The sequence below is a fragment of the Somniosus microcephalus genome, unplaced genomic scaffold (assembly GCF_052327205.1).
Source record: "Somniosus microcephalus isolate GS21.2 unplaced genomic scaffold, FLI_Smic_1.0 unresolved_chr1, whole genome shotgun sequence".
Classification (NCBI taxonomy): domain Eukaryota; kingdom Metazoa; phylum Chordata; class Chondrichthyes; order Squaliformes; family Somniosidae; genus Somniosus; species Somniosus microcephalus.
Window position 1 is genome coordinate 46,201,090 of NW_028225179.1, and position 144,179 is coordinate 46,345,268.

The window sequence follows — 144,179 nt, forward strand, 5'->3', positions numbered from 1 at the left end:
CAATTACATATTCGGGAATAACCACTTCGATATCCCTTCCCTTCCATACAAGCATAACTGTGACAAGCAGACAAATACCAACGGAAAACAGCTCCTGCAGCTTTGTCGAAGCCTGGGTCTGTACATTGTCAATGGTAGGTTCATAGGAGATCTCCTAGGAAGATTGACCTATTGCTCACCTCTTGGCTGCAGCACCATAGACTATATGATTACGGATTTGGACCCATCCTCTTTCAGATCATTCACAGTCAAACCACAAACAACACTGTCAGATCACAGTCAAATTACTATGTATCTTAAAAAACAAACAACACAGAAACACAACCCAGTAAACTGTACAACACCAAAAAATCGTACAGATGGGCCAAAAATGACACGGAAAAATACCAGAAAGCAATTAGCAATGAATCAACTCAAGCTCTCTGGGACACCTTTCTGGATAACATATACACTCACAATAAAGAAGGCGTAAACCGGGCAGTGAATAACCTAAACAATATTTTTGATAATTTGGCAACAAGGTCAAACTTGAAAGCTCGCAAGAACAAACCCAAAACAAAAAACTATGAAAAATGGTTTGACCCAGATTGCCATAACATGAGGAAAAAACTTAGAAAAATATCAAACCAAAAACACAGACATCCAGAAAACGAGGAATTACGCCTTACTTATTGTCAGACACTAACACAATACAGAAACACACTCAGAACCAAAAAAGAGCAATATATTAAGAATACACTCAGCCCCATTGAGGAATCCATTGATTCCAATTGTTTCTGGGACAACTGGAATACACTACACAAAAAACAACACGACGAATTGGCCATTCAAAATGGAGACACATGGGAAAACCAACTTTGAAAAATTATACCAGAAAAACACACTAAGGCCAGAGCAACACCAAATATGCAAAAAACTGGAAATGCTCGAAATGGCCATAAAAGATAACCAAAACCCGCTAGACTCCATAATAACAGGAAAAGAACTTTTTGAAAAACTCAAGGACCTGCGACCAGGAAAAGCTTGCGGGGCAGACGGCATACTAAGCGAGATGATTAAACACACAGACGATAAAATGAAACTGGCTATCCTAAAACTCTTCAACTTGGTTCTGAGTGTCAGTTACTTCCCTGATATCTGGAACAAAGGACTCATAACGCCCATATACAAAAGTGGGGACAAAGCCGACCCAAATAACTATCGAGGCATCTGTGTAAACAGTAACCTGGGGAAGGTATTCTGTAGTATCATAAACAAAAGACTTATAAACTTCCTTGAGGAGCACAATGTCTTGAGTAAAAGCCAAATTGGGTTCCTGCCAAACTATAGAACATCAGATCATATCTTCACCCTACAGACCCTAATTGACAAACACGTTCATCAAAACAAAAGCAAAATCTACGCATGCTTTATAGATTTCCAGAAGGCTTTCGATTCCATCTGGCATGATGGTTTATTCCTGAAACTTATCGAAAGCGGGGTAGGGGGAAAAACATATGATGTAATTAAATCAATGTATACAAACAACAAATGTGCAGTTAAAATTGGAGACAAACAAACAAAATACTTCCCACAGGGGCGGGGGGTGACGCAGGGCTCGCCAATCTCACCGACACTCTTCAATATTTACATAAATGAATTGGCAAAACTACTTGAACAATCTACAGCACCCGGCCTCATCCTATATGAATCCAAGGTTAAATTCCTTCTCTAAGCAGACGACCTAGTTCTGCTGTCACCAACTAAGGAGGGTCTACAGCAGAACCTGGATCTGCTGGAGTCGTACTGCCAGACTTGGGCCCTGACAATAAATCCCCAAAAAACCAAAGTCCTTGTGTTCCAGCAAAGATCCAGACATCAGGGACCCAAAATAAATTTCACAGCAGGAACAACCAAAATTGAACAAATCACTAACTACACATACTTGGGCTTAAAAATCAGTTCTACGGGAAATTTCAAACTGGCTGTGAATGAACTGAAAGAGAAAGCAAGAAGGGCTTTCTATGCCATTAAAAAATCAATCCAAATAGAAATCCCAATTCGCATTTGGCTCAAAATTTTCAAATCAAAATTGAACCAATTGCACTCTATGGCAGTGAGGTGTGGGGACCGCTAACACAACAAGAATTTGCAAAATGGGACAAACACCCAATTGAGATCCTACATGCAGAATTCTGTAAAAGTATCCTCCGGACTCAAAGGAAAACCGTAAACAATGCATGCAGGGCAGAACTAGGCCAATATCCATTAATAATCACTATCCAAAAAAGAGCCACCAAATTTTGGAAACACCTAGAAATGAGCAACCCCAATGCTATCATTACAAAGCCCTGAAATGCCAAGAGAGGACCATAAAGAAGAATACCCTCAGTCAACTAGTCCTGGGACTCAGTGAAGTAACTACTAACAATAACCAGCCCCAGGACAGTGGCAGCGTAACACAAAGAATTCGACCCAACACAATAGTCGCTAAGCAAAAGGAAAAATATCTGTCATATTGGGCAGAAACAACAAAAACCCAAAGCAAACTCAATTGCTACTTGGCCCTAAACAGACAATACAACATGGCTGATTACCTGACCATGGTAAAGGATAGCAAACTGAGAAAAACTTTGACAATGTACAGACTTAGTGAACATAGCCTGGCGATCGAAAAAGATAGACACAGGCAAACCCGGCTACCAAGAGAGGACAGGATATGCTCTCACTGCAGTCAGGGAGTGGTGGAGACAGAGATGCACTTCCTCAGCTTGTAGAAAATATCAGGGCATAAGGGAGAATTTCTACCCAAAATTCACAAAAATATGCCCAGATTTCAGAAATTTGAATGACGACCAAAAACTCCCATACCTACTAGGGGAAGAGAGAAATTGTGTAACACTAGCGGCACACTATGTTACAGCTTGCCATAAACAGAGGGACAACCACTAAATATAAGAAAAGAGTATGGCCTAGAAATTCAGTGCCCTTAGCACCGATTTTGCGGCGCTAGAGGGCCTAGCGCTGCAATTGGCGCCGGTTCCTAAATTGCCTGGCGCCCTTCCGCGACGGTAGACCGGTAGCACTGCGCCAGCACCGATGACGTCATCGGTGTGCGCAGCGTCCCGGTTGCCGTGGTAACCCGGCCCCAAGCCGAAATTCAGTTGCGGCCGCCTCGCCAGTGGCAGCCGCAACTAAGACTCCGGCAAACGAGTGTTGCCGGAGTCTGCGCCGGCGCTTTAAGGAGGCGCGGCGGCCGGCCGCTTTCCCGCCGGTCGCCTGCCCACAGCTCCCTCCCCGGACTTCTCCCCCCCCCCCCCGGAACAGATGCAAGCCCGGCACTTGTCCGAGGTGCCGGGCTCATTTTTGATGAGATTTGCGCGGGCCGCGGCCGGGTGCAGGCAGCTCCTCCTTAACGGAAGGAGGAGGCCTGCACTTCCCGAGCCTGCCGCACCGCAGCGGGCGCCGCAGCGCTGGAATAGCGCCGCAATGCGGCGCGTTGCGCCAGTTTTCAGGCGCTAAAACCCTTCAGTAGCGCCGGCAGCCGTTTGGGCGCGGCGCTACTGAATTTTTGGCGCGCGCAAAGGGCTTTAGCTCCGGCGCTAACTTCCGGCGCTGAAGCCCTGGCGCAGCGCAAACTCAATTTCTAGGCCTATATATAAATATATGAAAGTATATTTATACACTCAGGGATATATCTGTTTATACACTGCATGGATAGATCTGTATTTTTGTGAACAAACATGAATGTTTTTTGATGCTTTGGCAACATAAGATGTAACTTGTCATGCCAATAAAGCGATTTGAATTGAAATTGAATTGAATAGAGGGAGCTTTACTTGGAATCTAACCCATGTTGTACTTGCCCTGGGAGTGTTTGACGGGACAGTGTAGAGGGAGCATCTAACCCGCGCTGTACCTGCCCAGGGTGTGTTTGATGGGACAGTGTAGAGGGAGCTTTACTCTGTATCTAACCCCATGATGTACCTGCCCCGGGAGTGTTTGAAGGGACAGTGTAGAGGGAGCTGTACTCTGTATCTAACCCGTGCTGCACCTGCCCTGGGTGTGTGTGATGGGACAGTGTAGAGGGAGCTTTACTCTGTATCTTACCAGTGTTGCACCTGCTCTAGGAGTGTTTGATGGGACAGTGTAGAGGGATCTTTACTCGGTATCTAACCCATGTTGTACCTGCCCTGGAAGTGTTTGATGGGACACTGTAGAGTCAGCTTAGCCCTGTATCTAACCCGTGCTGTACCTGCCTTGGGAGTGTCTAATGGGACAGTGTAGAGGGAGCTTTACTCTGTATCTAACCCATGCTGTACTTGCCCTGGGAGTGTTTGATTGGACAGTGCAGAGGAAGCTTTACACTCTATTTTACCCGTGCTGTACCTGCACTGAGAGTGTTTGATGGGACAGTGTAGAGGGAGCTTTACTCTGTATCTAATCCGTGCTGTACCTGCCCTGGGTGTGTGTGATGGGACAGTGTAGAGGGAGCTTTACTCTGTATCTAACCCGTGCTGTACCAGCACTGGGAGTGTTTGATGAGACAGTGTAGAGGGAGCTTTACTCAGTATCTAACACATGTTGTACCTGCCCTGGGAGTGTTTGATCGGACAGTGTACAGGGAGTTTTACTATGTATCTAACCCGTGCTATTGCTGCCCTGGGAGTGTTTGATGGAACAGTGTAGAGACAGCTTAACCCTCTATCTAACCCGTGCTGTACCTGCCTTGGGAGTGTTTGATGAGATAGTGTAGAGGGAGCTTTTCTCTGTATCTAACCCGTGCTGTACATGCCCTGGGAGTGTTTTATTGGACAGTGCAGAGGAAGCTTTACACTCTATTTAACCCGTACTTTTCCTGCCCTGAGAGTGTTTGAGGGGACAGTGTAGAGGGAGCTTTGCTCTGTATCTAACCCGCAATGTACCTGCCCTGGGAGTGTTTGATGGGACAGTGTAGAGGGAGCTTTACTCTGTATCTAATCCTGTGCTGTACCTGTCCTGAGAGTGGTTGACGGGACAGTGTAGAGGGAGCTTTACTCTGTATCTAACCCATGCCCTGGGAGTGTTTGATGGGACAGTGTAGAAGGAGCTTTACTCTGTATCTAACCCATGCCCTGGGATCGTTTGATGGGACAGTGTAGAGGGAGCTTTACTCTGTATCTAACCTGTGCTGTACCTGCCCTGGGAATGTTTGATGGGACAGTGTAGAGTGACCTTTACTCTTTATCTAACCCCATGGTGTTCCTGCCCTGGGAGTATTTGATGGGACAATGTAGAGGGAGCTTTACTCTGTATCTAACCCGTGCTGTACCTGCCATGGGAGTGTTTGATGGGACAGTGTAGAGGGAGCTTTACTCTGTATCTAACCCCATGCTGTTCCTGCCCTGGGAGTGTTTGATGGGACAGTGTAGAGGTAGCTTTACTCTGTATCTAACCCGTGCTGTACCTGTCCTGGGAGTGTTTGATGGGACAGTGTAGGGGGAGCTTTACTCTGTATCTAACCCGTGCTGTACCTGCCCAGGGAGTGTTTGATGGGACAGTGTAGAGGGAGCTTTACTCTGTATCTAACCCCATGCTATTCCTGCCCTGGGAGTGTTTGATGGGACAGTGTAGGGGGAGCTTTACTCTGTATCTAACCCGGGCTGTACCTGCACAGGGTGTGTTTGATGGGACAGTGTAGAGGGAGCTCTACTCTGTATCTAACCCCATGCTGTACCTGCCCTGGGAATGTTTGATGGGGCAGTGTAGCGGGAGCTTTACTCTGTATCTAACCCCATGCTGTACCTGCCCTGGGAATGTTTGATGGGGCAGTGTCGAGGGAGCTTTACTCTGTATCTAACCCATGCCCTGGGATCGTTTGATGGGACAGTGTAGAGGCAGCTTTACTCTGTATCTAATCCTGTGCTGTACCTGCCCTGGGAGTGTTTGACAGGACAGTGTACTGGAAGCTTTTCTCTGTATCTAACCCATGCCCTGGGATCGTTTGATGGGACAGTGTAGAGGGAGCTTTAATCTGTATCTAACCCCATGCTGTTCCTGCCCTGGGAGTGTTTGATGGGACAGTGTAGGGGGAGCTTTACTCTGTATCTAACCCGTGCTGTACCTGCCCAGGGAGTGTTTGATGGGACAGTGTAGAGGGACCTTTACTCTGTATGTAACCCCATGCTGTACCTGCCCTGCGAATGTTTGATGGGGCAGTGTAGAGGGAACTTTACTCTGTATCTAACCCGTGCTGTACCTGCCCAGGAAGTGTTTGATGGGACAGTGTAGAGGGACCTTTACTCTGTATCTAACCCCATGCTGTACCTGCCCTGCGAATGTTTGATGGGGCAGTGTAGAGGGAGCATTGCTCTGTATCTAACCCCATGATGTACCTGCCCCGGGAGTGTTTGAAGGGACAGTGTAGAGGGAGCTGTACTCTGTATCTAACCCGCGCTGCACCTGCCCTGGGTGTGTGTGATGGGACAGTGTAGAGGGAGCTTTACTCTGTATCTTACCAGTGTTGCACCTGCTCTAGGAGTGTTTGATGGGACAGTGTAGAGGGATCTTTACTCGGTATCTAACCCATGTTGTACCTGCCCTGGAAGTGTTTGATGGGACAGTGTAGAGTCAGCTTAGCCCTGTATCTAACGCGTGCTGTACCTGCCTTGGGAGTGTCTAATGGGACAGTGTAGAGGGAGCTTTACTCTGTATCTAACCCATGCTGTACTTGCCCTGGGAGTGTTTGATTGGACAGTGCAGAGCAAGCTTTACACTCTATTTTACCCGTGCTGTACCTGCACTGAGAGTGTTTGATGGGACAGTGTAGAGGGAGCTTTACTCTGTATCTAATCCGTGCTGTACCTGCCCTGGGTGTGTGTGATGGGACAGTGTAGAGGGAGCTTTACTCTGTATCTAACCCGTGCTGTACCAGCACTGGGAGTGTTTGATGAGACAGTGTAGAGGGAGCTTTACTTTGTATCTAACCAGTGTTGTATATGCGCTGGGACTGTTTGATGGGACAGTGTAGAGGGAGCATTACTCGGTATCTAACCCCGTGCTGTGTCTGCCCTGGGAGTGTTTGATGGGACAGTGTAGAGGGAGCTTTACTCAGTATCTAACACATGTTGTACCTGCCCTGGGAGTGTTTGATCGGACAGTGTACAGGGAGTTTTACTATGTATCTAACCCGTGCTATTGCTGCCCTGGGAGTGTTTGATGGAACAGTGTAGAGACAGCTTAACCCTCTATCTAACCCGTGCTGTACCTGCCTTGGGAGTGTTTGATGAGATAGTGTAGAGGGAGCTTTTCTCTGTATCTAACCCGTGCTGTACATGCCCTGGGAGTGTTTTATTGGACAGTGCAGAGGAAGCTTTACACTCTATTTAACCCGTACTTTTCCTGCCCTGAGAGTGTTTGAGGGGACAGTGTAGAGGGAGCTTTGCTCTGTATCTAACCCGCAATGTACCTGCCCTGGGAGTGTTTGATGGGACAGTGTAGAGGGAGCTTTACTCTGTATCTAATCCTGTGCTGTACCTGTCCTGAGAGTGGTTGACGGGACAGTGTAGAGGGAGCTTTACTCTGTATCTAACCCATGCCCTGGGAGTGTTTGATGGGACAGTGTAGAAGGAGCTTTACTCTGTATCTAACCCATGCCCTGGGATCGTTTGATGGGACAGTGTAGAGGGAGCTTTACTCTGTATCTAACCTGTGCTGTACCTGCCCTGGGAATGTTTGATGGGACAGTGTAGAGTGACCTTTACTCTTTATCTAACCCCATGCTGTTCCTGCCCTGGGAGTATTTGATGGGACAATGTAGAGGGAGCTTTACTCTGTATCTAACCCGTGCTGTACCTGCCATGGGAGTGTTTGATGGGACAGTGTAGAGGGAGCTTTACTCTGTATCTAACCCCATGCTGTTCCTGCCCTGGGAGTGTTTGATGGGACAGTGTAGAGGGAGCTTTACTCTGTATCTAACCCGTGCTGTACCTGTCCTGGGAGTGTTTGATGGGACAGTGTAGGGGGAGCTTTACTCTGTATCTTACCCGTGCTGTACCTGCCCAGGGAGTGTTTGATGGGACAGTGTAGAGGGAGCTTTACTCTGTATCTAACCCCATGCTATTCCTGCCCTGGGAGTGTTTGATGGGACAGTGTAGGGGGAGCTTTACTCTGTATCTAACCCGGGCTGTACCTGCACAGGGTGTGTTTGATGGGACAGTGTAGAGGGAGCTCTACTCTGTATCTAACCCCATGCTGTACCTGCCCTGGGAATGTTTGATGGGGCAGTGTAGCGGGAGCTTTACTCTGTATCTAACCCCATGCTGTACCTGCCCTGGGAATGTTTGACAGGACAGTGTACTGGAAGCTTTTCTCTGTATCTAACCCATGCCCTGGGATCGTTTGATGGGACAGTGTAGAGGGAGCTTTAATCTGTATCTAACCCCATGCTGTTCCTGCCCTGGGAGTGTTTGATGGGACAGTGTAGGGGGAGCTTTACTCTGTATCTAACCCGTGCTGTACCTGCCCAGGGAGTGTTTGATGGGACAGTGTAGAGGGACCTTTACTCTGTATCTAACCCCATGCTGTACCTGCCCTGCGAATGTTTGATGGGGCAGTGTAGAGGGAACTTTACTCTGTATCTAACCCGTGCTGTACCTGCCCAGGGAGTGTTTGATGGGACAGTGTAGAGGGACCTTTACTCTGTATCTAACCCCATGCTGTACCTGCCCTGCGAATGTTTGATGGGGCAGTGTAGAGGGAGCTTTACTCTGTATCTAACCCGTGCTGTACCTGCCCTGGAACTTTATTCAATGACGTGATTGCTCCCACTTTGGATCAACGTAATTGAAACCGAGCACGAGAAGCTGAGTAACTGAATTCAGACCGTGCAGGAAGTCGCTGTCTGGGCTGCTCATTCTCACCTCCCTCTGTTGTCTTGAGACATGCTGCACCCAACATCCTGTTTATCTCATTGTCTCATTGTGGTGATGGTGAGACATTCTCCTGTGAAATTGTGTTAACAGCATCTCGCGTGAGTTAGGGGACTGGATTTATCGGCTTCGATGGGAGAGTTAGGGGACTGGAGGGATGGGCTTCAATGGGAGAGTTAGGGGACTAGAGGGATGGGCTTCAATGGGAGAGTTATGGTACTGGAGGGATGGCCTTCAATGGGAGAGTTAGGGTACTGGAGGGATGGGCTTCGATGAGAGAGTTAGGGGACTGGAGGGATGGGCTTCGATGGGAGAGTTAGGGGACTGGAGGGATGGGCTTCGATGAGAGAGTTAGGGGACTAGAGGAATGGGCTTCGATGGGAGAGTTAGGGGACTAGAGGAATGGGCTTCGATGGGAGAGTTAGGGGACTAGAGGGATGGGCTTCGATGGGAGAGTTAGGGGACTGGAGGGATGGGCTTCGATGGGAGAGTTAGGGGACTGGAGGGATGGTCTTCGATGGGAGAGTTCGTGGACTGGAGGGATGGTCTTCGATGGGAGAGTTAGCGGACTGGAGGGATGGGCTTCGATGGGAGAGTTAGGGGACTAGAGGGATGGGCTTCGATGGGAGAGTTCGTGGACTGGAGGGATGGTCTTCAATGGGAGAGTTAGGGGACTGGAGGGATGGCCTTCAATGTGGGAGTTAGGGGACTGGAGGGATTGGCTTCGATGGGAGAGTTAGGGGACTGGAGGGATGGGCTTCGATGGGAGAGTTAGGGGACTAGAGGGATGGGCTTCGTTGTGAGAGTTCGTGGACTGGAGGGATGGTCTTCGATGGGAGAGTTAGGGGACTAGAGGGATGGGCTTCGATGGGAGAGTTAGGGGACTGGAGGGATGGGCTTCGATGGGAGAGTTAGGGAACTGGAGGGATCGGTTTTGATGGGGGAGTTAGGGGACTAGATGGATGGGCTTCGATGGGAGAGTTCGTGGACTGGAGGGATGGGCTTCGATTGGAGAGTTAGGGAACTAGAGAGATGGGCTTCGATGGGATTGTTAGGGGCCTGGAGGGATGGGTTTGAATAGGAGACTTAGGGGACTGGAGGGATGGGAGATTTAGCGGACTAGAGGGATGGGCTTTGATGGGAGAGTTACGGGACTGGAGGGATGAGCTTCGATGGGAGAGTTCATGGGCTGGAGGGATAAGCTTCGTTGGGAGAGTTGGGGACTAGAGGGATGGGCTTCAATGGGAGATTTAGGGGACTGGAGGGATGGGATTCGATGGCAGAGTAAGGGGACTGGAGGGATCGGCTTCGATGAGAGAGTTAGGGGACTGGAGGGATGGACTTCAATGAGAGCGTTAGGGGACTGGAGGATTGGGCTTTGATGTAGGAGTTAGCGGACTAGAGAGAGGTTTTTCAATTGTAGAGTTAGGGGACTAGAGGGATGGGCTTCGATGCAAGAGTGAAGGTACTGTAGGGATGGGCTTTGATGCGAGAGATAGGGGACTGGAGGGATGGGCTTCGATGAGAGAGATAGGGGAATGGAGGGATGAGTGTCGATGGGAGAGTTAGGAAACTAGAGGGATGGGCTTCGAGGGAGAGATAGGGGAATGGAGGGATGGGCTTCGATGGGGGAGTTCGGGGAATGGAGGAATGGGCTTCAATGGGAGAGTTAGGGGACTGGAGGGATGGGCTTCGATGGGGGAGTTAGGGGACTGGAGGGATGGGCTTCGATGGGGGAGTTAGGGGACTGGAGGGATGGGTTTCGATGGGAGAGTTAGGGGAATGGAGGGATGGGCTTAGATGGGAGAGTTAGGGGACTGGAGGGATGGGCTTCGATGGGGGAGTTAGGGGACTGGAGGGATGGGTTTCGATGGGGGAGTTAGGGGACTGGAGGGATGGGTTTCGATGGGGGAGTTAGGGGACTGGAGGGATGGGCTTCGATGGGAGAGTTAGGGGACTAGAGGGATGGGCTTCGATGGGGGAGTTAGGGGACTGGAGGGATGGGTTTCGATGGGGGAGTTAGGGGACTGGAGGGATGGGTTTCGATGGGAGAGTTAGGGGAATGGAGGGATGGGCTTCGATGGGAGAGTTAGGGGACTGGAGGGATGGGCTTCGATGGGGGAGTTAGGGGACTGGAGGGATGGGCTTCGATGGGGGAGTTCGGGGACTGGAGGGATGGGCTTCGATGGGGGAGTTCGGGGACTGGAGGGATGGGCTTCGATGGGGGAGTTAGGGGAGTAGAGGGATGTGTTAAGTATGTGTATTGTATTGAACAATTAACACAAAGACTTAAACGTATAACTCAAACAGGTCTTTACTGGTTGGAGGTAGGGACTACACGTAGGTCTTCATGCCCACAGGCGGGAACTGAGGGGAGATCAGTACCCACAGTACTATTTATACCCCTATGGCCAGGAGTGGTACTGCGTATCACTACGCCCTACAAGTAGTGCAGTCCTGTCCATAGGTTTAAAGTAGCACACATATTACATACACAACATTCCTCCCTTCTTAGCTTTACAGTCATCTCCCCATTTAACATAATGTAATAACATATATACATATATAACTTCAGGTTTACATAACAGAATAACATAGATACATAGATAACTTCATGTCAAAACAGATCACAGATTCAGTCTCTGCGGAAAACAGTTCACAGATTCAATCTCTGCGGAAAATAGTTCACAGATTCAGTCTCTGTGGTGTAGTCGGTTCACGTTGCTGGAGTGACTCATTCAATAGTCCTTCCATGGATTTAACAGCTTGAACTTCCGAACTGATTTGGCTCCGTTCGGAGGGACCACGTGTGTGATCTGGTAGGGGTGATAATGGTTCAGATGGTTATCATCTTCTGCTTCGTCTTTTCCTTTTCTGCTTCTTAGAGACTCTCTGGGCTCCCCTGTCAGCTGCCAGCTGTAGCGCCACCATCTCCCTATGTTCCTTAGACTTTAAGTGATTCATCCTGATTTCTGCACTTTGGGAGTTTTCATCACAAGCTGGGCAGACCAGGTCACTATAATATTCAGTGTCACTCAATAGGTCATGGTAATATTCGGTGTCGTCCTGATCTAGGCCAGCGAGAGGGTCTTCTATTTCCTCCATACCCAGCTGGGCGTTAGCCAGCTTTTGTTCCAAGTCCAGACATCTTTCCTGAAGAGACTTCTTCATGCGTACCTCTTCATCCAGCTTTTTCTGGGCTTTCAGCAAGTCGTTTACTAATGACCTCATTTGAGATTTTACTACTTCAACTTCTTTTGGAGATTGATTGATCGGACTATTCAATCCCTCTACCGGAGCAGCTGTTTCAGCGGTCTGTTGTTCTACGTTGACGTGAGTCAGCGTACTTTTGGCATTCAAGGGCTGCTCTGTTGCAGTCATCTCAGTCTGTGTTGCCACCTCAGCTCTTCCAATAACCTTTGAGAGCTCCGAACCCCTTTCGTTTGAATATTGAAGTTCGTGTTCAAGTTTTTCCCATTTCAGAGTCCTGTCCTTCAGCATATGCAGGAGTTGGCTGACCGTTAACTCCTCTGACATCAGACGTTTTGTGTGCTCCTGCTCCATTTGCTCCAGCAGCTGCTTCTGTTGTCTTTCCAGATGTTCCCACTCTATATCAAAGAACTCTTTCGTCGCATTCATCTCTTGCTCAAAACGGCGAATCATTTGTTCTAATTGCTGTTGCAGTTTGAAATGGAGTTGAGTTCGAGCCCGGTGTCCCTCAGAAATGTGCATGTCAGTAGACTGGACAGACTCAGAATTCTCTATCTCAGTGGAATTCTGTGCTGAAACTTTGTCTTTTGCACACGGGTTGGTCTTACCATCATCAGTTCCAGAGTCTGGGTTGATTATGTTCACCGAGTTCTCACTCGTTATTGTTTGTAGGAAATGCCAGTCGATATTCATTTTCCTAATCCACTCCCATCCTAGTAGTGGAGGACCTCCTTCAGATAGCACATGTAAGTCCATTATTTGACTTTCTTCGCCCTTGTGGACCACTGTGACCTCAATTTTCCCGATGGGGTACACTCTTTGCCCCGTGTATGTTTTCAATATGAGCTCCGTATCCTGTAGGGGAATATGTTGGAATAACCTTCCATAATCTTTCTTATTTATGACCGTCAATGCCGATCCAGTGTCCAATTCCAGTTTTACTTGGACTCCTTCTATCTGAAGAGTGACCCAAATTGTCTGGAGGTCTGCACCCTTACCAACGTTGAGTACCCTTAAGCTAGCCAGTTCAATACTGCTTAAGCCAGCCAGTTCATTACTGCTAGCGTCTGAATCGGACTCCTGTTTGGCCACCTTGTGTACTTTTGCGTATTTTCCTTGCGGTGACTTCTTGTTGCTGGTCTTCTTCCCTGACCTGCATACTCTAGCTATGTGTCCAAGCCTACCACAAGTTCTACATTCTTGGTTTTTAAACCAACACTGGTTCTGATCATGCGTTGTCTTTCCACAACGATAACATTTGCCAGAACTCACCCCCAATTTGTGTGCACTGAGCTCCGGTGACCGTAGCTGCATTACTGCCGTGCCTCTCGCTGCAGCTTCGTGTGCTGCTGCCATAGTGACCGCCTTCTCAAGCATCAGCTCATTCTCCTCGAGCAGTCGCTTTTGTGTATCCTGTTTAAATAAACCACACACAAATTTGTCTCGTAGTGCATCTGTCAGTCCCGTTCCAAACTGGCAATATTTCGCTAATTTACGCAATTCCAGCAAATATTCAGCATTGCTTTCATGCTGTACCTGCCTTCTGTCATAAAATTTAAATCGTTCCGCTAGCATCAGCGGCGTGGGGTTTAGATGATCTTTCAGGACAGTAACAATCTCATCGAACGTCTTATCCGCCGGTTCATCTGGTGATAACAGGTGTTTCAATTGCCCGTATGTCTTCGCACCCATTAAATTTAATAATGTTAGAGCTTTATCTTGGTCACGAATTTTATTGGCCTTACAATAATTTTTTACTCTTTCTACATATATGGCCCAATCTTCGAGGTCACTATCAAAGGTGCTAATATTCCCGTGTTTAGGCATTGTAGATTTGCAATTTCTCAGATTTTATTTTCTTTACTTGTTATCAAAGATGGCGGCTTCCCGCTCTTGCCGTCGTCCTCCGCCCACAAAATGGCAGTTTTCCCACGCTTGGCGGTCTTCACCCGTCCCCCGACGCCGTCTCCCTTCAGCCCCCGAGTGCGGCCCTTATCTTCGCCGCGATCGCCCGAGTGCGGCCCTTATCAGCGGATGCGATCGCTGGATCGCGAAGTGGCTCCCGACCGAAGCGGCTCTCGGCCCTTATCTTCTGTGCGATCGATAGCCCGCGCTGTGCACCGCGGCTCTCGCACCTTGAGCTTCTGCAGCCGCCGCGCCTTTCAGTCCGAGTGCGGCCCTTATCTTTGGTCCCGATCGCTGGCCCGCGCTGCGCCTCGCACTTGAAAGCGGCCCGGCCTTATCTCCGATCGCGATCGATGGCCCTTATCTCCTCCGACTTCCCCAGTCCTGTCTTTGCAGCCGACGCTGCACGGCTTACCCCACCACCTAGGCTGAACAAGGAAACTGCAGAAAGACTTCTGTCAGTCGCTGGAAGCTGTCAGGATGGCTGCTGCACTCCAGTGCTCAGTCGCTGATGGAGGCTTCAGAGTCCTAAAGCCTGTCGCTTCTAGTGGGGTGGTGAGGTTTGAAACCTCTCTTCAACTGCCGCAGGGTAAGAACCTGACTCGTCGCCAGTGTTAAGTATGTGTATTGTATTGAACAATTAACACAAAGACTTAAACGTATAACTCAAACAGGTCTTTACTGGTTGGAGGTAGGGACTACACGTAGGTCTTTACTTCATGCCCAAAGGCGGGAACTGAGGGGAGATCAGTACCCACAGTACTATTTATACCCCTATGGCCAGGAGTGGTACTGCGTATCACTACGCCCTACAAGTAGTGCAGTCCTGTCCATAGGTTTAAAGTAGCACACATATTACATACACAACAGGATGGGCTTTGGTTGGAGAGTTAGGGGACTGGAGTGCTGGGCTTCGTTGGGAGAGTTAGGGGACTGGAGGAATGGGCTTCGATTTGTGAGTTAGGGGACTAGAGGGATGGGCTTCGATGGGAGAGTCAAAGGACTGGAGGGATGGGCTTTGATGAGAGAGTTAGGGGACTAGAGGGATGGGCTTCAGTGGGGGAGGTAGGGGACTGGAGGGATGGGCTTCATTGGGAGTGTTAGGGGACTAGAGGGATGGACTTTGATGTGAGAGTTAGGGGATTAGAGGGATGAGCTTCGATGGGAGAGTCAAGGGACTGGAGGGATGGGCTTCGATGAGCGAGTTAGGGGACTAGAGGGATGGGCTTCGGTTGGGGAGTTTGGGGACTAGAGGGATCGGCTTCAATGGGAGTGTTATGTGACTGGAGGGATGGGCTTCCTTGGGAGAGCCAGGGGACTGGAGGGATGGACTTCGATGATGGAGTTAGGGGACTGGAGAGATGGACTTCGATGGGGGAGTTAGGGGACTAGAGGGATGGACTTCGATGGGGGAGTTAGGGGACTAGAGGGATGGACTTCGATGGGGGAGTTAGGGGACGGGAGGGATGGACTTCGATGGGTGGGTTGGGGACTAGAGTGATGGACTTCGATGGGGGAGTTAGGGGACTAGAGGGATGGACTTCGATGGGGGAGTTAGGGGACTAGAGGAATGAGCTTCGGTGGGAGAGTTAGGGGACTGGAGGGATGGGCTTCAATGGGTGAGTTACAGGACTAGAGGGATGGACTTCGATGGGAGAGTTAGGGGACTGGAGGGCTGGGCTTCGATGGGTGAGATAGTTTTTGGAGGGATGAGCTTCGATGGGAGTGTTAGGGGACTGGAGGGATGGGCTTCGATGGCAGAGTTAGGGGACTGGAGGGATGGGCTTCGATGGGAGAGTTAGGGAACTGGAGGGATGGTATTCGATGGGAGAGTTAGGGAACTGGAGGGATGGGCTTCGATTGGAGTGTTAGGGGACTAGTGGGATGGGCTTTGATGGAGGAGTTAGGGAACTGGAGGGATGGGCTTCGATGGGAGAGTTAGGGGACTAGAGGGATGTGCTTCAATGGGAGTGTTAGGGGATTGGAGGGATGGGCTTCGATGGGAGAGTTCATGGACTGGAGGGATGGGCTTTGATGGGAGAGTTAGGGAACTGGAGGGATGGGCTTCGATGGGAGAGTTAGGGGACTAGAGGGATGGGCTTCGATGTGAGAGTTCGTGGACTGGAGGGATGGTCTTCGATGTGAGAGTTAGGGGACTAGAGGGATGGGCTTCGATGGGAGAGTTAGGGGACTGGAGGGATGGGCTTCGATGGGAGAGTTAGGGAACTGGAGGGATCGGCTTTGATGGGGGCGTTAGGGGACTAGATGGATGGGCTTCGATGGGAGAGTTCGTGGACTGGAGGGATGGGCTTTGATTGGAGAGTTAGGGGACTAGAGAGATGGGCTTCGATGGGAGTGTTAGGGGCCTGGAGGGATGGGCTTTGAATAGGAGACTTAGGGGACTGGAGGGATGGGAGAGTTAGCGGACTAGAGGGATGGGCTTCGATGGGAGAGTTACGGGACTGGAGGGATGAGCTTCGATGGAGAGTTCATGGACTACAGGGATGAGCTTCGTTGGGAGAGTTGGGGACTAGAGGGATGGGCTTCAATTGGAGATTTAGGGGACTGGAGGGATGGGATTCAATGGCAGAGTAAGGGGACTGGAGGGATCGGCTTCGATGAGAGAGTTAGGGGACTGGAGGGATGGACTTCAATGAGAGCGTTAGGGGACTGGAGGATTGGGCTTTGATGTAGGAGTTAGCGGACTAGAGAGAGGTTTTTCAATGGTAGAGTTAGGGGACTCGAGGGATGGGCTTCGATGCAAGAGTGAAGGTACTGTAGGGATGGGCTTTGATGCGAGAGATAAGGGACTGGAGGGATGGGCTTCGATGAGAGAGATAGGGGAATGGAGGGATGAGTGTCGATGGGAGAGTTAGGAAACTAGAGGGATGGGCTTCGAGGGAGAGATAGGGGAATGGAGGGATCGGCTTCAATGGGGGAGTTCGGGGACTGGAGGGATGGGCTTCGATGGGAGAGTTAGTGGACTGGAGGGATGGGCTTCGATGGGGGAGTTAGGGGACTGGAGGGATGGGTTTCGATGGGAGAGTTAGGGGACTGGAGGGATGGGTTTCGATGGGAGAGTTAGGGGACTGGAGGAATGTGCTTCAATTTGTAAGTTAGGGGACTAGAGGGATGGGCTTCGATGGGAGAGTCAAGGGACTGGAGGGATGGGCTTTGATGAGAGAGTTACGGGACTAGAGGGATGGGCTTCATTGGGAGTGTTAGGGGACTGGAGGGATGGACTTTGATGTGAGAGTTAGGGGACTAGAGGGATGAGCTTCAATGGGAGAGTCAAGGTACTGGAGGGATGGGCTTCGATGAGCGAGTTAGGGGACTAGAGGGATGGGCTTCGGTTGGGGAGTTAGGGGACTAGAGGGTTGGGCTTCGATTGGAGTGTTAGGGGACTGGAGGGATGGGCTTCGATGGGTGAGATAGTTTTTGGAGGGATGAGCTTCGATGGGAGTGTTAGGGGACTGGAGGGATGGGCTTCGATGGGAGAGTTAGGGGACTGGAGGGATGGGCTTTGATGGAGGAGTTAGGGGACTGGAGGTATGGGCTTCGATTGCAGAGTTAGGGAACTGGAGGGATGGGCTTCGATGGGAGAGTTAGGGAACTGGAGGGATGAGCTTCGATGGGAGAGTTAGGGGACTGGAGGGATGGGCTTCGAAGGGGGATTTAGGGGACTGGAGGGATGGGCTTCGATGGGAGAGTTAGGGAACTGCAGGGATGGGCTTCGATGGGAGAGTTAGGGGACTGGAGGGATGGGTTCGATGGGGGAGTTAGGGAACTGGAGGGATGGGCTTCTATGGGAGAGTTAGGGGACTGGAGGGATGGGCTTCGATGGGAGAGTTAGAGGACTGGAGGGATGGGCTTCGATGGTAGAGTTAGGGGACTGGAGGGATGGGCTTTGATGGGAGAGTTAGGGGACCGGAGCAATCGGCTTTGATGGGAGAGTTAGGGGACTGGAGGGATGGGCTTCAATGAGAGCGTTAGGGGACTGGAGGAATGGGCTTTGATGTAGGAGTTAGGGGACTAGAGAGAGGTTCTTCAATGGTAGAGGTAGGGAACTAGAGGGATGGGCTTCGATGCAAGAGTGAAGGGACTGTAGTGATGGGCTTTGATGCGAGAGATAGGGGACTGGAGGGATGGGCTTCGATGAGAGAGATAGGGGAATGGAGGGATGAGTGTCGATGGGAGAGTTAGGAAACTAGAGGGATGGGCTTCGAGGGAGAGATAGGGGAATGGAGGGATGGGCTTCGATGGGGGAGTTCGGGGACTGGAGGGATGGGCTTCGATGGGAGAGTTAGGGGACTGGAGGAATGGGCTTCGATGGGAGAGTTCGGAGACTGGAGGGATGGGCTTCGATGGGAGAGTTAGGGGACTAGAGGGATGGGCTTCGGTTGGAGAGTTCGGGGACTGGAGGGATGGGCTTCGATGGGAGAGTTGAGGGACTGGATGGATGGGCTTTGATGAGAGAGTTAGGGGACTAGAGGGATGGGCTTCGGTGGGGGAGGCAGGGGACTGGATGGATGGGCTTCATTGGGAGTGTTAGGGGACTAGAGGGATGGGCTTTGATGTGAGAGTTAGGGGACTAGAGGGATGAGCTTCAATGGGAGAGTCAAGTGACTGGAGGGATGTGCTTCGATGAGAGAGTTAGGGGACTGGAGGGATGGGCTTAGATGGGGGAGTTAGGAGACTGGAGTGATGGGCTTCCTTGAGAGTGTTAGGGGACTGGATGGATGGGCTTCGATGGGAGTGTTCGGGGACTGGAGGGATGGACTTCGATGATGGAGTTAGGGGACTGGAGAGATGGGCTTCAATGGGGGAGTTAGGGGTCTGGAGGGATGGGCTTCGATGGGGGAGTTAGGGGACTGGAGGGATGGGCTTCCTTGGGAGTGTTCAGGGATTGGAGGGATGTGCATCGATGGGAGTGTTTGGGGACTGGAGGGATGGACTTCGATGATGGAGTTAGGGGACTGGAGAGATGGGCTTCAATGGGGGAGTTAGGGGTCTGGAGGGATGGGCTTCGATGGGGGAGTTAGGGGACTGGAGGGATGGGCTTCCTTGGGAGTGTTCAGGGATTGGAGGGATGTGCATCGATGGGAGTGTTTGGGGACTGGAGGGATGGACTTCAATGGGAGAGTTAGGGGACTGGAGAGATGGGCTTCAATGGGGGAGTTAGGGGACTGGAGGGATTGGCTTCAGTGGGAGAGTGAGGGGACTGGAGGGATGGGCTTCATTGGGAGTGTTAGGGGACTGGATGGATGGGCTTCGATGGGAGTGTTCGGGGACTGTAGGGATGGGCTTCGATGATGGAGTTAGGGGACTGGAGAGATGGGCTTCAATGGGGGAGTTAGGGGACTGGAGGGATGGGCTTCAATGGGTGTGTTAGGGGACTCGAGGGATGGACTTCGATGGGAGAGTTAGGGGACTGGAGGCATGGGCTTCGATGGGTGAGATAGTTTCTGGAGGGATGAGCTTCGATGGGAGAGTTAGGGGACTGGAGGGATGGGCTTCGATGGCAGAGTGAGGGGACTGGAGGGATGGATTCGATGGGAGAGTTAGGGGAATGGAGGGATGGGCTTCGATGGGAGAGTTCAGGGACTGGAGGGATGGGCTTCGATGGGAGAATTAGGGGACCGGTGGGATCGGCTTCGTTGAGAGCGTCAGGCGACTGGAGGAATGGGCTTTGATGTAGGAGTTAGCGGACCAGAAAGAGGTTCTTCAAAAGTAGAGGTAGGGGACTAGAGGGATGGGCTTCGATGCAAGAGTGAAGGGACTGGAGGGATGGGCTTTGATGCGAGAGATAGGGGACTGGAGGGATGAGTGTCGATGAGAGAGATAGGGGAATGGAGGGATGAGTGTCGATGGGAGAGTTAGGAAGCTAGAGGGATGGGCTTCGAGGGAGAGATAGTGGAATGGAGGGATGGGCTTCGATGGGGGAGTTCGGGGACTGGAGGGATGGGCTTCGATGGGAGAGTTAGGCGACTGGAGGGATGGGCTTCGATGGGAGAGTCAAGGGACTGGAGGGATGGGCTTTGATGAGAGAGTTAGGGGACTGGAGATATAGGCTTCGGTGGGGGAGTTAGGGGACTAGAGGGATGGGCTTCATTGGGAGTTAGGGGACTAGAGGGATGGGCTTCGATCAGAGAGTCAAGGGACTGGAGGGATGGGCTTCGATGGGGGAGTTAGGGGACTGGATGGATGGGCTTCGATGGGAGAGTTAGGGGACTGGAGGGATGGACTTCGATGATGGAGTTAGGGGACTGGAGAGATGGGCTTCAATGGGGGAGTTAGGGGACTGGAGGGATGGGCTTCGGTGGGAGAGTTAGGGGACTGGAGGGATGGGCTTCCTTGGGAGAGTTAGGGGACTGGATGGATGGGCTTCGATGAGAGAGTTAGGGGACTGGAGGGATGGACTTCGATGATGGAGTTAGGGGACTGGAGAGATGGGCTTCAATGGGGGAGTTAGGGGACTGGAGGGATGGGCTTCGGTGGGAGAGTTAGGGGACTGGAGGGATGGTCTTCAATGGGTGAGTTAGTGGACTAGAGGGATGGACTTCGATGGGAGAGTTAGGGGACTGGAGGCATGGGCTTCGATGGGAGAGTTAGTGGACTGGAGGGATGGGCTTCGATGGGAGAGTTAGGGGACTGGAGTGATGGGATTCGATGGGGGAGTTAGGGGACTGGAGGTATGGGCTTTGATGGGAGAGTTAGGGGACTAGAGGGATGTGCTTCAATGGGAGTGTTAGGGGATTGGAGGGATGGGCTTCGAAGGGGGATTTAGGGGACTGGAGGGATAGGCTTCGATGGGAGAGTTATGGGATTGTAGGGATGGGCTTCTATGGGAGAGTTAGGGGACTGGAGGGATGGGTTCAATGGGAGAGTTAGGAGACTGGAGCGATGGGCTCCAATGAGAGAGTTCGGGAACTGGAGCGATGGGTTCGATGTGGGAGTTAGGGGACTGGAGGGATGGGCTTCGATGGGAGAGTTAGGGGGCTGGAGCGATGGGCTTCGATGGTAGAGTTAGGGGACTGGAGGGATGGGCTTCGATGGGAGAATTAGGGGACCGGAGTGATTGGCTTCGATGGGAGAGTTAGGGGACTGGAGGGATGGGCTTCAATGAGAGCGTTAGGGGACTGGAGGAATGGGCTTTGATGTAGGAGTTAGGGGACTAGAGAGAGGTTCTTCAATGGTAGAGTTAAGGAACTAGAGGGATGGGCTTCGAAGCAAGAGTGAAGGGACTGTAGTGATGGGCTTTGATGCGAGAGATAGGGGACTGGAGGGATGGGCTTCAATGAGAGAGATAGGGGAATGGAGGGATGAGTGTCGATGGGAGAGTTAGGAAACTAGTGGGATGGGCTTTGAGGGAGAGATAGGGGAATGGAGGGATGGGCTTCGATGGGGGAGTTCGGGGACTGGAGGAATGGGCTTTGATGGGGGAGTTAGGGGAGTAGAGGGATGGGCTTCGGTTGGAGAGATCGGGGACTGGAGGGATGGACTTCGATGATGGAGTTAGGGGACTGGAGGGATCGGCTTCGATGGGAGAGTTAGGGGCTGGAGGGATGGACTTCAATGGGGGAGTTAGGGGACTGGAGGGATGGGCTTCAATGGGGGAGTTAGTGGACTGGAGGGATGGGCTTCAGTGGGAGAGTGAGGGGACTGGAGGGATGGACTTCCTTGGGAGTGTTCAGGGACTGGAGGGATGGGCATCGATGGGAGTGTTTGGGGACTGGAGGGAAGGACTTCGATGGGAGAGTTAGGGGACTGGAGGGATGGGCTTCGATGGGAGAGTTAGGGGACTGGAGGGATGGACTTCGATGGGAGAGTTAGGGGACTGGAGGGATGGGCTTCAATGGGTGTGTTAGGGGACTCGAGGGATGAGCTTCGATGGGAGAGTTAGGGGACTGGAGGGATGGGCTTTGATGGGAGATTTAGGGGACTGGAGGGATCGGCTTCGATGGGAGAGTTAGGGGACTGGAGGGGTGGGCTTCTATGGGAGAGTTAGGGGACTGGAGGGATGGGCTTTGATGGGAGAGTTAGAGGACTGGAGGGATGGGCTTCGATGGTAGAGTTAGGGGACTGGAGGGATGGGCTTTGATGGGAGAGTTAGGGGACCGGAGCAATCGGCTTCGATGGGAGAGTTAGGGGACTGGAGGGATGGGCTTCAATGAGAGCGTTAGGGGACTGGAGGAATGGGCTTTGATGTAGGAGTTAGGGGACTAGAGAGAGGTTCTTCAATGGTAGAGGTAGGGAACTAGAGGGATGGGCTTCGATGCAAGAGTGAAGGGACTGTAGTGATGGGCTTTGATGCGAGAGATAGGGGACTGGAGGGATGGGCTTCGATGAGAGAGATAGGGGAATGGAGGGATGAGTGTCGATGGGAGAGTTAGGAAACTAGAGGGATGGGCTTCGAGGGAGAGATAGGGGAATGGAGGGATGGGCTTCGATGGGGGAGTTAGGGGACTGGAGGGATGGGCTTCGATGGGGGAGTTAGGGGACTGGAGGGATGGGTTTCGATGAGCGAGTTAGGGGACTGGAGGGATGGGCTTCGGTTGGAGAGTTCGGGGAGTAGAGGGATGGGCTTCGATGGGAGAGTCGAGGGACTGGAGGGATGGGCTTTGATGAGAGAGTTAGGGGACTAGAGGGATGGGCTTCGGTGGGGGAGGTAGGGGACTGGATGGATGGGCTTCATTGGGAGTGTTAGGGGACTAGAGGGATGAGCTTCAATGGGAGAGTCAAGTGACTGGAGGGATGTGCTTCGATGAGAGAGTTAGGGGACTGGGGGGATGGGCTTCGATGGTGGAGTTCGGGGACTGGAGGAATGGGCTTCGATGGGGGAGTTAGGAGACTGGAGGGATGGGCTTCCTTGAGAGTGTTAGGGGACTGGATGGATGGGCTTCGATGGGGGAGTTAGGAGACTGGAGGGATGGGCTTCCTTGAGAGTGTTAGGGGACTGGATGGATGGGCTTCGATGGGAGTGTTCGGGGACTGGAGGGATGGACCTCGATGATGGAGTTAGGGGACTGGAGAGATGGGCTTCAATGGGGGAGTTAGGGCTCTGGAGGGATGGGCTTCCTTGGGAGTGTTCAGGGATTGGAGGGATGGGCATCGATGGGAGTGTTTGCGGACTGGAGGGATGGACTTCGATGGGAGAGTTAGGGGACTGGAGAGATGGGCTTCAATGGGGGAGTTAGGGGACTGGAGGCACGGGCTTCAGTGGGAGAGTGAGGGGACTGGAGGGATGGGCTTCAGTGGGAGAGTGAGGGGACTGGAGGGATGGGCTTCAGTGGGAGAGTGAGGGGACTGGAGGGATGGGCTTCAGTGGGAGAGTTAGGGGACTGGAGGGATGGGCTTCAGTGGGAGAGTGAGGGGACTGGAGGGATGGGCTTCATTGGGAGTGTTAGGGGGCTGGATGGATGGGCTTCGATGGGAGTGTTCGGGGACTGTAGGGATGGGCTTCGATGATGGAGTTAGGGGACTGGAGAGATGGGCTTCAATGGGTGTGTTAGGGGACTGGAGGCATGGGCTTCGATGGGAGAGTTAGGGGACTGGAGGGATGGACTTCGATGGGAGAGTTAGGGGACTGGAGGCATGGGCTTCGATGGGTGAGATAGTTTCTGGAGGGATGAGCTTCGATGGGAGAGTTAGGGGGCTGGAGGGATGGGCTTCGATGGCAGAGTTAGGGGACTGGAGGGATGGATTCGATGGGAGAGTTAGGGGAATGGAGGGATGGGCTTCGATGGGAGAATTAGGGGACCGGAGGGATCGGCTTCGATGGGAGAGTTAAGGGACTGGCGGGATGGGCTTTGATGGGAGTTAGGTGACTGGAGGGATGGGCTTCGATGGGAGAATTAGGGGACCGGTGGGATCGGCTTCGTTGAGAGCGTCAGGGGACTGGAGGAATGGGCTTTGATGTAGGAGTTAGCGGACTAGAAAGAGGTTCTTCAAAAGTAGAGGTAGGGGACTAGAGGGATGGGCTTCGATGCAAGAGTGAAGGGACTGGAGGGATGGGCTTTGATGCGAGAGATAGGGGACTGGAGGGATGAGTGTCGATGAGCGAGATAGGTGAATGGAGGGATGAGTGTCGATGGGAGAGTTAGGAAGCTAGAGGGATGGGCTTCGAGGGAGAGATAGTGGAATGGAGGGATGGGCTTCGATGGGGGAGTTAGGAAGCTAGAGGGATGGGCTTCGAGGGAGAGATAGTGGATTGGAGGGATCGGCTTCGATGGGGGAGTTCGGGGACTGGAGGGATGGGCTTCGATGGGAGAGTTAGGCGACTGGAGGGATGGGCTTCGATGGGAGAGTCAAGGGACTGGAGGGATGGGCTTCGGTTGGAGAGATCGGGGACTGGAGGGATGGGCTTCGATGGGGGAGTTAGGAGACTGGAGGGATGGGCTTCCTTGAGAGTGTTAGGGGACTGGATGGATGGGCTTCGATGGGAGTGTTCGGGGACTGGAGGGATGGACTTCGATGATGGAGTTAGGGGACTGGAGAGATGGGCTTCAATGGGGGAGTTAGGGGTCTGGAGGGATGGGCTTCCTTGGGAGTGTTCAGGGATTGGAGGGATGGGCATCGATGGGAGTGTTTGCAGACTGGAGGGATGGACTTCGATGGGAGAGTTAGGGGACTGGAGAGATGGGCTTCAATGGGGGAGTTAGGGGACTGGAGGGATGGGCTTCAGTGGGAGAGTGAGGGGACTGGAGGGATGGGCTTCATTGGGAGTGTTAGGGGACTGGATGGATGGGCTTCGATGGGAGTGTTCGGGGACTGTAGGGATGGGCTTCGATGATGGAGTTAGGGGACTGGAGAGATGGGCTTCAATGGGTGTGTTAGTGGACTAGAGGGATGGACTTCGATGGGAGAGTTAGGGGACTGGAGGCATGGGCTTCGATGGGTGAGATAGTTTCTGGAGGGATGAGCTTCGATGGGAGAGTTAGGGGGCTGGAGGGATGGGCTTCGATGGCAGAGTTAGGGGACTGGAGGGATGGATTCGATGGGAGAGTTAGGGGAATGGAGGGATGGGCTTCGATGGGAGAATTAGGGGACCGGAGGGATCAGCTTCGATGGGAGAGTTAAGGGACTGGCGGGATGGGCTTTGATGGGAGAGTTAGGGGACTGGAGGGATGGGCTTCGATGGGAGAATTAGGGGACCGGTGGGATCGGCTTCGTTGAGAGCGTTAGGGGACTGGAGGAATGGGCTTTGATGTCGGAGTTAGCGGACTAGAAAGAGGTTCTTCAAAAGTAGAGGTAGGGGACTAGAGGGATGGGCTTCGATGCAAGAGTGAAGGGACTGGAGGGATGGGCTTTGATGCGAGAGATAGGGGACTGGAGGGATGAGTGTCGATGAGCGAGATAGGGGAATGGAGGGATGAGTGTCGATGGGAGAGTTAGGAAGCTAGAGGGATGGGCTTCGAGGGAGAGATAGTGGATTGGAGGGATCGGCTTCGATGGGGGAGTTCGGGGACTGGAGGGATGGGCTTCGATGGGAGAGTTAGGCGACTGGAGGGATGGGCTTCGATGGGAGAGTCAAGGGACTGGAGGGATGGGCTTCGGTTGGAGAGATCGGGGACTGGAGGGATGGGCTTCGATGGGGGAGTTAGGAGACTGGAGGGATGGGCTTCCTTGAGAGTGTTAGGGGACTGGATGGATGGGCTTCGATGGGGGAGTTAGGAGACTGGAGGGATGGGCTTCCTTGAGGGTGTTAGGGGACTGGAGGGATGGGCTTCGATGGGAGTGTTCGGGGACTGGAGGGATGGACTTCGATGATGGAGTTAGGGGACTGGAGAGATGGGCTTCAATGGGGGAGTTAGGGGTCTGGAGGGATGGGCTTCCTTGGGAGTGTTCAGGGATTGGAGGGATGGGCATCGATGGGAGTGTTTGGGGACTGGAGAGATGGGCTTCAATGGGGGAGTTAGGGGACTGGAGAGATGGGCTTCAATGGGGGAGTTAGGGGACTGGAGGGATGGGCTTCAGTGGGAGAGTGAGGGAACTGGAGGGATGGGCTTCCTTGGGAGAGTTAGGGGACTGGATGGATGGGCTTCGATGGGAGAATTAGGGGACTGGAGGGATGGACTTCGATGATGGAGTTAGGGGACTGGAGAAATGGGCTTCAATGGGGGAGTTAGGGGACTGGAGGGATGGGCTTCGGTGGGAGAGTTAGGGGACTGGAGGGATGGTCTTCAATGGGTGAGTTAGCGGACTAGAGGGATGGACTTCGATGGGAGAGTTAGGGGACTGGAGGCATGGGCTTCGATGGGAGAGTTAGTGGACTGGAGGGATGGGCTTCGATGGGAGAGTTAGGGGACTGGAGGGATGGGATTCGATGGGGGAGTTAGGGGACTGGAGGTATGGGCTTTGATGGGAGAGTTAGGGGACTAGAGGGATGTGCTTCAATGGGAGTGTTAGGGGATTGGAGGGATGGGCTTCGAAGGGGGATTGAGGGGACTGGAGGGATAGGCTTCGATGGGAAAGTTACGGGATTGTAGGGATGGGCTTCTATGGGAGTGTTAGGGGACTGGGGGGATGGGTTCAATGGGAGAGTTAGGAGACTGGAGCGATGGGCTCCAATGAGAGAGTTCGGGAACTGGAGCGATGGGTTCGATGTGGGAGTTAGGGGACTGGAGGGAATGGCTTCGATGGGAGAGTTAGGGGGCTGGAGCGATGGGCTTCGATGGTAGAGTTAGGGGACTGGAGGGGTGGGCTTCGATGGGAGAATTAGGGGACCGGAGTGATTGGCTTTGATGGGAGAGTTAGGGGACTGGAGGGATGGGCTTCAATGAGAGCGTTAGGGGACTGGAGGAATGGGCTTTGATGTAGGAGTTAGGGGACTAGAGAGAGGTTCTTCAAAGGTAGAGGTAGGGGACTAGAGGGATGGGCTTCGATGCAAGAGTGAAGGGACTGGAGGGATGGGCTTTGATGCGAGAGATAGGGGACTGGAGGGATGGGCTTCGATGAGAGAGATAGGGGAATGGAGGGATGAGTGTCGATGGGAGAGTTAGGAAACTAGAGGGATGGGCTTCGAGGGAGAGATAGGGGAATGGAGGGATGGGCTTCGATGGGGGAGTTAGGGGACTGGAGGAATGGGCTTTGATGGGCGAGTTAGGGGACTAGAGGGGTGGGCTTCGGTGGGGGAGGTAGGGGACTGGATGGATGGGCTTCATTGGGAGTGTTAGGGGACTAGAGGGATAGGCTTTGATGTGAGAGTTAGGGGACTAGAGGGATAGGCTTTGATGTGAGAGTTAGGGGACTAGAGGGATGAGCTTCAATGGGAGAGTCAAGTGACTGGAGGGATGTGCATCGATGAGAGAGTTAGGGGACTGGAGGGATGGGCTTCGATGGGGGAGTTAGGAGACTGGAGGGATGGGCTTCGATGAGAGAGTTAGGGGACTGGAGGGATGGGCTTCGATGGGTGTGTTAGGAGACTGGAGGGATGAGCTTCGATGGGCGAGTTAGGGGACTGGAGGGATGGGCTTCGATGGCAGAGTTAGGGGACTGGAGGGATGGGCTTCGATGGGAGAGTTAGGGGAATGGAGGGATGGGCTTCGATGGGAGAGTTAGGGGAATGGAGGGATGGGCTTCGATGGGAGAGTTAGGGGACTGGAGGGATGGGCTTCGATGGGAGAGTTAGGGGAATGGAGGGATGGGCTTCGATGGGAGAGTTAGGGGAATGGAGGGATGGGCTTCGATGGGAGAGTTAGGGGAATGGAGGGATGGGCTTTGATGGGAGTTAGGTGACTGGAGGGATGGGCTTCGATGGGAGAATTAGGGGACCGGTGGGATCGGCTTCAATGAGAGCGTCAGGGGACTGGAGGAATGGGCTTTGATGTAGGAGTTAGGGGACTAGAAAGAGGTTCTTCAAAGGTAGAGGTAGGGGACTAGAGGGATGAGCTTCGATGCAAGAGTGAAGGGACTGGAGGGATGGGCTTTGATGCGAGAGATAGGGGACTGGAGGGATGGGCTTCGATGAGAGAGATAGGGGAATGGAGGGATGAGTGTCGATGGGAGAGTTAGTAAGCTAGAGGGATGGGCTTCGAGGGAGAGATAGTGGAATGGAGGGATGGGCTTCGATGGGGGAGTTCGGGGACTGGAGGGATGGGCTTCGATGGGAGAGTTAGCCGACTGGAGGAATGGGCTTCGATGGGAGAGTTAGTGGACTGGAGGGATGGGATTCGATGGGAGAGTTAGGAGACTGGAGGGATGGGTTTCGATGGGAGAGTTAGGCGACTGGAGGAATGGGCTTCGATGGGAGAGTCAAGGGACTGGACGGATGGGCTTTGATGAGAGAGTTAGGGGACTAGAGGGATGGGCTTCGGTGGGGGAGTTAGGGGACTAGAGGGATGGGCTTCATTGGGAGTTAGGGGACTAGAGGGATGGGCTTCGATCAGAGAGTCAAGGGACTGGAGGGATGGGCTTCGATGGGAGAGTTAGGGGACTGGATGGATGGGCTTCGATGGGAGAGTTAGGGGACTGGAGGGACGGACTTCGATGATGGAGTTAGGGGACTGGAGAGATGGGCTTCAATGGGGGAGTTAGGGGACTGGAGGGATGGGCTTCGGTGGGAGAGTTAGGGGACTGGAGGGATGTGCTTCAATGGGAGAGTTAGGGGACTGGATGGATGGGCTTCGATGGGAGAGTTAGGGGACTGGAGGGATGGACTTCGATGATGGAGTTAGGGGACTGGAGAGATGTGTTGTGTATGTAACCATTCCACCTTTAAGAGAACCGTTCCACCTTTAAGAGAACTATTTTAAGAGTTGCACTACTTTATCTTGGCTGCTGTATACTGTAAATACCGGTGGTGACCACACCGGTATATAAGTGCTGTGTAATGATTTGTTGGGCAGTTCCGCCCTGACCTTCAACTAGTAAAGACCTGTTAAAGTTTACTCTTGTCGTCTGTGTAGTAATTCTCAATGTAACACACAGACTTAACAGTGGCGACGAGTACGATCGTACCCTGCGGCAGAGATTTTCCAAGGCAGTTTAACGGGCGTCGAGAAGAGGCATCCGCCCTCATCATTCTGCTGAGAAAAGACTCGGGTCTGCAGAGCAAAGGAAGAATTCTGACACGAAGCCTTCCATCAGCAACAGGCAGTGATCATCCCTTCTATCACGGTGGTGGGTAAGCCGATCAGCGACGAGCAGCAAGTCGGCCACGTTGGCTGTGAAATAGGGGAGGGAATATCGGAAGATATTAGGGCGGAGAACTCAACCACGGCCGGGGAAAAGAGCCGGACAGATGTCGGGGCCAGAGGCGCTGAGACTGGGGCAGCGTAAGGCATGGAAGCCGCGGTGAATGCAAATGCAGCCGGTGTGAGAGACCGCAGCGAATGCAAATGCAGCCAGAGTGAGAGACCAGGCTGCAAGCGGGCTGGGAGACGCAACAGCATCGAGAGAGAGCTCGACCGCGACCGGTGAAAAAGGCCGGGCAGCTACCGAGGCCGCGAGGCGCAGCGACAGGGACAGTGTAAGGAGCGGGAGAGAGAAGAGACCGAGCGAGCGAGGGAGACCGAGCGAGGGAGACCGAGCGAGCGAGGGAGAACGAGACCGAGCGAGCGAGGGAGACCGTGTGAGCGAGGGAGACCGAGCGAGCGAGGGAGACAGAGCCCGAGCGAGCGGGAGAGACAGAGCCCGAGCGAACGATTCGAGAACCGCTTGCGCGGGAGAAAATTAAAAAATTTAAAAAAAACCCGCGGAGAACTCAGCCGCAGCTGGGGGAAAGGATCGGACTGCAAGAGGGGCTGGGAGGCACGATTTGAAAACCGCTGGGGAGGGCGAACGCAGCAATACGGCAATCGCCATTACAGCCAGCGGGGGAGAAAGGCAAACGCGGGAAGCTGCCATTTTCGGAGGCGGGGAAGAAGACAAGCGCGGGAAACCGCCATTTTGTAAAAAAAAAAAAAATTCTTTTGTTTCTCAAGAAGGTTGCGAGAATGCCTAAGCGTGGTAACATCAACGATTTCGATCCCGATGTTGAAGATTGGGCCACGTATGTAGAACGCATAGAGATATATTGTAAGGCAAACAAAATATCAAATGAAGATAAAGCATTAACCTTACTAAACTCAATGGGTGCGAAGACATACAGGCTATTGAAGCATCTTCTATCACCAGCTAAACCGGCGGATCAGACTTTCGCTAATATTGTTGCTGTCCTGAAGGATCATTTGAACCCCACACCGCTGATGTTAGCGGAACGGTTTAAATTTTATGCGAGAACGCAACTGAAAGAGGAAAGCAACGCGGAGTGCTTAATTGAACTGCGTAAGCTAGCGAAATACTGTCAGTTTGGAGAAAGTCTGACAGAGGCACTGAGAGACAAATTCGTGTGCGGATTGTCGAAAGAAGGAACACAAAAGCGGCTGCTTGAAGGGAATGATCTTACACTTGATAAGGCTGTCACTATAGCAGCATCGCACGAAGCCGCAGCGAGAGGCACTGCGGAAATGCAGCTGAAGGCAGCGGTACCCAGCGTAGATCAAATGGCTTTGGGTACAACGAAATGTTATTGTTGTGGAAAGACAACACACGATCAGAACTAATGCTGGTTTATAAACCAGGAATGTAGAAAATGTGGCAAGCTTGGTCACATAGCTAAAGTATGCCGGTCAGGAAAGAAGACCAGCAACAAAAAGTCACCGCAGGAAAAGTGCAGAAAGGTACATAAGGTGGCTGAGAAGAGTTCGGATGAACAGAATTCGGACTCAGACTCCAACAGCAAGGAACTGGGTAGTCTGAGAATTCACAATGTGAGTAAGGAAGCTGCAGATAGCAGGAGTCCACGTGAAGATGGAATTGGACACCGGATCGGCGTTGACGGTCATGAATAAGCAAGACTACAAAAGGTTATTCAAACATAGTCCCCTACGGGATACGAAGATAGTATTGCGGACATACACGGGGCAAAGAGTATACCCCATCAGAAAGATAAAAGTCAAGGTGGTACACCAGGGTAAAGAACACCAAGGATTGGACATATATGTACTACCTGAGGGAGGTCCACCACTTCTGGGACGGGAGTGGATCAGGAAGATAAATATGGACTGGCACTCCCTAAAAGCAATAACGGTAGTTTCCGGAAAAAACAAAGATGTCAAACCTGCACGATTGTCCAGAATATTGGTTGAGGGCATATGCAGCAGTGAAAGTGACAAAGCAGAGAGTGAGAACTCGGTGAAGATAATCAGCTCAGACTCTGGAACTGATGATGGTAAGACCAGCCCATGTGCAAAAGACAAGTCTAAAATGGACTTGCAAACTAATGATGGAAAAACGAAGGAGTACATAAATGCTTCAGAAGAGAACAAAGTATCAGAACAGAATTCCACTGAACAACAACAACATAGTTTGACAGAGAATTCTGAGTCTGTCTAGTCTACAGACATGCACATTTCTGAGGAACACCGGGCTCGAACTCAACTCAATTTCAAACTACAACAGCAATTAGAACAAATGATTCGCCGTTTTGAGCAAGAGATGAATGCAAAGAAAAAGTTCTTTGACACAGAGTGGGAGAATCTGGAAAGACAGCAGAAGCAGCTGATTGAGAAAATGGAACAGGAACACACAAACCGTCTGCGCGATGAGGCCAAACGAATCAAAGCTGAGCAAGAAAGGGAATATGTCAAATTCATCGATCAGTTGAAAGCTAAGAAGAAAGAGCACCCTTTTGTGAGCAGTGTCAGCAGTAATAAGCCACTCAGGGAATTGGTGGCAGAGGCAAAAACTGAAGATGCTGCAGAGATCAAGTTTGTTGCTGAAAGCGCTACTTCCAGAGCTTTGCTTCGAATTAAAGAATTGCCAGTTAAAATTGTGAAACCCTTAAGAGAGAAGATTGGCATGGAGAAACATCGTGTCATTTTCCAATGCAAGGTTTCCAGGCCAAATGCTGCTGTCAAGTGGTATTACAAAGACAAAGAGATTCATCCCAGTCATAAATATGAGATTGTGAGTGAAGATGTGTACAGGAAGCTCGTTATTAATAATGTCGCTTTTGAAGATGAAGGCAACTACATGTGCGATGCTATAGATGACCAAAGCACAGCAAAGTTATATGTAGAAGAGCAATCAATTGCCATCATTAAACCCATATGTGATGTGGAAGTGACAGAGCCAAGTGACGCCATTCTTGATTGTGAGCTTTCAGTTGCTGACGTGAAGCCTCCAAAATGGATACTAAATGGTGAAATTCTTCATGCTTCTGAAGATGTGGACATTGAGCATCGTGGCACTATTCATCGTCTCACTCTGAAAAAAACAACTTGTAAGATGACCGGCTTGCTGCAGTTTATTGCAGGGAAATCAAAATCGGAGGCGAGGCTGACTATTAAAGGGCCTCCGTCAAAGGTAGTCAAAGAACTACAGAACATTACAGGGGAAGAGAAGCATTCTGCTACTTTGAGCTGTGAGTTTACACCTACTCTCAAGATGGTCAGATGGTACAAAGACCAGAGCTTAATCGAATCTGCTGACCGATACAAATTTAAACAAAATAAGAATGTGATAGAACTTACCATTACAAACCTCACACCCAAAGACTCTGGTGAATATAGCTGCAAATCAAGTAATGCACAGACCACAGCCACACTCACAGTTGAAGCTCCAAAAATAGAAATCATAAAACATTTGGAGGACGTAGATACTGAGGAGGACAGCAATCTAGTATATTCATGTGAGTTGTCCCACGATGATGAAGATGATGACTCATCTGAACCATTATCACCCCTATCAGGTCACGCACGTGGTCCCTCCGAACTGAGCCAAATCAGTCTGGAAGCAGAAAAACTTCCCAAGGTACTCAAACCTTTAGAAGTCAGCAATGTTGGTTCTGAAGTTACAAAAGTTCAAGCTGTTAAGTCCAGTGAAGGACTATTAGATGAGTCACCCCAGCAACAAGAACCTACTACACCACCGAGAACTACTACACCACCGAGGCGTTATCCGGACCGAGTCAGGAGGCGCAGGAGGCGCCACCTCAGAGACTGAATCTGTGAACTGTTTTTACATGCAGTTGTATATATATGTTATGATGTTATGTTTAATGGGAAATATATACTGTTAAGCTAAAAGGGGAGTATTGTAGTGTATGTAACCGTTCCACCTTTAAGAGAACCGTTCCACCTTTAAGAGAACTATTTTAAGAGTTGCACTACTTTATCTTGGCTGCTGTATACTGTAATACCGGTGGTGACCACACCGGTATATAAGTGCTGTGTAATGATTTATTGGGCAGTTCCGCCCTGACCTTCAACTAGTAAAGACCTGTTAAAGTTTACTCTTGTGGTCTGTGTAGTAATTCTCAATATAACACACAGACTTAACAAGATGGGCTTCAATGGGGGAGTTAGGGGACTGGAGGGATGGGCTTCGGTGGGAGAGTTAGGGGACTAGAGGGATGGGCTTCAATGGGTGAGTTAGGGGACTGGAGGCATGGGCTTCGATGGGAGAGTTAGGGGACTAGAGGGATGGGCTTCAATGGGGGAGTTAGGGGACTGGAGGGATGGGCTTCAATGGGTGAGTTAGGGGACTAGAGGGATGGACTTCGATGGGAGAGTTAGGGGACTGGAGGCATGGGCTTCGATGGGAGAGTTAGTGGACTGGAGGGATGGGCTTCGATGGGAGAGTTAGGGGACTGGAGGGATGGGATTCGATGGGGGAGTTAGGGGACTGGAGGTATGGGCTTCGATGGGAGAGTTAGGGGACTGGAGGGGTGTACTTCGATTGGGGATTTAAGGGACTGGAGGGATGGGCTTTGATGGGAGAGATGGATTCTGGAGGGATGGGCTTCAATGGGAGAGTTAGTGGACGGGACAGATGGGCTTTGATTGGAATGTTAAGAGACTAGAGGGATGGGCTTCGATGGAAGAGTTAGAAGACTAGAGGGATGAGCTTTGACGAGGGATTGAGGGGAATGGAGGGCTTGGCTTCTATGGGAGAATTAGGGGACTGGAGAGATGGGCTTCGTTGGGATAGTTTGGGGACTAGAGAGATGGGCTTCAATGCAAGATTTAGGGGAATGTTGGGATGTGCTTGGATTGGATATTTCCTGGACTATAGTAATGGATATCAATGTGAGAGTTATGAGACTAGAGGGATGGGCTTTGATGGGATAGTTAGGGGACTAGAGGCATAGGCTTCGATCAGGGAGTTAGGTGTCTAGAGGGATGGGCTTTGATGGGAGAGTTAAGGGACTAGAGGTCTGTGCCTCGATAAGAACATAAGAACATAAGAAATAGGAGCAGGAGTAGTCCAATTGGCCCCTCGAGCCTGCTCCACCATTCAATAAGATCATGGCTGATCTGATCTTAACCTCAAATATACTATCGCTCTCCATCCCACCCGAACCCATGTGATCTCCCGGGAGAGGCGAAAAACCAGATTTAAAAAAAAACCAACGGCCAATTTGGGAGAAAAAATCTGGGAAATTCCTCTCCGACCAATCTCGGCGATCGAAACTCGTCCAGGAGATCACTCTGTCTCTATATTTTCTACAGTACTTACCTTCTGTAAAGGCGATCTCCACCCCAGCCAGGAACAGCAATAAAACCATCTCCTGAAATCTAACAGAATTAGAACACAAGAAGTAACATACATAGAAACATAGAAGATAGGAGCAGGAGTAGGCCATTCGGCCCTTTCGAGCCTGCTCCGCCATTCAACGAGATCATGGCTGATCATCCAAACCCCAGCACCCGGTCCCTACACCGCCAACCATCCCACCCAAGCCCTATCCCCGTAACCCCGTAACCCCACGTATTTAATCCCCCCTAACACTAAGGGCCAATTTTTATCATGGCCAATCAACCTGGGCCCGCTCCACTACCCACAGGGCCACGACCATTCCGAACCTAGACTCATGTCCAATTTCCTGCCCGCTCCCTGTAACCCTTAATTCCCTTTACTTCTAGGAAACTATCTATTTCAATTTTAAGTTTATTTAATGATTTAGCTTCCACAGCTTTCTGGGGCAGCAAATTGCACAAACCTACCACCCTCTGAGTGAAGAAGTTTCTCCTCATCTCAGTTTTGAAGGAGTAGCCCCTTATTCTAAGATTATGCCCCCTAGTTCTAGTTTCACCCATCATTGGGAACATCCTCACTGCATCCACCCGATCAAGCCCCTTCACAATCTTATATGTTTCAATAAGATCGCCTCTCATTCTTCTGAACTCCAATGAGTAGAGTCACAATCTACTCAAACTCTCCTCATATGACCACCTCCTCATCCCCGGAATTAACCGAGTGAACCTTCTTTGTACTGAATCGAGCGCTAGTATGTCTTTTCTTAAGTATGGACACCAAAACTGTATAGATGAGATAAGGGCCTAGAGGGATGGGCTTTGATGGTGGTGTTAGAGGAATGGAGGGATGGGCTTCAATGGGAGAATTAGGGGACTGGAGGGATGGGCTTCGATGGGAGAGTTAGGGGACTGGAGTGTTGGGCTTCAATGGGAGAATTAGGGGACTGGAGGGATGGGCTTCGATGGGAGAGTTAGGGGACTAGAGGGATGGGTTCAATGGGAGAGTTGGGGGACTGGAGGGATGGGCTTCGATGGGAGAGTTAGGAGACTGGAGCGATGGGCTTTGATGGGAGAGTTAGGGGAATGGAGGGATGGGATTCGATGGGGGATTTAGGGGACTGGAGGGGTGGGCTTCGATGGGGGAGTTAGGGGAATGGAGGGATGGGATTCGATGGGGGATTTAGGGGACTGGAGGGATGGGCTTCGATGGGAGAGTTAGGGGAATGGAGGGATGGGATTCGATGGGGGATTTAGGGGACTGGAGGGATGGGCTTCGATGGGAGAGTTAAGAGACTAGAGGGATGGGCTTCGATGGAAGAGTTAGAAGACTAGAGGGATGGGCTTTGATGAGGGATTGAGGGGAATGGAGGGCTTGGCTTCTATGGGAGAATTAGGGGACTGGAGGGATGGGCCTCAATGGGTTAGTTTGGGGACTAGAGAGATGGGCTTCGATGCAAGATTTAGGGGCATGTTGGGATGTGATTCGATTGGATATTTCCTGGACTATAGTGATGGGCTTTGATGCGAGAGTTATGAGACTAGAGGGATGGGCTGCAATGGGATAGTTAGGGGTCTAGAGACATAGGCTTCGATCAGGGAGTTAGGTGTCTAGAGGGATGGGCTTCGATGGGAGAGTTAAGGGACTAGAAGTCTGTGCCTCGATGGATGACTTAAGGGACTAGAGGGATTGGCTTTGGTGGAGGCGTTAGGGTAATGGAGGGATGGGCTATGATGGGAGAGTTAGGGGACTGGAGGGATGGGCTTCAGTGGGAGAGTTAGGGGACTGGGGGGATGGGCTTCAATGGGAGAGTTAGGGGACTGGAGCGATGGGCTTCAGTGGGAGAGTTAGGGGACTGGAGGGATGGGCTTCAATGGGAGAGTTAGGGGACAGGAGCGATGGGCTTCAGTGGGAGAGTTAGGGGACTGGAGGGATGGGCTTCAATGGGAGATTTTGGGGACTGGAGGAATGGGCTTCAATGGGAGAGTTAGGGGACTGGAGGGATGGGCTTCAATGGGAGAGTTAGGGGACCGGAGGGATGGGCTTCGATGGGGGAGTCAAGGGACCGGAGGGATGGTCTTCAATGGGAGATTTCGGGGACTGGAGGGATGGGCTTCGATGGGAGAGTTAGGGGACTGGAGGGATGGGCTTCAATGGGAGATTTTGGGGGACTGGAGGTACGGGCTTCGATGGGAGAGTTAGGGGACTGGAGGGATGGGTTTCAATAAGACAGTTAGGGGACTGGACGGATGGGCTTCAATGGGAGATTTGGGGGACTAGAGGGATGGGCTTCAATGGGAGAGTTAGGGGACTGGAGGTACGGGCTTCGATGGGAGAGTTAGGAGACAGGAGGGATGGGCTTCAATGGGAGATTTTGGGGACTGGAGGTACGGGCTTCGATGGGAGAGTTAGGGGACTGGAGGGATGGGCTTATAGGGAGATTTTGGGGACTGGACGTACAGGCTTCGATTGGAGAGTTAGGAGACAGGAGGGACGGGCTTCGATGGGAGAGTTAGGAGACAGGAGGGACGGGCTTCGATGGGAGAGTTCGGAGACAGGAGGGATGGGCTTCGATGGGAGAGTTAGGAGGCAGGAGGGATGGGCTTCGATGGGAGAGTTAGGGGACTGGAGGGATGGGCTTCGATGGGAGAGTTAGGGGACAGGAGGGATGGGCTTCGATGGGAGAGTTAGGGGACTGGAGGGTTGGGCTTCGATGGGAGAGTTAGGGGACTGGAGGAATGGCTTCGATGGGAGAGTTAGGGGACAGGAGGGATGGGCTTCGATGGGAGATTTTGGGGACTGGAGGGATGGGCTTCGATGGGAGAGTTAGGAGACTGGAGGGATGGGCTTCGATGGGAGAGTTAGGAGACTGGAGGGATGGGCTTCGATGGGAGAGATAGGAGACAGGAGGGATGGGCTTCGATGGGAGAGTTATGAGACAGGAGGGATGGGCTTCGATGGGAGAGTTAGGGGACTGGAGGGATGGGCTTCCATGGGAGAGTTAGGGGACTGGAGGGATGGGCCTCGCTGGGAGAGATAGGAGACAGGAGGGATGGGCTTCGATGGGAGAGTTAGGGGACTGGAGGGATGGGCTTCGATGGGAGAGTTATGAGACAGGAGGGATGGGCTTCGATGGGAGAGTTAGGGGACTGGAGGGATGGGCTTCGATGGGAGAGTTAGGGGACTGGAGGGATGGGCTTCGCTGGGAGAGTTGGGGGACTGGAGGGATGGGCTTCGATGGGAGAGTTAGGAGACTGGAGCGATGGGCTTTGATGGGAGAGTTAGGGGAATGGAGGGATGGGCTTCGATGGGAGAGTTAGGAGACTGGAGCGATGGGCTTTGATGGGAGAGTTAGGGGAATGGAGGGATGGGATTCGATGGGGGATTTAGGGGACTGGAGGGGTGGGCTTCGATGGGGGAGTTAGGGGAATGGAGGGATGGGATTCGATGGGGGATTTAGGGGACTGGAGGGATGGGCTTCGATGGGAGAGTTAGGGGAATGGAGGGATGGGATTCGATGGGGGATTTAGGGGACTGGAGGGATGGGCTTCGATGGGAGAGTTAAGAGACTAGAGGGATGGGCTTCGATGGAAGAGTTAGAAGACTAGAGGGATGGGCTTTGATGAGGGATTGAGGGGAATGGAGGGCTTGGCTTCTATGGGAGAATTAGGGGACTGGAGGGATGGGCCTCAATGGGTTAGTTTGGGGACTAGAGAGATGGGCTTCGATGCAAGATTTAGGGGCATGTTGGGATGTGATTCGATTGGATATTTCCTGGACTATAGTGATGGGCTTTGATGCGAGAGTTATGAGACTAGAGGGATGGGCTGCAATGGGATAGTTAGGGGTCTAGAGACATAGGCTTCGATCAGGGAGTTAGGTGTCTAGAGGGATGGGCTTCGATGGGAGAGTTAAGGGACTAGAAGTCTGTGCCTCGATGGATGACTTAAGGGACTAGAGGGATTGGCTTTGGTGGAGGCGTTAGGGTAATGGAGGGATGGGCTATGATGGGAGAGTTAGGGGACTGGAGGGATGGGCTTCAGTGGGAGAGTTAGGGGACTGGGGGGATGGGCTTCAATGGGAGAGTTAGGGGACTGGAGCGATGGGCTTCAGTGGGAGAGTTAGGGGACTGGAGGGATGGGCTTCAATGGGAGATTTTGGGGACTGGAGGAATGGGCTTCAATGGGAGAGTTAGGGTACTGGAGGGATGGGCTTCAATGGGAGAGTTAGGGGACCGGAGGGATGGGCTTCGATGGGGGAGTCAAGGGACCGGAGGGATGGTCTTCAATGGGAGATTTCGGGGACTGGAGGGATGGGCTTCAATGGGAGATTTTGGGGGACTGGAGGTACGGGCTGCGATGGGAGAGTTAGGGGACTGGAGGGATGGGCTTCAATGGGAGATTTTGGGGGACTGGAGGTACGGGCTTCGATGGGAGAGTTAGGGGACTGGAGGGATGGGTTTCAATAAGACAGTTAGGGGACTGGACGGATGGGCTTCAATGGGAGATTTGGGGGACTAGAGGGATGGGCTTCAATGGGAGAGTTAGGGGACTGGAGGTACGGGCTTCGATGGGAGAGTTAGGAGACAGGAGGGATGGGCTTCAATGGGAGATTTTGGGGACTGGAGGTACGGGCTTCGATGGGAGAGTTAGGGGACTGGAGGGATGGGCTTCAATGGGAGATTTTGGGGACTGGACGTACAGGCTTCGATTGGAGAGTTAGGAGACAGGAGGGACGGGCTTCGATGGGAGAGTTCGGAGACAGGAGGGATGGGCTTCGATGGGAGAGTTAGGAGGCAGGAGGGATGGGCTTCGATGGGAGAGTTAGGCGACAGGAGGGATGGGCTTCGATGGGAGAGTTAGGAGACAGGAGGGATGGGCTTCGATGGGAGAGTTAGGCGACTGGAGGGATGGGCTTCGATGGGAGAGTTAGGGGACTGGAGGGATGGGCTTCGATGGGAGACTTAGGAGACTGGAGGGATGGGCTTCGATGGGAGAGTTAGGAGACAGGAGGGATGGGCTTCGATGGGAGAGTTAGGGGACTGGAGGGATGGGCTTCGATGGGAGAGTGAGGGGACTGGAGGGATGGGCTTCGATGGGAGAGTTAGGGGACTAGAGGGATGGGCTTCGATGGGAGAGTTAGGGGACTGGAGGGATGGGCTTCAATGGGAGAGTTAGGGGACTGGAGGGGTGGGCTTCAATGGGAGAGTTAGGGGACAGGAGGGATGGGCTTCGCTGGGAGAGTTAGGGGACAGGAGGGATGGGCTTCGATGGGAGATTTTGTGGACTGGTGGGATGGGCTTCGATGGGAGAGTTAGGAGACTGGAGGGATGGGCTTCGATGGGAGAGTTAGGAGACTGGAGGGATGGGCTTCGATGGGAGAGTGAGGAGACAGGAGGGATGGGCTTCGATGGGAGAGTTAGGAGACTGGAGGGATGGGCTTCGATGGGAGAGATAGGAGACAGGAGGGATGGGCTTCGATGGGAGAGTTATGAGACAGGAGGGATGGGCTTCGATGGGAGAGTTAGGGGACTGGAGGGATGGGCTTCGATGGGAGAGTTAGGGGACTGGAGGGATGGGCTTCGATGGGAGAGTTAGGAGACTGGAGGGATGGGCTTCCATGGGAGAGTTAGGGGACTGGAGGGATGGGCTTCGATGGGAGAGTTAGGAGACTGGAGGGATGGGCTTCCATGGGAGAGTTAGGGGACTGGAGGGATGGGCTTCGCTGGGAGAGATAGGAGACAGGAGGGATGGGCTTCGATGGGAGAGTTATGAGACAGGAGGGATGGGCTTCGATGGGAGAGTTAGGGGACTGGAGGGATGGGCTTCGATGGGAGAGTTAGGGGACTGGAGGGATGGGCTTCGATGGGAGAGTTAGGGGACTGGAGGGGTGGGCTTCAATGGGAGAGTTAGGGGACAGGAGGGATGGGCTTCGCTGGGAGAGTTAGGGGACAGGAGGGATGGGCTTCGATGGGAGATTTTGGGGACTGGGGGGACTGGCTTCGATGGGAGAGTTAGGAGACTGGAGGGATGGGCTTCGATGGGAGAGTTAGGAGACTGGAGGGATGGGCTTCGATGGGAGAGTTAGGAGACTGGAGGGATGGGCTTCAATGGAAGAGTTAGAGGACTGGAGGGATGGGATTCGATGGGAGAGTTAGGAGACTGGAGGGATGGGCTTTGATGGGAGAGTTAGGGGACTGGAGGGATGGGCTTCGATGGGAGAGTTAGGAGACAGGAGGGATGGGCTTCAATGGGAGATTTTGCGGACTGGAGGGAAGGGTTTCGATGGGAGAGTTAGGAGACTGGAGCGATGGGCTTCGATGGGAGAGTTAGGAGACTGGAGGGATGGGCTTCGATGGGAGATTGTGCAGAACAGCTTGATTCCCAAAGGCAGCGAATTATGGGACAATTATCTGGAACAAGATATTAATGAAACACTAAGTGAACGGGCCATGCTTGATTCAGTGATGAGTAATGTGCCATATTAAATCAACAATCTGACAGTAATGGATGATCTTGCTAATAGTGACCTTAGAATGACCTAATTCGATATTGGGTTTGAGACGGAGAAGCTGAGTCATGAACCAAAATCTTACATTTAGGCAAGTCCCACGTTGAAAGGTCAGTAATAATATGATTGAATTTTAAATTTTGAATTTTACATTAAGTTTGAGAGTGATGTAGTCCGAACTGAAACTAAGGTCTTCAATCTAAACAGAAGAAACTACAAGGGTATGAGGGACAAGTTGGCCATGGTAGATTGGGAGACTACACCAAAAGGTATGAAGGTGGACATACAATGGCTAACCTTCAAGGAAAAATGCATAATTTGCAACAAACATATATTGCTCTAGGGCATAAAAACCCAAAAGGAAAAGTGATCAAACCATGGCTATCAAAAGAAATTAAAGCTAGTATTAAGTCAAAGGAGGAAGCTTATAAAGTTGCCAGAAAAAGCGGTCATCCTGAGGATTGGGATCTTTTTAAAAATCAGCAAAGGGGGACCAAGAAATTGATAAAGTAAGGGAAAATGGAATATGAGCACAAACTAGCAAAAAATATAAAAACGGTTTGTAAAAGCTTCTATAGGTATGTGAAAAGGAAAAGACTGGCGAAGGTAAATGTAGGTCCTTTGCAGTCAGAGATGGGAGGATTTATAATGGGGAATGAGGAAATGGCAGAGAAATTAAATAAATACTTTGTTTCTGTCTTCACGGAGGAAGACACAAAAAACCTCCCAGAAATACGAGAAAACCAAGGGTGTGACGAGAATGAGGAACTTAAAGAAATGATTATTAGTAAGAAAGCAGTACTAGCAAAATTAATGGGACTAAAAGTCGATAAATCCCAAGGACCGGATGACCTACATCATCGGGTTTTGAAAGAGGTGGCCATTGGAATAGTGGACGCATTGATTGTCAGCTTCCAAAATTCTATAGATTCTGGAACGGTTCCTGCAGATTGGAGGATAGCAAATGTAACCCCGCTATTTAAGAAAGGAGGGAGAGAGAAAACGGGGAACTACAGACCTGTTAGCCTCACATCAGTAGTTGGGAAAATGCTGAATCTATTATAAAGGATGCAATAACTGGGCGCTTAGAAACTAATAGTAAGATTGGGCAGAGTCAACATGGATTTGTGAAAGGGAAATCCTGTTTGACAAACCTATTGGAGTTCATGAGGATGTAACTAGTGGAGTAGACAAAGGGGAACCGGTAGATGTGGTGTATCTGGATTTTCAGAAGGCCTTCGATAAGGTCCCACACAAGAGGTTGGTGAACAAAATTAGGGCACATGGAATTGGGGGTAATATACTAGCCTGGATTGAGAATTGGTTAATAGACAGAAAACAAAGAGTAGGGATAAACGGGTCTTTTTCAGGATGGCAGGCTGTGACTAGTGGGGTACCGCAAGGATCGGTGCTTGGGCCCCAGCTATTCACAATCTATATCAATGATTTGGATGAGGGGACTAAATGTAACATTTCCAAATTTGCTGATGATACAAAGCTAGGTGGCAGTGGCAGTTGTGATGAGGATGTGAAGAGGCTTCAAGGGGATCTCGACAGGCTCAGTGAGTGGGTGAGAACATGGCAGATGTGAAGTTATCCACTTTGGTAGAAAAAATAGAAAGGCAGAGTATTTCCTAAATGGTGAAAGATTGGGGAATGCAGATGCTCAAAGGGACCTGGGTGTCCTTGTACATGAGTCACTGAAAGTGAATGTGCAGGTGCAGCAAGCCATTAGGAAGGTAAATGGTATGCTGGCCTTCATTACAAGAGGATTTGAGTACAGGAGGAAAGAAGTCTTACTCCAATTATATAGGGCCTTGGTGAGAGCATGCCTGGAGTACTGTGTACAATTTGGGTCACCTTACCTAAGGAAGGATATACTTGCCATAGAGGGAGTGCAACGAAGGTTCACGAGATTGATTCCTGGGATGGCGGGACTGTCGTAGGAGAAGAGATTGAGTAAACTAGGCCTTTATTCTCTTGAATTCAGCAGAATGAGAGGGGATCTCATTGAAGCATACAAAATTATTACAGGGCTTGATAGGGTGGATGCAGGGAGCATGTTTCCCTTGGCTGGGGAGTCTAGAACAAGGGGCCACAGCCTCAAGATAAAGGGTTGGCCATTCAGGACTGAGATGAGAAGAAGTTTCTTCATACAGAGGGTGGTGAATCTTTGGAATTCTCCACCCAAGAGGGCTGTGGAGGCTCAATCATTGGGTATATTCAAAACAGAAGTCGATAGATTTCTGACTAGTAAGGGCATCACGGGACATGGCGATAGGGCCGGTGAATGGAATTGAGGCAGAAGATCAGCCATGATCTCATTGAGTGGCGGGGCAGGCTCGAAGGGCCGACTCCTGCTCCTATTTCTTATGTTCTTAAGTTCTTAAGAGGCACAAAATGACCCCAGTAGACTGGGCAGAACAGTTAATGTATAAAATTACAGATGTAGAGTTGGAGCGTTTATATATAGAATAACAGATACCCGGGAGTGAGTTACAGGCCGGAATCAAATCGAGGGGTTCAGGGGGTTTATGTATAGATAACAGATACCTGGGAGTGAGTTACAGGCTGGAATCTAATCGAGGGGTTCGGGGGTTTATATATAGAATAACAGATACCTGGGAGTGAGTTACAGGCCGGAATCTAATCGAGGGGTTCGGGGGGTTTATATATAGCATAACAGATACCCGAGAGTGAGTTACAGGCTGGAATCTAATCGAAGGGTTCGGGGGGTTTATATATAGAATAACAAATACCTGGGAGTGAGTTACAGGCTGGAATCTAATCAAGGGGTTCGGGGGGTTTATATATAGAATAACAGATAACCGGGAGTGAGTTACAGGCTGGAATCTAATCGAGGGGTTCGGGTGGTTTATATATAGAATAACAGATACCCGGGAGTGAGTTACAGGCTGGAATCTAATCGAAGGGTTCAGGGGGTTTATATATAGAATAACAGATACCTGGGAGTGAGTTACAGGCCGGAATCTAATCGAGGGGTTCGGGGGGTTTATATATTGCATAACAGATACCCGAGAGTGAGTTACAGGCTGGAATCTAATCGAAGGGTTCGGGGGTTTATATATAGAATAACAGATACCTGGGAGTGAGTTACAGGCTGGAATCTAATCGAGGGGTTCGGGGGGTTTATATATAGAACAACAGATAACCGGGAGTGAGTTACAGGCTGGAATCTAATCGAGGGGTTCGGGTGGTTTATATATAGAATAACAGATACCCGGGAGTGAGTTACAGGCTGGGATCTAATCGAAGGGTTCGGGGGTTTTATATATAGAATAACATATCCAGGAGTGAGTTACAGGCTGGAATCTAATCGAGGGTTTCGGGGGTTTATATATAGAATAACAGATACCTGGGAGTGAGTTAAAGGCTGGAATCTAATTGAGGGGTTCGGGGGGTTTATATATCGAATAACAGATACCCAGGAGTGAGTTACAGGCTGGGATCTAATCGAGGGGTTCGGGGAGTTTATATATAGAATAACAGATACCCGGGAGTGAGTTACAGGCTGGAATCTAATCGAGGGGTCCGTGGGGTTTATATATAGAATAACAGATACCCGGGAGTGAGTTACAGGCTGGAATCTAATCGAGGGGTTCGGGGGGTTTATATATAGAATAACAGGTACGCAGGAGTGAGTTACAGGCTGGAATCTAATCGAGGGGTTCGGGGGTTTATATATAGAATAACAGATACCCGGGAGTGAGTTACAGGCTGGAATCGAATCGAGGGGTTTATATATAGAATAACAGATACCCGGGAGTGAGTTACAGGCTGGAATCTAATCGAGGAGTTCGGGGGTTTAGATATAGAATAACAGATACCCAGGAGTGAGTTAGAGGCTGGAATCTAATTGAGGGGTTCGGGGGGTTTATATATAGAATAACAGATACCAGGGAGTGAGTTACAGGCTGGAATCTAATCGAGGGGTTCGGGAGTTTATATATAGAATAACAGATACCAGGGAGTGAGTTACAGGCTGGAATCTAATTGAGGGGTTCGGGGGGTTTATATATTGAATAACAGATACCCAGGAGTGAGTTACAGGCTGGAATCTAATCGAGGGGTTCGGGGGTTTATATATAGAATAACAGATACCCGGGAGTGAGTTACAGGCTGGAATCTAATTGAGGGGTTCGGGGGGTTTATATATAGAATAACAGATACCCAGGAGTGAGTTACAGGCTGGAATCTAATCGAGGGGTTCGGGGGTGTTTATATATAGAATAACAGATACCCGGGAGTGAGTTACAGGCTGGAATCTAATCGAGGGGTTCGGGGGTTTATATATAGAATAACAGATACCCGGGAGTGAGTTACAGGCTGGAATCTAATCGAGGGGTTCGGGGGGTTTATATATAGAATAACAGATACCCAGGAGTGAGTTACAGGCTGGAATCTAATCGAGGGGTTCGGGGGGAATTATATATAGAATAACAGATACCCGGGAGTGAGTTACAGGCTGGAATCTAATCGAGGGGTTCGGGGGGGTTTATATATAGAATAACAGATACCCAGGAGTGAGTTACAGGCTGGAATCTAATCGAGGGGTTCGGGGGGGTTTATATATAGAATAACAGATACCCGGGAGTGAGTTACAGGCTGGAATCTAATCGAGGGGTTCGGGGGTTTATATATAGAATAACAGATACCCGGGAGTGAGTTACAGGCTGGGATCTAATCGAGGGGTTCGGGGGTTTATATATAGAATAACAGATACCCGGGAGTGAGTTACAGGCTGGAATCTAATCGAGGAGTTCGGGGGTTTATATATAGAATAACAGATACCCGGGAGTGAGCTACGGGACTGATAATTATTATCAAGCCTTCTTTCAGTTCCATTCTCAACTGCCAACGTGACAACCTTTAAGCCTTTTGCGAACTGACGATCTCTTGGTGTAAGAGATGAGGGCCCTCGCTGTTCCGCCACCCCGCAGTCCCTAACTTGCGTGGCTGGGTGAGGATTGAATCCCCAGGTCAAAGCCTGACTCAGCTAAAGCTTTCCGCCCACCCCCAGGCTGCTAGGTAGAGCTAGGCCGAGTCGAGTGAAAAGGACTGCCAGCCCGACTCTCTCTCTATTAAAAATAAGAGCCACACACTGCGCCCCCCCCCCCTACCAAAACCAAACCACCCCCCTCCCCTCCCCTCCCCCCAGGCCATGCCGAACCCTCTCAACTCAGTATCTGAGGGTTTGGCTGCTGCAGATTCCTCTTAACCACATTACGCACATGAAAGGCTTCTGCCGGAAGTCACACTTGTGCCTGTTGCTATGGAGACCGACCACAAACGCTCGCCCGAGTTGATTTTATGCTGGCTGTCCCACACGTCGAGTGAGTCGCTTCTCCGATGATCAAAGCACAGCCTCTTCTCCTCAACCACCCTCGGTGAACCTTCGAGCCCTTCCCAGCCCGCGCCCGCTCATCTCATTCCAAGGCCATCGGCTGCCCGAGGAGGTGAGTTCCGACTAACGTTCTGCTCAGGGCCTCGAGCCCCCTCCTGTTCCCTTCGCGAGGCAGCGGGGGGAGGTTGCTGGGCTGGGGGTGGGGGATGGTGGGGAGGACACCTGCTCTGTTTGTGGAGATCAAGTTGCCCCAGCAGAGGCGTCAAGTGAGGAGGAAGCAATCGGAAACAAGTGCGAACTGCCCTGCGACTGACAAAACATGACGCTGCGGCCTCGAGTTTCAACCTCCTTGGCTGCGATTACATTATATTCACCGCACAGAAACAGGCTATTCGGCCCAACTGATCCATGCCGGTGTTTATGCCCCTCACAAACCTCCTCCCACCCCTCTTCATCTCACCCTAGCAACACATCCTTCTAATCCATCCTCCCTCATCTGTTTATCGAGCTTCCCCTTAACTGTATCTCTGCTATTCGCCTCGACCACTCCCTGTGGTAGCGAGTTCCACATTCTCACCACTCTCTGGGTAAAGAAGTTTCTCCTGAATTCCCTATTGGATTTATCAGTGACTACCTTATATTGATGGCCCCTAGTCCTGGCCTCACCCGCAAGTCATAGAGTCATAGAGTTATACAGCACAGAAAGAGGCCCTTCGGCCCATCGTGTCTGCGCCGGCCATCAAGCCCTGTCTATTCTAATCCCATTTTCCAGCACTTGGTCCGTAGCCTTATATGCTATGGGGTTTCAAGTGCTCATCTAAATGCTTCTTGAATGTTGTGAGGGTTCCTGCCTCTACCATCCTTTCAGGCAGTGAGTTCCAGGTTCCAACCACCCTCTGGGTGAAAAAGTTTTTCCTCAAATCCCCTCTAAACCTCCTGCCCCTTACCTTGAAACTATGCCCACTGGTTATTGGCCCCTCTACTAAGGGGGAAAGTTCCTTTCTATCTACCCTATCTATGCCCCTCATAACTTTGTACACCTCAATCAGGTCCCCCCTCAGCCTTCTCTGCTCTAAGGAAAACAACCCCAGCCTGTCCAGTCTCTCCTCATAGTTGAAACGCTCCAGCCCAGGTAACATCCTGGTGAATCTCCTCTGCACCCTCTCCAATGCAATAGAAACATAGAAACATAGAAGATAGGAGCAGGAGTAGGCCATTCGGCCCCTCGAGCCTGTTCCGCCATTCAATGAGATCATGGCTGATCATCCAAACTCAGTACCCTGTCCCTGCTTTCTCCCCATATCCCTTGATCCCTTTAGCCTTAAGAAATGTATCTAACTCTTTCATGAATATATGTAATGAATTGGCCTCTACTGCCTTCTATGGTAGAGAATTCCACAGGTTCCCCACTCTCTGGGTGAAGAAATTGCTCCTCATCTCAGTCCTAAATGGCTTACCCCTTATCCTTAGACTGTGACCCCTGGTTCTGGACTCCCCCGCCATCGGGAAGATCCTTCCTGCATCTAGTCTGTCCAGTCCTGTCAGAATTTTATAAGTTTCAATGAGATCCCCTCTCTTTCTTCTAAGCTCTAGCAAATATAAGCCTAATCGACCCAATCTCTCCTCATACGTCATTCCTGCCATCCCAGGTATCAGTCTGGTGAATCTTCGCTGCACTCTCTCCATGGCAAGAACATCCTTCTTCAGATAAGATCATAGCCTTCCTATAGTGGAGACCAGAACTGCACACAGTATTCCAGCTGTGGCCTAACTAGCGTTTTGTACAGCTCCATCATAACCTCCCTGCTCTTATATTCCATGCCTCGGCTAATGAAGGCAAGTATCCCATATGCCGGAAACATCTGCTCTATGCCTACCCTATCGAAACCCCTTTCATAATCTTAAAGACCTCAATCAAGTCACGCCTCAGCTTTCGCTTTTCCAGAGAAAGGAGCCCCAGCCTGTTCAATCTTTCCTGATGGGTACAACCTCTCATTTCTGGTATCATTCCAGTAAATCATCTTCGCACCTTCTCCAGTGCCACTGTATCCTTAATATAACATGTTTCCCCTCAAGAGTTCCCAATTCGACTCCCCTGACCTATTGGCTGCCTACGACCCACCTTTGCTGCAATCAAAACAAATTAAGGAAGGTTTATTTAAAATCCCGGCAATCATAAATTGAAAAATTAAGGAGCGAGACTGGGAGAGAGAGTGAAGGGTGAGAAATTGGGGAGTTAATTGCTATCGAACTAATTCTTTAAAACAGTCAAAGCGGACTAACTGTTGACAGAAAACCTGGTGAAATGACGAGTCGATTTATATATAGAATAACAGATACCCAGGAGTGAGTTACAGGCTGGAATCTAATCGAGCGGTTCGGGGGTTTATATATAGAATAACAGATACCCGGGAGTGAGTTACAGGCTGGAATCTAATCGAGGGGTTCGGGGTTTATATATAGAATAACAGATACCCAGGAGTGAGTTACAGGCTGGAATCTAATCGAGCGGTTCGGGGGGTTTATATATAGAATAACAGATACCCAGGAGTGAGTTAAAGGCTGGAATCTAATCGAGCGGTTCGGCGGGTTTATATATAGAATAACAGATTCCCGGGAGTGAGTTACAGGCTGGAATCTAATCAAGGGTTTCAGGGGGTTTATATATAGAATAGCAGATACCCGAGAATGAGTTACAGGCTGGAATCTAATCGAGGGGTTCGGGTGGGTTTATATATAGAATAACAGATACCCGGGAGTGAGTTACAGGCTGGAATCTAATCCAGGAGTTCGGGGGGGTTTATCTATAGAATAATAGATAACCGGGAGTGAGTTACTGGCTGGAATCTAATCGTGGAATCCGGGGTTTTATATATAGAATAACAGATACCCGGGAGTGAGTTACAGGCTGGAATCTAATCGAGGGGTTCGGGGTTTATATATAGAATAACAGATACCCAGGAGTGAGTTACAGGCTGGAATCTAATCGAGCGGTTCGGGGGGTTTATATATAGAATAACAGATACCCAGGAGTGGGTTACAGGCTGGAATCTAATCGAGTGGTTCGGGGGCATTCTATATAGAATAACAGGTACCCGGGAGTGAGTTACAGGCTGGAATCTAATCGAGGGGTTCGGGGGGTTTATATATAGAATAACAGATACCCAGGAGTGAGTTACAGGCTGGAATCTAATCGAGGGGTTCGGGGGGGTTTATATATAGAATAACAGATACCCGGGAGTGAGTTACAGGCTGGAATCTAATCAAGTGGTTCGGGCGGTTTCGATATAGAATAACAGGTACCCAGGAGTGAGTTACAGGCTGGAATCTAATCGAAGGGTTCGGGGGTTTATATATAGAATAACAGATACCCAGGAGTGAGTTACAGGCTGGAATCTAATCGAGGGGTTCGGGGGGGTTTATATATAGAATAACAGATACCCGGGAGTGAGTTACAGGCTGGAATCTAATCAAGTGGTTCGGGCGGTTTCTATATAGAATAACAGGTACCCAGGAGTGAGTTACAGGCTGGAATCTAATCGAAGGGTTCGTGGGTTTATATATAGAATAACAGATACACAGGAGTGAGTCAAAGGCTGGAATTTAATCGAGGGATTTGGGGGGTTTATATATAGAATAACAGATACCCAGGAGTGAGTTACAGGCTGGAATCTAATCGAGAGGTTCGGGGGGTTTATATATAGAATAACAGATACACAGGAGTGAGTTACAGGCTGGAATCTAATCGAAGGTTTCGGGGGTTTATATATGGAATAACAGATACCCAGGAGTGAATTACAGGCTGGAATCTAATCGAGGGGTTTGGGGGGTTTATATATAGAATAACAGATACCCAGGAGTGAGTTACAGGCTGGAATCTAATCGAGAGGTTCGGGGGGTTTATATATAGAATAACAGATACCCAGGAGTGAGTTACAGGCTGGAATCTAATCGAGGGGTTCGGGGGGTTCGAGGGGTTTATATATAGAATAACAGATACCCGGGAGTGAGTTATAGGCTGGAATCTAATCGAGGGGTGCTGGGGGTTTATATATAGAATAACAGATACCCGGGAGTGAGTTACAGGCTGGAATCTAATTGTGGAGTCCGGGGTTTTATATATGGAATAACAGATATCCGGGAGTGAGATAAAGGCTGGAATCTAAACGAGGGGATCGGTGGTTTATATATAGAAAATAACAGATACCCGGGAGTGAGTTGCAGGCTGGAATCTAATCGAGGGGTTCGGGTGGTTTATATATAGAATAACAGATACCCGGGAGTGAGTTACAGGCTGGAATCTAATCGAGGGGTTCGGAGGGTTTATATATAGAAAAGCAGATTCCCGGGAGTGAGTTACAGGCTGGAATCTGATTGTGGAGTCCGGGGTTTTATATATAGAATTACAGATACCCGGGAGTGAGTTAAAGGCTGGAATCTAATCGAGCGGTTCGGGGGTTTATATATAGAATAACAGATACACAGGAGTGAGTTACAGGCTGGAATCTAATCGAAGGTTTCGGGGGTTTATACATAGAATAACAGATACCCAGGAGTGAGTTACAGGCTGGAATCTAATCGAGAGGTTCGGGGGCATTCTATATAGAATAACAGGTACCCGGGAGTGAGTTACAGGCTGGAATCTAATCGAGAGGTTCGGGGGCATTCTATATAGAATAACAGGTACCCGGGAGTGAGTTACAGGCTGGAATCTAATCGAGGGGTTCGGGGGGTTTATATATAGAATAACAGATACCCAGGAGTGAGTTACAGGCTGGAATCTAATCGAAGGTTTCGGGGGTTTATATATAGAATAACAGATACCCAGGAGTGAGTTACAGGCTGGAATCTAATCGAGGGGTTTGGGGGGTTTATATATAGAATAACAGATACCCAGGAGTGAGTTACAGGCTGGAATCTAATCGAGAGGTTCGGGGGCATTCTATATAGAATAACAGGTACCCGGGAGTGAGTTACAGGCTGGAATCTAATCGAGGGGTTCGGGGGGTTTATATATAGAATAACAGATACCCAGGAGTGAGTTACAGGCTGGAATCTAATCGTGGGGTTCGGGGGGTTTATATATAGAATAACAGATACCCAGGAGTGAGTTACAGGCTGGAATCTAATCGAGGGGTTCGGGGGGGTTTATATATAGAATAACAGATACCCGGGAGTGAGTTACAGGCTGGAATCTAATCAAGTGGTTCGGGCGGTTTCTATATAGAATAACAGGTACCCAGGAGTGAGTTACAGGCTGGAATCTAATCGAAGGGTTCGGGGGTTTATATATAGAATAACAGATACACAGGAGTGAGTTACAGGCTGGAATCTAATCGAAGGTTTCGGGGGTTTATATATAGAATAACAGATACCCAGGAGTGAGTTACAGGCTGGAATCTAATCGAGGGGTTTGGGGGGTTTATATATAGAATAACAGATACCCAGGAGTGAGTTACAGGCTGGGATCTAATCGAGAGGTTCGGGGGGTTTATATATAGAATAACAGATACCCAGGAGTGAGTTACAGGCTGGAATCTAATCGAGGGGTTCGGGGGGTTCGAGGGGTTTATATATAGAATAACAGATACCCGGGAGTGAGTTATAGGCTGGAATCTAATCGAGGGGTGCTGGGGGTTTATATATAGAATAACAGATACCCGGGAGTGAGTTACAGGCTGGAATCTAATTGTGGAGTCCAGGGTTTTATATATGGAATAACAGATATCCGGGAGTGAGATAAAGGCTGGAATCTAAACGAGGGAATCGGTGGTTTATATATAGAAAATAACAGATACCCGGGAGTGAGTTGCAGGCTGGAATCTAATCGAGGGGTTCGGGTGGTTTATATATAGAATAACAGATACCCGGGAGTGAGTTACAGGCTGGGATCTAATCGAGGGGTTCGGGGGGTTTATATATAGAATAACAGATACCCAGGAGTGAGTTACAGGCTGGAATCTAATCGAGGGGTTCGGGGGGAATTATATATAGAATAACAGATACCCGGGAGTGAGTTACAGGCTGGAATCTAATCGAGGGGTTCGGGGGGGTTTATATATAGAATAACAGATACCCAGGAGTGAGTTACAGGCTGGAATCTAATCGAGGGGTTCGGGGGGGTTTATATATAGAATAACAGATACCCGGGAGTGAGTTACAGGCTGGAATCTAATCGAGGGGTTCGGGGGTTTATATATAGAATAACAGATACCCGGGAGTGAGTTACAGGCTGGGATCTAATCGAGGGGTTCGGGGGTTTATATATAGAATAACAGATACCCGGGAGTGAGTTACAGGCTGGAATCTAATCGAGGAGTTCGGGGGTTTATATATAGAATAACAGATACCCGGGAGTGAGTTACAGGCTGGGATCTAATCGAGGAGTTCGGGGGTTTATATATAGAATAACAGATACCCGGGAGTGAGCTACGGGACTGATAATTATTATCAAGCCTTCTTTCAGTTCCATTCTCAACTGCCAACGTGACAACCTTTAAGCCTTTTGCGAACTGACGATCTCTTGGTGTAAGAGATGAGGGCCCTCGCTGTTCCGCCACCCCGCAGTCCCTAACTTGCGTGGCTGGGTGAGGATTGAATCCCCAGGTCAAAGCCTGACTCAGCTAAAGCTTTCCGCCCACCCCCAGGCTGCTAGGTAGAGCTAGGCCGAGTCGAGTGAAAAGGACTGCCAGCCCGACTCTCTCTCTATTAAAAATAAGAGCCACACACTGCGCCCCCCCCCCCTACCAAAACCAAACCACCCCCCTCCCCTCCCCTCCCCCCAGGCCATGCCGAACCCTCTCAACTCAGTATCTGAGGGTTTGGCTGCTGCAGATTCCTCTTAACCACATTACGCACATGAAAGGCTTCTGCCGGAAGTCACACTTGTGCCTGTTGCTATGGAGACCGACCACAAACGCTCGCCCGAGTTGATTTTATGCTGGCTGTCCCACACGTCGAGTGAGTCGCTTCTCCGATGATCAAAGCACAGCCTCTTCTCCTCAACCACCCTCGGTGAACCTTCGAGCCCTTCCCAGCCCGCGCCCGCTCATCTCATTCCAAGGCCATCGGCTGCCCGAGGAGGTGAGTTCCGACTAACGTTCTGCTCAGGGCCTCGAGCCCCCTCCTGTTCCCTTCGCGAGGCAGCGGGGGGAGGTTGCTGGGCTGGGGGTGGGGGATGGTGGGGAGGACACCTGCTCTGTTTGTGGAGATCAAGTTGCCCCAGCAGAGGCGTCAAGTGAGGAGGAAGCAATCGGAAACAAGTGCGAACTGCCCTGCGACTGACAAAACATGACGCTGCGGCCTCGAGTTTCAACCTCCTTGGCTGCGATTACATTATATTCACCGCACAGAAACAGGCTATTCGGCCCAACTGATCCATGCCGGTGTTTATGCCCCTCACAAACCTCCTCCCACCCCTCTTCATCTCACCCTAGCAACACATCCTTCTAATCCGTCCTCCCTCATCTGTTTATCGAGCTTCCCCTTAACTGTATCTCTGCTATTCGCCTCGACCACTCCCTGTGGTAGCGAGTTCCACATTCTCACCACTCTCTGGGTAAAGAAGTTTCTCCTGAATTCCCTATTGGATTTATCAGTGACTACCTTATATTGATGGCCCCTAGTCCTGGCCTCACCCGCAAGTCATAGAGTCATAGAGTTATACAGCACAGAAAGAGGCCCTTCGGCCCATCGTGTCTGCGCCGGCCATCAAGCCCTGTCTATTCTAATCCCATTTTCCAGCACTTGGTCCGTAGCCTTATATGCTATGGGGTTTCAAGTGCTCATCTAAATGCTTCTTGAATGTTGTGAGGGTTCCTGCCTCTACCATCCTTTCAGGCAGTGAGTTCCAGGTTCCAACCACCCTCTGGGTGAAAAAGTTTTTCCTCAAATCCCCTCTAAACCTCCTGCCCCTTACCTTGAAACTATGCCCACTGGTTATTGGCCCCTCTACTAAGGGGGAAAGTTCCTTTCTATCTACCCTATCTATGCCCCTCATAACTTTGTACACCTCAATCAGGTCCCCCCTCAGCCTTCTCTGCTCTAAGGAAAACAACCCCAGCCTGTCCAGTCTCTCCTCATAGTTGAAACGCTCCAGCCCAGGTAACATCCTGGTGAATCTCCTCTGCACCCTCTCCAATGCAATAGAAACATAGAAACATAGAAGATAGGAGCAGGAGTAGGCCATTCGGCCCCTCGAGCCTGTTCCGCCATTCAATGAGATCATGGCTGATCATCCAAACTCAGTACCCTGTCCCTGCTTTCTCCCCATATCCCTTGATCCCTTTAGCCTTAAAAAATGTATCTAACTCTTTCATGAATATATGTAATGAATTGGCCTCTACTGCCTTCTATGGTAGAGAATTCCACAGGTTCCCCACTCTCTGGGTGAAGAAATTGCTCCTCATCTCAGTCCTAAATGGCTTACCCCTTATCCTTAGACTGTGACCCCTGGTTCTGGACTCCCCCGCCATCGGGAAGATCCTTCCTGCATCTAGTCTGTCCAGTCCTGTCAGAATTTTATAAGTTTCAATGAGATCCCCTCTCTTTCTTCTAAGCTCTAGCAAATATAAGCCTAATCGACCCAATCTCTCCTCATACGTCATTCCTGCCATCCCAGGTATCAGTCTGGTGAATCTTCGCTGCACTCTCTCCATGGCAAGAACATCCTTCTTCAGATAAGATCATAGCCTTCCTATAGTGGAGACCAGAACTGCACACAGTATTCCAGCTGTGGCCTAACTAGCGTTTTGTACAGCTCCATCATAACCTCCCTGCTCTTATATTCTATGCCTCGGCTAATGAAGGCAAGTATCCCATATGCCGGAAACATCTGCTCTATGCCTACCCTATCGAAACCCCTTTCATAATCTTAAAGACCTCAATCAAGTCACGCCTCAGCTTTCGCTTTTCCAGAGAAAGGAGCCCCAGCCTGTTCAATCTTTCCTGATGGGTACAACCTCTCATTTCTGGTATCATTCCAGTAAATCATCTTCGCACCTTCTCCAGTGCCACTGTATCCTTAATATAACATGTTTCCCCTCAAGATTTCCCAATTCGACTCCCCTGACCTATTGGCTGCCTACGACCCACCTTTGCTGCAATCAAAACAAATTAAGGAAGGTTTATTTAAAATCCCGGCAATCATAAATTGAAAAATTAAGGAGCGAGACTGGGAGAGAGAGTGAAGGGTGAGAAATTGGGGAGTTAATTGCTATCGAACTAATTCTTTAAAACAGTCAAAGCGGACTAACTGTTGACAGAAAACCTGGTGAAATGACGAGTCGATTTATATATAGAATAACAGATACCCAGGAGTGAGTTACAGGCTGGAATCTAATCGAGCGGTTCGGGGGTTTATATATAGAATAACAGATACCCGGGAGTGAGTTACAGGCTGGAATCTAATCGAGGGGTTCGGGGTTTATATATAGAATAACAGATACCCAGGAGTGAGTTACAGGCTGGAATCTAATCGAGCGGTTCGGGGGGTTTATATATAGAATAACAGATACCCAGGAGTGAGTTAAAGGCTGGAATCTAATCGAGCGGTTCGGCGGGTTTATATATAGAATAACAGATTCCCGGGAGTGAGTTACAGGCTGGAATCTAATCAAGGGTTTCAGGGGGTTTATATATAGAATAGCAGATACCCGAGAATGAGTTACAGGCTGGAATCTAATCGAGGGGTTCGGGTGGGTTTATATATAGAATAACAGATACCCGGGAGTGAGTTACAGGCTGGAATCTAATCCAGGAGTTCGGGGGGGTTTATCTATAGAATAATAGATAACCGGGAGTGAGTTACTGGCTGGAATCTAATCGTGGAATCCGGGGTTTTATATATAGAATAACAGATACCCGGGAGTGAGTTACAGGCTGGAATCTAATCGAGGGGTTCGGGGTTTATATATAGAATAACAGATACCCAGGAGTGAGTTACAGGCTGGAATCTAATCGAGCGGTTCGGGGGGTTTATATATAGAATAACAGATACCCAGGAGTGGGTTACAGGCTGGAATCTAATCGAGTGGTTCGGGGGCATTCTATATAGAATAACAGGTACCCGGGAGTGAGTTACAGGCTGGAATCTAATCGAGGGGTTCGGGGGGTTTATATATAGAATAACAGATACCCAGGAGTGAGTTACAGGCTGGAATCTAATCGAGGGGTTCGGGGGGGTTTATATATAGAATAACAGATACCCGGGAGTGAGTTACAGGCTGGAATCTAATCAAGTGGTTCGGGCGGTTTCGATATAGAATAACAGGTACCCAGGAGTGAGTTACAGGCTGGAATCTAATCGAAGGGTTCGGGGGTTTATATATAGAATAACAGATACCCAGGAGTGAGTTACAGGCTGGAATCTAATCGAGGGGTTCGGGGGGGTTTATATATAGAATAACAGATACCCGGGAGTGAGTTACAGGCTGGAATCTAATCAAGTGGTTCGGGCGGTTTCTATATAGAATAACAGGTACCCAGGAGTGAGTTACAGGCTGGAATCTAATCGAAGGGTTCGTGGGTTTATATATAGAATAACAGATACACAGGAGTGAGTCAAAGGCTGGAATTTAATCGAGGGATTTGGGGGGTTTATATATAGAATAACAGATACCCAGGAGTGAGTTACAGGCTGGAATCTAATCGAGAGGTTCGGGGGGTTTATATATAGAATAACAGATACACAGGAGTGAGTTACAGGCTGGAATCTAATCGAAGGTTTCGGGGGTTTATATATGGAATAACAGATACCCAGGAGTGAATTACAGGCTGGAATCTAATCGAGGGGTTTGGGGGGTTTATATATAGAATAACAGATACCCAGGAGTGAGTTACAGGCTGGAATCTAATCGAGAGGTTCGGGGGGTTTATATATAGAATAACAGATACCCAGGAGTGAGTTACAGGCTGGAATCTAATCGAGGGGTTCGGGGGGTTCGAGGGGTTTATATATAGAATAACAGATACCCGGGAGTGAGTTATAGGCTGGAATCTAATCGAGGGGTGCTGGGGGTTTATATATAGAATAACAGATACCCGGGAGTGAGTTACAGGCTGGAATCTAATTGTGGAGTCCGGGGTTTTATATATGGAATAACAGATATCCGGGAGTGAGATAAAGGCTGGAATCTAAACGAGGGGATCGGTGGTTTATATATAGAAAATAACAGATACCCGGGAGTGAGTTGCAGGCTGGAATCTAATCGAGGGGTTCGGGTGGTTTATATATAGAATAACAGATACCCGGGAGTGAGTTACAGGCTGGAATCTAATCGAGGGGTTCGGAGGGTTTATATATAGAAAAGCAGATTCCCGGGAGTGAGTTACAGGCTGGAATCTGATTGTGGAGTCCGGGGTTTTATATATAGAATTACAGATACCCGGGAGTGAGTTAAAGGCTGGAATCTAATCGAGCGGTTCGGGGGTTTATATATAGAATAACAGATACACAGGAGTGAGTTACAGGCTGGAATCTAATCGAAGGTTTCGGGGGTTTATATATAGAATAACAGATACCCAGGAGTGAGTTACAGGCTGGAATCTAATCGAGAGGTTCGGGGGCATTCTATATAGAATAACAGGTACCCGGGAGTGAGTTACAGGCTGGAATCTAATCGAGAGGTTCGGGGGCATTCTATATAGAATAACAGGTACCCGGGAGTGAGTTACAGGCTGGAATCTAATCGAGGGGTTCGGGGGGTTTATATATAGAATAACAGATACCCAGGAGTGAGTTACAGGCTGGAATCTAATCGAAGGTTTCGGGGGTTTATATATAGAATAACAGATACCCAGGAGTGAGTTACAGGCTGGAATCTAATCGAGGGGTTTGGGGGGTTTATATATAGAATAACAGATACCCAGGAGTGAGTTACAGGCTGGAATCTAATCGAGAGGTTCGGGGGCATTCTATATAGAATAACAGGTACCCGGGAGTGAGTTACAGGCTGGAATCTAATCGAGGGGTTCGGGGGGTTTATATATAGAATAACAGATACCCAGGAGTGAGTTACAGGCTGGAATCTAATCGTGGGGTTCGGGGGGTTTATATATAGAATAACAGATACCCAGGAGTGAGTTACAGGCTGGAATCTAATCGAGGGGTTCGGGGGGGTTTATATATAGAATAACAGATACCCGGGAGTGAGTTACAGGCTGGAATCTAATCAAGTGGTTCGGGCGGTTTCTATATAGAATAACAGGTACCCAGGAGTGAGTTACAGGCTGGAATCTAATCGAAGGGTTCGGGGGTTTATATATAGAATAACAGATACACAGGAGTGAGTTACAGGCTGGAATCTAATCGAAGGTTTCGGGGGTTTATATATAGAATAACAGATACCCAGGAGTGAGTTACAGGCTGGAATCTAATCGAGGGGTTCGGGGGGTTCGAGGGGTTTATATATAGAATAACAGATACCCGGGAGTGAGTTATAGGCTGGAATCTAATCGAGGGGTGCTGGGGGTTTATATATAGAATAACAGATACCCGGGAGTGAGTTACAGGCTGGAATCTAATTGTGGAGTCCGGGGTTTTATATATGGAATAACAGATATCCGGGAGTGAGATAAAGGCTGGAATCTAAACGAGGGAATCGGTGGTTTATATATAGAAAATAACAGATACCCGGGAGTGAGTTGCAGGCTGGAATCTAATCGAGGGGTTCGGGTGGTTTATATATAGAATAACAGATACCCGGGAGTGAGTTACAGGCTGGGATCTAATCGAGGGGTTCGGGGGGTTTATATATAGAAAAGCAGATTCCCGGGAGTGAGTTACAGGCTGGAATCTGATTGTGGAGTCCGGGGTTTTATATATAGAATTACAGATACCCGGGAGTGAGTTAAAGGCTGGAATCTAAACGAGATGTTCGGGCGGTTTATATATAGAATAACAGATACCTGGGACTGAGTTACAGGCTGGAATGTAATCGAGGAGTTAGGTGGGGTATTATATATAGAATAACAGATACCCGGTGTTTGATCCGTGATTCTGAGGATATGCTGTTATTCAATAATCACACGGATGCTGTAAATTAACAATAAACAGGTCTTTACTGGAGGAGGCTAGTCTCAAGACTGGGGAAGGGTACAGGCATGCGCAAGGCTTATATACAGTTGTGGTCACTGCCGGTACTACAGTATACAGGAGCCGCAAAAGTAGTTCTGACTTAAAGGCACATACACTACAATTCCTCCCCTTTTAGATTAGTAGTACCCCTAATATTCAAGTAACAATTAACAATTTAACATGTACATTAAACAACAATAGTCCATTTATAGATTCAGTCTTTGGGGCGGCTTCCTGACCCTTTCGGATTAGCGCCTTTCCGGAGGTTCTTGTTCTTGGCGCAGAGGCGATTCTGACCCCTTTTCCTCGGGTAGTTCATCGGGTTCCACTGCTACTGGTTCGGAGGTAGATGCTACCGGTATGTCAGGTTCATCCCCAGGTACTCGAGACATGGGGTTGACGCGTTCCTGTGGCGCTAAGATCTGATCGACGTGGCGTCTCACAATGTTCTCCCCAACATCCACTGTGTACATTAATGGCCCCTGCCTTGTGCATATCGTTCCGGGTTGCCATTTCTCTGTTCGATAGTCACGGGCCAAGACTGGTTGCCCTACATTGAAGCTCCTCGTCGGCTTCTCATTGATGTGCTGGAATTGTTTTTCCTCAACATTTCTTCGCACATTTGGTCTGAGCAAGTCCAGATGAGATCTCAACCTTCGGTTAAAGAACATCATGGCCGGGGTCTGGTTGGTAACTGCATGTGTCGCGTTTCAGTAGGCTAATAAGAAATTGTCCATCTTATGCTGTAGTGGAATTTCATCGTCGCCCATGGCCTTTATCGCCTTCTTAAAGGTTTGTACGAACCTCTCAGCCAATCCATTTGTGGCTGGATGATACGGGGCGGATGTGTAATGCCTTACCCCATTCCTTCTCATAAATTTTTGAAACTCGTCGGACACAAACTGTGGTCCATTATCAGAGCAAATCTGCTCTGGCAACCCGTGTCTGGCGAATATGGTCCGTAGGACTGCAATCGTTTTCTCTGTAGTGGTTGAAGACATTTTTATCACCTCAGGCCACTTTGAATGAGCATCCACTGCTATTAAGAACATTGAGTCCATGAATGGACCAGCGAAATCAATATGCACCCCTTGCCATGGAGAGGAGGGCCACTCCCATGGGTGTAGAGGGGCCTGTGGTGGTGCATTTTGGACCTTCTGGCATCCTAAGCAGCTCTTAGTTAGGTCTTCGATTTGTTGATCGATTCCCGGCCACCACACATAAACCCTAGCAAGGCTTTTCATTTTCACTCCCCCCAGATGACCTTCATGTAGCTCATTTAGCACTCTCTCCCTTAACTTGGGTGGAATCACCACTCTGGATCCACACATCACTGTCCCCTGGCATACTGACAGCTGTTCTCTTCTGGATGAGAATGCTGGCAACAGTGAGTCGCCATGTGTTGGCCATCCCCTCACCGTCAATTCATATACCCGTGACAACATCGGATCATTGCGGGTCTCCTTCTCTATATCCGCGTTTGTTACTGGCAATCGTTCAATTATCGACGAATAAAATATCTCGATAGGGTCCACTGCTGGTGCTTCCTCCACAGTAGGCAGTGGCAGGCGCGATAGCCCATCAGCGTTCCCATGCTGTCTCGTGCCTTTATATTCTATTTCATATTGATTTGCCCCTAGAAACAGGGACCATCTTTGTAACCGCTGTGCAGTCATTACTGGCACGCCCTTCTTAGGATTAAAGATGGAGACAAGTGGTTGGTGGTCAGTCAGCAAGGTGAACTTCTGTCCATGCAGATAGTGGTTGAATTTTTTTACTCCCCATACTCGGCTGAGGGCCTCCCTGTCAATCTGGGCGTAGTTGCGCTCGGCTGAGGTTAGTGACTGAGACACAAAGGCTACTGGCCTCTCCAACCCGTCTGGGAATTTGTGTGACAGCCCTGCTCCAATGCCGTAGGGTGATGCATCACATGCCAAACGAATTGGTAGTGCTGGGTTGAAATGGGCCAACACCTCTTTTGATGTGATCAATTCTTTACACTTCTGGAAAGCTCGTCTATGTTCGTCATCCCACTTCCATGGTACCCCTGTTTGCAGTAGGGTGTTCAGCGGGTGTAATACCGTAGACAAATTTGGTAAGAACTTGTGGTAATAGTTTACCAGCCCGAGGAACGACCTCAGTTGTGACACATTTTCCGGTGCTGGAGCCTTGCCTACTGCCTCTATCTTGTCAGGGGACTTATGTAACCCCTCTTCATCGATGACGTGGCCGCAATACGAGATCTTTTTCTGGAAAAACTCGCACTTGTGGAGATTAGCTCGTAGCCCATATTCCTTTACTCTGGTGAGCACCTTCTCCAAGTTAGCGAGGTGATCACCGTCATTTTCGCCTGGGACCAAGATATTGTCCAAATAACACTGGGTCCCTGGAATCCCTTGCAGGACCTGATCCATCAGCCTTTGCCAGATAGCCGGAGCCGAGGCTACTCCAAACACCAGCCGGTTGTGTTGATAGAGACCTTTATGGGTGTTGATCGTAAGGTAATGTTTCGAAGCTTCTTCTACCTCCATTTGCAAGTACGCCTGGGCTAGATCAATTTTGGTGAAGCGTTTACCACCAGATAGCGAGGCGAAAATACCCTCAATTCGTGGAAGCATATATTGCACCGTGTGAAGGACTGGGTTCACTGTCACCTTAAAACCCCCACAGATGCGGACCTTCTTTGGTTCCCCAGGCGTATTACTCAACGACCTCTTCATTACAGGAACGATGGGTGTAGCCCACTCGCTCCAGTCCACTTTGGACAGTACTCCTGAACGTTCCAGCCCTTCCAGCTCTGCTTCAACCGCTGGTCTGATCGCATAAGGCACTGGTCTGGCCTTCAGAAACTTTGGGCTTGCATTATCCTCTATTTTAATTGTTTCTGTTATTCCTTTTAGTGTTCCTAGTCCCTCCTGGAACACTTCTTTTGCGTCAGTTAGCATTTTTGACAGTCGTCCAGGTGTGACGTCGTCATTCTTTTTGGCCTCCACCTTCAGTGCCTGTATGGAATCCCAATCTAAATGTATCTTCCGGATCCATTCACGTACTAGCAGTGGTGGTCCTCCATTTGGCAATACATATATATCCATTTTAGGCATTTCCTGACCTTTATATGTCACTTTCACCCTTATTTTTTCTTTGGGGTAGACTTTTTGCCCCGTATACGTCTTCAAGACAATCTCTGTAGCTTTCAAGGGTATGTGTGAAAATAGCCGCTTGTAGTCTCTTTGATTTATGACTGTTAGAGCTGACCCTGTTTCCAATTCCATTTCCACTTGGACTCCGTCTATCTTGAGTGTAACCCAGATAGTCTGGTGATCCTCCATTTCGGTTACATTATGTAGTTTCAGACAACCCAGCTCCTTGCTTCCAGAGTCTGTGTCACTTTTCTGTTCGTCTGAACCACTGTCCATCACCTGGTGTACCTTTTTGTACTTCTCCTGTGGAGATCTCTTACCGTTGGTTTTCTTTCCAGACCTGCAGACTCTTGCTATGTGTCCTGCTTTCCCACACTGTCTGCACACTTGGTCCTTGAACCAACAATCTTTCTGGTCATGTGTTGTTCTGCCGCAGCGATAGCACTTCCCTGTTCCATAGGACATTTCATTGGTGCCATATTCTTGAGGTCTCCGTTGTATCTCTGCAGCGCCCCTTGCGGCTGCTTCGTGTGATACTGCCATACTGAAAGCTTTGTCCAGCGTAAGATCCTTTTCCGATAGAAGCCGTTTCTGGGTTCCTTCACTTTGTAGCCCACACACAAACTTGTCCCTCAACGTATCTGCTAGTCCCGCTCCAAACTGGCAGTGTTTCGATAGCTTGCGCAGTTCCGTTAGGTACTCAGCATTGCTTTCGTCTTTGCGTTGGTTCCTTTTATGGAACTTAAATCGTTCTGCTATCAGCAGTGGTGTGGGGTTTAAGTGGTCCTGTAGGATTTCAACTATGCTTTCAAAATTCTTGTTCACCGGCTTCTCTGGGGTTATTAGATTTTGCAGTAACCCATAAGTTTTTGCACCCATGGAATTTAACAAAACCAGTGCTTTATTAGCATCTGGCACTTCATTCGCCCTGCAGTACACCTCAATACGTTCCACATATGTCGCCCAATCTTCGACTTCATTGTCGAACGTAGAGATACTGCCACTCTTTGGCATCCCTGGGTGAGTTAACTGTCCAAAAATGGCGTCTCCTGCGCTTCCCCTTCTTCTCCGCTGGCACAAAATGGCGTCTCCCGCGCTTTCCTTCCTTCCCGCACGCGCCCGTCTTCTCCGCTGCGGCTTCACAAAATGGCGTCTCCCGCGCTCTTCCTTCTCCGCGGCTCAATGGCGCCTCCCGCGCTCTCCCTGCTTCTCCGCGGCTCAATGGCGTCTCCCGCGCTCTCCCTGCTTCTCCGCGGCTCAATGGCGTCTCCCCTTGCTTCGCCCCATGCACCCTGATCAGCCCGTGATCCCTGGCTGTGCTCTGCACGTTCTTCTCTTGATATTTGTCGATGCCGCTCCGTCTAGAACCCGGCAGTTTCTTACCCTCTCTCTCTCCAGTTTGCAGTATATTTCCCCGACGCCGCTTGGTGATCAACCCCCGGCTACGCCCTGCTCTCTTCACCCTCTTTCTTACCCCGTCGACGCTGCCTGGCTCTCTCTCTCTGCCGTCGTTTGGCTTCAGCTGCCGCTGCTCGGGAAGGGTCTGCTCTGGACCTGTCGTCGGTCTCTTACTGCTCGTTGTGGCTGGGGAACCAAGCCCGGCTCTCCACAGCCTCCCCAGCGAAGTTGGATCTCTGCCTGACTGCTGGGCGGTTGCTCGCGGTCGACGCCAGTGTTCCTGGACTCGACTATATATTTTTTTTATGTTGCAGGTAGATGCGCATCAATACTCGTCGCCACTGTTAGATCCATGGTTTAGTGGATAAATAATTACACGGATGCTGTACATAAACAAATAACAGGTCTTTACTGGAGGAGGGTAATCTCTAAACTGGGGTACAGAGGCATGCGCAGAGCTTATATACCAGTGTGGATACTGCCGGTACTACAGTATACAGGAGCTGTAAAAAGTAGTTCTGACTTCAAACACATACACTACATATAGAATAACAGATACCCGGCAGTGAGTTACAGACTGGAATCTAATCGGGGGGTTCGGGAGTTTATATATAGAATAACAGATAACTGGGAGTGAGTTAAAATGTGGTATCTAATCGAGGGGTTCGGGGGGTTTATATAGAATAACAGATACCCAGGAGTGAGTTACAGGCTGGAATCTAATCGAGGGGTTCGGGGAGTTTATATCTGGAATAACGTATACACTGGAGTGAACTACAGGTTTTTATCTAAACTGGTGTGTCTTGGTGGGACAGTGTAGATGGAGCTTTACTCTGTATCTAACCCGTGCTGTGCCTGCCCTGGGAGTGTTTGATGGGACAGTGTCGATGGAGCTTTACTCTGTACCTAACCCGTGCTGTGCCTGTCCTGGGAGTGTTTGATGGGACAGTGTAGAGGGAGCTTAACTCTGTATCTAACGGGTGCTGTACCTGCCCTGGGAGTGTTTGATGGGACAGTGTAGAGGGAGCTTTACTCTGTATCTAACCCTGTGCTCTACCTGCCCCGGGAGTGTTTGATGGGACAGTGTAGAGGGAGCTTTACTCTGTACCTAACCCGTGCTGTACCTGCCCTGGGAGTGTTCGATGGGACAATGTAGAGAGAGCTTTACTCTGTATCTAACCCGTGCTGTACCTGCCCTGGGAGTGTTTGGTGGGACAGTGTAGAGGGAGCTTTGCTCTGTATCTAACCTGTATTGATTTCTTTTTGGGTTCAATAAAGACTCATTTCTGAAAGAGAATGTTGTTTAACTAAAGTCTTGTTCAAGACTTTCTACAGCTTTTTACAGAACACACTATGCTGTGATGCATCTAGAATGAAACTGAAAGTAAAACTCCTCTGGACTGCTTGTCTCTCACATGACCTCTGCTGGTCAGGCAAAAGTAATCAAAAACACAGACAAATATGCTGTAAGGCATAAGTAATCAAACACAGACAAATATCATCACTATTTGCTGATATCATTACATCTCCCTTTCTTAAAACAAAAGTATTTTACTTTTAACTAACAACATTTAATGAACTTACATTATCATTATCATGATCAAGGTTTTTTACCCTTGCTTTGTGTGTTCACATGAAATATGTCAATACACTAGAACTTGAAGAAAGAATAAGATAACATTACTTCCTTCTTTAACAATAGTCCTTAAATTTGCTCAATGAGTCTCTCAGGAGGTTTCACGTGTCTTGAGGATTTTCTGATTGATTGTCCTTGAATCTGAGTTGTTGCCTCAGATGATTGGTTCTCAGCTGTGTGATCAGGTTGTTCACCAGTATCAGTCTCTTAACCTGCTGTGGCTGGTCCCATGAGAAGATCTCGACGATTTCTTCTCAGAACAGCACCCTCATCTGTCTGAATGGTGTATGATCTTGGTTGAACTTCACTCAGGACAGTTCCCTTCTGAGTCCATGTGTTTGTTTTGTCTTTCAACCTTACTTGGTCACCAGTGTGGAGTTCAGGTAGGTTTTGTGTTCCTCTGTCATAGTAGTACTTTTGCTTTTCTTTCTGTTGCTCTTTGAAATTCCTCACTTTCACCCCCTCTTTTGTTTTCAGGAGGTTCTCCGGGATGGGTAGGTTTGACCTTAGCCGACGTCCCATCAGGAGTTGGGCTGGTGACATACCACACTCGAGCGGCGTTGTGCGGTATACAAGCATGCTTTGGTAGAAGTCAGTTCCACTGTCTTTTGCCTTGTACATCAGTCTTTTCACTGTCCGGACCGATTTTTCCACTAGTCCATTGGACTGTGGATAGTGAGGACTTGACGTTGTGTGGACAAAGTCCCATTCTTTGGCAAAGTGTCGGAAATTTGCATTGTTAAACTGGGGTCCGTTGTCTGTGAAGACCTCGCTTGCCACGCCATGTCTGGAGAATATGGCTTTCATACTTCTTATCACAGCTTCTGCAGTGGTGGTGTACAGTCTACAAACCTCTGGATACAGGGAGTAATAGTCTGTGACGACAAGATATTCCTTCCCTTGACATACGAATAGGTCAGCGCCTACCTTCACAGAATCACAGAATCACAGAAACCCCACAGTGCAGATAGAGGCCATTTCGGCCCATCGAGCCTGCACCGACACATATCCCACCCGATCCCCGTAACCCCTACACCAACACATATCCCACCCTATCCCCGTAACCTCACATATTTAATCCCCCTAACACGAAGGGTCAATTTATCATAGCCAATCAACCTAACTCGCACATCTTTGGACTGTGGGAGGAAACCGGAGCACCCGGAGTAAACCCACGCAAACACGGGGAGAATGTGCAAACTCCACACAGACAGTCACCCGAGGCCGGATTCGAACCCGGGTCCCTGGCGCTGTGAGGCAACAGTGCTAACCACTATGCCACCTTCTGGTAAGGTCTGTCTGGTGCTGGGTGTGGCTTTAGTGGTTCTATCGGATTGCTTGCTCGATATTTCAGGCATATTGTGCAGTTTGACACCTCATTTGTCACATCTTGGTTGATTCGTGGCCAGTACATCACCTCTCGTGCTCTTTTCTTACACTTTTCGATTCCCAGATGTCCTCCATGGATCTTTTTTAGCATCTCTCTTCTCAGACTCTTTGGGATAACTATTTTACTTCCTTTGTAGATGATGTCTTCGACCACTGATAGTTCCGCCCTGCAGTTCCAGTACTCTGCTATATCAGGTGAGCAGTCTTGCTTCATGTTGGGCCATCCATCCAAGATGCTTTTTCTCAGTCGTCTCATTGTTTCATCTTTGTTTGTCTCAGTCTTTATGAGCTCCATTTTTGCATCTGCTATGGGCAGTGCACTTGTGATCATGTCCACGTAGGCGTTCACTTTTTCATCCATTGTGGTGTTTGCGGGCTCACTTGGGTCAACAGCTCTGGACAACGTGTCTGCTGTATACATCAGCTTACCCGGTGTGTATGCAACATTCAGTGTATAGCGTTGCAGCCTGATCATCATTCTTTGTATTCTAAGCGGACAGCTATTCAGTGGCTTTTGGAACAATGCAATCAAAGGCTTATGGTCAGTCTCTACACTGATTGCTTGTCCTGCCACAAACTGGTGAAATCTTTCACAGGCGTATGTGATGCTGAGCAGCTCCTTTTCTATTTGAGCATATCGCGTCTCCGCGTCTGTCATTGAGCGCGATGCATATGCAATACGTTGCCAGTAGTCATATTGTTGCAGAAGAACGGCACCGAGCCCACTCTGTGATGCATCTGATGATATCTTGATGGGTCTCGCTGGGTCATAAAACCTCAGAACTGGTTCCTCTGTGAGCAGTTTCTTTAGATCGCTCCATGACTTCTCATGCTCATGATTCCATTCCCATTCTATGTTCTTTTCAGTTAGTCTTCTCAGTGGCGCTATTTTTTCTGAGAGGTTGGATATGAATTTACCCATGTAGTTGATCATTCCATTAAACCTCTGCACGTCCTTTTTGCATTGTGGCCTTGGCATATTCTCAATGGTGGACACCTTTCTGGGATCTGGTCTGATGCCCTCACTGCTAAGGATATCTCCCACGAATGTCAGTTCTGTCACCCCGAGCTGGCATTTCTCTCTATTCAGCTTCAGGTTTGTTTTCCTTGTTGCTTCCAGCACTTTTTTCAGTCTCTCATTATGCTCAGTTCTCGTGGTTCCCCATACTATGATGTCATCCATTGATGTATCAACTCCCTCCAGGTGCTCATAGATCATATGGATAGTCTTATGATACACTTCAGGAGCTGAGGCAATGCCAAATGGTAACCTTAGGAATCTGTATCTGCCAAATGGACTGTTGAACGTGCACAGTCTTGAACTTGCTTTGTCCAGCTTCATCTGCCAAAATCCTGAGGACGCATCTAACTTGCTGAAATATTTTGCATTTGCAAACTGTGCCATGATTTCCTCATGTGTAGGAAGCTTGAAGTGCTCTCTCTTTATTGCTCTGTTTAGATCTCTTGGATCCAGGCAAATTCTGAGCTTTCCCTTCTTTTTGTCCACTACGACGAGGGAACTCACCCACTCAGTTGGCTCATCTATCTTCTGAATCGCGTTCAGGCTTTCCATCCTGTCCAACTCTGCCTTCAGTTGCTTTTGAAGAGCAAACGGAACTTTTCTGCATGGATGTATGACCGGTGTCATACTTTTATCTACTCTGATCGTGTGTTCTCCTGGAATGCAGCCTAGACCCTTAAATAGGTCTTTGTACTCTTTCATGAGTTCATCATAGACTGTCTCTCCTTCGCTTTCCACAACGAGGACTCTCTTTACCAGGTTCAGTCTCTCACAGGCTTTTAACCCTAGTATGGCTTGCACATCCTTTGGCACCACGATTAATGCTAGCGTGTGCTCTCTGTCCTTGTGTGTTACTTTGACAATGCATTTTTCTTTCACTGGTATATCAGTACCTGAGTATCCGGTCATTTTCACTTGTATTCCATGTAACTTTGGTCTGGGTCTAATTCTCTTAAAATTGGTCTCTGATATCACATTAACTTGTGCTCCAGTATCCAATTTAAATGGAATGTGTATGTCATTCACTTTTAGTGTCAACATCCAGTCTCTTTCTTTTTTGTTTTCAGACACGACATCTACATTGAATTCCTCTATCTCGCTTTCATCTACTGTATGGACCTTGCTTTGTTGCGCTTGGTTCTTACAGCAACGGGCATAATGGTTGTTTTTGTTGCATCTATTGCATGTTTTACCATATGCTGGACACTTTCTTGGTGGATGCTGTGTACCGCATCGACTACATGACTTCCGATTGTCGCTTTCATTTTCGTTTGCTGGCCACGTCTCTTTTTTCACATTGGCGCTCGCTTTGTTAAATGGTTTGTATCCGTTCTTTCTCACTGCATCCACGTTGCAGCTACTGTCACTGAACAGCTCCTTTGCCTGCAACTTCACAGTCTCTGTAACCCTACACAGTGCTATGGCTTTTCCCAGGTCTAGATCTTGCTCTCTTAGCAGTCTTTCCCTTAGACCATTATCTCGAATACCACACACCAGTCTGTCTTTTATCAGCGAGTCTGTGAGTCCCCCAAATTCACACGATTTGCTCCGGTTTCTCAGTTCAGTCACATACTGATCAATAGTCTCACCGATTTTCTGTACACATGTGAAAAATTTGTGCCTCTCAAAGGTCACGTTGCGTTTAGGTATGCAGTAGGCCTCAAACTGTTCCATTATTTTATCTAGCTTCATTTTGTCTCCATCAACAGCGAATGTGAAGCTATTATACACCTCCAGCGTTTCATCACCCACGACATGCAAGAACAGTGACGATTTCTGTTTATTACTTTTCTTGTCAGCTCCGATTGCCGCTAAATACAACTCTAAACGTTGTTTGAACCTTCTCCAATTTTCAGCCACATTGTAGTGTATGTACCCGTCTACCTTTAAGAGAACTATTGTATGTAACCGTCCACCTTTAAGAGAACTACTTTAGGTGTTGCACTACTTTGTTGGCTTCTGTATACTGTAATACCGACGGTGACCACACCGGTATATAAGTGCTGTGTCAGGAAGTATTGGGCAGATTCGCCCTGACCTTCGAATAGTAAAGTCCTGTTTTAAGTTACTCTTGGAGTCTGTGCATTAATTAACTAAACAACCCACAGACTTTACAGTGGCGACGAGTCCGATCGTACCCTGCGGCAACAATAATTCCGAAGCAGTTAACGAGCGTCGAGAAGAGGCAACCGCCCTCGTCATTCTGCTGGGAGAAAACTCGAGTCTGCAGAGCTGGAAAGGAGGAAGAATTCAGAGACAAAGACTTCCATCAGCAACAGGCACTGACTGTCCCTTCTGCCATGGTGAGGAGTGAGCCGATCAGCACGAGAAGCAAGGCGGCCACGGTGACTGTGAGTAAGGGAAAAGTAAAAAGAATAACCGGAGGATAAGGGCGGTGCACTCGACCACGGTCGAGGGGGAAAGGAGCCGGACAGAAGTCGGGCCCAGAGGCGCTGAGACTGGGGCAGCGTGGAGCAAGGAAGCCGCGGTACAGACAGGCTGGGGACGCAACGGCGTCGTGAGACAGCGAGACCGCGACCGGCGAAAAAGGCCGGGTAGCGACCGAAGCCACGAAGCGCTGCGACCGGGAGCGTAGGCGCGGGAAGATATAAAAGCTCAGCCGCAGCCGGGGAGGGAAGCACCGGACTGCGAGAGGGCTGGGAGGCGTGATTGGGAGCCAAGTGAGCGGGAGAGAGACAGAGCCCGAGCAAGGGGAACTGAGCGAGAGCCAGCCCAGCGGCTGAAACTGTTCGCCGTCAACGGGGTGTACCCAGCGCCGGTAGAGCCGAGCGAGCGGGAGAGAGACAGAGCCAGAGCAAGGGGAACTGAGCGAGAGCCAGCCCAGCGGCTGAAACTGTTCGCCGTCAACGGGGTGTACCCAGCGCCGGTTGCCCTGCCGAGAAAAGGGAAAGCACTGAAGCCGACGCGCAGGCTGTGAACCTGAAAGCCAGCGGCCGTCGCCCGTGGGGAAAGTGTACCCCTCCCACCAGGGGAAGAAACGCGGGAAGCCGCCATTAGGCGGAGAAGAAGACAGAAGCGGGGAACCGCCATTGAAGTGGGCGGGGAGAGAAGATAAGTGCGGGAAACCGCCATTTTCGCGGGAACCGCCATCTTGGGAAAAAAAAAAATTTAAAGAAATAATTCGTGGTGTTATCAGGAAGAGAGGAAGATGCCTAAGCATGGTAACATCAACGATTTTAATTCCGAGGTAGAAGACTGGGCCACGTATGTGGAACGCATTGAGATCTATTGTGAGGCCAATAAAATAGAAGAAGATGACAAAGCTATAACCTTGCTAAACTCGATGGGCGCGAAGACATACGAGCTCTTGAAGCATCTACTAGCACCAGCTAAACTGGCGGATCAGACTTTCGATGATATTGTGACTGTTCTGAAGGATCACTTGAACCCCACACCGTTGATGTTGGCGGAACGATTCAAATTCTATGCGAGAACGCAAAGGAAAGACGAAAGCAACGCAGAATACTTGGTCGAACTGCGTAGACTAGCGAAACACTGCCAGTTTGGAGGGAATCTGACAGAGGCATTGCGAGACAAATTCGTGTGCGGAATGTCGAAGGAAGAAACACAAAAACGACTGCTCGAAGAGAACGATCTTACACTTGAGAAGGCTGTCCTTATTGCTGCATCGAACGAAGCCGCAGCGAAAGGAACGGCGGAAATGCAGCTAAAGGCAGCGGCACTCAGGGTGCAGCAAATTACTTCGGGTACAACGAAATGCTATCGTTGTGGGAAGACAACACACGACCAGAACCAATGCTGGTTTAAAAACCAGGAATGTAGGAAATGTGGCAAGCTCGGTCACATAGCTAAGGTATGCCGGTCAGGAAAGAAGACCAACAATAATGAGTCACCACAAAAGAGGTACAGGAAGGTACATGAGGTGACTAGGAAGAGTCCGGAAGAACAGAATTCGGACTCACACTCCAACTGCAAGGAACTGGATAGTCTGAGAATTCACAATGTGAGTAATGAAGCTGACCGACAAGCTATCTGGATCACACTACAGATTGCAAAAGTCCAAGTGAAAATGGAAGTGGACACCGGATCGGCGTTGACAGTCATGAATAAGCATGATTATAAAAAGTTATTCAAGCATATTCCCCTACGGGATACGGAACTAGTATTGAAGACATACACGGGGCACAAAGTATACCCCATCGGAAAGATAGAAGTCAAGGTGAGATACAAGGACAAAGAGCACCAAAGGATGGACCTGTATGTGCTGCCTGAGGGAGGTCCACCACTTCTGGGACGGGAGTGGATCAGGAAAATAAAGATAGACTGGCATTCACTAAACACCATGACGGTAGATTCCGGAAAGGAAGATGTCAAACCTGAACGGTTGTCCAGAATATTAGATGAAGCTAAAGAGGTATTCCAGCAAGGACTGGGAACACTGCGAGGAATTAAAGCAAAGGTTAAGATTGCAGAACATGCAAGCCCAAAATTTTTCAAAGCCAGATCGGTACCTTACGCGATACGACCTGCTGTGGAGGCAGAACTGGAAGAACTTGAACGATCAGGGGTACTGTCAAAAGTGGACTGGAGTGAGTGGGCCACGCCCATTGTTCCCGTCATGAAGTCTTCACCAAGTAACAAGCCAGGGGGACCGGGGAAGGTCCGCATCTGCGGAGACTTCAAGATCACAGTGAATCCGGTGCTTCACACGGTACAATACCCGCTTCCGCGGATTGAAGATATCTTTGCTTCGTTGGCTGGAGGGAAACACTTCACCAAGATAGACCTGGCACAGGCATACTTACAAATGGAAGTCGAGGAAGAGTCGCGTCAGTACCTCACCATCAACACACACAGAGGCTTGTATCGTTATAATAGACTGGTTTTTGGGGTAGCTTCGGCTCCAGCAATTTGGCAGAGGGCCATGGAGCAGGTATTACAAGGAATTCCAAGCACGCAGTGTTACTTAGACGATATCCTGATTACGGGAGAAGACGAGGAAGAACACCTCACAAATTTGAAACTGGTGCTCACTAGGTTGAAGGAATATGGCCTTCGAGTTAATCGCAAGAAATGTGAGTTCTTCCAAAAACGGATCTCGTACTGCGGTCATGTCATTGACCGAGAGGGGCTGCACAAGTCACCTGACAAGATAGAAGCTGTCGTGAAGGCCCCCGCTCCGGAAAACGTATCACAGTTAAGATCATTCTTGGGGTTGATTAATTATTATCACAAGTTTCTGCCGAATCTATCCACGGTGCTGCATCCGCTGAATGCTCTGTTGCGGAAAGAAGTACCATGGAAGTGGAGTGAGGAATGTAAAAAGGCCTTTCGCAGAAGCAAGGCGTTGATTACCTCTGAAGAAGTGTTGGCTCATTTCAACCCAACGTTACCTCTTCGTCTAGCTTGTGATGCTTCCCCCTATGGAATTGGAGCAGTACTTTCACACAAGTTACCAAATGGCTCGGAAAGGCCAGTGGCATTCGCGTCCCGATCATTGACCTCCGCGGAGCGAAATTATGCTCAAATAGATAGGGAGGCCCTCAGCCTTGTGTGGGGCGTAAGGAAATTCAATCATTATCTGCAGGGCAAGAAGTTCACATTACTGACAGACCACCAGCCGTTGGTGTCCATATTCAACCCTAACAAGGCCGTTTCCACCATGACAGCGCAAAGGTTACAGAGGTGGTCCGTGTTACTTGGGGCACACCAATATGACATCGAATACAAAAGGTCCAAACAGCATGGAAATGCTGATGGGTTATCGCGCTTGCCATTGCCGATAGTAGAAGAGGCGGCTACAGTGGACCCGGTAGAGATGTTCCACTCATCCATAGTGGAATGTCTACCAGTAACAAATTCGATGATCGAAAACGAAACAAGAAATGACCCGACTCTCTCACGAGTCTATGATTTAACGGTGGAGGGATGGCCAGCACAGGGCGAACCAACGCTGCCAGCATTTTCGCAGAGAAAAGAACAGCTGTCAGTGTGTCGAGGAACCCTGATGTGTGGATCTAGAGTGGTGATTCCACCCAAACTTCAACAGAAGGTGTTAAAGGAGCTGCACGAGGGACATCTGGGTGGAGTGAAAATGAAGAACCTAGCAAGAGCGTTTGTGTGGTGGCCAGGCATTGATGGGGACATCGAAGAAATCACTAAGAGCTGTCTAGGATGCCAGAAGGTCCAAAACGCGCCACCACAGGCTCCTCTGCATCCATGGGAGTGGCCCTCATCTCCTTGGCAAAGGGTACATATCGACTTTGCTGGTCCATTTATGGACTCAATGTTTCTAATAGCGGTGGATGCACACTCCAAGTGGCCGGAGGTAATAAAGATGTCCACCACCACCACGGAAAAAAACCATCACAGTGTTAAGGACCATGTTTGCTAGGAATGGGCTGCCAGAACAGATCTGTTCTGATAATGGACCGCAATTTGTGTCCGAAGAATTCAAGAAATTCTTAAAGAGCAATGGGGTTAAGCACTACACGTCAGCCCCATACCATCCCGCCTCTAATGGATTGGCTGAAAGGTTTGTCCAGACCTTCAAGAAGGCCAGAAAGGCCATGGGTAATGAAGCCATTAACTTACAACATAAGGTGGATAGCTTCTTGTTGGCGTACAGGAATGCAACACATGCGGTCACAAATCAAACTCCCGCCATGATGTTTTTTAATAGACGACTAAGATGCCGGCTGGATTTGCTTAAGCCAAACGTCAGAAGGGACGTAGAGAACCGGCAATTCCAGGGCATGAATGAAAGGCCAACTAGATCTTTTCAGATAGGTCAACAAGTTTTGGCCCGGGACTACCGTACCGAGAAATGGCAGCCTGGAACTATCGGAAAAAGGCTAGGGCCGTTGATGTATACGGTGGACATTGGGGACAGTATAATAAGGCGCCATGTTGACCAGATCATAGGGTCAGCCACAAATGGCCAACCTACTCCACCACCTTACACGGTTAATGTTGAGACAGAGATACCCAGAACACCTACCTCCGATCTGGTAATACTGGAATCAGATGAACCTGACACTGTCCTTCAAGCCGAATCGACCTTGACAGAAGCACCTACTACCCCGCCGGAAGTTACGACACTACCGAGGCGTTATCCGGACAGAGTCCGGAAACCTCCAGAGAGGCTGAATCTGTGAACTGTCTTGCATAAAGTTGTATATATGTTATAATGTATGTTTAATGGGGAATCAGTATGTTGTAAGCTAAAAAGGGAGGATTGTAGTGTATGTACCCGTCTACCTTTAAGAGAACTATTGTATGTAACCGTCCACCTTTAAGAGAACTACTTTAGGTGTTGCACTACTTTGTTGGCTTCTGTATACTGTAATACTGACGGTGACCACACCGGTATATAAGTGCTGTGTCAGGAAGTATTGGGCAGATTCGCCCTGACCTTCGAATAGTAAAGTCCTGTTTTAAGTTACTCTTGGAGTCTGTGCATTAATTAACTAAACAACCCACAGACTTTACACACATTACCTGTTAATTGAAGCGTCGCCGGTGGGAGTAAACCTTCCATTTTTTCACTTCGTTAGCTATTCTCTAATGGTAAGCAACGATGTTCTCTTCTGGCTTGCTAATATGTGGAGAGCTGATTTCGCTTACTTGCCACAACTGCTTTCACTGTCCCATCAAGTTGCTAACTTCAGATTTTTTCTCTTTCAGCCACTTCTGACATCATGTATTGATTTCTTTTTAGGTTCAATAAAGACTCATTTCTGAAAGAGAATGTTGTTTAATCTAAAGTCTTGTTCAAGACTTTCTACAGCTTTTTACAGAACACACTATGCTGTGATGCATCTAGAATGAAACTGAAAGTAAAACTCCTCTGGACTGCTTGTCTCTCACATGACCTCTGCTGGTCAGGCACAAGTAATCAAAAACACAGACAAATATGCTGTAAGGCATAAGTAATCAAACACAGACAAATATCATCACTATTTGCTGATATCATTACATAACCCATGCTGTATCTGCCCTGGGAGTGTTTGGTGGGACAGTGTAGAGGGAGTTTTACACTGTATCAAACCCATGCTGCACCTGCCCTGAGAGTGTTTGCTGGGACAGTGTGCAGGTAGCTTTACTCTGTATCGAACCCGTGCTATATCTACCCAGGCTGTGTTTGATGGGACAGTGTAGAGGGAGCTTTACTCTGTATCTAACCTGTGCTGTACCTGCCCTGAGAGTGTTTGATGGGACAATGCAGAGAGAGCATTACTCTGTACCTAACCTGTGCTGTACCTGCCCTGGGAGTGTTTGATGGGACAGTGTAGAGGGAGCTTTACTCTGTATCTAACTAGTGCTGTACCTGTCCTGGGAGTGTTTAATGGGACAGTGTAGAGGGAGCTTTACTCTGTATCTAACCCATGCTGTACCTGCCCTGGGAGTGTTTGATGGGACAGTGGAGAGGGAGCTTTACTCTGTATCTAACCCGTGCTGTAGCTTCCCAGTGAGTGTTTGATGGGACAGTGTAGAGGGAGCTTTACTCTGTATCTAACCCATGCTGTACCTGCCCAGGGACTGTTTGATGGGACAGTGTTGAGGTAATTTTACTCTGTATCTAACCCGTGCTGCACCTGCCCTGGGAGTGTTCGATGGGACAATGTAGAGAGAGCTTTACTCTGTACCTATACCGTGCAGTACCTGCCCTGGGAGTGTTTGTTGGGACAGTGTAGAGGGAGCTTTACTCTGTATCTAACCCCGTGCTGTACCAGCCCTGGGAGTGTTTGATGGGACAGTGTAGAGGGAGCTTTACTCTGTACCTAACCCGTGCTGTACCTGCCCTGGGAGTGTTTGATGGGACAGTGTGGAGAGAGCATTCCTCTGTACCTAACCTGTGCAGTACCTGCCCTGGGATTGTTTGATGGGACAGTATAGATGGAGCTTTACTCTGCATCTAACCCGTGCTGTACCTGCCCTGGGAGTGTTTGATGGGACAGTGTAGAGGGAGCATTACTCTGAATCTAACCCTTGCTGTACCTGCCCTGGGAGTGTTCAATATGACAATGCAGAGAGATCTTTACTCTGTACCTAACCCGTGCAGTACCTGCCCTGGGAGTGTTTGATGGGATGTGTAGAGGGAGCTTTACTCTGTATCTAACCCGTGCTGTACCTGCCCTGGGAGTGTTTGGTGGGACAGTGTAGAGGGAGCTTTACTCTGTACCTAACTCGCGCAGTACCTGCCCTGGGAGTGTTTCTTGCGACAGTGTAGAGTGAGCTTTACTCTCTATCTAACCTCGTGCTGTACTAGCCCTGGGAGTGTTTGATGGGACTGTGTAGAGGGAGCTTTACTCTGTATCTAACCCGTGCTGCACCTGCCTAGGCTGTATTTGATGGGACAGTGTAGAGGAAGATTTACTTTGTATCTAACCCGTGCTGTACCTGCCCTGTGAGTGTTTGATGGGACAGTGTAGAGGGAGCTTTAATCTGTATCTAACACGTGCTGAACCTGCCCTGGGAGTTTTTAACGTGACTGTATAGAGGGAGCTTTACTCTGTATCTAACCCGTGCTGTACCTACCCTGGGAGTGTTTGATGGGACAGTGTGGAGGGAGCTTTACTCTGTAACTAACCCATGCTGTTCCTGCTCTGGGAGTGTTTAATGGGACAGTGTAGAGGGAGCTTTACTCTGTATCTAACCCGTGCTGTACCAGCCCAGGGAGTGTTTGATGGGACAATGTAGAGGTAGCTTTACTCTGTATCTAACCCGTGCTGTACCAGCCCAGGGAGTGTTTGATGGGACAGTGTAGAGGGAGCTTTACTCTGTATCTAACCCATGTTGTACCTGCCCTGGGAGTGTTTGGTGGGACAGTGTCGTGGGAGCTTTACTCTGTATCTAACCCGTGCTGTTCCTGCCCAGGCTGTGTTTGATGGGACAGTGTACAGGGAGCTTTACTTTATAACTAACTCGTGCTATTCCTGCCCTGGGAGTGTTTGATGGGACAGTGGAGAGGGAGCTTTAATCTGTATCTAACACGTGCTGTAGCTGCCCAGGGAGTCTTTGATGGGACAGTGTAGAGTTGCTTTACTTTGTATCTAACCCGTGCTGCACCTGCCCTGGGAGTCTTTAATGTGACAGTGCAGAGGGAGCTTTACTCTGTATCCAACCCATGCTGTACCTGCCCTGGGAGTGCTTGCTGGGACAGTGTGGAGGGAGCTTTACTCTGTATCTAACCCATGCTGTACCTGCCCTGGGAGTGTTTAATGGGACACTGTCGAGGGAGCTTTACTCTGTATGTAACCCGTGCTGTACCTGCCCTGGGAGTGATTAATGGGACAATGTAGAGAGAGCCTTACTGTGTTCCTAACCCGTGCAGTCCCTGCCCTGGGAGTGTTTGATGGGACAGTGTAGAGGGAGCTTTACTCTCTATCTAACCCATGCTGTACCTGCCCTGGGAGTGTTTGGTGGGACAGTGTAGAGGGAGCTTTACTCTGTATCTGATCCGTGCTGTACCTGCCCAGGCTGTGTTTGGTGGGACAGTGTAGAGGGAGCTTTCCTTTGTATCTAACCCGTGCTGTACCTGCCCTGGGAGTGTTTGATGGGACAGTGTAGAGGGAGCTTTACTCTGTATCTAACCCATGTTCTACCTGCCCTGGGAGTGTTTGATGGGACAGCGTAGAGGGAGCTTTACTCTGTATCTAACCCGTGCTGAACCTGTCCTGGGAGTGTTTGTTGGGACAGTGTAGAGGGAGATTTAATCTGTATATAACCTGTGCTGTACCTGCCCTGGGAGTGTTTGTTGGGACAGTGCAGAGGGAGCTTTACTCTGTGTCTAACCTGTGCTGTACCTGCCCTGGGAGTGTTTGATGGGACAGTGTAGAGGGAGCTTTACTCTGTATCTAACCCGTGCTGTACCTGCCCTGGGAGTGTTTGATGGGACAGTGTAGAGGGAGCTTTACACTGTAACTAACCCGTGCTGTACCTGCCCTGGGAATGTTTGATGGGACAGTGTAGAGGGAGCTTTACCCTGTATCTACCCCTCGCTGTATCGGCTCTGGGAGTGTTTGATGGGACAGTGTAGAGGGAGCTTTACTCTGTATCTAACCCGTGCTGTACCTGCCCTGGGAGTGTTTGATGGGGCAGTGTAGAGGGAGCTTTACTCTGTATCTACCCCTTGCTGTACCGGCCCTGGGAGTGTTTGATGGGACAGTGTCGAGGGAGCTTTACTCTGTATCTAACCCGTGCTGTAGCTGCCCTGGGAGTGTTTGATGGGGCAGTGTAGAGGGCGCTTTACTCTGTATCTAGCCCGTGCTGTACCTGTCCTGGGAGTGTTTAATAGGACAGTGTAGAGGGAGCTTTACTCTGTATCTAACCCGTGCTGTACCTGACCTGCGAGTGTTTGATGGGACAGTGCAGAGGGAGCTTTACTTTGTATCTAGCCCGTGCTGTACCTGCCCTGGAAGTGTTTGATGGGACAGTGTAGAGGGAGCTTTAATCTGTATCTAACCCGTGCTGTACCTGCCCTGGGAGTGTTTGATGGGACAGTGTAGAGGAAGCTTTACTTTGTATCTAACCCGTGCTGTACCTGCCCTGGGAGTGTTTGATGTGACAGTGTAGAGGGAGCTTTACTCTGTATCTTACCCGTGCTGTACCTGTCCTGGGAGTGTTTGATGGGACAGTGTAGAGGGAGCTTTACTCTGTATCTAACCCGTGCTGTACCTGCCCTGGGAGTGTTGATGGGGCAGTGTAAAGGGAGCTTTACTCTATATCTAACCTGTGCTGTACCTGTCCTGGGAGTGTTTGATGGGACAGTGTAGAGGGAGCTTTACTCTGTGTCTAACCTGTGCTGTACCTGCCGTGGGAGTGTTTTTTGGGACAGTGTCGAGGGATCTTTACTCTGTATCTAACCCGTGCTGTACCTGCCCTGGGAGTGTTTGATGGGACAGTGTAGAGGGAGCTTTACTCTGTATCTAACCCGTGCTGTACCTGCCCTGGGAGTGTTTGATGGGACAGTGTAGAGGGAGCTTTACTCTGTATCTAACCCGTGCTGTGCCTGCCCTGGGAGTGTTTGATGGGACAGTGTAGAGGGAGCTTTACACTGTAACTAACCCGTGCTGTACCTGCCCTGGGAATGTTTGATGGGATAGAGTAGAGGGAGCTTTACTCTGTATCTACCCCTCGCTGTACCGGCTCTGGGAGTGTTTGATGGGACAGTGTAGAGGGAGCTTTACTCTGTATCTAACCCGTGCTGTACCTGCCCTGGGAGTGTTTGATGGGGCAGTGTAGAGGGAGCTTTACTCTGTATCTACCCCTTGCTGTACCGGCCCTGGGAGTGTTTGATGGGACAGTGTAGAGGGAGCTTTACTCTGTATCTAACCCGTGCTGTAGCTGCCCTGGGAGTGTTTGATGGGGCAGTGTAGAGGGCGCTTTACTCTGTATCTAGCCCGTGCTGTACCTGTCCTGGGAGTGTTTAATAGGACAGTGTAGAGGGAGCTTTACTCTGTATCTAACCCGTGCTGTACCTGACCTGCGAGTCTTTGATGGGACAGTGCAGAGGGAGCTTTACTTTGTATCTAGCCCGTGCTGTACCTGCCCTGGAAGTGTTTGATGGGACAGTGTAGAGGGAGCTTTAATCTGTATCTAACCCGTGCTGTACCTGCCCTGGGAGTGTTTGATGGGACAGTGTAGAGGGTGCTTTACTTTGTATCTAACCCGTGCTGTACCTGCCCTGGGAGTGTTTGATGTGACAGTGTAGAGGGAGCTTTACTCTGTATCTTACCCGTGCTGTACCTGTCCTGGGAGTGTTTGATGGGACAGTGTAGAGGGAGCTTTACTCTGTATCTAACCCGTGCTGTACCTGCCCTGGGAGTGTTGATGGGACAGTGTAGAGGGAGCTTTACTCTGTATCTAACCCGTGCTGTACCTGTCCTGGGAGTGTTTGATGGGACAGTGTAGAGGGAGCTTTACTCTGTATCTAACCCGTGCCGTACCTGCCCTGGGAGTGTTTGATGGGACAGTGTAGAGGGAGCTTTACTCTGTATCTAACCCGTGCTGTACCTGCCCTGGGAGTTTTTGATGGGGACAGTGTAGAGGGTGCTTTACTCTGTATCTAACCCGTGCTGTACCTGCCCTGGGAGTGTTTGATGGGGACAGTGTAGAGGGAGCTTTACTCTGTATCTAACCCGTGCTGTACCTGCCCTGGGAGTGTTGATGGGACAGTGTAGAGGAAGCTTTACTCTGTATCTAACCCGTGCTGTACCTGTCCTGGGAGTGTTTGATGGGACAGTGTAGAGGGAGCTTTACTCTGTATCTAACCCGTGCTGTACCTGCCCTGGGAGTGTTTGATGGGACAGTGTAGAGGGAGCTTTACTCTGTATCTAACCCGTGATGTACCTGCCCTGGGAGTTTTTGATGGGGACAGTGTAGAGGGAGCTTCACTCTGTATCTAACCCGTGCTGTACCTGCCCTGGGAGTGTTGATGGGACAGTGTAGAGGGAGCTTTACTCTGTATCTAACCCATGCTGTTCCTGCTCTGGGAGTGTTAATGGGACAGTGTAGAGGGAGCTTTACTCTGTATCTAACCCGTGCTGTACCAGCACAGGGAGTGTTTGATGGGACAATGTAGAGGTAGCTTTACTTTGTATCTAACCCGTGCTGTACCTGCCCTGGGAGTGTTTTGTTGGACAATGTACAGAGAGCTTTACTCTGTTCCTAACCCGTGCAGTATCTGCCCTGGGAGTGTTTGATGGGACAGTGCAGAGGGAGCTTTACTCTGTATCTAACCCATGTTGTACCTGCCCTGGGAGTGTTTGGTGGGACAGTGCAGAGGGAGCTTTACTCTGTATCTAACCCATGTTGTACCTGCCCTGGGAGTGTTTGGTGGGACAGTGTCATGGGAGCTTTACTCTGTATCTAACCCGTGCTGTACCTGCCCAGGCTGTGTTTGATGGGACAGTGTACAGGGAGCTTTACTTTGTATCTAACTCGTGCTATACCTGCCCTGGGAGTGTTTGATGGGACAGTGGAGAGGGAGCTTTAATCTGTATCTAACACGTGCTGCAGCTGCCCAGGGAGTCTTTGATGGGACAGTGTAGAGTTGCTTTACTTTGTATCTAACCCGTGCTTCACCTGCCCTGGGAGTCTTTAATGTGACAGTGCAGAGGGAGCTTTACTCCGTATCTAACCCATGCTGTACCTGCCCTGGGAGTGCTTGCTGGGACAGTGTGGAGGGAGCTTTACTCTGTATCTAACCCATGCTGTACCTGCCCTGGGAGTGTTTAATGGGACACTGTCGAGGGAGCTTTACTCTGTATGTAACCCGTGCTGTACCTGCCCTGGGAGTGATTAATGGGACAATTTAGAGAGAGCCTTACTGTGTTCCTAACCCGTGCAGTCCCTGCCCTGGGAGTGTTTGATGGGACAGTGTAGAGGGAGCTTTACTCTAAATCTAACCCATGCTGTACCTGCCCTGGGAGTGTTTGGTGGGACAGTGTAGAGGGAGCTTTACTCTGTATCTGACCCGTGCTGTACCTGCCCAGGCTGTGTTTGATGGGACAGTGTAGAGGGAGCTTTACTTTGCATCTAACCCGTGCTGTACCTGCCCTGGGAGTGTTTGATGGGACAGTTTAGAGGGAGCTTTACTCTGTATCTGACCCATGTTCTACCTGCCCTGGGAGTGATTGATGGGACAGTGTAGAGGGAGCTTTACTCTGTATCTAACCCGTGCTGAACCTGTCCTGGGAGTGTTTGTTGGGACAGTGTAGAGGGAGCTTTACTCTGTATCTAACCCGTGCTGTACCTGCCCTGGGAGTGTTTGTTGGGACGGTGCAGAGAGAGATTTAATCTGTATATAACCTGTGCTGTACCTGCCCTGGGAGTGTTTGTTGGGACAGTGCAGAGGGAGCTTTACTCTGTGTCTAACCTGTGCTGTACCTGCCCTGGGAGTGTTTTTTGGGACAGTGTCGAGGGATCTTTACTCTCTATCTAACCCGTGCTGTACCTGCCCTGGGAGTGTTTGATGGGACAGTGTAGAGGGAGCTTTACTCTGTATCTAACCCGTGCTGTACCAGCCCTGGGAGTGTTTGATGGGACAGTGTAGAGGGAGATTTAGTCTGTATCTAACCCGTGCTGTACCTGCCCTGGGAGTGTTTGATGGGACAGTGTAGAGAGTGATTTACTCTGAATCTAACCGGTGCTGTACCTGCCCTGGGAGAGTTTGTTGGGAGGGTGTAGAGAGAGATTTACTCTGTATCTAACCCGTGCTGTGCCTGCCCTGGGAGTGTTTGATGGGACAGTGCAGAGGGAGCTTTACACTGTAACTAACCCGTGCTGTACCTGCCCTGGGAATGTTTGATGGGACAGTGTAGAGGGAGCTTTACTCTGTACCTACCCCTTGCTGTACCGGCCCTGGGAGTGTTTGATGGGACAGCGTAGAGGGAGCTTTACTCTGTATCTAACCCGTGCTGTACCTGCCCTGGGAGTGTTTGATGGGGCAGTGTAGAGGGAGCTTTACTCTGTATCTAGCCCGTGCTGTACCTGTCCTGGGAGCGTTTAATAGGACAGTGTAGAGGGAGCTTTACTCTGTATCTAACCCGTGCTGTACCTGTCCTGGGAGTGTTTGATGGGACAGTGTAGAGGGAGCTTTACTCTGTATCTAACCCGTGCTGTACCTGCCCTGGGAGTGTTTGATGAGACAGTGTAGAGGGAGCTTTACTCTGTATCTAACCCGTGCTGTACCTGCCCTGGGAGTTTTTGATGGGGTCAGTGTAGAGGGAGCTTTACTCTGTATCTAACCCGTGCTGTACCTGCCCTGGGAGTGTTGATGGGACAGTGTAGAGGGAGCTTTACTCTGTATCTAACCCGTGCTGTACCTGTCCTGGGAGTGTTTGATGGGACAGTGTAGAGGGAGCTTTACTCTGTATCTAACCCGTGCTGTACCTGCCCTGGGAGTGTTTGATGGGACAGTGTAGAGGGAGCTTTACTCTGTATCTACCCCTTGCTGTACCGGCCCTGGGAGTGTTTGATGGGACAGTGTAGAGGGAACTTTACTCTGTATCTAACCCGTGCTGTACCTGCCCTGGGAGTGTTTGATGGGACAGTGCAGAGGGAGCTTTACTCTGTATCTAGCCCATGCTGTACCTGTCCTGGGAGTGTTTAATAGGACAGTGTAGAGGGAGCTTTACTCTGTATCTAACCCGTGCTGTACCTGCCCTGGGAGTGTTTGATGGGACAGTGTAGAGGGAGCTTTACTTTGTATCTAACCCGTGCTGTACCTGCCCTGGACGTGTTTGATGGGACAGTGTAGAGGGAGCTTTAATCTGTATCTAACCCGTGCTGTACCTGCCCTGGGAGTGTTTGATGGGACAGTGTAGAGGGAGCTTTAATCTGTATCTAACCCGTGCTGTACCTGCCTTGGGAGTGTTTGATGAGACAGTGTAGAGGGAGCTTTACTCTGTATCTAACCTGTGCTGTACCTGCCCTGGGAGTGTTTGATGGGACAGTGTAGAGGGAGCTTTACTTTGTATCTAACCCGTGCTGTACCTGCCCTGGGAGTGTTTGATGGGACAGTGTAGAGGGAGCTTTACTTTGTATCTAATCCGTGCTGTACCTGCCGTGGGAGTGTTTGATGGGACAGTGTAGAGGGAGCTTTACTCTGTATCTAACCCGTGCTGTACCTGCCCTGGGAGTGTTTGATGGGACAGTGCAGAGGGAGATTTAGTCTGTATCTAACCCGTGCTGTACCTGCCCTGGGAGTGTTTGATGGGACAGTGTAGAGAGTGATTTACTCTGAATCTGACCAGTGCTGTACCTGCCCTGGGAGAGTTTGTTGGGAGGGTGTAGAGAGAGATTTACTCTGTATCTAAACCGTGCTGTGCCTGCCCTGGGAGTGTTTGATGGGACAGTGCAGAGGGAACTTTACACTGTAACTAACCCGTGCTGTACCTGCCCTGGGAATGTTTGATGGGACAGTGTAGAGGGAGCTTTACTCTGTATCTCCCCCTTGCTGTACCGGCCCTGGGAGTGTTTGATGGGACAGTGTAGAGGGAGCTTTACTCTGTATCTAACCCGTGCTGTACCTGCCCTGGGACTGTTTGATGGGGCAGTGTAGAGGGAGCTTTACTCTGTATCTAGCCCGTGCTGTACCTGTCCTGGGAGTGTTTGATGGGACAGTGTAGAGGGAGCTTTACTCTGTATCTAACCCGTGCTGTACCTGCCCTGGGAGTGTTTGATGGGACAGTGTAGAGGGAGCTTTACTCTGTATCTAACCCGTGCTGTACCTGCCCTGGGAGTTTTTGATGGGGACAGTGTAGAGGGAGCTTTACTCTGTATCTAACCCGTGCTGTACCTGCCCTGGGAGTGTTGATGGGACAGTGTAGAGGGAGCTTTACTCTGTATCTAACCCGTGCTGTACCTGTCCTGGGAGTGTTTGATGGGACAGTGTAGAGGGAGCTTTCCTCTGTATCTAACCCGTGCTGTACCTGCCCTGGGAGTGTTTGATGGGACAGTGTAGAGGGAGCTTTACTCTGTATCTAACCCGTGCTGTACCTGCCCTGGGAGTGTTTGATGGGACAGTGTAGAGGGAGCTTTACTCTGTATCTAACCCGTGCTGTACCGGCCCTGGGAGTGTTTGATGGGACAGTGTAGAGGGAGCTTTACTCTGTATCTAACCCGTGCTGTACCTGCCCTGGGACTGTTTGATGGGGCAGTGTAGAGGGAGCTTTACTCTGTATCTAGCCCGTGCTGTACCTGTCCTGGGAGTGTTTGATGGGACAGTGTAGAGGGAGCTTTACTCTGTATCTAACCCGTGCTGTACCTGCCCTGGGGTGTTTGATGGGTCTGTGTGTTTTTTAATTCTTTTTTATGGGATGTGGGCATCAGAGGCAAGGCCAGCATTTATTGCCCATCCCTAGTTGCCCTTGAGAAGGTGGCGGTGAGCCGCCTTCTTGAACCGCTGCAGTCCGTGTGGTGAAGGTGCTCCCACAGTGCTGTTAGGGAGGGAGTTCCAGGATTTTGACCCAGTGACGATGAAGGATCGGTGATATACTTCTAAGTCAGGATGGTGTGTGATTTGGAGGAGGAACTGGGAGGTGGTGGTGTTCCCATGCTCCTGCTGCCCTTGTCCTTCTAGGTGGAAGAGGTCACGGGTTTGGGAGGTGCTGCCGAAGAAGCCTTGGCGAGTTGCTGCAGTGCATCTTGTAGATGGTACACACTGCAGCCACGGTGCGCCGGTGGTGGAGGGAGTGAATGTTTAATGTGGTAGATGGGGTGCAAATCAAGCGGGGCGCTTTGTCCTGGATGGTGTCGAGCTTCTTGAGTGTGGTTGGAGCTGCACTCATCCAGGCAAGTGGAGAGTCGTCCATCACACTCCTGACTTTTGCCCTGTAGATGGTAGAAAGGCTTTGGGGAGTCAGGAGGTGAGACACTTGCTGCAGAATACCCAGCCTCTGACCTGCAGAGGGAGCTTTAGTCTGTATCTAACCCGTGCTGTACCTGCCCCAGGGAGTGTTTGATGGGACAGTGTAGAGGGAGCTTTACTCTGTATCTAACCTGTGCTGTACCTGCCCTGGGAGTGTTTGATGGGACAGTGTAGAGGGAGCTTTACTCTGTATCTAACCTGTGCTGTACCTGCCCTGGGAGTGTTTGATGGGACAGTGTAGAGGGAGCTTTACTCTGTAGCTAACCCGTGCTGTACCTGCCCTGGGAGTGTTTGTTGGGACAGTGTAGAGGGAGCTTTACTCTGTATCTAACCCATGCTGTACCTGCCCTGGGAGTGTTTGTTGGGATGGTGTAGAGAGAGATTTACTCTGTATCTAACCCGTGCTGTACCTGCCCTGGGAGTGTTTGTTGGGACAATGTAGACGGAGCTTTACTCTGTCTCTAAACCGTGCTGTACCTGCCCTGGGAGTGTTTAATGGGACAGTGTAGAGGGAGTTTAATTTGTATCTAAACCGTGCTGTACCTGCCCTGGGAGTGTTTGATGGGACAGTGTAGAGGGAGCTTTACTCTGTATCTAACCCGTGCTGTACCTGCCCTGGGAATGTTTGATGGGACAGTGTAGAGGGAGCTTTACTCTGTATCTAACCCGTGCTGTACCTGCCCTGGGAGTGTTTGATGGGGCTGTGTAGAGGGAGCTTTACTCTGTATCTAACCCGTGCTGTACCTGCCCTGGGAGTGTTAGATGGGACAGTGTAGAGGGAGCTTTACTCTGTATCTAACCCATGCTGTACCTGCCCTGGGAATGTTTGATGGGACAGTGTAGAGGGAGCTTTACTCTGTATCTAACCCGTGCTGTACCAGATACCCGGGAGTGGGTTGCAGGCTGGAATCTGCATCGAGGAGTGCGGTCTATTTATTTGTTCGCCCAAAAATTTTCCAAATGCCACTGGGACGGTAAAGCTGTGGTATAACTGTGAATGGTTGTTACTTAGTAAGAAAGACTGGACTGGAGTCTGAGTCATTCTTCTCCCCACAAGGTTCAGTCTTGAAGGTGAGGTGGTGTGTGGTCGGTTTAGCCGCAGCACAGGCTCTGGAAATGAGGTCTGATGGAGGCAGCCAGGAGTCACAAAATCTCATTACTGAAACCCAACACCATCCCTTCAACCTGTGACATTCAGGTCATGAACACAGCTGCCATGATGAGCAGCTCATTTCCATTGGTGGTCAGGATCCGTCTAAAGCAAGTTCACTCTTCTGCGACATTCTCACAAGCGTCACCAAAACCTCATGGACGAAAGCAGAAGGGCCAAGGGGTCAGATACATCTGTGAGCGGGTGTCCCAGTGCGTTAGATACACTGTCCTTTCCCCCTCTGGGACCGGGAGTCACAGTGCGTTAAATACACTGCCCTTTCCCCCTCTGGGACCGGGAGTCACAGTGTGTTAGATACACTGTCCTTTCCCCCTCTGGGACCGGGAGTCACAGTGCGTTAGATACACTGTCCGTTCTCCCTCTGGGACCGGGTGTCACAGTGCGTTAGATACACTGTCCTTTCCCCCTCTGGGACCTGGTGTCACAGTGCATTAGATACACTGTCCGTTCTCCCTCTGGGACCGGGTGTCACAGTGCGTTAGATACACTGTCCTTTCCCCCTCTGGGACTGGGTGTCCCAGTGCGTTAGATACACTGTCCTTTTCCCCTCTGGGACTGGGTGTCCCAGTGTGTTAGATACACTGTCCTTTCCCCCTCTGAGACCGGGTGTCACAGTGCGTTAGATACACTGTCCTTTCCCCCTCTGGGACTGGGTGTCACAGTGCGTTAGATACACTGTCCTTTCCCCCTCTGGGACTGGGTGTCACAGTGTATTAGATACACTGTCCTTTCCCCCTCTGGGACCGGGAGTCACAGTGCGTTAAATGCACTGTCCTTTCCCCCTCTGGGACCGGGAGTCACAGTGTATTAGAGACACTGTCCTTTCCCCCTCTGGGACCGGGTGTCACAGTGTGTTAGATACATAGAAACATAGAAACATAGAAGATAGGAGCAGGAATAGGCCATTCGGCCCTTCGAAACTGCTCCGCCATTCAATGTGATCATGGCTGATCATCCAAATTCAGTACCCTGTCCCTGCCTTTTCCCCATATCCCTTGATCCCTTTAGCCTCAAGAAATATATCCAACTCTTTCTTGAATATATTTAATGAACTAGCCTCCACCGCCCTCTGTGGCAGAGAATTCCACAGGTTCAGCACTCTCTGGGTGAAGAAATTCCTCCTCATTTCAGTCCTAAATGGCTTACCCCTTATCCTTAGACTATGACCCCTGGTTCTGGGCTCCCCGGCCATCAGAAACATTCTTCCTGCATCTAGTCTGTCCAGACCTGACAGAATTTTATAGGTTCCGATGAGATCCCCTCTCAATCTTCTAGACTCCACTGAGTATAAGCCCAATCGACACAATCTCTCCTCATACGTCATTCCTGCCATCCCAGGTATCAGCCTGGTGAATCTTCGCTGCACTCCCTCCATGGCAAGAACATCCTTCCTCAGATAAGGCGACCAAAACTGCACACAATACTGAAGGTGCGGTCTCACCAAGGCCCTGTACAACTGCAGCAAGACATCCTTGTTTCTGTACTCGAACCCTCTTGCTACGAAGGCCAACATACCATTTGCCTTCTTAACCGCCTGCTGCACCTGCATGCTTACCTTCAGCGACTGGTGCACAAGGACACCCAGGTCTCTTTGCACTTCCCCTTCTCCCAATCTATTGCCATTCAAATAATAATCTGCCTTCCTGTTTTTGCCACCAAAGTGGATAACCTCACATTTATCCACATTATAGTGCATTTGCCATGTTTCTGCCCAATCACCCAACCTGTCCAAATTGTACTGGAGTTTCCCGACATCCTCCTCGCAGCTTACCGTCCCACCCAGCTTTGTGTCGTCTGCAAATTTGGAGATATTACATCCAATTCCCTCGTCCAGATCATTAATATATATTGTGAACAGCTGGGGTCCTAGGACCGATCCTTGCGGTACCCCACTAGTCACTGCCTGCCACTCGGAAAACGACCCGTTTATTCCAACTCTTTGCCTTCTGCCCGCCAACCAGTTCTCTATCCAAATCAATATCTTGCCCCCAATCCCATGTGCCTTAATTTTGCACGCTAATCTCTTGTGTGGGACCTTATCGAAAGCCTGCTGAAAGTCCAAATACACCACATCCACTGGTTCTCCCCTATCTATTTTACCAGTTACATCCTCAAAAAATTCCAGTAGATTAGTCAAGCATGATTTACCTTTTATAAATCCGTGTTGAATTTGTCCGATCCTGTCACTGCTTTCCAAGTGCTCTGCTATTACACATTTTATAATAGACTCTAGCATTTTCCCCACTACCGATGTCAGGCTTACCGGTCTATAATTCCCCGCTTTTTCTCTACCACCTTTTTTGAATAGTGGGGTAACATTGGCTACCCTCCAATCCATGGGTACCGTTCCAGAGTCTATCGAGTTCTGGAAGATGACCAGTAATGCATCTACTATCTCTAGGGCCACTTCCTTAAGTACCCTGGGATGTAGACCATCAGGCCCTGGGGATTTATCGGCCTTCAGTCCCATCAATATTCCTAACACCATTTTCCTACAAATAATGATTTCTTTCAGTTCCTGTCTTTCACCAGACCCTATGTTCCCCGGCATCTCTGGGAGGTTATTTGTGTCCTCCTTTGTGAAGACAGAACCAAAGTATGTATTTAGTTGGTCTGCCATTTCCTTGTTTCCGATTATAAATTCCCCTGATTCTGACTGCAAGGGACCTACGCTTGACTTCATTAATCTTTTTCTCTTCACATATCTATAAAAGCTTTTACAGTCAGTTTTTATGTTCCCTGAAGGCTTACTCTCATATTCTATTTTCCCCTTCTTAATTAATCCCTTTGTCCTCCTTTGTTGAATCCTAAACTGCTCCCATTTCTCTGGGACCTGGAGTTACAGTGCGTTAAATACACTGTCCTTTCCCCCTCTGGGACCGTGTGTCACAGTGCGTTAGATACACTGTCCTTTCCCCCTCTGGGACCGGGTGTCACAGTGCGTTAGATACACTGTCCTTTCCCCCTCTGGGACCGGGTGTCACAGTGTGTTACATACACTGTCCTTTCTCCCTCTGTGACCGGGTGTCACAGTGCGTTAGATACACTGTCCTTTCCCCCTCTGGGACCGGGTGTCACAGTGCGTTAGATACACTGTCCTTTCCCCCTCTGGGACCGGGTGTCACAGTGTGTTAGATACACTGTCCTTTCCCCTCTGGGACCGGGTGTCAAAGTGCGTTAGATACACTGTCCTTTCCCCCTCTGGGACCGGGTGTCACAGTGCGTTAGATACACTGTCCTTTCCCCCTCTGGGAGTGGGTGTCACAGTGTGTTAGATACACTGTCCTTTCCCCCTCTGGGAGCGGGAGTCACAGTGCGTTAGATACACTGTCATTTCCCCCTCTGGGACCGGGTGTCACAGTGCGTCAGAAACACTGTCCTTTCCCCCTCTGGGACCGGGTGTCACAGTGCATTGGATACACTGTCCTTTCCCCCTCTGGGACCGGGTGTCACAGTGCATGAGATACACTGCCCTTTCCCCCTCTGGGACCGGGTGTCACAGTGCATTGGATACACTGTCCTTTCCCCCTCTGGGACCGGGTGTCACAGTGCATGAGATGCACTGTCCTTTCCCCCTCTGGGACCGGGTGTCACAGTGTGTGAGATACACTGTCCTTTCCCCCTCTGGGACAGGGTGTCACAGTGTGTTAGATACACTGTCCTTTCCCCCTCTGGGACCGGGTGTCACAGTGTGTTAGATACACTGTCCTTTCCCCCTCTGGGACCGGGTGTCACAGTGCGTCAGAAACACTGTCCTTTCCCCCTCTGGGACCGGGTGTCACAGTGCATTGGATACACTGTCCTTTCCCCCTCTGGGACCGGGTGTCACAGTGCATGAGATGCACTGTCCTTTCCCCCTCTGGGACCGGGTGTCACAGTGTGTGAGATACACTGTCCTTTCCCCCTCTGGGACAGGGTGTCACAGTGTGTTAGATACACTGTCCTTTCCCCCTCTGGGACCGGGTGTCACAGTGCGTTAGATACACTGTCCTTTCCCCCTCTGGGACCAGGTGTCACAGTGCGTTAGATACACTGTCCTTTCCCCCTCTGGGACCAGGTGTCACAGTGTGTTAGATACACTGTCCTTTCCCCCTCTGGGACCGGGTGTCACAGTGCGTTAGATACACTGTCCTTTCCCCCTCTGGGACCGGGTGTCACAGTGCGTTAGATACACTGTCCTTTCCCCCTCTGGGACCAGGTGTCACAGTGCGTTAGATACACTGTCCTTTCCCCCCCTGGGACCGGGTGTCACAGTGCGTTAGATACACTGTCCTTTCCCCCTCTGGGACCGGGTGTCACACTGTGTAAGATACACTGTCCTTTCCCCCTCTGGGACCGGGTGTCACACTGTGTAAGATACACTGTCCTTTCCCCCTCTGGGACAGGGTGTCACAGTGTGTTAGATACACTGTCCTTTCCCCCTCTGGGACCGGGTGTCACAGTGCGTTAGATACACTGTCCTTTCCCCCTCTGAGACCGGGTGCCACCATGTGTTTGATACACTGTCCTTTCCCCCCCTGGGACCGGGTGTCACAGTGCGTTAGATACACTGTCCTTTCCCCCTCTGGGACCGGGTGTCACACTGTGTAAGATACACTGTCCTTTCCCCCCCTGGGACCGGGTTTCACAGTGCGTTAGATACACTGTCCTTTCCCCCTCTGGGACCGGGTGTCACAATGCGTTAGATACACTGTCCTTTCCCCCTCTGGGACCGGGTTTCACAATGTGTTAGATACACTGTCCTTTCCCCCTTTGGGACCGGGTGTCACAATGCGTTAGATACACCGTCCTTTCCGCCTTTGGGACCGGGTGTCACAGTGCGTTAGATACACTGTCCTTTGCCCCTTTGGGACGGGTGTCACAATGCGTTAGATACACTGTCCTTTCCCACTCTGGGCCCGGGTGTCACAGTGTGTTAGATACACTGTCCTTTCTCCCTCTGGGACTGGGTGTCACAGTGTGTTAGATACACTGTCCTTTGCCCCTCTGGGACCGGGTGTCACAATGCGTTAGATACACTGTCCTTTCCCCCTCTGTGACTGGGTATCACAGTGTCTTATATACATTGTCCTTTTCCCCTCTGGGACCAGGTTTCACAGTGCATTAGATATACTGTCCTTTCCCCCTCTGGGACTGGGATTCACAGTGTGTTAGATACACTGTCTTTTCACCCCCGGGACTGGATGTCACAGTGTGTTAGATACACTGTCCTTTGCCCCTTTGGGACGGGTGTCACAGTGCATTAGATACACTGTCCTTTCCCCCTCTGGGACCGGGTGTCACAGTGTGTTAGATACACTGTCCTTTGCCCCTTTGGGAGGGGTGTCACAGTGCGTTAGATACACTGTCCTATCCCCCTCTGGGACCGGGTGTCACAGTGCGTTGGATACACTGTCCTTTCCCCCTCTGGGACCGGGTGTCACAGTGCGTTAGATACACTGTCCTTTCCCCCCTGGGACCGGGTGTTACAGTGTGTTAGAGACACTGTCCTTTCCCCCTCTGGGACCGGGTGTCACAATGCGTTAGATACACTGTCCTTTCCCCCTCTGGGACCGGGTGTCACAATGCGTTAGATACACTGTCCTTTCCCCCTCTGGGACCGAGTGTCACAATGCGTTAGATACACTGTCGTTTTCCCCTCTGGGACCGGGTGATAGTTCGTTGGATACATTGTCCTTTCTCCGCTCGTATCCAGTAGATATGGAGAAACTATTTCCTCTGGTTGTCGGGGGGGGTGGGGGGTGGGGGGGGCGGCAGCGGTGGCGGGGTGGTGGTGTCCAGAATAAAGAGGCGTAACATTAAAATTAGAGCCAGGCCGTTCAGGGGTGATGTCAGGAAGCACATCTTCATACAAAGCGTTCGTGGAAATCTGGAACTCTGTCCCTGAAAAAGCTGTGGACGTTTGGGGTCAATTGGTGATTTTACGACTGAGATCGATAGATTTTTGTTGGGTCCCAAGAGGTTAAGTGGGGTTGAGCTGCAGATGAGCAATGATCTGATTGAATGGCAGAACAGGTTTGAGAGGCTGAATGGCCTCCTCGTGTATTTGAAATTGGGAGGCATGACACAACCTGCACTTTCCCGTTACTATGGCTGTCTCCAGGAGCCCAATGCCTTAAATTCCTGGCCCAGGATGGGGTGAATCCAATTGTCGATCGAGCACAAACCCCTTTAAAGGGGTGCCTGATGGGGAGACTCTCTCTTGAAATGTGATCTGTGACATCGAGGTTGTAAACCTTTCTCTTACTACTGTTCGGACTTCAAGAATCTGTATGGGTAGTGCTGAGAAATACCAAGGGGCAGAAAACGTTAGTGGGGTTGTATACAGACCCCCAAACAGTAATGCGGAGGTTGTTGATGGCATTAAATGGGAAATTAGAGACGCGTGCTATAAGGGCACAGCAGTTATCATGGGTGACTTTAATCTACATATAAATTGGGCTAATCAAATTAGTAACAATACTGTGGAGGAAGAATTCCTGGAGTGTATACGGGATGGTTTCCTGTCAAGAAACCAACTAGAGATCAGGCCATCTTAGACTGGGTATTATGTAATAAGAAAGGATTAATTAGCAATCTTGTTGTGCGAGGCCCCTTGGGGATGAGCTATCATAATATGATAGAATTCTTCATTAAGATGGAGAGTGAAGTAGTTGACTCAGAGACTAGGGTCCTGAATTTAAATAAAGGAAACTACGATGGTCTGAGGTGCGAGTTGTCTAGCATGGATTGAGGAACGTTACTTAAAGGGTTGACAGTGGATAGGCAATGGCTAACATTTAAAGATCGCATGGATGAACTACAGAATTTGTTCATCCCTGTCTGGCACAAAAATAAAACAAAAAAGGTGGCTCAACCGTGGCTAACAAGGGAAATTCGGGATAGCATAAGATCCAAGGAGAGGACATACAAATTGGCCAGAAAAGCAGCAAACCTGAGGATTGGGAGCAGTTTAGGATTCAGCAAAGGAGGACAAAGGGATTAATTAAGAGGGGGGAAATAGAGTATGAGAGTAAGCTTGCATGGAACATAAAAACTGACTGTAAAAGCTTCTATAGATATGTGAAGAGTAAAAGATTGGTGAAGTCAAGCGTAGGTCCCTTGCAGTCAGAATCAGGGGAATCTATAATGGGGAACAAAGAAATGGCAGACCAATTAAATACATACTTTGCTTCTGTCTTCACAAAGGACACAAATAACCTCCCAGAGATGCCGGGGAACATAGGGTCTGATGAAAGGGTGGAACTGAATGAAATCAGTATTTTGTAGGGAAATGGTGTTCGGGAAATTGATGGGATTGAAGGCTGATAAATCCCCAGGGCCTGATAATCTACATCCTGGGATAATTAAGGAAGTTGCCCTCGAAATAGTAGATGCATTGCTGGTCATCTTCCAAAATTCGATAGACTCTGGAACAGTACCCATGGATTGGAGGGTAGCTAATGTTACCCCACTATTCAAAAAAGGTGGTAGAGAGAAAATGGGGAATTACAGACCGGTAAGCCTGACATCGGTAGTGGGGAAAATGCTGGAGTCCATTATAAAAGATGTAATAGCAGAGCACTTGGAAAACAGTGACCGGATCGGACAAAGTCAACATGGATTTACTAAAGGTAAATCGTGCTTGACTAATCTACTGGAATTTTTGAGGATGTAACTGGCAGAATAGATAAGGGAGAACCAGTGGATGTGGTGTATTTGGACTTTCAGAAGGCTTTCAATAAGGTCCCGCATAAGAGATTAGCGTGTAAAGTTAAAGCACATGGAATTGGGGGTAAGGTATTGACTTGGATAGAGAACTGGTTGGCAGACAGAAAGCAAAGAGTTGGAATAAACGGGTCTTTTTCCGAGTGGCAGGCAGTGACTAGTGGGGTACCGCAGGGATCGGTCCTTGGACCCCAGCTATCACAATATATATTAATGATCGAGACGAGGGAACTAGATGTAATATCTCCAAGTTTGCAGACGACACAAAGCTGGGTGGGCGCGTGTGCTGTGAGGAGGATGCAGAGAAACTCCAGTATGATTTTGACAGGTTGGGTGATTGGGCAGATGCATGGCAGATGCAGTATAATGTGGATAAATGTGAGGTTATCCACTTTGGTGGCAACAACAGGAAGGCAGATTATTATCTGAAGGGCAATAGATTGGGAGAAGGGGAAGTGCAAAGAGACCTGGGTGTCCTTGTGCACCAGTCGCTGAAGGTAAGCATGCAGGTGCAGCAGGCGGTTAAGAAGGCAAATGGTATGTTGGCTTTCATATCGAGAGGATTCGAGTACAAGAACAAGGATGTCTTGCTGCAGTTGTACAGGGCCTTGGTGAGACCACACCTTGAGTATTGTGTGCAGTTTTGGTCGCCTTATCTGAGGAAGGATGTTCTTGCCATGGAGGGAGTTCAGCGAAGATTCACCAGGCTGATACCTGGGATGGCAGGAATGACGTATGAAGAGAGATTGGGTCGATTAAGCTTATATTCGCTATAGTTTAGAAGAACGAGAGGGGATCTCATTGAAACTTATAAAATTCTAACAGGACCAGACAGACTAGATGCAGGAAGGATGTTCCCGATGGCGGGGGAGTCCAGAACCAGGGTTCACAGTCGAAGGATAAGGGGTAAGCCATTTAGGACCGAGATGAGGAGGAATTTCTTCACCCAGAGAGTGGTGAACCTGTGGAATTCTCTACCACAGAAGGTAATTGAAGCCAATTCATTAAATATATTCAAGAAGGAGTTAGATATATTTGTTGAGGCTAAAGGGATCAAGAGATATGGGGAGAAAGCAGGGACAGGGTACTGAATTTGGATGATCAGCCATGATCTCATTAAATGGCGGAGCAGGCTCGAGGGGCCGAATGGCCTACTCCTGCTCCTATCTTCTATGTTTCTATGTTTTCTGTGAATAAGCGTAACAGTGACAGACAAGTTTGTGATCAATAAAATTGGTCTTTATTCGCACTATAGTTCAAAATTGAAGTGTGCGTCGCAATCAATATGCGCCCAATTTACCCGTACATAAAATACCCTTTTAACAATATCTAAGCTCTATGTCTGACTTTCATACATACTCCGTTACCTCTGGGTGATCGGTCCAGGGAGAGTTGTAAGTCGAAACATAGAGTGGCCAGCTTTCTCTGTTCGTCTGTTCTTCTGTTCTGTCTCCTTTATTCCTTGGGTGTTTTGAATTTCCCCCCCCCCCGGGTCACTTCTGTTATAGCGCCTTTCTGCTGGCCCCGCTCGTGTATCACCGTCTGTACCCTCCCTCTGATAGGTCAGTTTCACGCCAAACCTTCCCTGATTGGAGATCATTCCGCGTGACAGGTTCATGTTCCTGTGAAGTGTGTGGGGTGGGCGGGACGTCCTTGTCAACTTCCTGTCCATTTGGCCTTTCAAACAAAGGACCATATGCTGACCACCAGGCAAAGGACCCCTGTTGAGTTCCGCCATTTTGAGTCACTGAAAGTGAATGTGCAGGTGCAGCAAGCCATTAGGAAGGCAAAGGGTATGCTGGCCTTCATTACAAGAGGATTTGAGTACAGGAGTAAAGAAGTCTTACTCCAATTATATAGGGCCTTGGTGAGGCCACACCTGGAGTACTGTGTACAATTTTGGTCTCCTTACCTAAGGAAGGATATAGAATCATAGAAAGTTACAGCACGGAAGGAGGCCATTTCGGCCCATCGTGTCCGCGCCGGCCAACAAGGAGCTACCCAGCCTAATCCCACTTCCCAGCTCTTGGTCCGTAGCCCTGCAGGTTAGAGCATCCCAAGTGCACATCCAAGTACTTTTTAAATGTGGTTAGGGTTCCTGCCTCTACCGCCCTTTCAGGCAGTGAGTTCCAGACCCCCACAACCCTCTGGGTGAAGACATTTCCCCTCAAATCCCCTCTAAACCTTCCACCAATTACTTTAAATCTGTGTCCCCTGGTTTTTGACCCCTCTGCTAAGGGAAATAGGTCCTTTCTATCTACTTTATCTAGGCCCCTCATAACTTTATCCACCTCAATAAGGTCTCCCCTCAGCCTCCTCTGTTCCAAGGAAAACAGACCCAGCCTATCCAGTCTTTCCTCATAGCTCAGATTCTCTACTCCCGGCACCATCCTTGTAAATCTCCTCTGTACCCTCTCTAGTGCAATCACATCCTTCCTGTAATGTGGTGACCAGAACTGCTCGCAGTACTCTAGCTGAGGCCTAACTAGTGTTTTGTACAGTTGAAGCATAACCACCCTGCTCTTGTATTCTATGGCACGGCTAATAAAGGCCAGCATTCCGTATGCCTTCTTAACCACCTTATCTACTTAGCCTGCTACCTTCAGGGATCTGTGGACATGCACTCCAAGGTCCCTTTGTTCCTCTAGACTCAGTGTCCTACCATTTAATGTGTATTCCCTTTCCTTGTTAGCCCTAGAGGGAGTGCAACGAAGGTTCACGAGATTGATTCCTGGGATGGCGGGACTGTCGTATGAGAAGAGATTGAGTAATCTAGGCCTGCATTCTCTTGAATTCAGAAGAGTGAGAGGAGATCTCATTGAAGCATACAAAACTATTACAGGGCTTGATTGGGTGGATGCTGGGAGAATGTTTCCCTTGGCTGGGGAGCCTAGAACGAGGGGCCACAGCCTCAGGATAAAGGGTTGGCCATTCAGGACTGAGCTGAGAAGAAATTTCTTCACACAGAGGGTGGTGAATCTTTGGAATTCTCCACCCCAGAGGGCTGTGGAGGCTCAGTCATTGGGTATATTCAAAACAGAAGTCGATAGATTTCTGACTAGTAAGGGCATCAAGGGATATGGCGATAGGGCCGGTGAATGGAGTTGAGGCAGAAGATCAGCCATGATCTCATTGAATGGCGGAGCAGGCTCGAAGGGCCGAATGGCCTACTCCTGCTCCTATTTCTTATGTTCTTCTTTTGTGCCTTCACAAACAAAGGACCATGCTGACCTCCTACATTTTGAATCCGTCTGTAACCATTTCACAATTCATTCTGAACTTTGATCTCCACACGGTAGCAGCGGTTTCAATGGCCCAGAAATTCGGGTCGGGGGCTTCCCGCGGGTGCAAGCCCCCGACCTGCACTTACCTAGCGGGCCAGCCGTTGAGCTGTGGGCCCGCGTGGGATTCCGATCCTGGGCCTCCTCCAACTGCCGGCGCGCAGTGCTTGCGTATCCCAGGGGCGCAGTTAGTTCGAAGCATCCCCTGGGATCACGTGGGCCATGGAGAGCCAATCGGAGCAGGGAATCTGTATTCATAGATTTGACAGGAAGAGCCCCAATTCAGCCCCAAAACATAACTAAAACTTCAATTAATTTTTTTTTTTAATCACATTTTTATAATAACTATAAATTACATAAAATAGCTATTTTAAACAATAATTTAAATTTTTGAAAAATTAATTACACTTTCTAACGGGGCTAAAAATAAACTTACCTTTCTTTAAAGTATTTAAAATTAATAAACCTGTGGAAAAAATGTTTTAATTTTACTTAATGCGCCACTTACCTTGTTAAAAGCAGGCCTCGCGACTGCTTTTTATAAGTGTAGCTCCTGGAGACTTACCCTCCCGGAAAAACCTGTAAAAAAAAACGGGAAGTTCCAGGCGTACGCGCTGCCTTTCCGGCGCACGCATTCGACCTGTGAACCCCTTCCTTTAAGGGAACGGAAGTTCCGGTTTCCCACGCATGCGCAGTGCATGCACGAAATCGGCACTTTCGTTGGGCATACGCATGAGTACCCAGTGTGTACTCACCCGTGGGGACCCGAAGTTCTGGGCCTATATAATATTACAATTTTAGTGGGAAAAATTCAGTTGTTTGCACCTCCTGTTAGTGCCTTAAGAGGGCACTAATGGGGCGCAAAGCAACTAGCGCCTGGGCACGGCGATGTTTGTGCCACTCACGAAATTAACTAGACATTTTGCGGCGGCACTAAACACTACCGCCACGATCTCCTGCGCCGACAGATTGTGACGTCAGTCGAGTGCGCAACGCCCCATTAGCGCTCCGGACCGGATATTGCGTGGCGCCCCCTGCCTTACTGCCTGCCGCTAGCAACGACAGGTTGAGGGGAGCGTTATGCTGTCAGAAAGGGACTGGGGGAGTGCTATTTAAAGGCGACCGCTTCCTGCCTTTTTTGGTGACATTTTTGCACCACGCAGTCTGAGAGAGAGAGAGAGACTTCTGGACAGATTCAACGCTGTGAAGGAGTTTTGAGTACTGAGCAGCAATTTGCAGGTTCATTTTGATTTGCCCTTCCTTGCTTCGCCAGCGCTCTGAGGTAGCGCCTCGCTCCTCAGCCTTTGTGCCTTAAGACAGGTGTGTAGTGCCTGATTTAGTGCTCCAATCACCTCCAGGGGCGATAGAAGCCAAGTTTGCTGTCGGAGGCGATAATTAGCGCCAGGCGCTAAACTTTGCGCACGGCCGATAATGGCGCCCCAAGCGGGGCAATACTGAATTTTTCCCCCACAGAATCTGATTGTTCGCGTCAAGCTTTGATGTTCTTCCTTCTCTTCCTAGATCTCCACCCAGGAGCCTGAGGACCTGCCCCCAAAGAGCTGATCGAGACCCGTCGATGCCCATCCTCCTCCCCCTCCTCCTCCTCCTCCTCCGCCTCTCCGCCACCCCCGGCGCCCATGGCAGTTGCGAAGTGGGCGCGGCGAACGAGTGCAAGAACGCCCAGCCGGCCCCGGGGGTCAACCTGGCCGGGGAGGGCTACGACGTCGTGCGGCTGCGGCGCACGGGGGCCTACGCGGTGGACATGAACTCCTGGCGCCTGCCAGGTGGCGCCTGCACGATCTGCCACAACGAGCTGATGGACGGCGCCCGCCAGCGCCTGCCCCGGGCGTCGGTGGACTGGCGGGTGCGGCAGGAGTGCCGGCGCCAGCTGACCAGCACCCTCTTCGAGTCGGCCTCCGAGCTGGAGGAGTCGGGCCGCTCGGTAGTCGACAAGTCCTGGAGCGCGGGGCTGGACGTCCAGCCGGGGCCCAGCTCGGGCGGCAAGGTGACGGTGGCCGGCTCCAAGTCCGCGCTGGCCGAATTCGGCCGGCGCCACGTGTCCAGCGATCGCTACAGCTTCAGCAGCCAGCAGTTCCGCTGCCAGTACTACGAGTACCGGGTGGCGCACCGGCCCCCCCTCTCCCCCCAGTTCTCCCTGCTCCTCCGCAACCTGCCCAAGCGGCTGGGCCGCAAAACCCGCTTCTTCTACGAGCACTTCCTGCGCACCTTCGGCACGCACTACATCAAGGGGGTGCAGCTGGGCGGCACCTTCCGGGACGTGACGGCCATGCGGACCTGCCAGGTGGCCTTGGACAGTCAGACCGTGGAGGAGGTGAGGAACCCGGCAATTAATCTTCGTAGTTTCCTTTGTTTAGATTTAGGACCCGATTTTCGGATTGGACTTCTTCACTTTCCATCTTAATGAAGAATTCCATCATGTTATGGTCACTCTTCCCTAAAGGACCCCGCACAACAAGATTATTGATTAACCCCTTCTCATTGCACAATACCCAATCTAGGATAGCCTGTTCCCTAGTTGGCTCCTCAACGTACTGGTCCAAAAAACCTTATCGTACACACTCCAGGAAGTCATCCTCCACAGTATTATTGCTAATTTGGTTTGGCCAGTCTATATGTAGATTAAAGCCACCCATGATTACTGTAGTACCCTTGTTACATACAGCTCTAATTTCCTGTTTGATGCCATCCCCTACATTACCACTACTGTTTGGAGGCCTATAGACAACTCCCACCAATGTTTTCTGCCCCTTGGTGCTTCTTAGCTCCACCCAGACTGATTCTACATCTTGATTTTCTGAGCCAATATCCTTTCTCACTATTGCTCTGATTTCAGTCTTTACTAACAATGCCACCCCACCTCCTTTTCCTTTTTGCCTGTCCTTCCTAAATGTCGAATATCCTTAGATATACAACTCCCAGCCTTGGTCGCCATGCAGCCATGTTTCCGTAATCGCAATTAAATCGTATCCGTTTACATCTATTTGCGCTGTTAATTCGTCTACCTTATTACGAATGCTTTGTGCATTCAGATACAGTGCCTTTAAATTTGTCTTTTTAACATTTTTAGACATCTTAACATTTTTTTGTACTATGGCCCTATTTGTCTTATGACCACTTTTTCTTACCTGGACCCTATTTGTTAGCGTACTCCTTTGTTTGTACGCTCTGTCCCTTTCTGACACAATCTGGTTATCCTTACCCCAATCACTTTCCTGCACTGCTTCCTTGTCTTTTCTCTTTAGCATTCTAGATTTCTCTCCACCAGGACCCTCCCTCACTTTATTTAGTATAAAGCCCTATCTACCTCCCTAGTTATTCGATTCGCTAGAACTCTGGTCCCAGCATGGTTCAGGTGTAGTCCGTCCCAACGGAACAGCTCTCTCTTTCCCCAGTACTGGTGCCAGTGCCCCATGAATCGAAACCCACTTCTCCCACACCAATCTTTGAGCCACGCATTCATCGCCCTGATCCTATTGACCCGATGCCAATTTGCTCATGGCTCCGGTAATAATCCTGAGATTATGACCTATGTGGTTCTGCTTTTTAATTTAGTCCCTAGCTGCTCAAATTCTCTCAGCAGAACCTCTTTCTTAGTCCTACCTATGTCATTGGTACCTACATGGACCACGACAACTGGATCTTCCCCCTCCCACTCCAAGTTCTTCTCCAGCCCGGAGGAGATGTCCTTTACCCGGGCACTGGGTAGGTAACATAGCCTTCGGGACTCACACTCCTGGCTGCAGAGAACAGTGTCAATCCCCCTAACTATACTGTCACCAACTACAACCACCTTCCTTTTTACTCCCCCCACTTGAACGGCCTCCTGTACCACGGTGCTGTGGTCAGTTTGCTCGTCCTCCCCGCAGCCCCCGCACTGGTCCACAAGAGTTGCAAGAACCTCGAATCTATTGGGCAAGTGCAGGGACTGAGACTCCTGCAATACTACCTCCTGGATCCCCGTACCTGCCTCAAAGAGCAAGTTATTATCTAAATGGAGAGAAACTGCAAAGTGCTACAGTACAAAGGGATCTGGGGGTCCTGGTGCATGAAACACAAAAAGTTAGTATGCAGGTACAGCAGGTGATCAGGGAGGCCAATGGAATCTTGGCTTTTATTGCAAGGGGGATTGAGTATAAAAATAGGGAAGTCTTGCTGCAGTTATACAGGGTATTGGTGAGGCCACACCTGGAATATTGCATGCAGTTTTGGTTTCCATATTTAAGAAAAGATATACTTGCTCTTGAGGCGGTTCAGAGAAGGTTCACTCAGTTGATTCCGGAGATGAGGGGGTTGACGTGTGAGGAAAGGTTGAGTAGGTTGGGCCTCTACTCGTTGGAGTTCAGAAGAATGAGAGGCGATCTTATCCAAACATATAAGATTGTGAGGGGGCTTGATCGGGTGGATGCGGTGAGGATGTTTCCACTGATGGGTGAGACTAGAACTAGGGGGCATAATCTTAGAATAAGTGGCTGCCCTTTCAAAACTGAGATGAGGAGAAACTTCTTCACTCAGAGGGTAGTAAATCTATGGAATTTGCTACCTCAGAGAGCTGTGGAAGCTGCGACATTAAATAAATTTAAAATGGAGATAGACAGTTTCCTAGCTGATAAGGGAATTAGGGGTTACGGGGAGCGGGCAGGGACGTGGACGTGAGCCTAGGTTCGGATCAGCCATGATCCTATTGAATGGCGGAGCAGGCCCGAGGGGCTGTTATGGTCTACTCCTGCTCCTACTTCTTATGTCTTATGTCTTATGGCAGTCATACCCTCCTGACCCTGACCACGTGTCAATTCTAAAGTATTTAATCTAAGGGGTGTGGCTGTCTCCTGGAGCAAAAGGTCCAGGTAACTTCCTCCCTCCCTGATGTCTCGCAATGTCTGCAGCTCGGACTCCAGCTCCTCAACTCAGAGCCAAAGTTCCTCGAGGCGCAGACACTTACCGCAGATGTAGCCGCCCTGGAAAAAAAATGTCCACAAGTTCCCACATATTGCAGCAGCAACACATCTCCTGTTCTCCCATTATTTTACTTATTTAATTAATTAGTTTAGTGTTAATCAAATTATTTACCTCATTTAGTTTATTAAATTAATTAAATTAAGTTTAGTTTTTAAAATTTAGTTATATGTTAACTTAAAACTTAGCCCACAGTCACTACCAATCACATACCTGCCTTACCTGTGACGTCACACTGCCGTTTTCTCTTGTTGATGCAGGTCTGCTGCTGCTTTTATCCCTGCTCTCGGGCCTTGGTCTGCTCCCGCTCAGGTCCGCCGCCGCTCTGCGGGAGAAGTTAGGAAAAGCAAGCACCTCCTTCCTCCACTTTACAGAACTCCCACACTTACCAAGCTCCCAGTTGTTCACTCTGTGCCAAGCTGCACTCACAGGCCCCTGTGTTTATACTGTTTGCGACTCAGATGAGTCAGCACTGCTCGGCTACTGTTTCAGGAACCAGTTTAATCCAGTTAGCTGATTAACTAACTTCAGCGTCCCTCCAGCAGGAGAGCTTGCTTGTTGGTCTCTGCTGAAACCTGAAGAAACTTAAAAATTTTAAGTTCAGACTTTAGCTTAAACAGTTGATCTTACTTAAGAGCTACTAGCAATTAACACTAGATTTTAAAAGAGATTAACCCTTAAAACTCCCACACTTACCAAACTCCCAGTTGATCCGATTAGGCACTTTACAGCCTTCAATATCGAGTTCAACAATTTCAGATCATAACCTCAACCCCCATTACATTTTTACATATATTTTTTATCCACACCTTTGTTTTGGCCCGTCCCCCTTCTTTTCTCTCCCACATGGCAGCTGTCTCCCATTCTGCCAGCGCATTTCACACCTAATCTAGAGCCGTCTTTTGTCTCCACTTGTCCTATCACCATCTCGTCTCGTTTTGAATACCTCTTAATGTCTCGTCACTTCTCTTTTGTTCTTTCATCCCCATTTCCCAGCCCCCAAACTGGGCTTATAATCTGTTTCATTTCCTGTGTTTTCTCTCAGTCCTGACGAAGGGTTTCGACCTGAAACATTGACTCTGTTTCTCTCTCCATGGATGTTTCCTGGCCTGCTGAGTTTTTCCAGCATTTTCTGTTGTTATTTCAGATTTCCAGCATCTGCAGTATTTTGCTATCGTCCCAGTTGTTCAGTCTGTGCGCGCTGCACTCAGTGCAGTTTTGGTCTCCTTACCTAAGAAAGGATATACTTGCCATAGAGGGAGTGCAGCGAAGGTTCACCAGACTGATTCCTGGGATGGAAGGACTGTCGTATGAGGAGAGATTGGGTCGACTAGGCCTGAATTCACTAGAGTTTAGAAGAATGAGAGGGGATCTCATTGAAACACATAAAATTCTGACAGGGCTAGACAGACTGGATGCAGGGAGGATGTTTCCCCTGGCTGGGGGGTCTAGAACGAGGGGTCAATTCAATCAATTCAATTCAATTCAATTCAATTTTATTTGTCATATATGCAGCAGACGTGTGTACTGCAGAATGAAATGTTGATTTTTACGAGTCCTCCCAACATTGGAATAAATATGGCATAGCAATGATAAAAATACTAATAGAAATACAGTAATAATAAATAAAACAGCAGTAATAAATAATAAATTATTTGTTCATGAGTCTTATGGCCTGGGGGTAGAAGCTGTTTCGAAACCTGCTGGTACGAGACCGTATGCTTCGGTATCTCTTACTGGACGGGAGCAGGGCGAAGAGGTTGTGGCTGGGGTGGCTCGCGTCTTTGACGATTCTCAGGGCCTTCCCCCGGCACCTCTCGGGGTAGATATTCTGCACAGCAGGTAGTTTATTTCCTATAGTATGTTGTGCAGCTTTCACCACCATCTGTAGAGCCTTGCGGTCTGTGGCGGTGCAGTTGCCATACCAGGTAGTGATGCAGCCGGACAGGATACTCTCGATGGTGCACCGGTAGAAGTTGGTGAGAATCTGGGGGGCCATTCTAAATTTCTTCAGCCTCCTGAGGAAGAACAGGCGTTGGCATGCCTTCTTAGTTACAACATCGATGTGATGGGACCACGTTAAGTCCTCTACAATGAGTACACCCAGGAATTTGAAGCTGCTGACCCTCTCCACCTCAGCCCCTTCGATGTAGATTGGGGTGTGTCCCTCCCCCCTGCCTCAGGATAGGGGGTAGGTCATTTAGGACTGAGATGAGGAGAAATTTCTTCACTCAGAGGGTGGTGAGCCTGTGGAATTCTCTACAACAGAAGGCTGTGGAGGCCAAGCCACTGAATATATTTAAGAAGAAGATAGATAGATTTCTAGACACAAAAGTCATCAAGGGGTATGGGGAGAGAGCGGGAATATGGTATTGAGATAGAGGATCAGCCACGATCTTATTGAATGGCGGAGCAGGCTCGAAGGGCCGACTGGCCAACTCCTGCTCCTATTTTTTTCTATCATCTGTTTTTTAGTATTGTTTGCTGAGGGATTAATATTGGCCAGGACACCGGGGATATCTCCCCTGCTCTTCTTCGAAATCGTGCTGTGGGATCTTTTACGTCCACCTGAGAGAGCAGATGGGGCCTCGGTTTAACTTTTCACCTGAAAGACAGCACCCCCGACAGTGCGGCACTCCATCAGTACTGACCCTCCGACAGTGCGGCGCTCCCTCAGTACTGCCCTTCCGACAGTGCGGCGTTCCCTCAGTACTGCCCCTCCGACAGTGCAGCGCTCCCTCAGTACTGCCCCTCCGACAGTGCGGCGCTCCCTCAGTACAGACCCTCCGACAGTGCAGTGCTCCCTCAGTACTGCCCCTCCGACAGTGCAGCGCTCCCTCATTACTGACCCTCTGTCAGTGCTGTACTCCCTCAGTACTGCCCCTCCGACAGTGCAGCACTCCCTCAGTACTGACCCTCCGACAGTGCAGCGCTCCCTCAGTACTGCCCCTCCCACAGTGCGGCACTCTCTCAGCATGGCCCCTCCAACAGTGCAACACTCCCTCAGTACTGCCCCTCCCACAGTGCGGCACTCTCTCAGTACGGCCCCTCCGACAGTGCGGCGCTCCCTCAGTACGGCCCCTCCGACAGTGCAACACTCCCTCAGTACTGCCCCTCCGACAGTGCGGCGCTCCCTCAGTACTGCCCATCCGACAGTGCAGCGCTCCCTCAGTACTGCCCCTCCGACAGTGCAACACTCCCTCAGTACTGACCCTCCGACAGTGCAGCGCTCCCTCAGTACTGCCCCTCCGACAGTGCAACACTCCCTCAGTACTGACCCTCCGACAGTGCAGCGCTCCCTCAGTACTGCCCCTCCGACAGTGCAGCGCTCCCTCATTACTGCCCCTCCAACAATGCGGTGCTCCCTCAGTACTGCCCCTCCGACAGTGCAACGCTCCCTCAGTACTGCCCCTCCCACAGTGCGGCGCTCTCTCAGTACGGCCCCTCCGACAGTGCAACACTCCCTCAGTACTGACCCTCCGACAGTGCAGCGCTCCCTCATTACTGACCCTCCGACAGTGCTGTACTCCCTCAGTACTGCCCCTCCGACAGTGCGGCACTCCCTCAGTACTGACCCTCCGACAGTACAGCGCTCCCTCAGTACTGCACCTCCAACAAACAGTGCGGCGCTCCTTCAGTACTGCCCCTCCGACAGTGCGGCAGTCCCTCAGTACTGCCACTCTGGCAGTGCAGCGCTCCCTCAGTACTGCCCCTCCGACAGTGAGGCGCTCCCTCAGTATTGACCCTCCGACATTGCAGCACTCCCTCAGTACTACCCCTCTGACAGTGCGGGGCTACCTCAGTAGTGCCCCTCCAACAGTGCGGCGCTCCCTCAGTACTGACCCTCCGACAGAGCAGCGCTCCCTCAGTACTGCCCTGCCGACAGTGCAGCGCTCCCTCAGAATGGCCCCTCCGACAGTGTGGCACTCCCTCAGTACTGCCCCTCCGACAGTGCGGCGCTCCCTCAGTACTGCCCCTCCGATAGTGCAGCGCTCCCTCAGTACTGCCCCGCCGACAGTGCGGCGCTCCCTCAGTGCTCCACCTGGGAGTATGGTCTGGATTGTGGGGACGCGAGCCTCTGGAGTGGGTCTTAGATCCGGGACATTCTGCCACAGAGGGGAATGTGCAATCCACTGAGCCAAAGAGCTGAAGCCAGGTAGGTACGTGACGGAGAAAGGCACAGAAGGTGTAAGATGGAGTAGGGGGTAGGAGGAGGCTCATGTGGAGGGTAAGCAAGTGGGGCCAAACTTCTGTAAAATAACCTTAGTCATCCAACGTTGTTCCAGGTCAAGGACTGTCTGGAGGTGGAAGCTGAATTGAAAGTGAGCCCGAAGGCTGAAGTTAACGCCAAGTACCAGGCCTGCAAGGAGGCGCAGGACAAGATGGAGGGCAAGCGAAGCTTCCACGAGACCTACAGCGACCGGCAGACGGAGCTGATGGGCGGCAAGGCGAGCGCGGGAGCAGACCTCTTCTTCTCGGACGACCCCTCGGCCTTCACCACCTGGCTCGATAGCTTGGCCAGCCAGCCCGGCGTCATCTACCACGTGCTGGAGCCCTTGCACCTGCTGGTGCGGCGGGGGGACCCCCGGCATGCCAACCTGCGGGCCGCCATCAGCGAGTACATCGTCCGCAACGGCGAGGAGCGCAACTGCTCCCGGCCCACCTGCCCGCACGGGGCCCGGCAGGACCCCAGGGACCCCTGCTCCTGCAGCTGCCAAGGGGACAATCGGGTGGACAAGCTCTGCTGCTCCAAGGGGAAGGGCTGGGGCAAGCTGCAGGTGATGGTCAAGCAGGCCCATGACCTCTGGGGGGACTACAGCACCGGCACCGACGCCTACATCAAGGTCTCCTACGGCCCCCAGTTCAAGGCCTCCACCGGCGTGGTCGCCAATAACAACAACCCTGTCTGGAACGTCCTCCTCGACCTGGGCGACCTCCAGGTCGACCCCGGGATCCGGCTCAGGGTGGAGGCCTGGGACCACGACAGCGGCTACGACGACGACCTCCTGGGCTCCTGCGAGCGACCCCTGACCTCCGGCCCCCACAGCGAGATCTGCTACTTCAGCTACGGCAGCCTTACCTTTGACTTCTCCCTGACCTGCGGCCCGCACCTGGGCGGGGCCACCTGCCATGATTACGTAGCCCGCCCCGAGTGATGGGGGTGGGGGGAGGGTGGGGGGTTGGTCATAAGATGGCCCGCGCAGACTGGTGACCTACGACCTCTCTGCCGGCCTTGTGTACTTTCGTTCCCCGCCCCCTGCCACCCACCCTCTCCCCGCTCCTCTCAACACAACCGCTCGTTAAGAAAGAAAGACTTGCCTTTCTATAGCGCCTTTCACGACCACCGGACATCTCAAAGCGCTTTACAGCAAATGAAGTACTTTTTTAAGTTTTGTAATGTGGGAAACGCGGCAGCCAATTTGCGCACAGCAAGCTCCCACAAACTGCAACGTGATAATGACCAGATCATCTGTTTTAATGATGTTGATTGAGGGATGAATATTTGCCAAGATCCTGGGGAGAACTCCACTGCTCTTCTTCGAAATAGTGCCACGGAATCGCTTAAGTCCACCCGAGAGAGCAGACGGGGCCTCGGTTTAATGTCTCATCCGAAAGATGGCACCTCCGACAGTGCAGCGCTCCCTCAGTATGGCCCCCCGCGACAGTGCAGCGCTCCCTCAGTACTGCCTCTCCAACAGTGCGGCACTCCCTCAGTACTGCCCCTCCGACAGTGCGGCGCTCCCTCAGTATGGCCCCCCGTGACAGTGCACCGCTCCCTCAGTACTGCCTCTCCAACAGTGCGGCACTCCCTCAGTACTGCCCCTCCGACAGTGCGGCGCTCCCTCAGTACTGCCCCACCGACAGTGCGGCGCTCGCTCAGTACTGCCCCTCCGACAGTGCGGCGCTCGCTCAGTACTGCCCCTCCGACAGTGCGGCGCTCGCTCAGTACTGCCCCTCCGACAGTGCAGCGCTCCCTCAGTACTGCCCCTCCGACAGTGCAGCGCTCCCTCAGTATGGCCCCCCCCGACAGTGCAGCGCTCCCTCAGTACTGCCTCTCCGACAGTGCGGCGCTCCCTCAGTACTGCCCCTCTGACAGTGCGGCGCTCCCTCAGTACTGCCCCTCCGACAGTGTAGTGCTCCCTCAGTATGGCCCCTCCGACAGTGCAGCGCTCCCTCAGTACTGCCCCTCCGACAGTGCAGCACTCCCTCAGTACTGACCCTCCGACAGTGCAGCGCTCCCTCAGTACTGCCCCTCTGACAGTGCGGCGCAGCCTCAGTACTGCCCCTCCGACAGTGCAGCGCTCCCTCAGTACTGCCCCTCCGACAGTGCAGCGCTCCCTCAGTACTGCCCCTCCGACAGTGCAGCGCTCCCTCAGTATGGCCCCCCGCGACAGTGCACCGCTCCCCCAGTACTGCCCCTCCGACAGTGCAGCACTCCCTCAGTACTGCCCCTCCGACAGTGCAGCGCTCCCTCAGTACTGCCTCTCTGACAGTGCAGCGCTCCCTCAGTACAGTCACTCGGACAGTGCAGCGCTCCCTCAGTACTGCCCCTCCGACAGTGCAGCACTCCCTCAGTACTGCCCCCCTGACAGTGCAGCGCTCCCTCAGTACTGCCCCTCCCGACAGTGCGGCACTCCCTCAGTGCTGCCCCTCTGACAGTGCAGCGCTCCCTCAGTACTGCCTCTCCCGACAGTGCGGCGTTACCTCAGTACTGCACTGGAGTGTCAACCTAGCTTTTTGTGCTCAAGTCTCTGGAGAGGGAATTGGGCCTACAACTGTCTGCCTCAGAGGCGAGAGTGCGCCCAACAGAGCCACTGTTGAACTGGGGGGCGGGGGGTGGTGGGAGTGGACCGGTCCTGTGGGATGATGCGTCCGTCAGCTGTTCGACAGGGTGAACCCCATGATCCGTCCGCCAGTCCCTCAGAGCTGGGGGGGGGCGGGATGGGTGCAGAACCCGGAGGAGCCCCCTATATCCCTGAAATCCACCCAACACGGTGATTTCCTGGCGAGCGGGGTTGGAGGATGTCACTGGCCGGCGATGTGGGGCCAGGATACTCATCCCCCTCCCCCTCGCCCACACCACCGCCCAATGCCTGATTAAACCCCTCATCTTAATCTAGTTCCACTTGCTTCCCAGAGGCCCTTCCCCTTCCTCTGCGCTCCCCACACACACACACCAATCCTCCCCCCACCCCCTTGGGGAACAGTCTCCGGAGCCGAATATCCATCACATCAACCCAAACGTCCATCAGCCTGGGCGGATATTCAACTGCGTAGGGCATCGCACACCTGCAAATCTGCGCTTTCTAGGGACAGTCAGCAGGCACAGATCAGGAGCAGCAACCCCACGGCTGGATTGCCGCCCTCACTTGTAAGCACCGCGATTGCCAAATGCCTCCCCCCACCCCCGCTCGCCTAATCCGCTGATTCCATTACGTTTCCCCTTTGACCCCTGATGGTGAGACTCTCTCTTTAAAAGGGGTCCCTGATGGTGAGACTCCCTCATTAAAAGGGGTCCCTGATGGTGAGACTCTCTCTTTAAAAGGGGCCCCTGATGGTGAGTCTCCCTCTTTAAAAGGGGTCCCTGATGGTGAGACTCTCTCTTTAAAAGGGGTCCCTGATGGTGAGACTCTCTCTTTAAAAGGGGTCCCTGATGGTGAGACTCTCTCTTTAAAAGGGGTCCCTGATGGTGAGACTCTCTCTTTAAAAGGGGCCCCTGATGGTGAGACTCTCTCTTTAAAAGGGGTCCCTGATGGTGAGACGCCCTCTTTAAAAGAGGTCCCTGATGGTGAGACTCTCTCTTTAAAACGGGTCCCTGATGGTGAGACTCCCTCTTTAAAAGGGGTCCCTGATGGTGAGTCTCTCTCTTTAAAAGGGGTCCCTGATGATGAGACTCCCTCTTTAAAAGGGGTCCCTGATGGTGAGACTCTCTCTTTAAAATGTGTCCCTGATGGTGAGACTCTCTCTTTAAAACGGGTCCCTGATGGTGAGACTCCCTCTTTAAAAGGGGTCCCTGATGGTGAGTCTCCCTCTTTAAAAGGGGTCCCTGATGATGAGACTCCCTCTTTAAAAGGGGTCCCTGATGGTGAGACACTCTCTTTAAAAGGGGTCCCTGATGGTGAGACTCTCTCTTTAAAAGGGGTCCCTGATGGTGAGACTGTCTCTTTAAAAGGGGTCCCTGACGGTGAGACTCTCTCTTTAAAAGGGGTCCCTGATGGTGAGACTCTCTCTTTAAAAGGGGTCCCTGATGGTGAGACTCTCTCTTTAAAAGGGGTTCCTGATGGTGAGACTCTCTCTTTAAAAGGGGTCCCTGATGGTGTGACTGTCTCTTTAAAAGGGGTCCCTGACGGTGAGACTCTCTCTTTAAAAGGGGTCCCTGATGGTGAGACTCTCTTTAAAAGGGGTCCCTGACGGTGAGACTCTCTCTTTAAAAGGGGTCCCTGATGGTGAGACTCTATCTTTAAAATGGGTCCCTGATGGTGAGACTCCCTCTTTAATAGGGGTCCCTGATGGTGAGACTCTCTCTTTATAAGGGGTTCCTGATGGTGAGACTCTCTCTTTAAAAGGGGTCCCTGATGGTGAGACTCTCTCTTTATAAGAGGTCCCTGATGGTGAGACTCCCTCTTTAAAAGGGGTCCCTGATGGTGAGACTCTCTCTTTAAAACGGGTCCCTGATGGTGAGACTCTATCTTTAAAATGGGTCCCTGATGGAGAGACTCCCTCTTTAAAAGGGGTCCCTGATGGTGAGACTCTCTCTTTAAAACGGGTCCCTGATGGTGAGACTCTCTCTTTAAAATGGGTCCCTGATGTTGAGACTCCCTCTTTAAAAGGGGTCCCTGATGGTGAGACTCTCTCTTTAAAAGGGGTCCCTGATGGTGAGACTCTCTCTTTATAAGAGGTCCCTGATGGTGAGACTCTCTCTTTAAAAGTGGTCCCTGATGGTGAGACTCTCTCTTTATAAGAGGTCCCTGATGGTGAGACTCTCTCTTTAAAAGTGGTCCCTGATGGTGAGACTCTCTCTTTAAAAGGGGTCCCTGATGGTGAGACTCTCTCTTTATAAGAGGTCCCTGATGGTGAGACTCTCTCTTTAAAAGTGGTCCCTGATGGTGAGACTCTCTCTTTAAAAGGGGTCCCTGATGGTGAGACTCTCTCTTTATAAGAGGTCCCTGATGGTGAGACTCACTCTTTAAAAGGGGTCCCTGATGGTGAGACTCCCTCTTTAAAAGGGATTCCTGATGGTGAGACTCTCACTTTAAAAGGGGTCCCTGATGGTGGGACTCTCTCTTTAAAAGGGGTCCCTGATGGTGAGACTCTCTCTTTAAAAGGGGTCCCTGATGGTGAGACTCTCTCTTTAAAAGGGGTCCCTGATGGTGAGACTCCCTCTTTAAAAGGGGTCCCTGATGGTGAGACTCTCACTTTAAAAGGGGTCCCTGATGGTGAGACTCTCTCTTTAAAAGGGGTCCCTGATGGTGAGACTCTCTCTTTAAAAGGGGTCCCTGATGGTGAGACTCTCTCTTTAAAAGGGGTCCCTGATGATGAGACTCCCTCTTTAAAATGTGTCCCTGATGGTGAGACTCTCTCTTTAAAAGGTGTCCTTGATGGTGAGACTCTCTCTGTAAAAGAGGTCCCTGATGGAGAGACTCTCTCTTTAAAAGGGGTCCCTGATGGTGAGACTCTCTCTTTAAAAGGGGTCCCTGATGGCGAGACTCTCTCTTTAAAAGGGGTCCCTGATGGTGAGACTCTCTCATTAAAAGGGGTCCCTGATGGTGAGACTCTCTCTTTAAAAGGGGTCCTTGATGGTGAGACTCTCTCTTTAAAAGGGGTCCCTGATGGTGAGACTCTCTCTTTAAAAGGGGCCCCTGATGGTGAGACTCTCTCTTTAAAAGGGGTCCCTGATGGTGAGACTCTCTCTTTAAAAGGTGTCCTTGATGGTGAGACTCTCTCTTTAAAAGGGGTCCCTGATGGTGAGACTCTCTCTTTAAAAGGGGTCCTTGATGGTGAGACTCTCTCTTTAAAAGGGGTCCTGGACTATCAGCTCTCTTTCTACGTGCTCATACACTGGGTGTGAGATCGTTCGAGTGTCTATTTAAGGAGATCGGGGTGCGAACAGGATGTAACAGGTTGACAAGCTCGAGTTACCACAGCCCTGAAGTTAAAACCCAATATTTCCTTCATGTATAATGTGTAAAATAATATATAATGATCTGCACTCATAGCGACACAGCCATACCAACCTGTCTCAAAACTGTTTCAAATATTGCAATGATTTTTACAGGATAAAATTATTAAGTTAAATTAAAACTATTTCAGTCTGATTAAGTTGCTGAATTTTATTCTGCACATTATCACTTACTTCCAAACATATAGGGACAAGCAAGAGTTCTCACCCTCATGTTCCATCCCTGCATGGCCCTCGCCCCCCTCCCTATCTCTGTAACCTCCCCCAACAACAACTTGCTAGCAAACAAAATTTGACACCGCGCCACATAGGAACATAAGATAAGAACATAAGAAATAGGAGCAGGAGTCGGCCATTCGGCCCCTCGAGCCTGCTCCGCCATTCAATCAGATCATGGCCGATCTTCGACCTCAACTCCACTTTCCCGCCCGATCTCCATATCCCTCGATTCCCCGAGAGTGCAAAAATCTATCGATCTCAGCCTTGAATATACTCAACGATTCAGCTTCCACAGCCCTCTCAGGTAGAGAATTCCAAAGATTCACAACCCTCTGAGTGAAGATATTCCGCCTCATCTCAGTCTTAAATGGCCGACCCCTTATCCTGAGACTGTGACCCGTAGATCCAGACTCTCCAGCCAGGGGGAAACAACTTCTCAGCACCTAACATGTCAAACCCGGTAAGAATTTTATACATTTCAAGGAGATCACCTCTCATTCTTCTAACCTCGAGAGAGTATCGGCCCATTCTACTCAATCTCCTCAATGGACAGCCCTCTCATCCCAGGAATCAATCTAGTGAACTTTTGTTGCACCGCCTCCAAGGCAAATATATCCTTCCTTAGATAAGGAAACCAGAACTGTGCACAGTACTCCAGGTGTGGTCTCACCAAGGCCCTGTATAATTGTAGTAAGACTTCCTTACTCTTATACGCCAACCCCCTTGTAATAAAGGCCAACATGCCATTTGCCTTCCTTATTGCTTGCTGTACCTGCATGTTAACATTCTGTGTTTCTTGCACGAGGACACCCAAATCTCTCTGAACACCAACATTTGAAAGGAGGCATTGGACAGCTGACTCTAAGCTTGGTCAAAGAGGTCGGTTTTAAGGAGCGTCTTAAAGGAGGAGAGAGAGGCGGAGAGGTTTCAGGGAGGGAATTCCAGAGCTTGGGGCCCAGGCAGCTGAAGGCACGGCCACCAATGGCGGAGCGATGGAAATCGGGGGGCGGGGGGAGGATGCGCAAGAGGCCGGAATTGGAGGCCATTCAGCCCCTCGAGCCTGTTCCGCCATTCAATCAGATCATTACTGATCTGTACCTCCACTCCATTGACACACCTTGGCTCCATATCCCTCAATACCCTTACTCAACAAAAATTGATCCCTCTCAATTCAATTCAATTCAATTTTATTTGTCATATATGCAGCAGACGTGTGTATTGCACAATGAAATGTTGATTTTTATGAGTCCTCCCAACATTGGAATAAATATGGCATAGCAATGATAAAAATACTAATAGAAATACAGTAATAATAAATAAAACAGCAGTAATAAATAATAAATTATTTGTTCATGAGTCTCATGGCCTGGGGGTAGAAGCTGTTTCGAAACCTGCTGGTACGAGACCGTATGCTTCGGTATCTCTTACCGGACGGGAGCAGGGTGAAGAGGCTGTGGCTGGGGTGGCTCGCGTCTTTGATGATTCTCAGGGCCTTCCCCCGGCACCTCTCGGGTAGATATCCTGCACAGCAGGTAGTTTAATTCCTATAGTATGTTGTGCAGCTTTCACCACCATCTGTAGAGACCATCTCAGACTTGAAAGCTCCAGCCTCAACAGTCTTTTGGTAGACGAGAGTTTCAGATTTCCACTACCCTTTGTGCTTCCTGACATCACCCCTGGCTCTAATTATAAGGTGAAGCCCCCTTGTTATGGACTCCCCCCCACCAGAGGAAATAGCTTCTCTCTCTTGATCTACCCTATCGAATCCTTTAATCATCTTACACACCTCGATTAGATCACCCCTTAATCTTCTAAACTCGAGGGAACACAAGCCGCGTCTGTGCAACCTGTCCTCATAATTTAACCCTTTTAGCACCCCCCCCCGGGCATCATTCTGGCGATTTCGCGCTGCTCCCCCTCCAAGGCCAGTCTACCCGTCCCGAGGTGCGGCGCCCACAGCTGAACGCAGTAACTCCAGATGTGGGTCTGACCGGAGCTTTAAGCCTGCGTTTCTCAAACTGGGGCCTGCGGACCCCGGAGGGTCTGCAGAGACGTTGCGAGGGGGTCGGTGAAATAATCTGAAGGTTCAGAGTAAGAGGCGGAGAAATCCAGAGTAAGCGCCTGCAAAGAATCATAGAAACTCGCGCCGCAGAAGGAGGCCATTCGGCCCATCATCATAGAGTCATAACGGCACAGAAGGAGGCTATTTGGCCCATCGTCATAGAGCAATAACGGCACAGAAGGAGGCCATTCGGCCCATCATCATAGAGTCATAACGGCACAGGAGGAGGCCATTCGGCCCATCGTCATAGAGTCATAACGGCACAGAAGGAGGCCATTCGGCCCATCATCATAGAGCCATAACGGCACAGAAGGAGGCCATTCGGCCCATCGTCATAGTCATAACGGCACAGGAGGAGGCCATTCGGCCCATCATCATAGTCATAACGGCACAGAAGGAGGCCATTCGGTCCATCATCATAGTCATAACGGCACAGAAGGAGGCCATTCGGCCCATCATCATAGAGTCATAACGGCACAGAAGGAGGCCATTCGGCCCATTGAGTCCGTGCCGGCTCTCTGTAGAGTAGTCCAGTCAGCCCCATTCCCCCGCTCTATCCCCGTAGCCCTGCAAGTTTATTTCCCTCGAGTTCCTATCCAGTTTCCCCTTGAAAACATCGAGTGTCTCCGCTTCCAACACTTCCGTCGGCAGCGAGTTCCAGGTCCTCACCACTCGCTGCGTAAAAAAGTTTATCCTCACGTCCCCCCCTGTATCTCTTGCCCAAAACCTTAAATCTGTCTCCCCTGGTTCTTGTACCATCAAGTATTGTGAACAGCCTTTCCCCGTCTAGCCTGTCCAAACCCGTCATAATCTTGTACACCTCCATCAAATCACCCCTCAACCTCCTTTGCTCTAATTAAAACAAATCCAGCTTCTCCAACCTGTCCTTGTAGCTAAGATCCCCCATCCCCGGAACCATTCTGGTAAATCTCCTCTGCACCCTCTTGAGGGCTTTCACATCCTTCCTAAAGTGTGGTGACCAGAACTGAACGCAATACTCCAATTGTGGCCTAACCAGTGCCTTAGAAAGGTTCAGCATAACTTCTCTACTTCTTCTTAGGCAGTCCCTCGGAACCGAGGATGACTTGCTTCCACATTAAAAATGAGTTCTCAGGTGACGGATCAGTCCAATGCGGGACCGACAGTCTCTGTCACAGGTGGGGCAGATAGTGGTTGGAGATACTTCTACTTTGGTACTCAATACCTCTATTTATGAAGCCCAAGACCCCCTATGCTTTGTTCATGTCTGTGCCGGTCGAGAAAGAGCTCTCCAACCTAACCCCACTTTCCAGCTCTTGGTCCGTAGCCCTGCAGGTTACGGCACTTCAAGCGCACATCCAAGTACTTCTTCAATGTAATGAGGGTTTCTGCCTCGACCTCCCTTTCAGGCAGTGAGTTCCAGATTCCAACCAGCCTCTGGGTGAACAAAGTTCTCCTCAACTCCCCTCTAAACCTCCCCCCAATTACTTTAAATCTGTGCCCCCTGGTTATCGACCTCTCTGCTAAGGGAAATAGGTCCGTTCTATCCACTCTATCTAGGCCCCTCATAATTTTTTACACCTCAATTAAATCTCCCCTCAGCCTCCTCTGTTCCAAAGAGAACAAGCCCAGCCTATCCAATCTTTCCTCACAGCTAAAATTCCCCAGCCCAGGCAACCTTCCCTCTAAACGGAGTGACCGCCCGCCCGCCCGGCTCTCTGCCGGTCCCGGGACCACCTTTTTCAGTGTTAAATTTCACGCACGCGCGGAACTGTGAATGTGCCGAGCGGCCCCTTTAAAGAAAATGAGGGAGGAGTTTGGTCCTGGCAACATAAAAAGAAAGAAAGACATGCATTTCTATAGCGCCTTTCACGACCACCGGACGTCCCGAAGTGCTTCACAGCCAATTAAGTACTATTTGAAGTGTGGTCACTGTTGTAATGTGGGAAACACGGCAGCCAATTTCCGCACAGCAAACTCCCACAAACAGCAAAGTGATACTGACTTGAATAATCTGTCTTAGTGACGTTGGTTGAGGGATAAATATCGGCCAGGACACCGGGACACACTCACCTGCTCTTCTTCGAAATAAAGCCGTGGGATCCATTGCATCCACCTGAGAGGGCAGACAGGGCCTCGGTTTAACGATTCATCCGAAAGAAGGCACCTCCGACAGTGTAGTGCTCCCTCAGTACTGCCCCTCCGACAGTGCGGTGCTCCCTCAGTACTGCCCCCACCCGACAGTGCAGTGCTCCCTCAGTACTGACCCTCCAACAGTGCAGCACTCCCTCAGTGCTGTCCCTCCGACAGTGCAGCGCTCCCTCAGTACTGCTCATCCGACAGTGCAGAGCTCCCTCAGTATTGCCCCTCCGACAGTGCAGCACTCCCTCAGTACTGCACCTCCGACAGTGCAGCGCTTTCTCAGTACTGACCCTCCGACAGTGCAGCACTCCCTCAGTACTGCCCCTCCGACAGTGCAGCACTCCCTCAGTACTGCCCCCACCCGACAGTGCAGCGCTCCCTCAGTACTGCCTCTCCGACAGTGCAGCACTCCCTCAGTACTGACCCTCCGACAGTGCAGCGCTTTCTCAGTACTGACCCTCCGACAGTGCAGCACTCCCTCAGTACTGCCCCTCCGACAGTGCAGCGCTCCCTCAGTACTGACCCTCCGACAGTGTAGCGCTCCCTCAGTAGTGCCTCTCCGACAGTGCAGCACTCCCTCAGTACTGACCCTCCGACAGTGTAGCGCTCACTCAGTACTGCCTCTCCGACAGTGCAGCACTCCCTCAGTACTGACCCTCCGACAGTGCAGCACTCCCTCAGTACTGCTCCTCCGACAGTGCAGCACTCCCTCGTACTGACCCTCCGACAGTGCAGCACTCCCTCAGTACTGCCTCTCCGACAGTGCAGCACTCCCTCAGTACTGACCCTCCGACAGTGCAGCGCTCCCTCAGTACTGCCCCTCGGATAGTTCAGCGCTCCCTCAGTACTGCCCCTCTGACAGTGCAGCGCTCCCTTAGTACTGCCTCTCCGACAGTGCAGCGCTCCCTCAGTACTGCCCCTCCGACAGTGCAGCACACCCTCAGTACTGCCCCTCCGACAGTGCAGCGCTCCCTCAGTACTGCCTCTCTGACAGTGCAGCGCTCCCTCAGTACTGATCCTCCGACAGTGCAGCGCTCCCTCAGTACTGCCCCTCCTACAGTGTGGCCCTCGCTCAGTACTGCCCTCCGACAGTGTGGCGCGCCCTCAGTACCGTCCTTCCGACAGTGCAGCACTCCCTCAGTACTGCCCTTCCTGCAGTGCGGCCCTCGCTCAGCACTGCCCTCCGACAGTGCAGCGCTCCCTCAGTACTAGCCCCCGCGACGGTGCATCGCTCCCTCAGTACTGCCCAACTGGCAGTGCAGTGCTCAATCAGTGCTGCCCCTCCAACAGTGCGGCGCTCTCTCAGTACTGCCCATCTGACAGTGCAGTGCTCCATCTGTGCTGCCCCTCCAACAGTGCGGCTCTCCCTCAGTACTGCACCGCCGACAGTGCGCCGCTCCCTCAGTAGTGCCCCTCCGGCAGGGCTGCAATCCCTCAGTACTGCCCCTCCAACAGTGCAGAGCTCCCTCAGTACTGCCCCTCCGACAGTGCAGCACTCCCTCAGTACTGCCCCTTTGACAGTGCAGGGCTCCTTCAGTACTGCCCCCCCCGACAGTGCATGGCTCCCTCAGTATTGCCCCCCCCAACAGTGTGGCCCTCCCTCTGTACTGCCCCTCCGACAGTGCAGCTCTCCCTCAGTACTACCTCTCCGACGGTGCAGAGCTCCCTCAGTTCTGACCCTCTGACAGTGCAGCGCTCCCTCAGTACAGACTCTCTGACAGTGCAGCGTTACCTCAGTACTGACCCTCCGAAAGTGCACTGCTCCCTCAGTACTTCCCCACCAACAGTGCAGCGCTCCCTCAGTACTGCCCCTCCGACAGTGCAGCACTCGCTCAGTACTGCACCTCTGACAGTGTGGCACTCCCTCAGTACTACCTCTGCGGCAGTACGGTGCTCCCTCAGTACTGCCCCTCCGACAGTGCGGCGCTCCCTCAGTACTGCACCTCCGACAGTGCAGCGCTCCCTCAGTACTGCCCCTCCAACATTGCTGCACTCCCTCAGTATTGCCCCTCCGACAGTGCGGCGTTCCCTCAATACTGCCCCTCCGACATTGCTGCTCTCCCTCAGTACTGCCCTCCGACAGTGTGGCACTCCCTCAGTACTGCCTCTCTGAAAGTGCGGCGCTCCCTCAGTACTGCCCCTCCGACAGTGCAGCACTCCCTCAGTACAGCTGCTCCGACAGTGCAGCGCTTTCTCAGTACTGACCCTCCGACAGTGCAGCACTCCCTCAGTACTGCCCCTCCGACAGTGCAGCGCTCCCTCAGTACTGACCCTCCGACAGTGTAGCGCTCCCTCAGTAGTGCCTCTCCGACAGTGCAGCACTCCCTCAGTACTGATCCTCCGACAGTGTAGCGCTCACTCAGTACTGCCTCTCCGACAGTGCAGCACTCCCTCAGTACTGACCCTCTGACAGTGCAGCACTCCCTCAGTACTGCTCCTCCGACAGTGCAGCACTCCCTCGTACTGACCCTCCGACAGTGCAGCACTCCCTCAGTACTGCCTCTCCGACAGTGCAGCACTCCCTCAGTACTGACCCTCCGACAGTGCAGCGCTCCCTCAGTACTGCCCCTCAGATAGTTCAGCGCTCCCTCAGTACTGCCCCTCTGACAGTGCAGCGCTCCCTTAGTACTGCCTCTCCGACAGTGCAGCGCTCCCTCAGTACTGCCCCTCCGACAGTGCAGCACACCCTCAGTACTGCCCCTCCGACAGTGCAGCACTCCCTCAGTACTGCCTCTCCGACAGTGCAGCACTCCCTCAGTACTGACCCTCCGACAGTGCAGCGCTCCCTCAGTACTGCCCCTCGGATAGTTCAGCGCTCCCTCAGTACTGCCCCTCTGACAGTGCAGCGCTCCCTTAGTACTGCCTCTCCGACAGTGCAGCGCTCCCTCAGTACTGCCCCTCCGACAGTGCAGCACACCCTCAGTACTGCCCCTCCGACAGTGCAGCGCTCCCTCAGTACTGCCTCTCTGACAGTGCAGCGCTCCCTCAGTACTGATCCTCCGACAGTGCAGCGCTCCCTCAGTACTGCCCCTCCTACAGTGTGGCCCTCGCTCAGTACTGCCCTCCGACAGTGTGGCGCGCCCTCAGTACCGTCCTTCCGACAGTGCAGCACTCCCTCAGTACTGCCCTTCCTACAGTGCGGCCCTCGCTCAGCACTGCCCTCCGACAGTGCAGCGCTCCCTCAGTACTAGCCCCCCCGATGGTGCATCGCTCCCTCAGTACTGCCCATCTGGCAGTGCAGTGCTCAATCAGTGCTGCCCCTCCAACAGTGCGGCGCTCTCTCAGTACTGCCCATCTGACAGTGCAGTGCTCCATCTGTGCTGCCCCTCCGACAGTGCGGCTCTCCCTCAGTACTGCACCGCCGACAGTGCGCCGCTCCCTCAGTGGTGCCCCTCCGGCAGGGCTGCAATCCCTCAGTACTGCCCCTCCAACAGTGCAGAGCTCCCTCAGTACTGCCCCTCCGGCAGTGCAGCTCTTCCTCAGTACTGCCCCTCCGACAGTGCAGCACTCCCTCAGTACTGCCCCTTTGACAGTGCAGGGCTCCTTCAGTACTGCCCCCCCCGACAGTGCATGGCTCCCTCAGTATTGCCCCCCCCAACAGTGTGGCCCTCCCTCTGTACTGCCCCTCCGACAGTGCAGCTCTCCCTCAGTACTACCTCTCCGACGGTGCAGAGCTCCCTCAGTTCTGACCCTCTGACAGTGCAGCGCTCCCTCAGTACAGACCCTCCGAAAGTGCACAGCTCCCTCAGTACTTCTCCACCAACAGTGCAGCGCTCCCTCAGTACTGCCCCTCCGACAGTGCAGCACTCGCTCAGTACTGCACCTCTGGCAGTGTGGCACTCCCTCAGTACTACCTCTGCGGCAGTACGGTGCTCCCTCAGTACTGCCCCTCCGACAGTGCGGCGCTCCCTCAGTACTGCGCCTCCGACAGTGCAGCGCTCCCTCAGTACTGCCCCTCCAACATTGCTGCACTCCCTCAGTATTGCCCCTCCGACAGTGCGGCGTTCCCTCAATACTGCCCCTCCGACATTGCTGCTCTCCCTCAGTACTGCCCTCCGACAGTGTGGCACTCCCTCAGTACTGCCTCTCTGAAAGTGCGGCGCTCCCTCAGTACTGCCTCTCCGACAGTGCAGCACTCCCTCAGTACTGCTCCTCCGACAGTGCAGCGCTTTCTCAGTACTGACCCTCCGACAGTGCAGCACTCCCTCAGTACTGCCCCTCCGACAGTGCAGCGCTCTCTCAGTACTGACCCTCCGACAGTGTAGCGCTCCCTCAGTAGTGCCTCTCCGACAGTGCAGCACTCCCTCAGTACTGACCCTCCGACAGTGTAGCGCTCACTCAGTACTGCTCCTCCGACAGTGCAGCACTCCCTCGTACTGACCCTCCGACAGTGCAGCACTCCCTCAGTACTGCCTCTCCGACAGTGCAGCGCTCCCTCAGTACTGACCCTCGGATAGTTCAGCGCTCCCTCAGTACTGCCCCTCTGACAGTGCAGCGCTCCCTTAGTACTGCCTCTCCGACAGTGCAGCGCTCCCTCAGTACTGCCCCTCCGACAGTGCAGCACACCCTCAGTACTGCCCCTCCGACAGTGCAGCGCTCCCTCAGTACTGCCTCTCTGACAGTGCAGCGCTCCCTCAGTACTGATCTTCCTACAGTGCAGCGCTCCCTCAGTACTGCCCCTCCTACAGTGTGGCCCTCGCTCAGTACTGCCCTCCGACAGTGTGGCGCGCCCTCAGTACCGTCCTTCCGACAATGCAGCACTCCCTCAGTACTGCCCTTCCTACAGTGCGGCCCTCGCTCAGCACTGCCCTCCGACAGTGCAGCGCTCCCTCAGTACTAGCCCCCCCGATGGTGCATCGCTCCCTCAGTACTGCCCATCTGGCAGTGCAGTGCTCAATCAGTGCTGCCCCTCCAACAGTGCGGCGCTCTCTCAGTACTGCCCATCTGACAGTGCAGTGCTCCATCTGTGCTGCCCCTCCGACAGTGCGGCGCTCCCTCAGTACTGCACCGCCGACAGTGCGCCGCTCCCTCAGTAGTGCCCCTCCGGCAGGGCTGCAATCCCTCAGTGCTGCCCCTCCAACAGTGCAGAGCTCCCTCAGTACTGCCCCTTTGACAGTGCAGGGCTCCTTCAGTACTGCCCCCCCGACAGTGCATGGCTCCCTCAGTATTGCCCCCCCCGCAACAGTGTGGCCCTCCCTCTGTACTGCCCCTCTGACAGTGCAGCTCTCCCTCAGTACTACCTCTCCGACGGTGCAGAGCTCCCTCAGTTCTGACCCCCTGACAGTGCAGCGCTCCCTCAGTACAGACTCTCTGACAGTGCAGCGTTACCTCAGTACTGACCCTCCGAAAGTGCACAGCTCCCTCAGTACTTCCCCACCAACAGTGCAGCGCTCCCTCAGTACTGCCCCTCCGACAGTGCAGCACTCGCTCAGTACTGCACCTCTGACAGTGTGGCACTCCCTCAGTACTACCTCTGCGGCAGTACGGTGCTCCCTCAGTACTGCCCCTCCGACAGTGCGGCGCTCCCTCAGTACTGCACCTCCGACAGTGCAGCGCTCCCTCAGTACTGCCCCTCCAACATTGCTGCACTCCCTCAGTATTGCCCCTCCGACAGTGCGGCGTTCCCTCAATACTGCCCCTCCGACATTGCTGCTCTCCCTCAGTACTGCCCTCCGACAGTGTGGCACTCCCTCAGTACTGCCTCTCTGAAAGTGCGGCGCTCCCTCAGTACTGCCCCTCCGACAGTGCAACACTCCCTCAGTACTGCACCTACGACAATGCTGCACTCCCTCAGTATTGCCCCTCCGACAGTGCGGCGCTCCCTCAATACTGCCACTCCGACATTGCTGCACTCCCTCACTGCTGCCCCTCCGCCAATGTGGCACTCCCTCTGTACAGTACTGCCTCTCTGAAAGTGCGGCGCTCCCTCAGTACTGCCCCTCCGACAGTGCAACACTCCCTCAGTACTGCACCTCCGACAGTGCAGCGCTCCCTCAGTACTGCCCCTCCGACATTGCTGCACTCCCTCAGTGCTGCCCCTCCACCTGTGTGGCATTCCCTCAGTACAGTACTGCCTCTCTGAAAGCGCGGCGCTCCCTCAGTACTGCCCCTCCGACAGTGCAACACTCCCTCAGTACTGCACCTCCGACAGTGCAGCACTCCCTCAGTACTGTGCATCTGACTGTGCGGTGCTCCCTCAGTACTGGTAAACGGGGAGTGTCAGCATGGAATAAGGGGTTCATGTCTCTGGAGTGTTTTGGGCTCGAAACCATAACTTTCTGACTGATAGGCGGGAGGGTGAGACACACTGGGTGACAGCTGACACCGAAATTAGGGGTTCTGATAATCATCTTTAAACCGATTCATTTACAACACACAGCGGGTAAAAGGGAACGATTCACTCCCGTCTTGTACTGTGCAGCCCGTGTGTGTCTCAGTGTCAGCTCCTGTACATGTACAGTATACAGCAGGTAAAAGGGAAGGATTCACTCCCGTCTGGTACTGTACGGCCCGTGCCTGTCTCAGTGTCAACTCCTGTACATGTACAGTACACAGAGGGTAAAAGGGAACGATTCAATCCCGTCTGGTACTGTACGGCCCGTGTGTGTCTCAGTGTCAGCTCCTGTACATGTACAGTACACAGAGGGTAAAAGGGAACGATTCAATCCCGTCTGGTACTGTACGGCCCGTGTGTGTCTCAGTGTCAGCTCCTGTACATGTACAGTACACAGAGGGTAAAAGGGAACGATTCAATCCCGCCTGGTTCTGTACGGCCCGTGTGTGTCTCAGTGTCAGCTCTTGTACATGTACAGCACACAGCGGGTCAAAGGACATGATTCAGTCCCGTCTGGGACTTTGCGGCCTGTGTGTGTCTCAGTGTCAGCTCCTGTACATGTACAGCACACAGCAGGTCAAAGGGAACGATTCTCTCCCGTCTGGTATTGTACGGCCCGTGTATGTGTCTCAGTATCAGCTCCTGTACATGTACAACACACAGCGGGTAAAAGGGAACGATTCACTCCAGTCTGGTACTGTACGGCCCGTGTGTGTCTCAGTGTCAGCTCCTGTACATGTACAGTACACAGAGGGTAAAAGGGAACAATTCACTCCCGTCTGGTACTGTACGGCCTGTGTGTGTCTCAGTGTCAGATCCTGTACCTGTATAGAACACAGCGGGTAAAAGGGAACGATTCACTCCCGTCTGGTACTGTACTTCCCCTGTGTGTCTCAGTGTCAGCTCCTGTACATGTACAGCACACAGTGGGTAAAAGGGAACGATTCACTCCCGTCTGGTACTGTACGGCCGGTGTGTGTCTCAGTGTCAGCTCCTGTACATGTACAGTACACAGCGGGTAAAAGGGAACGATTCACTCCCGTCTGGTACTCTGTGGTCTGTGTGTGTCTCAGTGTCAGCTCCTGTACATGTACAGCACACAGCGGGTAAAAGGGAATGATTCACTCCCGTCTGGTACAGTTCAGCAACAACAACAAGTTGTATTTCTATAGCGGCATTAACGTAGCAAAACGTCCCAAGGCATTTCACAGGATTATTTTAAGATAAAAAATTTGGCAACGAACTCTATAAGGAGATATTAGGACAGGTGACCAAAAGCTTGGTCAAAGAGGTAGGGTTTAAGAACCGTCTTAAAGGAGGAGAGAGAGGTAGCGAGGCGGAGAGGTTTAGGGAGGGAATTCCAGAGCTTGGAGCCCAGGCAACAGAAGGCACAGCCACCAATGGTTGAGTGATTATAATCAGGCATGCTCAAGAGGGCAGAATTAGAGGAGCGCAGATATCTCAGGGGGCGGTTGTGGGGCTGAAGGAGATTACAGTGTTAGGGAGGGGCGAGGGCCATGGAGGGATTTGAAAACAAGGATGAGAATTTTCAAAATTGAGGCTGTTGTGTATGTAATAGGTATGTTACTTTAAACCTATGGCCAGGGCAGCACTACTTTGTAGGGCGTAGCGATACCATAGTACCACTCCTGGCCATAGGGGTATAAATAGTACTGTGGGTACTGATCTCCCCTCAGTTTCCCGCCTGTTGGTATTAAGTAAAGACCTACGTTGAATCTTCCAAGCTGTCTCGTCATTATTGCATTAAGTATAGACACATACTTTGTACTGGCGACGAGTAAGGTTCGAACTCACCAGTACACGGTGCAACAAAGGAATGGTAGCAGTACGGAGAGAGAAGGAGAGAGGCTTCTTACCAGCCAGCCTGCAGAGTCCAGCGTCGGCCGAAGGAGGCCGCCCAGCACTCCGGGTTCGGGAGGAGCGGCAGCAACGGAGTGAGAGAGAGAGGTTTCCAGCGGAGGCTGTGGCAGCTGAGAGAAGAGGCTGAACGGGCGCTCCAGCCACGGGGCAAAAGTCCACCCAGGGCCAGGTAAACTGAAATCCTTCCCGGGGAACGGGAGCTGCAAGGTCCAAAAATAACGACGCTGGAGAGAGGTCGTTGACAGCAGAGGGAGAAAAGGCGGGAAAAATGCCATCTAGTGGAGAAAGCGGGAAAAGTTTTTTTTCTCTTCAAAAGTTTAAAATGGCTAAAGAAGGTTGTTTGTCAGCATTTGTTGAGGACACAGAAGAGTGGGATGCCTATATCGAAAGGCATGAACTTTATTGCATAGTAAACAAGGTGGAAGATGACCGAAAGGTAGCAACCTTATTAAATTTTATGGGGGCAAAAACATACGGTCTGCTGAGGAATCTTCTTACTCCAGAAAAGCCAGCAGACAAAACGTACACCCAAATTGTTGATACGTTAAGGGAACATTTAAACCCTTAGCCACCATTTATAGTGGAAAAGTACCGCTTCTACAGACGCGACCAAAGGAATGATGAGTCGCAGGCAGCCTATTTAGCTGAGCTCAGAAGGTTGTCCAAACATTGCCAGTTTGGAGCCATATTGGCGGACGCGATCAGAGACAGATTTGTCTGTGGCATGTTAAATGAGACTACACGTAAACGGTTGCTAGCCAAGAAACAGCTCAGCCTAGATCAGGCGATTGAAATAGCATCGGTCCACGAAGCAGCAGCACAGGGTGCTGCTCAAATACGACAAAACACAACCGGCTATGACACCCATGAGGTGACATTTCACAAAGGTAAATGCTACCGTTGTGGCAAAACCACCCACGACCAAAGTAATTGTTGGTTTCGTGATAAAATATGCCGGCAGTGTGGAAAAAAGGGGCATATAGCGAAAGTTTGTCGGTCTGGTACGAAACCCAATCATGGGGGCAATCCGAGCAGTAACAAGGCAAGGACAAAAATACATAAGATGTCTGACAGTAGCTCAGACGAGTCACAGGAAGGCACAAAAGCAGAGCCTAAAGGTCTGGGATGTCTCAAGTTATATGGTGTAGACAAAACGGAGGACCACAGCACAATGTGGGTTAAAATGAAGGTAGCAGGCGTCGAAGTTAATATGGAGCTGGACACGGGTTCAGCCCTATCAGTAATTAATGAACAAGATTATAACAGGCTGTTCAAACGCATTCCCTTAAAGGATACGGAAATTAAATTAAATACATATACGGGACAAAAAGTTTACCCGAAGGGAAAAATGCAAGTAACAGTTAAATACAACGGCAGAAAAGTGCCAGGACTTTATTTAAACGTCCTACCAAATGGTGGACCACCACTTTTGGGTAGGGAATGGATAAGAAAAATCCATTTCGACTGGAAGTCGATACACGAGATAAAAGTAGAAACCACCAAGGATGATACAACCATTACAAGCAGGCTGTCGAAACTATTGGCAAAAACGCCAGAGGTGTTCCAACAAGGGCTGGGGACCTTAAAGGACATTAGAGCAAAAATAACTATTGCTCAAGACGCAAACCCCAAGTTTTGTAAGGCCAGACCGGTGCCTTATGCCATTCGGCCAGCGGTGGAAGCAGAACTGGATGCCTTAGAGAGTGCAGGTGTCCTTACAAAGATTGAATGGAGCGAGTGGGCCACGCCCATCGTCCCAGTTATAAAGAAATCTGCAAATAACACACCGGGGGAACCAAAGCAGGTTCGCATTTGCGGGGATTTTAAGATAACTATTAACCCAGTCCTGCACACGGTACAGTATCCGCTGCCGCGGATAGAGGACATATTCGCATCGTTAGCTGGGGGTAGACACTTTACGAAGATTGACCTTTGTCAAGCTTATTTACAGATGGAGGTGGAGCAGGACTCGAAAAAGCTCCTAACGATTAACACACACAAGGGATTGTACCAGTACAATCGCCTGGTATTTGGTGTGGCGTCCGCCCCAGCAATATGGCAGAGGACCATGGAACAGGTCCTACAGGGCATTCCAGAAACGCAATGCTACCTGGATGACATCCTGGTGACAGGACAAACGGATAACGACCACCTCGCTAACCTGGAGCGAGTACTTCTGCGGTTACAACAATACGGACTCAGGGCGAACAAGCAGAAATGTGAGTTTTTCCAGGAACGTATCTCATACTGTGGTCACATTATAGATAAGGAAGGCCTGCATAAGTCCCCGGAAAAGATCGAGGCAGTAGTGAAGGCCCCGCCCCCTGAGAATGTATCTCAGTTACGATCATTCTTAGGCCTTATAAACTATTACCATAAGTTCCTCCCGAACTTATCGTCCATTTTACATCCACTAAATTCATTGCTGCAAAAGGGAGTCTCCTGGAATTGGGACGAAGCGTGTGAGGCTGCTTTTAAAAAGGGTAAACAACTCATTACATCAAAGGAAGTGCTCGCACACTTTGACCCCAAAATGCCAATGAGGTTGGCATGTCACGCCTCCCCGTACGGTATAGGGGCAGTGTTGTCACACAAATTTCCCAACGGGACGGAGAGGCCAATAGCATTTGCCTCAAGGTCGTTAACTACAGCCGAAAGAAACTATGTGCAAATCGACAGGGAGGCCCTCAGTCTGGTGTGGGGGGTAAAATAATTCCACCACTACCTGCATGGGTAACATTTCACACTACTGACGGATCATCAACCGTTGGTGTCCATATTTAATCCAACAAAAGGGGTGCCCCTGATGACGGCCCAAAGGCTACAGAGATGGTCACTGTTCTTAGGAGCACACCAGTACCTTATCGAATATAAGGGTACCAAACAGCATGGCAATGCGGATGGCCTGTCGCGGCTACCCTTGCCTGCTGAGATCGAAGAGATAGTACAGGACCCCGTGGAAATATATCATACGGCTGTTATGGAACACTTGCCCATCACCAGCCAATGTATCGAGCGGGAAACACGGAACGACCCGACATTGGCAAGGGTTTACGAATTAACCGTGAAAGGCTGGCTGGCGCAGGGTGACGCATCATTGCCGGCGTTTTCGGCAAGGAAGGACCAGTTGTCCGTCTGCCGGGGCACATTGATGTGTGGAGCCAGGTTGGTGGTCCCTCAAAAATTACAACATAAAGTGTTGCAGGACTTACACGAAGGTCATCTGGGGGGTGTCAAAATGAAAAGCCTCGCCAGAGCCTACGTCTGGTGGCCCGGCATTGACAGGGACATTGAGGAAGTAGCAAAAGCGTGCCAAGGGTGCCAGATGGTACAGAACGTACCACCACAAGCCCCACTACATCCGTGGGAGTGGCCCTCAATGCCGTGGCAAAGGATCCACGTGGACTTCGCTGGCCCCTTCCTGGATGCGATGTTCCTTATTGTAGTGGACGCCCATTCAAAATGGCCGGAGGTCATAAAGATGTCATCAACGACAGCCGAAAAGACGGTCGCAGTCTTAAGGACCATTTTTGCCCGAAACGGGGTGCCCGAGCAAGTCTGTTCGGACAATGGGCCACAATTTGTGGCAGAAGAATTTCAAGCATTCCTAAAAAGGAATGGAGTGCGACATTATACGTCCGCACCATATCATCCGGCTACAAATGGGCTGGCAGAGCGATTTGTGCAGACTTTTAAAAAGGCCATCAAGGCGATGGGGGAGGAAAGGTTGCCACTACAACACAAGGTGGACAACTTCCTATTCGCATACCGTAATGCTGCACATACGGTGACCAACCAGGCCCCCACCGTCATGTTCTTTAATAGAAGGTTAAGGTCTCGCCTTGAATTGCTCAGACCAAACATTCGGAGAGATGTGGAAAACCGAGTATTTCGTAGTGCTCCTGACAGACAGACATGAAGCTTCGAGGTGGGGCAGCAAGTGTTGGCCCGTGATTATAGGAATGAAAAGTGGCGGTCTGGTACGATAAAGGCCCGCCAGGGACCCTTGATGTACACAGTTGAGACAGGGGAAGGCATAATCAGACGACATGCTGATCAACTTGTGGAGTCCAGAAACCCAACTGATTCACTACCTCAAACGTCTCAGCACATTGTTACAGCGGAATCACGGCCCAGCTCGTCGTTACAGAGGTCTCAGGATTGCGAGGAGTTCAGCACTCCAGTGATCTCCACGGCACAGGATGTGCCATCAGACACCGACGAGTCCAGCGATGAAGGGGTGATGGAAGTACCGCCGCCTACACCAAGACCGACTAGAGAAAGACGTTATCCTAGTCGAGATAGGAGGCCTCCTCAGAGACTGAATCTATAACATGTTTCTGTTTATATATATATAAGTAGACAACTCTTGATGTAAATATGTTATGTATATTGTGTTACCAAATGTTATTAGCCCTAGTTATGGGGCATCTATTGACTTAATTGCACGGGTACATTTTAATTAAAAGGGGAGGAATGTTGTGTATGTAATAGGTATGTTACTTTAAACCTATGGCCAGGGCAGCACTACTTTGTAGGGCGTAGCGATACCGTAGTACCACTCCTGGCCATAGGGGTATAAATAGTACTGTGGGTACTGATCTCCCCTCAGTTTCCCGCCTGTTGGTATTAAGTAAAGACCTACGTTGAATCTTCCAAGCTGTCTCGTCATTATTGCATTAAGTATAGACACATACTTTATAGAGGCGCTGCTTAACCGGGAGCCAATGTAGGTCAGCGAGCACAGGGGTGATGGGCGAATGGGACTTGGTGCGAGTTGGGACACGGGCAGCCGAGTTTTGGATGACCTCAAGTTTACGTAGGGCGGAATGTGGGAGGCCAGCCAGGAGTGCATTGGAATTGTCAAGTCTGGAGGTAACAAAGGCATGGATGAGGGTTTCAGCAGCAGATGAGCTGAGACAAGTGTGGTATCTTGAGCTGGCCATAGATGGAGACAGACACAGGTTAACTCCGTAACATGGTTTAATCAACACTTGCACATAAAAGCTTCTGCCATGAGGCAGCAAAAACAAAGAGTACAACCTGTACAGATCAGACTTAACTTAGGAGAGCAATTGCCACAGCACCACCTGGTGGATCAGGTTACACATAACCTCCCATGTTACTACACTCCTCCCCCCTTAAGATTGCCGTATGCAATTCTTAAACAATAACCCTTACTAGGTATTACGTTTTAACTAACCAGTATGCTCTAACCATGGTTAACCCCTGACTAATTTAACAGGTTTGTATAAGTCTTTCTGGTTGCTTGCGAATCCTTTGTGAACGTCTTAATTCCACTTGTGGTGGATTCTCAGATTCATTCACACTTGAGATTGGAGTAGTCTCTGATGTTGGTTTTACTCTGTCCCGCTGTGGCCTGGCAGTACCAGTGTCCACTGGCACCTTATAAGCCGTGTTGGGTCCTGGAACAGCCTCCTCTACTGCCTGTTGTTCCATCTGAAGCAGTTCCCCCTGCTGCCGGCTGAAAAGCTGATCCACATGCCGACAAACCCCTCGACCATCCCCTAGTAACATGGAGTATGACACAGGTCCTGTAATGTCCTGGATTAGTCCTGGTATCCATTTAGGTCCATAACCGAAGTTCCGGGTGTACACAGAGTCCCCTATGGTGAAATGGCGAGCTTTAGTATGTTTGTCATGGTACGCTTTTTGGTTTGTTTGTTTTGTCTCAACCTTGCTTTTGAGATCTGGGTGTATCAGGTCTAACGTGCACCGCAACTTTCTCCCCATCATCAACTCAGCCGGAGAAAGCCCCGTGGTAGCTTGGGGTGTTATACGATAACTAAACAAGGCTCTATTGAGCTTGGTCTCCAGGGTGTCACCTGAGCTCTTCCTCATGAGCTCCTTAAAAGTCTGCACGGCTCGCTCGGCTAACCCATTTGAGGCTGGGTGATATGGAGCCGAGGTGACATGTGTGATTCCATTCCTTACCATGAATTCTTTGCTCCCTTCACTAACAAAACACTGTGCATTGTCGGATACAATCATTTCTGGAATACCACGCGTGCTGAAGCTGTTCCTGAGACAATTCAGTGTGGCATCAGTCGTTGCAGAGCTCACTGGATAAACGTCGATCCACTTTGAGTGAGCGTCAACCAGCACCAAAAACATTTTGCCCATAAAAGGTCCCGCATAGTCTATGTGAATTCTCCTCCAGGGTTTGCTGGGCCACTCCCAGGGATGGAGTGGTGCCCCAGCAGGTGCCTTCCTCTGTTCCTGACATATAGTGCATGACTTTACCTTTGACTCAATTTCAGCATCCAAGTTAGGCCACCACAGGTAGCTCCTAGCCAATCCTTTCATTCTAGTCATTCCTGGGTGCGATTGATGCAACTGTTCCATCAAAGTAGAGCGTCCCCGCTCTGGGACTATGATGCGTGCTCCCCATAGCACACATCCATCTTGGACACTGAGCTCGTGCTGTCTCTGTCTGTACAGCGCGAACTCCAGTCCCTCACGGTGATCTGGCCAGCCTTTCAACACATACTCACGGACCCTTGACAGAACGGGGTCCTTGGCTGTCCAGCCCTGGATTTGTGCTGAAGTCATCAGGGGACTGATCTCCTGATCCAGCATCAGGACATGCTCCTCAGGGGAAGTACTGCGAGGAGATTTTGAGAGGGGCAGGCGGCTGAGAGCATCAGCGTTCCCGTTTTCCTTGCCGGCTCTGTACGTGATCACATATTCGTAGGCTCTTAGTATTACTGCCCATCTCATTATTCTCTGTGATGCCATTTGCGGCACCGCTTTCATCTCAATCAGTAAGCTAATAAGAGGCTTGTGGTCAGTACTGATTACAAACTTCCTCCCATATATGGACTTATGGAATTTCTTTACTCCAAATATAATGGCCAACCCCTCTTTATCAAGCTGTGAATAGTTCTTTTCCGCAGCTGTGAGCGTGCGTGAAACAAACCCGATGGGCCTTTCCGCTCCATCTGGCATGCGGTGGGTCAACACTGCCCCCACTCCATAGGGTGATGCATCGCAGGACATTATCAGCTCCTTCTTCTCGTCGTAATGCACTAACACCCTGCTGGACTGAAGTAGCTCCTTTGACTGCTGAAACGCTTTCGCTTGCTCTGGCCCCCAACGCCATGGCTCCTCCTTTCTCAGCAGTTTGTGCAGGGGTGCCAGCAGCATCGATAAGTTTGGAAGAAACCGGTTATAATAATTCAGGAGCCCTAGATAGGCTTTCAGTTCAGTCATTGAGGTGGGTGCCGGTGCATCCTGCACTGCCCGCACTTTCCCTGGTAATGGATGGAGGCCTGTGGCATCCACCCGATGTCCCAGGAATGTAACTTCCTTCTCCATGAAACTACACTTACTCCGTTTCAGGCGTAGCCCCGCCTCTTCCAGCCGCTGTAGCACTTTGTCCAGTGTTTTTAAGTGATCCTGATCGTCACTTCCTGTTAGCAGAATATCATCTAAGTACACGGCCACCTTTGGAATGCCCTGCAGAATGCCCTCCATAGTCCGTTGGAATATTGCTGGGCTAGAACTGACACCAAATGGTAACCTGGCATACGTGAACAGCCCCTTGTGCGTGTTCACCATGACAAACTTTTTTGATTCTTCATCTAGCAATATCTGCTGATACGCATGACTCATGTCGAGTTTGCTGAATCTTTCTCCCCCAGCGAGCGATGTTAACATGTCCTCCATTCTCGGAATGGGGTACTGTTCCAGTGATGATACTCCGTTCACTGTTAACTTATAGTCACCACACACCCTTACGTTACCGTTGGGCTTCAATACCGGGACTATTGGTGCCGCCCAGTCTGAAAATTTCACTGGTTCTATTACTTTGTCCTTTAGCAGGCGATGTAGTTCCGCCTCAACCTTGGTTTTCATTGCAAAAGTTACCGACCTTGGTTTAAAGAAACGAGGCGTGGCATCACTGGCTACATGAATCTTGGCTGTGGCTCCCCTTAAGGTGCGCAGTTTGTCCTTGAACACTAACTCATGCTTCATCAGCACTTCTTGCAGTGCCTCTGTACTGTCCTCCATTTTATTCATTGCCTGCCAGTCCACACTCAACTCACTGATCCACCCTCGCCCTAACAGGTTTGGCCCTGACCCTGCTACCACTACCACCGTAAGCTCTTTGGTGACTCCTTTGTGTTCCACTTGTACTTCGGCCGCCCCTAAAATGTCCACCTTCTGTCCTGTGTAGGTTTTGAGACTAATGGGACATGTACCTAGCTCTGGTACTTTTGCTTCCCCCCATAGCTTGGCGTACTCAGTCTGCGACATTATGGTTACACTACATCCGGTGTCAATCTCAAACTTTACTTGACCTCCGTTCACTATCAAATACTGAGTGAGAGGGGGTACGTTGGGCCTTGAAGTGTCTATACTGTATATAGTGAAAACCTCCTCTAGACTCACTAGACTCTTCCTCTTGTATGTAATTTGCCTGCTTTGTGTACTTCTCCCTCCCCCCTTTAGCATGCTTTGCCCCTTTAGCACTGCTTCTCTCACTCACTGCCCTTTTACAGACTTTCTTTAAGTGCCCTATTTTTCCACAATTGTGGCACTTTGCCTTTGCAAACCTGCAGTCCTTTGCATAATGGCTCGTCCCGCCACATCGGTAGCAATCCCCTATCCCGACTGGTGGACTTTTCGCGCCAGCTTCCATCTTGAAAACAGCTCCTCCCACTGGTTTACTCCATTTCTCCTTGCTCATACTGTTTAAGTCCTTAATGTCCTTGTTAGCCATCTCCATGGCTTGTGCTTTTTTAAGTGCCGTCTCAAACGTTAATCCTTCTTCTGACAGCAACCTTTGCTGTATACTGTCGTCGTTAACTCCGCATACTAGTCTGTCCCTTAACATGACTGTGAGCGTATTTTGAAAATTACAGTCCTGTGCGAGCTTCCGAAGCTCCTCCACATACTCAGTAATGCTTTCTTCCGGCCTCCTAATCCTCGAATTGAATTTCCATCTCTGTACTATTTCACTAGGTTTCGGATTGAAATGATTCTTTAGTAGACTCACCAACTCGTCAAGAGATTTTTCTCCTGGCCGCTCCGGGCTCAGCAGATTCCTCATCCGTGTATAGGTTTGCGCTCCCACACAACTCAGTAAAATGGCCCTTTTCTTTTCAGCACTGTCCACCTCGTTTGCCATGAAGAAATGGCTCAGTATTTCACAATACTCCTCCCAAGACTGCGACTTGCTGTCAAAAGGTGCCACGGAGCCTACCGTTCCTGCCATCCTTGGAGTCCGGTCACTTCAGCCAAAAAATCAAACTCCGTTTCGACTCCCGCGGCCTAGCCTCGTGCTTTTCCGACTAGTTTGCTAACCAACCCGAGCACCTCTTCCGAATACTCCAAAACTCTTCCGTCCTTTATTCTCGTCGCCATATGTGGTATCTTGAGCTGGCCATAGATGGAGACAGACACAGGTTAACTCCATAACATGGTTTAATCAACACTTGCACATAAAAGCTTCTGCCATGAGGAAGCAAAAACAAAGAGTACAACCAGTACAGATCAGACTTAACTCAGGAGAGCAATTGCCACAGCACCACCTGGTGGATCAGGTTGCACATAACCTCCCAGGTTACTACAACAAGTGTGTGTGTCTCAGTGTTGTAAGGTTCACAAACTTCTGCAGATTCCCTCAAACCAAGACGATTACTGTTTTTAAGAATATTGGGCCAAAAAGGGGCTTAAAGTTAAAACTCCAGGGCCTAGAAATTGGTTTAGCCGCGTTTGGGGTGCTAGTCCTAGCGATGCGCAATGTTTAGCGCCAGGCGCAATTTAGCACCACCTAGCGCGATATTGGGATGCTGTGCCCCTAAAGGTGATTGCGGCGCTAAATCAGGTGCTGCACGCTACTCTTAAGGCGCTAACCCGGCGGCGCAACTCAATTTCGCGGCGGCGGGGCGCAGCGAGGGTGCAGTCAATAATCACTTTCCCTGAGACACACTGGCGCCGGCCAGCTCTTAAAGGGGCAGGTCAATTGGCATCACCAGACACACTCACTGCCTTGTAGGCCTTCAAAGCGGTGGGAGCCTACCTGTGGCGCACCAGCCTAGCAAGACATGGAAAGGGTGAGGCAGAGGGCGGAACGACTCACTGATGGGGCATTGGATGCTTTGGTTGGCGCAGCGGAATCAAGGCCAAGGAAGATGGTCGGAATGTGATTTATATTTTGGACAGTCTCCCGGGTGTGAGAGCCAGTTATGTGTCAGTGTATTAGTTTTGCTTTCTGTTGCCATAGCTTTCTCATGTTTGAAGGAACCACATTTTGTGTAATGAAACACTTTCTTCATTTACAATGGCCATGCCTGCTATTTACATGCATCTTGCCCTTCACAGGCTCGGGGGTATCAGACCGGTTCCATTCCTGTTCTTGGAATGGCAGCAAGCATTCCATGCGAGGGGCCTAGAAGCTACTTCTGATCAGCCTCTGACGCGCAGCCTGAGAAGAGCCGCTCGCGTAGAAGTTCAGGCCAGCAGGCATCTTCTCAGCCACCGACAGAGATGTCCTGCACTTTATCTGAGGCTGCAGATCTGGCTGAAGCAGCTGGCACAGCTCAGTCACCACCTCCTTTCTAAATCGCAGCCTTCTGACACACTGCTCCTCCGGCATGTTCATGTAGGAAAACTGCTGTCGGAAAACCCTGCCAGCGTAAGGTCTGCTGTGGCGACGTCTGTTGGCCCTCCTCCATCTGGCCATGCCCGCCCCCCTCTCCCAGCATCTCAGTGCCCTTTCCAGATGATTCAGCAGCAGGACGTTCCCCTCCAATGCAGCCCCCATAATAAGTTCCCACAGGAAGGTCCACCGTTGTCAAGGCTCACCAGCAGCAAGGTGATGGTCAGAAGGCTGAAGATCGTCTGCCTGCACTGGCTCAGTGGTGAAATGGCTCTCAGTGTGCAGCTCAACAACTCTTTGTAGCTCTCGAGGAAGTTGTGCTCCAAAAATGGCTGCCACTTTTAAACCACACCAGTCCCCTTTAAATAACGCTCCTCCAGCCCGAGAGTGACTTGGTAAGGCCCAGGTTAGCTGTCACTATTAGCGCCAGGCGCTATGGAGGGGGGCACCACTGAATTTCCGGTCCGGGGCGCCCAAAAGGCGTTGCACACTCAAATGACGTCATAATCAGCCTGCGCCCATGAGCGGGCACTAAGATTTAGCGCCGGCGCTAAATGCATGCTCAATATGGGGCGAGGCGCTAGACGCCTTGCGCCTGCCCGGAAATTGGCTAGCGCCCCATTTCTCGGCCTCTTTAGCCATTAATCAGTGGCGCTAACAACCGAATTTCTCCCCCCAGGATTTTGGCTATTTTTAAAAGGCATGTCCAGGCCTGTGGAAGGCTGCGACAAAGGAGTTGGGATGGGCCTCTGTAAAACAAACAGTTTGAGTATTGGCATAGGCCAAACTGTCTGCGGATGTTCTGGACTCTCAGTCATTCCACATAAACGACAATAGGCCTACGGAAGGACAGTTCCCACCAAAGTGACAGAGCCATCAAGAGTATGCATAATGCAGTACATGCCACTGATCAACAAAAGGGTCCCTGACCCCAGCAGGAGAAGACAAAACCCACTAATCGGACCAAAGATTAAACAGCCATTAAACGCTAATTTAAGTTTCGACGGACCATCCCGAAACTAGTTTACACCAACTTAAATCAATTAAAAATAGATGGGACCAGCTCGGAACCCATTAAAGAATTTAAAACTATTAAAATTAACGAGCCCGCCAAAAATGACAATGGGCCAGAGAAGATTTGGTGGGCAGGTAAGCAAGGCCTCAAACGGTATAATTGAGGCCTGCTTTTTCAGTTGACACAGTTCATACAGACAGAGGCACAGCTCATTCGAAAGGCACATCAACCTCGGGACAATCAATCGACGGAAGGACAACAGAAGGAGAACGGAAGGAAAGGAGAAAGGAACCATGGCAACCAAGGGCCCAAAGAAACCAACAACTAACAATATTACCAACAACTAGGTAATATTGTGCCACTGTGACCAACAAGAAACCAACCTGGAAGAAACCGAAGATTCGCAAGTTTGTTTCCACTCTACAAGCTATCCTGACTTACCCCTGGGTAAGATTTGATGAAAAAGACTCTAAAGCCTATACCTAACCAAAGGAAATTGGGTACTTACCCGATAGATCCAATACGCACCCGACCGCGTCAGCAGACACACGAAGACTGAATAACCAACGCAGGTGAAGCCTTCTACCATGTCCGGGGTACGGTAGGCCCCAACCGCCACATCTAGAGAATCCAGAAATCGCGAACCTCGAAAACTGTCAAGAAAGTCGTTTGGTGAGCATTTTCCCTGGTCCTCTGGAATCCAACCTAGTTAGGATAGTGGGGTTGGGAGGGGTGAAGTATTTTGTCTATTGTCATTCTCCCTCATATATTCTGAAATGTTCCCCCTTTTTAGAGTGATAAGATTATTGTGTTGTGTATATTTTCCTGTCTCAAATAAAATCCAAGTTCTTTTCACCAACTCAGTTGTTTGTTGCAATTTCATTACAACCCCCAAATAAGTCCAAAGTTTAGAACCAAGGGAGTGGGAGCGATTCGAACTGTTCAGGCGTCAGAGGCAAAGCTGACCACATACACCACCCCATACAATGTCACCTCCTGCACAGCTACAGGGAAATTTAATAACATTTGGACTAAAGTCTAGTTCGAGTCAACAAGATGTATGAGAGAGGAATTGCAGAAATATTTGGCATTATCCTCTAGCAGGAACTGGGTTGTAATTCCAGGGCTGTGGTTGCTCGAGCTTGTCAACCTGTTACATCCTGTTCGCACCCCGACCTTATTAAATAGGCACTTGAGAGAGCTGATAGTCCAGGACCCCTTTTATACAGAGAGTCTCACCACCAGGGACCCCTTTTAAAGAGAGACTCTCACCATCAGGGACCCCTTTTATAAAGAGAGTCTCACCATCAGGGACCCCTTTTAAAGAGAGAGTCTCACCATCAGGGACCCCTTTTAAAGAGAGAGCCTCACCATCAGGGACCCCTTTTATACAGAGAGTCTCACCATCAGGGACCCCTTTTAAAGAGAGAGTCTCACCATCAGGGACCCCTTTTAAAGATAGAGGGGGAGAAATTGGATGAGTAGCGCCACCTGTTAGCGCCTAAAGAGGCAGTCAGTGGCTGTAGCGCCACTGGCTGCGTCTCCCGCAATATTCAGTAGGGGCGCTAATGGTGGCATTAGGCATTTCCGCTGCGCCGCCATCGATGACATCATCGGTGTGCGCAGCACCCCATTCATGCCCCGTTCGTGATATTTGGTAGCGAACACCGCAGTTGCGCCGCTCGCTACCCGTGCCCGGTTCACGGGGCCTTACTGTGCCGGCAGTGGCGAAAGTTAAGGGGGAGTTGCGGGGCGGCCGCTTTTTCGGCAGCTGCCTGCCAGCACCTCCGTCCCTGCCCTCCTAACGCCCCCCCCTGCGGCATTGCCGGCTGTTTCCCGAGAGCCCGGCACTTCTCCTTGGTGCCGGGCTCATTTGCCGGCACTCGCGCGCGGGGATCGCGCTGTTGCAGGCACCTCCCCCTTAACAGTGGGAGGAAGGCCTGCAGTACCGCAGCGTGCCGTGCCGCAGCATGTGGCGCTGCGGCACGTTGCGCTGCGATAATCAGTTTCAGCGCCCTAAGAGGGACGCGGAGCGCCTCGAGCCTCGCCCCGTCTCCCTCGAGGGGCACTGAAACTGAATATCTGGCGATCGGTATCACTCCGATCGCTGCGCTAAATCCTGCGCTCAGGCGACTTTTGCGCCACTTTGGCGCCCCAACCCAATTTGTAGGCCAGAGTCTCTCCATCAGGGACCCCTTTTAAAGAGGGAGTCTCACCATCAGGGACCCCTTTTAAAGAGATAGTCTCACCATCAGGGACCCCTTTTAATGAAAGAGACTCACCATCAGGGACCCCTTTTAAAGAGAGAGTCTCTCCATCAGGGACTCCTTTTAAAGAGAGAGTCTGACCATCAGGGACCCCTTTTAAAGAGAGAGTCTCACCATCAGGGACCCCTTTTAAAGAGAGAGTCTCACCATCAGGGACCCCTTTTAAAGAGGGAGTCTCACCATCAGGGACCCCTTTTAAAGAGAGAGTCTCTCCATCAGGGACCCCTTTTAAAGAGAGAGTCTCACCGTCAGGGACCCCTTTTAAAGAGAGAGTCTGACCATCAGGGACCCCTTTTAAAGAGAGAGTCTCACCATCAGTGAACCCTTTTAAAGAGAGTGTCTCTCCATCAGGGACCCCTTTTAAAGAGAGAGTCTCTCCATCAGGGACCCCTTTTAAAGAGAGAGTCTCACCATCAGGGACCCCTTTTAAAGAGAGAGTCTCTCCATCAGGGACCCCTTTTAAAGAGAGAGTCTCACCATCAGGGGCCCCTTTTAAAGAGAGAGTCTCACCATCAGGGACCCCTTTTAAAGAGAGAGTCTCACCATCAGGGACCCCTTTTAAAGAGAGAGTCTCACCATCAGGGACCCCTTTTAAAGAGAGAGTCTCACCATCAGGGACCCCTTTTAAAGAGGGAGTCTCACCATCAGGGACCCCTTTTAAAGAGAGAGTCTCACCATCAGGGACACCTTTTAAAGAGAGAGTCTCACCATCAAGGACCCCTTTTAAAGAGAGAGTCTCACCATCAGGGACCCCTTTTAAAGAGAGAGTCTCACCATCAGGGACCCCTTTTAAAGAGAGAGTCTCACCATCAGGGACCCCTTTTAAAGAGAGAGTCTCACCATCAGGGACCCCTTTTAAAGAGAGAGTCTCACCATCAGGGACCCCTTTTAAAGAGAGAGCCTCACCATCAGGGACCCCTTTTATACAGAGAGCCTCACCATCAAGGACCCCTTTTAAAGAGAGAGTCTCACCATCAGGGATCCCTTTTAAAGAGAGAGTCTCACCATCAGGGACCCCTTTTAAAGAGAGAGCCTCACCATCAGGGACCCCTTTTAAAGAGAGAGTCTCTCCATCAGGGACCCCTTTTAAAGAGAGAGTCTCACCATCAGGGACCCCTTTTAAAGAGAGAGCCTCACCATCAGGGACCCCTTTTAAAGAGAGAGTCTCACCATCAGGGACCCCTTTTAAAGGTAGAGGGGGAGAAATTGGGTGAGTAGCACCACCTGTTAGCGTCTAAAGAGGCAGTCAGTGGCTGTAGCGCCACTGGCTGTGCCTCCCGCGATATTCAGTACGGGCGCTAATGGTGGCATTAGGCATTTGCGCTGCGCCACCACCGATGACATCATCGGTGTGCGCAGCGCCCCATTCGTGCCCCGTTCACGATATTTGGTAGCGAACGCCGCAGTTGCGCCGATCGCTACCCGCGCCCGCTTCACGGGGCCTTACTGTGCCGGCAGCGGCGCAAGTTAAGGTGGGGTTGCGGGGCGACCGCTTTTTTGGTGGCCGCCTGCCAGCACCTCCGTCCCCGGCCTCCTAACGCCCCCCCCCCCGCGGCATTGCCGGCTGTTTCCCGAGAGCCCGGCACTTCTCCTTGGTGCCGGGCTCATTTGCCGGCACTCGCGAGCGGGGATCGCGCTGTTGCAGGCACCTCCCCCTTAACAGTGGGAGGAAGGCCTGCAGTACCGCAGCGTGCCGTGCTGCAGCATGTGGCGCTGCGGCACGTTGCACGGCGATAATCAGTTTCAGCGCCCTAAGAGGGACGTGGAGCGCCTCGAGCCTCACCCCGTGTCCCTCGAGGGGCACTGAAACTGAATTTCTGGCGATCGGTATCACTCTGATCGCTGCGCTAAATCCTGCGCTCAGGCGTCTTTTGCGCCACTTTGGCGCCCCAACCCAATTTCTAGGCCAGAGTCTCTCCATCAGGGACCCCTTTTAAAGAGATAGTCTCACCATCAGGGACCCATTTTAATGAAAGAGACTCACCATCAGGGACCCCTTTTAAAGAGGGAGTCTCACCATCAGGGACCCCTTTTAAAGAGGGAGTCTCTCCATCACGGACCCCTTTTAAAGAGAGAGTCTCACCATCAGGGACTCCTTTTAAAGAGAGTGTCTCACCATCAGGGACCCCTTTTAAAGAGAGAGTCTCACCATCAGGGACCCCTTTTAAAGAGAGAGTCTCACCATCAGGGACCCCTTTTAAAGAGAGAGTCTCACCATCAGGGACCCCTTTTAAAGAGAGAGTCTCACCATCAGGGACCCCATTTAAAGAGAGAGTCTCACCATCAGGGACCCCTTTTAAAGAGAGAGTCTCACCATCAGGGAACCCTTTTAAAGAGGGAGTCTCACCATCAGGGTCCCCTTTTAAAGAGAGCATCTCACCATCGGTTCTGCAGTAGGCTCTATAATGGGGCTGAGCTGATGACGAGAGTGAGGTGGTGGACACATGGTGAATTGTCACCTATGCACATGAAACCGCGACATGCTTTGGTGAGTGAGGTCTGAATCTGAGGTACACTTCTTGCTCATTTCTCGAGTGCAAGAGCCTGGTGTGATCTGCTGACGTGAGCTTTCAACCACCGAGCTTCTCGACTCTTCCCCCACGGTCCTCGCCCTCCCACCCCCTCTCTTTCAGTGGCTTAACAAGACTTTACACCTCTTCCTGGTAAGATGCGAGTGTTGATGAAAGAATGGAATGACTTGCGGAGAACGTACAGCACAGGAGATGCCATTCGGCCCATCGGGTCCACGCTGGTGTTCTTGCTCCACACGAGCCTCCCACACCCTTCCTCATCTCACTCCATCGAGATATCCTTCTATCCCTTTCTCCCTCGTAGTTATCTAACTTAGATCCAGGCCTTTCAGGACTGAAGTTAGGAAACACTTCTACACACAAAGGGTGGTAGAAGTTTGGATCTCTCTTCCTCAAACAGCAATTGTAAATTTTATATCTGTGACTGATAGATTTTTGTTAGCCAAATGTATTAAGGGATATGGGGCAAAGTTGAGTATATGGAGTTAGGTCACAGATCAGCCATGGTCTCAATGAATGGCGGAATAGGCTTGAGGGGCTGAATGGCCTCCTCCTGTTCCGATGTTCCTTTTTTCCTTTGTTTGCTGGTGTTTATGTTCCACATGAGCCTCCTCCCACCCTACTTCATCTCAGCCTATCACCACATCCTTCTGTTCCTTTCTCCCTGATGTGTTTATCGAGCTTCCCCTTTAATGCACCTATGCTGTTCGCCTCAACCACTCCTTGGGCACCACACTTCAGGAAAGATGTTAAGGTTTTAGAAAGGGTACAGAGGAGGTTTGCCAGGATATTGCCAGCGCCTATTTCCTCCTCCGTAACATCGCCCGTCTCCGCCCCTTGCCTCAGATCATCCGCTGCTGAAACCCTCATCCATGCCTTGGTTACCTCCGGACTTGACTATTCCAACGCACTCCTGGCTGGCCTCCCACCTTCCACCCTACATTACCTTGAGGTTGTAGGGACGCAGGTTCCTAGCGAAAAGACTGAGTTCGACTCAGGCAATCAAAACAACGAACTTTAATGGAACAGAACAGGTTTTAACTAGAAACTGCTGGAATACATCGAATACAGGCCTGCTCTCTTTGAAGGCTCCATGAGGACTGCCCGGCTGGTCCAAAGGGTGACGTCATGACGTCCTCACGTTCTTCCCGCCATTGGGGGATCACGTGACGAACGGCATGACGTCATCACGTTGAAACCGCGCTGTAAAGATAACTAGACATAGTACAGTTAAACAGTGTAGTTAAATGTACAGACACAGGCTGTAACTACATTGCTGTTAAAGGAATTATGTACAACCGCTCTGAGTCCTTTGGTGGCTTTGCCACATGCGCCCCCCCAGAATTGTCTTTAACAGAAAAAGTGAGACGAGGAGGAGGTCTGACAAGTCTGTC

General features: G+C 50.5%; 1 protein-coding gene across 1 annotated transcript; it reads left to right on the plus strand.

Annotated features, from left to right (window-relative positions):
* The first annotated feature begins 53,248 nt into the window (after positions 1-53,248).
* On the plus strand, positions 53,249-113,864 carry LOC147094901 (perforin-1-like). The gene is made up of 3 exons (XM_085974529.1): positions 53,249-53,481; positions 100,096-100,906; positions 107,835-113,864. The coding sequence occupies exons 2-3, from the start codon at positions 100,151-100,153 to the stop codon at positions 108,702-108,704; spliced, it is 1,626 nt and encodes a 541-aa protein (XP_085830655.1). The 5' UTR covers positions 53,249-53,481; positions 100,096-100,150; the 3' UTR covers positions 108,705-113,864.
* The last annotated feature ends 30,315 nt before the right edge of the window (positions 113,865-144,179 follow it).

Bases quoted from the DNA above. Each gene is read 5' to 3' on its own strand.
- LOC147094901 (XM_085974529.1), top strand. From the start codon at position 100,151: ATGCCCATCCTCCTCCCCCTCCTCCTCCTCCTCCTCCGCCTCTCCGCC. The intron at 100,907-107,834 runs GTGAGGAACCCG...ACGTTGTTCCAG, and splicing joins ACAGTCAGACCGTGGAGGAG to GTCAAGGACTGTCTGGAGGT.